Source organism: Mustela nigripes, chromosome 4 (assembly GCF_022355385.1).
Source record: "Mustela nigripes isolate SB6536 chromosome 4, MUSNIG.SB6536, whole genome shotgun sequence".
Lineage (NCBI taxonomy): Eukaryota > Metazoa > Chordata > Mammalia > Carnivora > Mustelidae > Mustela > Mustela nigripes.
In genome coordinates, this window is record NC_081560.1 from 17,229,921 (window position 1) to 17,371,180 (window position 141,260).

General features: G+C 39.7%; 2 protein-coding genes and 1 long non-coding RNA gene across 9 annotated transcripts in view; 1 reads left to right on the forward strand and 2 right to left on the reverse strand.

The window, feature by feature from the left end:
* The window catches only part of LOC132014916 (uncharacterized), a 16,593-nt gene extending 13,271 nt beyond the window's left edge, over positions 1–3,322 (reverse strand). Inside the window, exon 1 of the long non-coding RNA XR_009403486.1 lies at positions 3,213–3,322. This is a non-coding gene — a long non-coding RNA (uncharacterized LOC132014916). The remainder of the gene's footprint in view (positions 1–3,212) is intronic.
* A 6,618-nt stretch (positions 3,323–9,940) lies between these two features.
* Positions 9,941–92,375, reverse strand: NUP205 (nucleoporin 205). The gene is made up of 43 exons (XM_059396344.1): positions 92,316–92,375; positions 85,012–85,154; positions 82,857–83,028; positions 80,701–80,845; positions 80,164–80,323; positions 79,489–79,717; positions 76,439–76,603; positions 73,587–73,762; positions 68,756–68,872; positions 68,397–68,534; positions 66,105–66,255; positions 64,478–64,683; positions 62,272–62,454; positions 60,835–60,885; positions 60,028–60,237; positions 57,334–57,433; positions 56,768–56,905; positions 55,468–55,657; positions 54,219–54,339; positions 52,184–52,265; positions 51,759–51,923; positions 51,332–51,456; positions 47,585–47,699; positions 45,348–45,497; positions 44,699–44,770; positions 44,172–44,329; positions 43,339–43,419; positions 41,924–42,115; positions 41,114–41,381; positions 40,925–41,023; positions 32,983–33,131; positions 30,881–31,072; positions 29,871–29,992; positions 27,948–28,086; positions 25,131–25,257; positions 19,577–19,653; positions 18,047–18,175; positions 17,695–17,821; positions 14,669–14,835; positions 12,972–13,095; positions 12,385–12,513; positions 11,968–12,041; positions 9,941–10,429 (listed from the first exon to the last, which is right to left on the reverse strand). The coding sequence occupies exons 1-43, from the start codon at positions 92,341–92,343 to the stop codon at positions 10,277–10,279; spliced, it is 6,039 nt and encodes a 2,012-aa protein (XP_059252327.1). The 5' UTR covers positions 92,344–92,375; the 3' UTR covers positions 9,941–10,276.
* A 36,554-nt stretch (positions 92,376–128,929) lies between these two features.
* CNOT4 (CCR4-NOT transcription complex subunit 4) overlaps positions 128,930–141,260 on the forward strand; it is a 141,256-nt gene continuing 128,925 nt past the window's right edge. For all 7 annotated transcript variants that reach the window (XM_059396351.1, XM_059396345.1, XM_059396347.1 and 4 more), the window contains exon 1: positions 128,930–129,147. The gene's annotated coding sequence lies outside the window, so the exon portion shown is untranslated. The remainder of the gene's footprint in view (positions 129,148–141,260) is intronic.

Here is a 141,260-nt window from a genome sequence, read left to right on the forward strand (position 1 = left end):
CCCGCATCGGGTTCTCTGCTCAGCAGGGGGCCTGCTTCCTCCTCTCTCTCTGCCTACTTCTCTGCCTACTTGTGATTTCTGTCAAATAAATGAATGAAATCTTTAAAAAAAAAAAAAAAGAATACACAGGCAAATATATGTGCTAGGCATAGCAGCTAAATGATATGGAGAATGAAGGAGAGAAATAAATCAAGGATTATGTCAGTATTTCAAATTTGAGAAAGCCAGGATGGGAGAACAGAGAAATTAGGTGTGAGGCATGCATTGCAGGGTGGGGAACGAGGAGGTAATGGGTCCAGAGGTGCTGCATCTGAGATAGAGGGGATGACGAGAGATGTTCAGCAGACAGCTGATGACCGCCAACTGGAACTCAGAGAAATGGGATGGAAGGTAGTTTTGGAAGCAGCAAAGAGGAGAAGGTGGCAGCATGACAAGAAACACACTCCCTGAGGGTGGGTTTGAAGAAAAGAGTGAAGAGTGAAGGACTGAGTCCTGAGGAACACCTAGTAACCAAAAAAAGGGAAAAGCAGTCAGCACAAACAGGCGAGATTAGATAGGGCCCCTTCCCAGCTGCTGCACCAAGATACTGATCCTCTCAGCCCTTGGAGGGGCCAGCACCCGAGCCAGTCACCTTCACGGGTTCTTCTGTGAAGATAAATCCATATGTGTTGTAATGTTAAAGAATGTCAGAAAATATGGAGATGGAGGATCCAAAAGCCAAGGGAGGTCGTAATAAAGGGCACCAAGAGCTGCCACCTCAGAAAGTGACCAGCAACAGCCAATGCCAGTAACAGTCCGACAGACAGCGGACACTGAGCTCCCAGCGGCGCCTGTCCTGTCAGGCTGCCCTGAAAAGCTTCCCAAGTTTCCTTACAAAACCTGGAGTGAAACCTTAAAGAAGCCACTGTAGTAAAAGCGAAGGGCAGCAGGACCACAGAACAGGTTTCTGGGACAGGAACGATAGGCAAATATTTTAATCCACGGAGGAATGAACAATGAAGGAGAAGATAAGCAGCCCATTCGGCTGCGGTAGTTTGGAATAGAGTTCCAGGAAGTGACAAATATAGGAAGCAACCTGGACAGTTTCAAAACGCGGGATGACTGTGGCTTCAGTTGTAATAATTTCATCCCTTTCAAAACTTGTCCCGTCGCCATCGCCTACTTTCCTGAGGGCAAAGGAACCCCCAATTTGAGAAGAAACCGTATCAGCTGGTATCTTGTAAAAGAGAAACTGAATTTTACCTGAGTCCTTACTAAGTTCTCTAAAGCACCTTCATGTAGTAATTCATTTTTACTCCTCACAACAAAACCATGAGGTAGGTTCCCATTTTCATTTGTGGAAACTGAAGCAGAGTGAATTCAAGGGACCTCCCCGAGTTCCCACAGCTTGCCAATGATGGAGCTGGGCTTGGAACCCAGACATCTGACCTCTTAAGCTAGTGGACAAGACAGCTGGGCACAGGCTAAAAGCTCGAGGACAACTCAGGAATCACCTGCTTCAACTCGCTGTTTTATAAATCAAATGGCTTATAGCAAGAGAAAGACATGCCCAAGTTCACAGAATTAGTGAATCATTCCACAGAGGTGGAACCAAGGTGAGAAGTCATACTATCCTGCTTCTTCCAACAGATGCGATGAGGAGAGGGGGAACAAGAGGACACGAGAACATCCCTGTTCCAGCGACTTCTGAGCTAGGAATTTAATGCATGGCTGCAGCCTTTCGCCTTCAATGCTGAGGACTCTGAATTCTCAAATCAGGTACACGCATATTTACACACAGCAAAAGTTTATTCCAAAACCAAGTAAATTCACTCCGCAAAAGCACTTACAAAGTAATTATCAGGGGCGCCTGGGTGGCTCAGACGGCTGTGTCCGCCAACCGCTCAGGTCATGATCAGAGGGGGTCCTGGGAACCAGCCCCTCAAAGGGCTTCCTGCTCACGGAGGAGTCTGCTTCGCCCTCTCCCCCTGCTTATGCTCTGTCCCTCTGCCACTCTCTATCGAATAAATAAAATCTTAAAAAAAGACTTACAAAACAAATAATAATAATAATCAATGCCCTCCCAGTCTGTCAATGCGCTACAGCTATACTAGGCTCAACGCTATCATCTCACTCTCTGAGGCTGACACTGTCTTTAACCTGTCTCCTCCAACAAAAAGACAGGAATGATTCCTACTGACTCCTAAGCTAACACCTAGTTAGGACACTGGGAAAACTTCCCGAGGCAAAGGAACAGCCCCGTCTTACTTGGGCGATGTGAGCCAAGGATACCTCTTTCCCTCTGAGGATTTAAAAAAAAATCAATGACCACCTCAAAGAAGACGGGGGGGGGGGGGGCACTTTAGAAAAAATTCTCTTCGATAAAGAACGTTGACATTGGGGAAAGCGTCTCCTCCCCAGAGCACTCAGTGTGGAGGATAACCGGGAGGTAACCTGGCACGGTGGCGCGCCCCTCACCGAACCGGAGGGAGGACGCACCGAGTTGGGAAGCCTCGAAGGCTGGCGAGGCCGACTCTGGCCCGGCGACGCTCGGCCGGCCGCCGGAAACGCGCGGCGCCAGAAAGGCAGCTTTTACCCGCAATAAACAGCCGTGCGATCGAGCTTCTTTCCTCAAACTAACACTTTCCCCCCCAGAATGAGCCCCCTGCGGGACTTCCGCGCACACCAGGGTCTGACTCGCGCCGGCCGCCCGCCACCCTCAAAGTCTGGACGCTAGACAAGGCCCGGCGAGCGCTCCGCAAGCCCCAGCTCGGACCCCGTGCTTCCGCCTCGTGAGGTGGCTCGCTAACTCAGAGTCCGCGGCCGGCCCTCCCACGTTTCCAGAAAACCTTCCGGCGGGGCTCCGAGGCCGGGATGGGGTGTGCGGGCGGGAGGGCACGGGAGGGGCGCCTCCTAGTCTTCTGCGGCCCCCACAGCTTTAACTCGGGCGTCCCACAGTGCCCGCCGGGACGGCACCGCAGTGGCTGCGAAAATGCCCGCCGACACCTCCACGCCTGAGGGACTCGGACGACTCCACAAGGACGGGCAAAGGGGCTTGGGCCCCGCACACACAAAACCCCGCGCCCTCCCCACCCCGGACAGGCGACGAGCGGGCGCCGCGCGGACCCGGACGTACGCCCAGACCCCCCGAAACCCGGACCCAGGCCGGCCGGGCCCCGAACCAACCCCCACCACTCCCCGCGACCCCGCCACTCCAGGGCAACTGCACTGACCAGGAACTGCAGCATGGCGTCGGCGAGGAGAGGCGCGAAGGGCGGCTGCAGCTCGGTGGGCCGGTCCGAGCCTGCCTCTCCCCGAGCGAGGGGGCGGAACCCGCCGTGGGCTTCCGGGTCACGCCCGACCCCGCCCGCGCCTCCCGCCGCTCCTAGCCTCGCCTCGCCTACCCTCGCCCAAAGCCGCGCGCGGCGCCCTCGCGCCCCCTGGCGGAGAGCCCCGGAATTACCTCCTGGGCTGGCCGACTAGGAGAGAAGGCCCGCGGGGCTGGGAGAAACCTCAAGTCCCAGGCAGGCCTGGACGTACAGGTTTGATGGTTCGGATTCTAGGACGTGCCAGTTCCCAAGTCCCGCTACTGTAAACCTGGGTCGGGCCCGGGATCTAGATTACTCCCAGCACCCCAACGATTCTGATGCATAACCAGGCTTAGGACTCGGTCACCTAGAAGGACTGCAGAAGTAGTGGATCCCATGCCTATGTGCAAAGGGGAATCCTCCGTGGCGCTTTTGCAACATAATCTACCCAGACCCCACGCAGAATCTGTGGGCGGGGAGAGCTGTGGGTTTCCAAAGTGCCACGGGTGTGTCATGTAACCGCAGTGAGCACTTTCAGTAGAGGTTAGGGGCTTAAGTGGTTAAGCTAGACGGCTTTGGAAACTGGCACAGCCGTGTCCAATTCATTCCTGGCTGCTTAACCTCTCTCAGGCTCGCATTCCTTCTCTGCAAATGGGGCGAATTCCAGCTCCCCGATGACCTGCTGTGTGAATCAAATGAGACAACGTGAGGAATCAAAAAATGCTCGTCACATGTCTGGGGTGGACTGAGTTCTAGAAGACCTTTCCTCATCCTGTCTCCACACAGAGCTACCCTCTCATACTATGGGCCACCTCCCGCTCCTGGTCTTCAAATCATTCAACGACCTCCATTAACACACACACTTCCAAAGCAAGACCTTTTTCCTTCTTCTCAGCCTTCTGAGTTCACCCTTATCTGTTATATTAAGTGGAACTCTGGTCCCAAACTGTAACAACCAAATCATATAGGTGTAAACTATATGGGAGTATGTTATGGAGATACAGAGGACAATGATGGGGAATAGGAAAGGTATCCAGAACTAAGCAGCATTTTCTCTCCATCTCTGCTTTTCTCCATATATCTGCTTCCTTGTTCTCTCATTTTGCCTTTTGTTTTTTCTGCCTTCCAGAATATGACCATTGTCACTCACTAGAGTTTACTCATTAAATGATCTAATGATAGGAAAACTGGATCACTTTCCCTACCATGTTCAATACCTGGGAAAGGAATGCTGATTGAGCAAGTTAGTGCCAAGCGCTCTCTCATCAATTATAACCAGAGAAGAGAGCTCTCTTGGAACTAAAGTGACTGGCAAGGAGGAGATGCTGGTAGATGGCTGTAACACACTTCACTTTCTGACATTCCTAGATTAAAATGAGACTCAGTCAAATCTTGACCAGTGCTCCTCAAACTTTAATGTGCATTCAAATCACCTTGAAATCTTGAGTGGGGGCCTGACATCACGCATTGCTACCTAGCTCCCAAGTGATGCTACAACTGGTGGCCTCTGAAACATTTTGACTTGCAAGACACCATACTGTGAGCTACACGAAGATGAGAATTTCATTCCATTCATGACTCTATCCTCACTGCCAGCAAGTGCTTGGCGCAGCCTCCGAACACAGGATTTATTGAGGTTCCTTGCATAAAACCTTAGCCCCTTCTCACAGATGAATCCTGAAAGGGAAGACATTTCCTCTAAGGTCTTTTCAAAGGTTCTCTCTCTTATACCCCCAAATAACCACAAGGAGAGGGGAGAAAGGGAAGAATTCTTTTTGCTACTTTGAGATTATTAAATGTCCTCTGATGAGAACACTTCCAAGATAATGCCTTCCCTTTATCCCTTCACGATGCCTTCATCTACTGACTTCCCAGGTGGCCCCCTCATTCACCAAAGGCTTTGGCATCTAACAGCCTTCGTTTCAGGCTTCCAAGGCCACATACACTTGTATTTTCCAGAATTCTTACCTCCAGGGACCTTCAACCTCACACCACTTCAGCAATCCACCACCATGTTCTTAACCTGCACTTGGTCATCTACCCGACCTGCTCCACCTTTGAAGTATTATATCCTCAAATCTTATTTCCTATTTTATCAATTTTTTAAAAGATTTTATTTCTTTATTTGACAGAGATCACAAGTAGGCAGAGAGGCAAGGCAGAGAGAGAGTGGGGGAAGCAGGCTCCCTGCTGAGCAGAGCCCGATGCAGGGCTCCATCCCAGGAGCCTGAGATCATGACCTGAGCTGAAGGCAGAGACTTAACTCACTGAGCCACCCAGGCACCCCACCAATTTTTTGACCTTAGCCAAATCTCCAGTCTCTCAGCTGTTCCATATTCTTATAAGCTGTGAGCTCCCTTCTGGCTTCATTCCCTTCCTTACTGGTCTAAATCCCAAGAGATCTGAACTTCAATCAATGCAAACAACCAAGATGCCCTCTAATAGGTGAGCGGATTAAAAAACTGTGGTACAGGGGAGCCTAGGTGGCTCAGCTGGTTGGGCAACTGCCCTTGGCTGAGGTCAAGATTCCAGAGTCCTCGGTTGGAGTCCCACATCAGGGCCCCAGCTCTATGTGGAGTCTGCTTCTCCCTCTTACCTTCTCCCCTCATGCTCTCAGTGTCTCAAATAAATAAATAAAATCTTTAAAAAAACAAACTGTGGTACATCCAGACAACATTGCTTAATTAAAAAAAAGAAAGAAAGAAAATGCAGTCAAGCCATGAAAAGATTGGAGGAAGCTTAAATGCATATTACTGAATGAAAGATGTTTATCTGAAAAGCCCACGTACTGTACGATTCCAAGTCCATGAAATTCTGGAAAAGGCAAATCTATGGAGACAATAAAAAGATAATTGGTTATAAGGGTAGTGGGTGAGCAGGAATGGAGAAATGCACAGGCAGCGTGCAGAAGGTAAGATTTTTAGGCAGTGACAATACTCTGTATATTACAGTGATGGTTATATGTCATAGATTTGTCCAAACCCAAAGAATACACACCAAGAGTGAACCCCAGGGCTTCAGGCGATTATATGATATGTCAATGTAGGATCATCTATGGTAAAAACATACCATTCTGGTGAGTGGTACTGATAATGGGGGCGGGGGGCTATGGGTGTGTGGGAACAACAGGTATATGGGAAATCTCTGAACCTGCCTCTCAATTTTGTTGTAAACTTAAAACTGCTCTAAAAATATTAAGTCATTGGGGGAATTGACAGTTGGAACTGTTATTAATGATATGAACAAACAGGTGCTCTCACCCCACGGATAGGAGTAAGTTGGAGGAATCAATGAGAAAAATATTGCAATGCCTGGTGAAACTTAAAACTCTTAATCTCCATCTCAGGGTTTCCATTTATAGTTATTTAAGCCAGAAAGGCCTCCTTATAGGTCACATGTCTCAACCAACAAGACATGTGTGATAATCATTGCAGCACTGTTTGTAAAAGCAAAATACTGGAAATTTAAATATATGTCAGCCCACCAACAATAGAATGCATAAAATAGGGTATTTGTAAAATGCAGTAACTACCATTCAGTATTTATACTAAATAAGTATGCGGAATTGTTAAAAACACAATGTTAAATCAAAAAAAGCACACTGCATGTTGCTCCATAATATGACAACATACCTATAAAGATTAACAACCTGTAAAACAAGGGATAGGTGAAATGAATGATGGGGATTAAGGAGTGCACATGGGATGAGCGTCACGTGACGTATGGAAGGGCTCAATCACTATATTGTACTATATTGTACCCCTGAAACTAATATGCTTTGTCCACAGGAATTAAAAACTTAAAAAACAAAAAAAAACCTGTAAAACAACCCTTTTTAATGCCTATGAATACACACATATGTAGTGGAGGCATAAAACATGAACGGCAGATTCAACAATGAATTCTTGACAAAGGTTATCTTTGGGAGGGAAGTAGGGGGCATGGGATCAGGGAGTTCCCAGCAGCCCCAACTGTACCTACCAGGGCAGAGTTCCTTAAAAAAAAAAAATTCTGGAGCAAAGACGGTTAATTTAAAGATTTGATCAAATTAAGTATATGAGATAAGGCATCTGCATGTTTATTATATTGATTATATGTATGATTGAAGCCATACACAATTTTAAAAATTTGAATACATGACAAAAGCAATCGCTAAAAAGGTTTTGGAAACATAAATTCACATTCTTGAAGCATCAACCCGCAGATTATTCATTGCGATGTAGAGGTGTATCAAACACTACCTTAATTAAGTGAGCAAGCTTAAAATAATGGCACAAACTGATATACCTTCTGATAGGATATGCTGAAGGCACATCACCCATAGCATTGTAGTATTCTTGGGGCACCTGGGTGGCTCAGTGGGTTAGGCCTCTGCCTTCGGCTCTGCTCATGATCCCAGGATCCTAGGATCGAGCCCCACATCGGGCTGTCTGCTCGGCAGGGAGCCTGCTTCCCTTCTCCTCTCTCTCTGCCTACTTGTGATCTCTTTCTGTCAAATAAAGAAATAAAATCTTTTAAAAAATAAAAAAGAATTGTAGTATTCTTGCCAAAAATGTTTAACCTGAATTAAAAAAGAAAACAAAACTGTGGGGACCTTTTCCAAAATAGCTTAAGTGTCAGGTTAAACACCTTCTCCCCTGAAAAGGGAAGGGAACAACTTCTGAATCAAGGGAAAATGAGAGAACTAAATGTAATGTGTGATTCTTGATTTAATTCTGGGTTAAAAAAAAAAAATTTTCTAAAAGTACATTTTGGGGGGCAACTGAAATTTGAATACAAACTCAGTATTAGAAAAATTTTTATTGCATTTTATTAGCAAATGTCTTAAGTGTGATAATACTATTATGATCTGGAAGGATATACTTGCTGAAGTATTATGGATGAAGTGTCACAACGTCAATAACCTACTTTCAAACAGTTAAGGGAAAAAAACAGTATATATATATACACATATAAAAAGATAAAGCAAATGTGCAAATGTTAACAGTTGGCAAAGCTAGGTTAAAGCTGTATATAGGTTCACTGTACTTTTCTTTCAACATTTTCTCAAAATAACCTGGGAAAATAGACAAATATTTAGAAATGACTCAATTGTGTATCAACAGCTTTTATAGCTCAAATAAAGTATGGACATATATTTATGTAACACTATTTTATGAAAACTATAATAATAAAGGTACTCACCTCGGGAAGCCTGGGTGGCTCAGTTGGTTGAGCAGCTGCCTTCGGCTCAGGTCATGATCCCAGCCTCCTGGGATTGAGTACCACATGGGGCTCCTTGCTCGGCAGGGAGCCTGCTTCTCCCTCTGCCTCTGCCTGCCATTCTGTCTGCCTGTGCTGGCTCTCTCCCCCTCTCTCTCTCTGATAAATAAATAAAAATCTTTAAAAAAAAAAAAAAAAAAAAAAAGGTACTCACCTCTTTTGTCTAATCCCACCAAACAGATTAACTCAGTAAAAACAATGTTTTAAGACCTTCAATTTATTTAGTAGTTTTTAGGACTAACGAACCCTCCCTTTAAATGCTACACCTTTTTCAAATGCAAGTTCTGCAATGTTTTGATCCCCTTTGCTTTGCTGCAGAGCACCAGCCACACACCCAAAAGCCCCTCTCCACACCCCAGGTAACCATGCTGAGCCAGGCAGTGTGTCCTCTGAGGCCCCCTGTGGGAGCTTCTCCCTCCGGCTTTATTTTACAAAGCTGCGATCCTTCCCGCCCTCCCTCCGCACACATTCTTCCCCAGTGTCCAAATTCTGATCCAGTCTGCTGGAGGTTTTGGAAGAAATGATGGGAAAACAAGAAAACAAGGTTTAGTAAATCTAAAAATCATTTTCAATTCAGCTTCACACTCACAAGGTTTACAAAATGCTTTGATTCTGTGCCCCGGGCTCCCTTCTGATCCTTTCTGGGCTCCTGCCCGTGTTCAGATGGTACAGTCGCCAGAGGCCTGACCGGGGGCAGCTATAGTCGCTCCTCCATGGTGGACCCACTTACTCACACATTCACACTCCTCTAAGACTTCTATTTGTTAGCGGGATGCCTTCCAGCTAAACACTAATGTTTCTAAGTGGTGGGCAATAAATTAACTTCAAAATATAACAATGACAAGGCCCTTTTAAAAAGATGCTATGGAAATGTCAGAAAAAAAATTTTTTTAAAGAGCAACACTATAACTAAGTATAACTTTTCTGCTACTACATGAGCCCAGTCTCTCCCATATATTAGGCTGAAATAATTGGTGGCTGGAAAGGGAAAAATGGACTTTGAGATGATGCAGTTACTTAAACATAAGTACAACTGGGCAAGAAGTAGAATGTGATTGTATATGTTCTTTTGCTCTAATCGTAGCCATCATATTAATTACATGAGAAATATGGGCAGGTGATTAGTTTGTGAAATTTCTAATCATTTCTAAGGAAGAAATGCAAATCATTCCACTGTCATTTATATGCAGAAAAGAAAAAAAACAATTTTAGGAAGGAGAGGGCTTCATTTCTTGGGACTTTTCTGTAACACATTCACAACACTGAGCACACTCTTTTGTCAAAGAGCATAGCTACAGTTTCTTGTCCACTCTAGCTCACGGAGTAACCCTGAATATCACAAAGGTGTAATGTAGACAACAAAGGGATAAAACAGTAGAATTTTCAGACTATGCCTTTAATATAACATTCAGAACTATATCCCTAGAAGAAAACCACCACTTGTTGGAAATTTTACTTGTTGGATTCCTATGAATGTTGATCGTTTTCTAGGTAAAATTTCAAAAGACTAACCATACATTTGTTTTGTTTCCTTTTTTTAAAAAGTATTTATTTTTTTCACCGGTGCAATTGGAAACAGGCAAAGAAATGTACAGAAAAGATGTTCATATATAAAGAAAGAAATAGCAAAATATTTTTTGGTCATAATTTAGAAACAAGCTAATCTATAAGAAGGGGACAGTTTTCCCCAATTCCTCTCTTCCCTAGAAGAGTATAAGCACAGGTTCTCAGTTCCTGGATATCCTTAGCAGGCCTCGGATACGTCTGACAAGAGCTTGTATGAAACTATAGCGAGATCGAACTTTTGAGTATAATCCTTCAATGTCCAGAAGTTTCTTTTGTAGTGATTCTCCAAAAGCGTTGATAGCATCAGCCTGAAGCTAGAGGTAACACAGATGACATATCATTATTAAAATTACAGTCTCAAATGTTTCTTTAATTCTATATCTCTCAATTTATAGTATCTTTGAATTTTTGTAATGCGGTCCTTTCTCATGTAGCAAATTAACTAAATATTCACACTTCCATGCTAGAATTTACTGGTATAGAATTGTTTTTCCCTCTTTCTTATCTTGTAAAAATGTGTAAAATCTTAAATAGCAACAACTATGGATGCTGCTTTTGATATATGGGCATATACACTAAAACTTTTCCCCAAGGGCAATACAAGAAGCTGTTAGGAGTGGATGCCTTTGAGGAAAGAAACAAAGGATAAATTGGAAAGAAGCTTTTTACTTTTATTTGATTTTTCAATTAAGAAAAAAAATTTACATGTGTTTATTTTCAAAATATATAAATAGAGGAAAGGAACCTGGTATACACTTTAGAATTCATGTATTTTAGAATGCATATATAGTTTTGGATGGATTCTATTGGTATTATACTGAAACACTAAAATTAAGTGTAAAATTAGATGACTCTATCTGCCTTAGATTTGCAGTAAAATCAAACCACAGAGTGAGGTGCTCGCTTCGGCAGCACATATACAAAGCACAGAGTGAGAAGATCATTTATTAATCCTGCATTTCTTCTAACTATAACAGAGCAGTCTAATGAAACAAACAGTCATTAATTCAACACGTATTTCCCAAACATCTTCTGGAAGAACTATTCTTTGGCTAACTCCGCCCATGGCCTCACTGAACACTGGCTTCCCTCAACAAGCCAAGCAAAACATGAATTACTATTATGCAGTCACTCCAAGGGCAGATGCAGCCAGGACGAGGACGAGAGCATGCTACGTATGACATCTGGCTAAGTATGGTCGGAAGGATGCTCTTTCCTGGATAAAGCCCAGTCTTTGGCTTCAAGAAAGGCAGTGACCAAGAAGGATTACAGAAGACTAGAGGCTTTATCAGACCAGAGCTAGGGACACTCAGATGCCTAGCAGCAGATCTAGTTGTAATTCAGTTTATCTAATATCACATACCCTGCTAACTGTTTTGTTCCCAAGACTCTTATCACCATAATAATATAGACTCCTGCAAAGGAATTTTTAATAGCTGCTCATACTCTCTCTATTAAATTATTTCCTGAAAAATTAAGTGCTAAGTTAGCCTTTGTGCCTAAGAAGTCCACAAAGTCAATCTAAAGAAACTGGGAGTTTTCTGATCACGACACCTACTAATGACTGAATTCTCACTATGTTCCTTCCAGGCACTACTGCCCCAGGAGCCCCACATACGAAACCTCATTTTATCCTGACAAAACTCTCTGAGGCCGAACTATCATTCCCATTTCTTCGGTGAGGAAATGGAGGCGCAAAAGTTAAGTTGTTCGAAGTCCCATATTGTTAGGCAGCCAGGACGGAATTAAAATCAGGTCTTTGAACACAATCCTGAAAATCATTATCTTACCAACATACTAGGCTTTTCCTTTTTCCTTTCAAAACAGAAAGAGTATGTGGATAGAACCTCACCTGGTCTATGTCATGTTGGCTCACTCCAGTCAGCCCACTTCTAAAATCCAGGTTGGTTTCTGAAGTGAAGGAATCTGGCAATGAAAGACACAAACAAACCAGCTTTACAAGTATGTATCTACCATTTGGCAGAAGAACCTCAAGACCAGGGACTCTGGAGCTGGCCAGCTCTTCACTGCGAGAAGCTAAAGACTGGCGTCTAAGATGTTCTTATGCTCCACACTATCTCCCATGAGCAGAAGTAAGGTACAAGAAACAGCTAAGTCTAATAACGAAGTAGCTCGAAGTAGCTCTCGATGGCCCAATCCACTCTTAGAAACCCGGAAACATAAAAAATAAATAAAAATGTCACTAGTTTTTCAAAGCACGGAAATCTATAGGTATGTATGGTTCACTAATCTTCAGAATAAAGTTTACCTTGTAGTCTTCTGCTTTTAAATAAGGTTCTGGAGGCAAACAAGGAATCTTGAGAGTCCGTGGGCGTGCAGTGTAACAAGTAGTACTCCAGATGGCGCCAAAGAATAAATAGGCAGGTCTCTATGATGACTACAGAGTGCTCAGACTAAAGGAAGATAATCTCATCAAACCAGTTTCTGAGGAGGAAAACAAAGAGACCTCACTACTTCATGAGTGAAGACCCACTGCCTCGGTCTGAGAGAGAGGGGAAACGTTCCACTGAAGGTGTCCCCCCCAGAAAGCAGCAAGGTGTGTTGAGAGGAAGGAGGTGGGGACCAGGGGCTGCTGCACCAACAGAGTCCCCAGTGTCCCTGCCTTCAGTCCAGAATGACTGTATACATTATCAGGATTACTAGCTAACTCTAAAAGATAAGAAAAAAAATTTCAGTTTGGAAATAGGTCAGGCATTTACTGAGAAAAAAAATTATGTCCCTTCTCATACAGTTTTGATGCCCAAATAATTTGAGAATCAGCAAACAGTTCCTATATTGAAAGATTCTCTTAAAGGTCACCATTCAAATTCCCACTGTGATTTCCATTAAGGATACAAGAACAAAGGGAAAGCAGTTTGGCTCGATTGTTGATCAACTTCACCAAGCGCCGTCTTGCTAGAACATATTTCTGGGCAGTGGAGATCTTCTCAACACCAACAGGCATCACAGACTGACACAACTGAGGACCAGAAGCAAAAGCAGCATTAGCGAGAACATAAACTGTAACAAAAACTTCATCAAACTCTATAGATTGGGTCCCTATGACAGACAAGGCGACTAACATTCAAAGAAGTTTAAACATCCTTGCAGACAAGGGTTATTATCTAGTTAGGAAGCTGGTAACTTTAAAAAACTGAGAGCTAAAGTAGTGGAATTCACAAATGCAGATTCATCTGCTGCTTTCTGGAAAAGGTCTTATCTCTGAAACTGACATTTCCAATCTGCTGATGGGCCGACCCACCCTGAATTTCCTGTCAAACTAAAACAAAACACAACAGTAGGTTTTTCAAGCTGCAGGTCTAACAGTGCCATGGAGAATTTCTGTAACAGCTGTCATGTGTCTTCTGAAGAAAATGTAAAGCAGATTTCTACAGCATAAACTAAAATAGGCTCATCAACCCAGAACCGCCCTTCATCACACCTCTGCTCGGCATAAGCACCGTGGGCCGCCTCAAAATTCAGCTGTGGCTTTGACAGAAGGCACCCTGAAGTGCGGCTGGGGGAGCACCATGTCCTTGACGGGAAGGCTGCAGTCCCTCTGACAAGAACCGGCATCGCTCACAAGCTGCATGTGAGGGGGAAGGGCTGCCAGAGGTAAATCACCCGATTTCAGGGATTATCTGAACATCGTCACAGTTACTCCTGCCTCGGGACTCGCTAGCTGTGTGGCTCTGGATAAGTCATTCAACCCTCCAGGACCACCATTTCCTCATCCGAGAAAGCAGGTGTAGTGACAGTCCTCAGTCCTCAAGGACTGAGATAGAACTTGCAGCTGGGGCCCAGCACATCGTCACCACCCACCACAGGTGCCCTGTCATCCTGAGGAGTGGCAAGAGGAAGGAGCTCTGACTGCTCTGTAAAGTGACATGGAGTTTTCCAGGACAGTTGGTGCAAACGAGGAATGGCAACATGGTTCCACCTCCAGACCACCACAGGCCACCAGGAAGCTTCGGCACGTGCCAAGGGATACCTGGCGTGGTTCAGCTGTGCCAAACGGGAAAGACAGCAGCTGCTCAGGAAGCAGGCCTAGCAACTCAGCATCGTTAGCTACAGTAAATATCAGTGAGTGATTCTGGGTCACTGAGGGCAGGCAGTCAGGTCTGAGGTGCCATCCCATTTGTCTGAAAAATTCACCTGAAACCGAAGATGCTGAAGGCACAGAGACATACTTAAGGGATCACTTCTATTGAATAAGCCTTTGCGACAGAAACCCAAGTTTCTCAGCACAGATTTTAAAAGAGCATAAATTACCAAAGCTCTTCTTCACAAGCTAGCTGCCGTCCTACTGGAGGGCAGGTGGTGTTCCTGAACAGGTGTGACTTGCCTGTCTCCCATTCAAGTGTTCCCCTGCTTACCAGGCGTGGTACTCCTGTGAGGGACTCTTCTTCAGGCCACACAGAGCCATCATCTCAAACCCTTTCATCTCACTGCACACGTCATCTTTACGCACAAGTCAAACACCAGGACTGTGGCCCTATCAGGAAAAACAATGGCTTCTCAAAACTCTCCACAGCTCGTTATAAGATTCATACCTCTTTGATCTCATCTGGTGGAAGTTGCTCTACGTTCTGTAGTTTGTTGACACTCCGTCGATGACTGTCGTAATAACTGAAGAAATCATTAGCACTCTGTTTCAGCAGGTAGACAATAATACCCAAACCAGGCAGGCGCCAGTACGGAATCACTGGAGCTTGAGTATCTAACACAGTTGAAAAAAAAAACCACAATGTTCCACCTATAAGACCTGTTTTAAATGAGGGATGGCCGGTAATTGAAGGGCATTTAAGCTATTATTAAAACCAACCCAAGGGACGCCTGGGTGGCTCAGTGGGTTAAAACCAACCCAAGACTACTGGTGTGTACTTCTTACAGTTCAGAGGAACGGCGAGCTACCATGATCAGGAGCTTCTATGCACAAAGCTGGAGCCTAAAGAATATGGCAATCTGGCTGGTGGACTCTGACAGAACTCTCCCTTTATGGGGGGGGAGGGAGACCTCTTTGAGAAATCTGGCACACACCTTTGCATCCAGCTCCCCACCCACATCCCAAACACACACACATACACGCACACACGTGCAAGCCGTACATACGAGTTGGAGTTTCCAGAGCCCAGGGGAAGAAATCCTGCCTCACCTACAGCCCTAGTTATATCGATTCATTTCTGGTCTGCACCTCTCTGGTTGCTGAATTCCCAGCTCACAGTCATTCTCCAAGAGAAGGAGAACACTGAGATATTGAAAAAATACAATTAAATTTAAACTTCAACAACTCTCTTACCACCATAAGTCCATTTGGGTAGGAAAACAAAATGTGCTACCTTTTACTCAACTAGCTTCTGATGAAGGTGCAAAGGAACCATGAGAAGTTGGGAAAGTAGTTCATGAAGGGAAGAAATGGACGGATTGGTGCAAACACAGCAATTTCCTCTTACAACCGAGTGACCCCTTGGGAAATACCTTAGTAATTTCAAGTATAATTTGGAGATAATCTTTGTTTAATGGCTCTAACTGCCAAGAATACTGTAGGAGAGATGTGCATTTGCTTCCTTCCCCACTATCTCCCTTAACTTGGCTTCAAAGTCAGATTTCATAGGTCTTCATGAGGAGAGGAAGAGAGAGAACAGTTTCTTGTCAGTGGATGCTGCCACCAACCAGGACACCCTAGACTCATCTAAGTTGCCGGGTTTCCCTTTCCCATCTTCAGTGAAGATGTGACAGTCTCTACAATATAGGGCCTTCTTCCTAGGGATCCTGGTGCCCAGGCAACATTTAAATGATCCCTACTCTGGTAGGAAAACATCCAAAAAGAGAATAGTCTAATGCTGACAGGAGTACTTCAAAGCCTATCAGGAGTTCTCACATACTGACATGCTCATAGCCAGAAAATATTAAGGTGTGCAGAAGCCAGCAGACTTAAACAGCAGATGAGGACGGCTCCCGACAAAGCTGACTACAGAAACAGATTCTGCAGGAAAGAGCGTGAGGTCCAGGCAACAGAAGTGCTACAGGAGAGCACCCTCAACCACAAGTAATAGCACATATACTAAATAGTAATAGTGATGACCCGCAGGAATGAAAATAATTCTACGTCACACTTAGGCAGTGCTAAGGGTCAGACACTGCTCTAAAGCACTTCACATTTGAGTAACATGATAATCCTTCCAGTAATTCACTGGAGAAGAGCCTGCTGTTACTCCCATTTTACAGATGAGGAGGGTGAGGCACAAAGAGACTAAGTTGCTTTTCTAAAGTCCTATCAACAGTCTTTCACAGAACGGGGACTCGAATCTAGGCAGCTCGTCATGAGTCTATGTTCTTCTCCGCTAGGTTAGACCGCCCTCTACAACTGAATGTTCTTGAACCTACCAAACACCTATGCACTCCTGTGTCTACAACTGGCAAAGGTAAGTAGGCTTTTTAAATCTTTAAAAAGTCTGAGGAAAAATGAAGACCAATATGTAAGGCTTCATAAAGTTCATCAAGTATTAAAGATCTAAGAATGACTTCGTATGTGAAAGACTGGCTCAAAGTGGGAAGAAACCGAATGAACTGTTAATAATTACTACTGATACATTATTAGCATATAATTAATGTTTTTGAAGAATAGATAACAAAACTACAATTTCATTTGAAAATGTTAGAGGTTAAATTTGTTTTAAAATGTTGTAAGATTCAAGGGAGAAGAAAAGGGCCTCCTTCGACACTTTATAATGGGAGTCACACAAACAGTTTTTGGCACCATTTACACGAGACAGTGGTTATAAGCTGTTAAGCTAATATGTTTTTCATAACATCATTCTGTTAAATATTTTATGTGATTAAGTAATTTTCAGAGAAAATAAGATCTTAAAGAGGATGAAAATGTGACAAAATGATGTTCAGAAACCTCACACAAAAAGCTTCTGGAAATGAGTAGCAGTGCATTCCATTACCAAGAACCACTAAGATCCGAATGGGCTTTGTCTTCTGAGTCTCCCATGGGATAACAGCTTTCATCAGCCCATAGCCGTCACTTTCCAAATCTCGCCTATTATGTCCTTAGGAAGTCATAGACTGTGTCATCTACATTTACTTAGCATCTACTTAGCACCTACATTTTACTTTGCTGTGGTATAGAAATTTGGGGCTATACTACAGAACCCAATTTAGACACTGCATTCAGCTCAACATGATTTCACACATAAACCGTCTGTTACATTTGTACATTTCTCACCCAACTAGCTTACTCACCAATCTTAGAGCCTCTTTGGGGTCTCAAATACTATTCAAAACCATACTCTCCCCACAAAGCTTTTCTAAACTTATCCTCAGAAAATCTTGACTTTCTGTCCTCTCGGGCTCTCTAGCTTATGCATGGGACTGACAACACTACCGCCTTACTGAGCCTTCTTAAAGTCATTTACAAATTTTCCCACTAATTACATATAAAGAAAAAAACCTGTGTCTCACTGGAGCCAACTAGATTTTGTCTTAATTACAGAATACAGAAATACAGAAAAAATACAGAATACAGAAGAAAACTTAATCCTCAAATACATAAAGAAAGAAACAGGCCCACCTTGCCGGGGTCCATCTCTGTTAATGGTTTCTGACAGGCTGGGGGTGAAGAGACACACAGCATGTTGAAATGTGGGGGAGATCTGTAGCATGAGTGACTGGCAATATTCCATGACATTGGCACAGATCTACAAAGGAAGAATAACAGTAACAAAAATATTAGTTCTCCAAATGCCCAAATATCATCGAACTCCAGATTTGGAGGAGAACAAAGTTACTGATCATTTTGTAAAATTATAACAAAGTTCTAAATCAATTTGAAAAATTACTCCCATCTACCCATCTGTTATTTTGCTTCTGAAAACACACAAATGTTCAAGAACAGATACACGATGCCCACCCTACTTTCTTACCTGCTGCATGGCCAGTTCGAGCTCATCTTTCTTGCTCACTCGATCTCCTTCCACATTATCATCTTGAAATTTAAACTGACGCAGTCTGTCAGATCCCCCAAAGCGGCTTAGAAGTCCTAAACACTGGCGCTGAGAAAGAGAAAGAGATTTTATTCATATATAATGGGGTATGTCTAAAATTAGTGACCTCTCTTTGAGGGATATAAAAAAGAAAAACTCATCAGGGAGTAAAAATTGCTCTTTAAGGAGTCTGATTTCTTACTTCCAACTGAGGCAACTGAAGTTAGCCCTATTAAAATTAGCCTTTTTGCAGCCTGTATGTGTATCCTTGGACCCAGCGAGACCAGTTAGGTTTATCTAATCTATAGCTCAAAAATTTGTACACAAAAATGCTGACAGCAACTGTTTTCTTTTAGAAACCTGAAAAAAGTTCACGAGAAGAGAACTGGTCAAGAAAATTACTGTATCAAAAACAATGAAACATAAATTCTAATATATAAATACAATTATTCTGAAGCCAATCAAAAGTGAAGCTATTCAGATCAAAGCAGGCCAGGAGGCTCCCACAAAGACAATTTAGTTGACAATATGTTCAAATATATTAAAGGGAGATTATATAACTGGAAGACAGCCTGTGAATAAATTAGAATGAACTATATAAAAACCAAGCAAATAGGGTCGCTGAAGTGGCTCAGTCAGTTAAGTATCTGCCTTCAGCTCAGGTCATGATCCCAGGGTCCTTCCTGGGATGGAGCCCGAATCATCAGGCTCCCTGCTCGGTGGGGAGTCTGCTTCTGCTGCTCCCCCTGCTTGTGCATGCTTGCTCTCTCTTTCTCTGTCAAATAAGTAAATGAAATCTTAAAAAAAAAAAAAAAAAAAGCCAAGCAAACAAACAAACAAAAAAACCCAACTACTCACTCTAGGGAAAATATAATGTTGCACTTAAAAGTAAACATGGGTGATAACCCATTCTTTTTTTTTTTTTTAAAGATTTATTTATTTATTTATGTATTTGACAGAGATTGCAAGTAGGCAGAGAGGCAGGCAGAGAGAGCGGAGGAAGCAGGCTCCCTGCCGAGCAGAGAGCCTATGCGGGGCTCGATTCCAGGACCCTGGGATCATGACCCGAGCTAAAGGGAGAGGCTTTAACCCACTGAGCCACCCAGGCGCCACTTATCACCCATTCTTAATCATAAATGACAAGTGCTGATCTAATTAAAATTATGATATAATTATGTTGCGTTTCAGTGGGGGTGGGGGGACAGTGTTTTGAGAAACGTCCATATTATACAGTGGAAGAAAAGGACAAAAGGGATCTAAGGTCTCATCCTCCTCAATGGAAAATCAACAGATGATTCCTAAAATTGGAAAATAAACACATTATTTTGATACACCACAAAATCAATTAAAACTCATCAAGAGGGTTTGCCCAAATCCAGGAAGCAGAACAGGGAGGATGGATGAGAGGACTGCTGTATTTTACTGTAAGTCTTTTAGGAATTACTCTTTAAAGAAGTCAGAATCAGTTACCTGGAATCTTCCAATATGTCCCTGTAGCTCCATTAGAGATCCTTCATTTACATCAACATCAAGTTCATTTAATATACCTATAAAATTTGGAATGCTTTTAAATACAGTTTTATAATCAACAAAATAAAAACATTAAAAGACCGGGAAGAGTGGTTTTAGCATTTTATATTCCCTATGTATAAGAACAGACAGAGACTTGCCATGAAGGAGCTCTGGGAAATACAACTTCACAAAGACTGGAAGTTCACCACTTGTTCATTTACATGCAACTTAAATCTAGATTGAATTCATAATTTTAAAAGGTACTTTTTAAAGGTTTTGGCATAAATTTCACTTTTTATTTATAACCACAAAAGTTAAAATTTTCTAAACTCAGCAGTAAATTACTTTGTCATGAAATAGTTTAGGACATAAAACGCTGATAATGAAATACATTTCCTTTTTCATTTAACTCTCCTAGGTACTGTATTATTTAATTTTTTTCATTTCCCTTAAACAAAGTACAGTTTGCATATACATAAAAAAGTTCCCATTCAGCTTCTGTTTAGACTTACTACAAAATTCTTTTTTTTTTTTTTAAAGATTCTATTTATTTATTTGACAGGCAGAGATCACAAGCAGGCAGAGAGGCAGGCAGAGAGAGGAGGAAGCAGGCTCCCCACCAAGCAGAGAGCCCGATGTGGGGCTCGATCCCAGGACCCTGAGATCATGACCTGAGCTGAAGGCAGACGCTTAACCTACTGAGCCACCCAGGCGCCCCAGTTACTACAAAATTCTTAAATCAGAGTGATCAACCTCTCATAGGAAAAAAACTATGAGAAAAAAAAAAGCTATCAGGAAAAATCCCTTTATTTCTATCAAGGCCTCCGAGCAAAGCCACACTGGCTTCTTCTTTGTTGAGGATCTCTGCTTCTCTGCTGAGGATCACCTGCACCTGTCTCAGTCACCCTAACTTTCTGTTTGCACAATCTCTTTAACTCAGGCCTAACTTCCAAGCATCCACTCCAGAGTATATAACCCAGAACCTTATCCTTTGCTACTCACGATGATAAGACCTCCTCTTTCTAGATTTTTCAGCCCATGACCTCACCCAAACCTACAGAAAATACACATGCCGGCTCGCAATACCTCACCTGTGCCTCATTCTCTGTCCCTTCCTGCCTTTACCTCCTCCGCGAGTCTGCTCCCAGAATCCCCTTCTTTCCCAGCTTACCAAAATCTAGCCTGCCACAGAGGACTTTTCCTCACTATTTGAAAATATGTCCAGGTCTCCTTTGTACTCCAAAACAAAACAAAGACAAGCAAAAACCTCTTTAATATAAAATTCTTGAAATATTTTTGCCACATTTGCTGCTTACAACTCTAAGCCCTTCTCTTCCCGTCCTACCCCTTGAAAGCCGGATTGTGTATCTAACCCTGTCATGGAATGCAGGCTTTTTTCTCTTTGTCCTCAAACTTTCTGATCTCTGCAGCATGTGTTGCTATTCCCCAGTTCTTTTTTTCCACCTGCTGCCTCTGTTTAAAAAGACTACTTAGGGCGCCTGGCTGGCTCAGTCAGTGGAACACGCAACTCTTGATCTTGAGGTTGTGAGTTCAAGCCCCACACTGGGTATAGAGATTACTTAAAAGTCAAATCTTAGGGGCACCTGCCTGGGTGGCTCAGTGGGTTAAAGCCTCTGCCTTCGGCTCAGGCCATAATCTCAGGGTTCTGGGATCAAGCCCCGCATCAGGCTCTCTGCTCAGTGGGGAGCCTGCTTCCTCTCACTTTCTGCCTGCCTCTCTGCCTTACTTGTCATCTCGGCTGTCAAATGAATAAATAAACTCTTAAAAAAAAAAAAATCAAATCTTAGGGCACTTGGGTGGCTCAGTCAGTTAAATGTCTGCCTTCCATTCAGGTCATGACCCTGAGTCCCAGGATCAAGTCCCACATCATGCTCCCCACTTGGTGGGTAGCCTCCTTCTCCCTCTGACCCTCCCCGCTCTGGTGCTCTCTCTCTCAAATAAATAAAGTCTTTTAAAAAAATAAGTAAAAATGAAATAAAATAAAAATCTTAAAAAAAAAAAAAAAAGACTACCAATTCTCAGTTTCCGTAAGACCATTCTACTAAATATCAGTTGAGTCCTCTATGTACCGTTTATATCCGTCTCTACTCCAAAACACTTTTTAGAATATTTGTGGGTCATAGAAAAAAATTAACCTGCTGACAAGTATTTGAGGAGGTATGAAACACCCAGGATAAGGGGACACAGTTATAAATGGGCTTATAATTTAATGGGAGCATTTAAGATAAAAAATATATATAGCAAAATTATGGGAGAATACAAAATAATACATCAAGGGTTAAACTACAGTATAGGGTTGATAGGAGTTAAAATTGTTAGAAGTTTGTTGAAAAAAATTTGGGAGGGTATTTGGCATTATCTTCAAAAAAGTTTTAAGCATATATATTTTCAGACCAAACACTATCGAAATTTTTCAAGCCTACCACCTCAAATCTACAAAAACACATATGTGTACAAAGACACACACACAGTTATTAAATGCCACACTTCTGGAAATTAAAAAAAAGACTGGCAACAGTCAACATGTTACAGGGATATGCTTAAACAATAAAGATCTGATTAGCTCTCATAACTGGAGAATCATGCAGCCAATTTTTAAAAATGAGGTAGGAACTCTATGTGATGATGAGAAAAGATCTGGAAAAAAGTTACACAGCAGTGTGTATAGTATGATTTCATTTGTGTAGGGAGGTGACAGTTTTATATCATATGCATAGAAATGTCTAGAAAAATAAATTGATTACTGATTCCTTTTAGAGAACAGGAACTGCCAGTCATTGTATTTTCACTCTATTCTTTTATTTTGTTTGAATTTATCATCAGCATGTTAAAAAAAAAAACCTGTTTTTCCAAATACAATCTTAATACCCTAACAGGGTCAAATGATGCTAGTAAGCAAAATACAAAAATTTTAGGCATTTAAAAAAATTAATGACAGGAGAGTTCATGAATATAACGATCTTACCAGAGGATATGATAAATTCTCTCTATCCTATCTCAGCACTTTTGGTGCTGAATGAAGTTGCATCATAGAATGAAGCAGCATCACAGAATGTCCCTTCTGTTGGGGCACCTGGGTGGCTCAGTCAGTTAAGTGTCTGCCTTTGGCTCAGGTCATGATCCCAGGATCCTGGGATCAAGTCCCGCATGAGGCTGCCTGCTCAGCGAGGAATCTGCTTCTCCCTCTCTACCTCTCCCTCCTGCTCGCTCTCTCTCTCTCAAATAAATAAAATGTAAAAAAAAAAAAAAAAAAAGAATGTCTCCTCTGTCATCAACCTACAAAATGAATGCAATTCGCCAAAAAGGGGGTGGCGGTGGGGGGACTTAGGCCGTAAACACTAAAAAATGGTGATGGCAAAGGACAAAAATAAGAGAAAATTCTGGTGAAGTAAGTAGCATTATTCAGCTTCATGACCCTTATTCCACTCCTCAGATGCAGTGAAGGAAAGAAGATAAACCAAAAACTCTTGCAAATTCTTATGAAGACTCTTCAGTTTGCAGAGAAATCTTTTAGAGTAATTAGGCAAGGCCTAGAGAAATCAAGGGAAACCCGTTAGGAGGAGAACCATTACAAAGCACCGTGGGACCTCAGCAGAGGTAAGAAGGATGACCTGACTGGTTTCATCTGAAGACACTGGGATGATCTGGGGAAATGAGCCTAACAAGCACACAGGACTGAGATACACCACGACTGCGAGGAGTGGAAGCTGCACTCTCATCCGAATAAGCACCACGTCCCAGTGCTTCCCCAGGCACCGCACTCTGCCCTGCCAAACACTCTTTCTCTCCCAGTACAAAAGGGCCCAAGCACCGATACCCCATGGAGAGAAAAACATATTGGGGTTGTGGGGAGCAGAATCATGGGCTGGCCTCGGACTTGGCAGCAGGTTAAAAATGGAGGTAGTGTAGCCTACGAGTTCACTGCACGGGCTCAGAAGCCATACTGGCTGGGAAACCACAACACCAGTATTATCCATGTGACTTTGGACAAGGCAACCTCTCTGTGCCTCTCTGTGCCAGGCACCCCAAAATTAAATAGCTTTCTTAAACTGCACATAAGAGGTAATCTTGTTCTTGTTAGTTGTAAAATGTAGAAAATAAGGCACGTTCTCATAAGCTCTTGTTCTCTTAAGTTGTAAAACGTAGAAAATAATCTCGTCAGGCCGTTGTGAGGAATAAATAAATATACTAAATGTTTAAAATAAGTACTTGGCACATTATGCTTAGTAAATAAGAGCTACAAGTTCTGAGGTAAATAAAATCATAATCAGCCATGCCATCATTCATGAATAAAGGCAACTTTTAGACATTCATCAACATTAGAGTATTTAGGGAGCATAATATACTTTTCCTTGGGAAAAGGGACCTCAGTACAAATTAAAAATACCAAGAGATAGGGACGCCCGTGTAGCTCAGCCGGTTAAGCGTTCGACTCAGGGTCCTGAGATCTAGCCCAGGCATTGGGCTCCAGCACCAGCTCCGTGCTTAGTGCAGTCGCCTTGCCCCTCCCCCTGCTCACAAGCACTCCCTTCCTCTCCCTCGCTCTAATTCTTTCTCCAATAAATAAAATCTTTAACAAAAAACGAAACAAAACAAAAAAAGAGCTAATAGCTCTTAGGCTCTCAGAGTGAAGAAACACTTGTCTGGAATTCCGCAATGTTTTCAGAGTCTCTTCAATTAATTCTTTAATCAGTTAAGTTCATGTAAAAATAAATAGTTTCTTGTTTTTTAAAGATTTTATGTATTTATCTGACAGCAAGAGAGAGAGAGAGAGCCTGACCTGGGGCTCAATCCCAGGACCTCAGGACCACGTCCTAAGCTGAATGCAAATGCTTAACGACTGAGCCACCCAGGCACCCCAAAACTAAATAGCTTTCTTAAACTGCACATAAGAGGTAATCTTGTTCTCATAAGTCACCTCAGGATATCCCAGTCTCTCCTGTACGTGCATAATCAAAAAACAGTGTCTGAGAAGCCACTCACCAAATGTTAACATGTGGTGATTCTGTGCTTGCTTCAGCAGCACAAGGATTGAAAAAAAACACTTGCTAATTTCCAGGCAGTGAGGTTTTGAGTATTAATTATTTTCTTTAACTTTCTGAATTTTTTGGTATGATCATATATCATCTTATACATATAAACTTACTAATTAAAAAAGAAAAAGAGGCTGGGCGCCTGGGTGACTCAGTTGAGCAACTGCCTTTGGCTCAGGTCATGATCCCAGACTTCCAGGATCAAGTCCTGCATCGGGCTCCACGCTCCTTGGGGAGTCTGCTTCTCCCTCCGACCTTCTCTCTCATGCTCTCTCTCACTCATTCTTCCTCAAATAAATAAATAAAATCTTTAAAAAAAAAAAAAAAAAGGCAGTTAACTCCGTTAGTACCAATTTCAATAAGTCCTATGTACTGCAAAGCCATAAAAACCTCATTCTATGAAGTGTACATCAGTCTGTAGAGAATTATTCAAAGTCCGTTCAACATACTCAACTCACCAGGAAGGGCTGCTTTACTTATAATTCCTGTCAGCAGAGCCAGTTCCTGCAAGGAGCCGGCGCTCACGTCCTGACAGCGCAGGATCGCTTGGATGGTATCCGAATGGGAAATGAGAAACTGCAGCACCTGAGCCGGGCCAAGGGAGGAGAAACAGAAAAAAGGGAGGTCAAGACGAGCACATTTTTTCTACATCTGTAATTCATCTTTTTAATAAAGCCAAAGCACCAAATGTGATGTCATGAATCACAGTGAACGTAATTTAAGTGACTGTCTTCTGCATTTATTGTTTATTTCCTCAAGAAGCAAACATTTACCTAAAATGCAAAAGAAAACCAAAGATGATTTCAGCTTTTAGAAATTACTGTACTCAGAGGCTAGGGTAGAAAAGTATAATATAACTTACAACTACTACATGAAAACTATTACTTGACCCTTATTTTGTTTATTTTTATCTAAATGGAACTAGAATAGGAATTTAGAATGAGTGGGGATAAAAATCCCTGAATTTAAGTTGCTCTGTGAAAATCTGACTAGCCTGACATGAAAACAATCACATAAAAGCTTTTGTTAAATTCTCCTTTTGATATAATACAAATATGATAAAAATCCTGACCTCTAAACTCTGCCCTTCCACTGTGGCATTTTCAAGTGAACTTTCATGGAGGAATCCAATTATTTTTACATGTAATGTCTTCTCAACTAGATCATAAATGCCTCGAAGGCTGAACTATGTTAAAACAAGCCAAACATCTGAATCACTCAGGAACTGTGCCCCCTTTTATTTTTTATTCAGATTCCTGGCCTTAGCCTGTAACTATTGGATATAGAACTCTGCAATCTTATTATTATTATTTTTTTTAATGAGGGTTCCATGCTGGGTCCCAATGTGGGGCTTGAACTCACAACAGTGAGATCAAGACCAGAGCTGAGATCAAGAGTTGGATGCTTAGAGAAAGGGGAACCCTCCTACACTGTTGGTGGGAATGCAGGCTGGTGCAGCCACTCTGGAAAACAGTGTAGAGGTTCCTCAAAAAGTCGAAAATAGAGCTACCCTAGGACCCAGCAATCTCACTACTGGGTATTTACCCCAAAGATACAAATGTATTGATCCAAAGGGGCACGTGCACCGGAATGTTTATAGCAGCAGTGTCCACAATAGCCAAACTATGGAAGGAACCTAGATGTCCATCAACAGATGAATGGATAAAGATGTGGTGTATATATATAATGGCATACTATGCAGCCATCAAAAAACCGAAATCTTGCCATTTGCAACAACATGGATGGAACTAGAGGGTATTAATGCTAAGTGAAGTATGTCAATCAGAGAAAGACAATTATCATATGATCTCTCTGATAGGAGGAATTTGAGAGGCAGGGCAGGGGGTCATGTGGGGAAGGGAGGGAAAAAAATAAAACAAAATGAGATCGGGAGAAAGACAAACCATTAAGAGACTGTTAATCTCATGAAACCAACTGAAGGTTGCTAGGGGGTGGTGGGATAGGGATAGGGTGGCTGGGTTATGGACACTGGGGAGGATATATGCTACAGTTTAAGTGCTGTGAAGTGTGTAAGCCTGATGATTCACAGACCTGTACCCCTGAAGCAAATAATACATTATACGTTAATTAAAAAAAAAAAGTTGGACACTTAACTGACTGGGCCACCCAGACACTCCTCAGTAATTTCTATTTTTAAAACAAGCTCCTCAGGGGATTCTGCCACAGCCAGTACAAGAGTGCTATTAGAGAATCTTGTATCATCAGAATGTCCCACTTGTAATTAAAAAAAAAATCTTAATCTCAATAAAGGAGAAGACAAGGAAAGTCTTTTGAGTTTTAAAGAACTGACTCCAAGGCCACATACAGAAGTGGCAGGACGTACTAAAGCAGCATAAAACAAGGGGCCATGCTGGAAAGAGCAGCATTCTACCTCAGTGACATAAGCCTAAAGACTGATGGCAGGGAGGGGCACCTGGGTGGCTCAGTGGGTTAAAGCCTCTGCCTTCGGCTCAGGTCATGATCTCAGGGTCCTGGGATCGAGCCCTGCATCAGGCTCTCTGCTCAGCAGGGAGCCTGCTTCCTCCTCTCTCTCTCTGTCTACTTGAGATCTCTGCCTATCAAATAAATAAATAAAATCTTTAAAAAAAAAAAAAAAAAGACTGATGGCAGGGAGAACACCTAAAATTACCATAAAGTATGACACAGTTCCTGGGGGTGTCACAATAATAGAGCAGTATAATCAAAATCTGCTAGTCATAATGGTAAGTCTCATCAGTGAATGGCTAAACTATACACAGATTATTAGTTTAAAGAAACAAAGTGGGTTTTTTTTTGAAGGTTTCATTGAAAAGGGATGAAAATAAAACTGATTTCTGGTGCTCAATGAAAAAGATTTTTATTAGTTAGAAAATTCACTTATCTCAATTCGTTCTCTAAATATCACAACCCAATGGGCCATAATCATCTATCTTCCATATTTTCTGCAAGGCCTAAAATGGTGTACGGCCTCTCAATAAATCTCTGGTTAAATTACATTTTAGAAGCCAGTTTATTCCTATTACAATAACCACTTTCTTTTACAGAAGAACAAATTTAGAGATCTTGCTTTCCATCTCACTATTCTATTCTTCGCTGTGGGGTTTCATTCAAATAAGAGCGGGTCAATGAAGTTCACAGCAAAGTACTAGGGGCTGGCTTTCGACGCCTAGGGCTGTCACAGATAGTATGGTCAAATCACGGATGTGGTCTATGCCTCGGGTTTGTGCAGTGGTAAAATGAGGACCGACACCGTCTATACCAAGGGCTCTTCTCACCTGCCCCGCTGCCTGCAAGTGCTGGGCCGTGCTGGACGTGAGGATGACCTGGCACAAGCGGAGCGCCGGGAGCAGAATCTGCCGGTAGCGGTCCACCGGGGCGGGGATGAACACTGGCGGGTCTCTCATGCCGAACATGCTTCATTCATTTCCACCCAACAAGGAGAGAGCGACAGTCCAAGAGTTAAGGGATGCTAATAGTTCCTGCCCATCTCCATGGCAAGCAATCACAGGTGCCTGATTAAGGTGTGAGGCTACTAAGGAGAACTCGGCATCCCGTACCAACAGTAAAAACGGAGTTATTTCAATTCTGAAAAATCGTGGTAAAGAAAATCTGTATAATTTGAAGACAATGCTTAGAACTTCAATATATTTATTCTACTCTAAATGCTTCTGTGGGCCACAAAAACTACAAACAAGAAACAGATAAAAAACTTTATTTTCTCCACATTTCCTTCTCCTGTACGCAGAGCCACAAATGAGTCCACATTGTCCATTACACTAATAAATCAAGATTTGAAAAAGTTAAAATGAGGGGCACCTTGGTGGCTTAGTTGGTTAAGCAACTGCCTTCGGCTCAGGTCATGATCCTGGAGTCCCGGGATCGAGTCCCACATCGGGTTCCCAGCACCACGGGGAGTCTGCTTCTCCCTCTGACCTCCTCCCCTCTCATGCTCTCTGTCTCACTCTCTCTCTCGCTCAAATAAATAAATGAAATCTTTAAAAAAAAAACTTAAAAAAGTTAAAATGAGGCTGTAAAATTTCACTTTTAAAATAAAGTATTAATAAGCTATCATTTATTATAAATGTTTACATTTAAATTTTTAAACAAAAGAAAATGGTTGCCTGTTGAAGAGAAGGGAATGGAAGCAAAATACAGAAATAAGAAAAAGGCTTTGCACAGACAAGTGATTAGATGCCAATAGCTAAAGAATGTAATTAACTCAATCCTCTTTACATAAAGGGGAAAATAATAATTCTCATGTTTAAGATTTCAGAAAGCAATATAAAAAGAAAAAAAAACATTTCTTTGCTGGAGGTAAAATAGTTCTACAGTTAATCCTGAAATACTCAAATATTCAATTTGGCAATTGATCTTTTGACAAAAATTAGTAAAACTGACCTAAGTGTTATTTACTGCTAAGAGGGTATGCTAACAATATTGTAGCCAGGTAGACAAAAATGAGGGAAAAAAAAAACCCATATTCAAACTGAACTGAGATATCTGTTAAAAAGCTTGAAACCTAAAAATAGTTTGACTAAAAGATTTCAAATGTGCAAAGAGTTGGTAAAATGATACAAGAAAAATATAAAATACTATTCAAATCATCAGGAATAGGAAATCTACAACAAATTATAATTTCACTATAATACTTTAAAGAATCACACTACAACTAAAAATAAATGTGTTTTTTTGAAGACTTTATTTAGAGAAAGAGAGCAAGCACAAGTGGGAGGGGTAGACAGAGAGAGAAAATCTCAAGGAGGTATCGAACTGACCTCTGGGGCCAATGCAGGGCTTGATCTCAGGACCCTGAGATCATGACCCAAGCCAAAATCAAGAGTCAGATACTCAGTCACCTGGGCTACCCAGGCACCCCTAAAAATATATGTTCTATTGAACAGAACACTAAAGTTGGGAAGAAAAACATTTACTAATAAAATCCTCTATTTTCCTCTTAACATTACTGCTCTAAAATGGAAAGGATTAGGTCCCTCCTACTTTTATCCTCACTAGCAACTTCCATTTATTAGTAAATGGCAGGACAGAGGACCCAAAAAGCGTCATCAAGATGAAAGAATACTGCTCAAACAGAATGATAAACCAATGGCAAAATAATGTTTGGAATATTTTTTTTCCTCACTGATCCTTTACAGTGAAGAATTAGTAAGGAAACAGCACCAACGTGTAGGGACACTTACCTCTGTGGGTCCATCTCTGGGCGCATGTCATAGACCTGGCACTGTGCCAGTCTCACTATCACCCCAGACCTCAGCAGCTCTAAAGCACCCTGCTGTATCTTAGCCACTCTTGTAAGAAATGCCTAAGAAGTTACAAAGGGAAAAACATCAGTACAGAAATCATTTCCAAGGGCCTCAGATAAAAATAAGACTCTCTCCCAGCACATTTCTGATCTTCGATCACACTGAAGAGAAACTCTGAGCTAGCTATGCAGGGGCACATTAGACTACATTTCTCAGGATTCTGTGAGGACTGAATGGCACCACACATCTCAAGTGCTACCTCCAGTGCCTTGCATGAAAATAAGTACTCAACTCCACAGGAGTTTCTCTTACCATCATGTGGGCATAGGGAGGGCAGGGAAGACTGTTTTGCCCACAGCTCTATCTCTAGTACCTAGTGCCACACCTGACATGTAATGGGTATTTAATAAATACTTACTGAATAACCAAAGGAAGGGAAAGAACTTCATAAGGAATCTAAACTTCAGTGCTCCTATTATTATGACACGGTAGTGTTTTCAACCAGGAGGGAACAGAGAAAAAAAATTTGGAGGAAAGGAAATGATGGATTATAGGCTGTCCTGAAAATCCTGTGTTAAACTAGAACTAGCACATCGATACTAGAATGTTCACCAGGCAGCTAATGGTCTGAATTTTATTGTGAAGAGAAAATTTTGCTCATGGCTCTCCTCAGAGGACTGAGTGTCCAATCATTTGCCATCATCAGCAACCTGACTGAGTAGTGGTTCCATGACCCAACCAACACCCTCAGGATCACTTCAACTCAACTTCAGCAGCCTAGAAGACGCATTTCTAACACGGTTCCAAATTTCAAACTCCTTAAAATGATTACAGCTTACATGACAGAAATATTCGAAATGGTGGTCACATTAATGTTCTTTAATCTATTTACAGCTCTAAGAGGCAGTGAGCTGTTGACCTAACTTCAAATGAACATAAAGCCTTACCATTTTGGATTCGTAAGTATAAAGCGCTTTTAAAAGGGGAGGTTGTGGAGTTAGTAAGCTTTGCAAAGTATGGTCATCTTCTACCAAGCTGTCCACAAGCACCTTCAAATAGCCACTGTTAGAAAGATACAAAAGCCACTGCTGCTGCTTGTCTACGGAGACAATCCGATCAAGAAGAGCCAGCGCCAGCATCTGAGGGAAAAACAAATCACAGTCTGGCCACCAGAATCATCAACAGAAACTGCCTTCATGTGAAAATACTTAGCACTTTTCTTACAACGGGAATGGTAGCTAACAATAATATTTTCTTATTTTGTGGGTTTGTTTGTTTTTTTTTGAGAAACTGAAAGCTATGCATACAGAATCTCAGTTTATTAATAAAAGGAGGAAAGGGACTTTTTAAAATAGCTTTTTTTTTTCCTAACTGTGAAGTTTTAATTGCTCATTACAGGAAACCTAGAAAATATAGAAAAGAATATAGAAATACATGGTCTGTTAATCCATTTTTGGTCTCTCTCTCCTCCCAGTCTTTTTTCTTTTCTTTTCCTTGTTTTGTGTGTGTGTGTGTTTTTTTTTAAAGATTTTATTTATTTGAGATAGAGAGCGAGCGAGAAAGAGAACACGAGTAGGGACGGGGAGAGAGAGAAGCAGGCTCCCCGCTGAGCAAGTGTCCCAATGCAGGGCTCGATCCCAGGACCCTGGCATCATGACGCAAGTGGAAGGCAGACACCCACCTAACTGAGTCACCCAGGCACCCCAGTCTTTTTTCAATGCATAAGAACACTTACACTTTTTCAACATAATTGAGAACTTACTATATAGTTTATATCTTATCCTATTTCTTAAAATCTCATTTCCCACAGTCTTCAAACACAGTTGACCCTTGAACAACACAGGGGTTAGGAGCACAGTGGAAAATCCACGTATAACTTAAGAATCCCCACTGCCTTACTTACTAACAGTCTACTGTTGACCAGAAGCCTTGCTGGTAATATAAACAGTAGATTAAAACAAAAAACAAAAAACAAAAAAGAGTAGATTAACATATGTTTTCTATGTTCTATGTACCATATACTGTATTATTCCAATAAAGTAAAGCTAGACAAGAGAAAATGTTATTAAGGAAATCATATGAAGGGGGAGCCTGGGTGGCTCAGTCAGTTAAGCGTCTGCCTTCAGCTCAGATCATGACCCCAGGGTCCTGGGATCAAGCCCAGCATTAGGATCCCTGCTCAGCAGGGAGTCTGCATCTCCCTCTCTCTCTGCCTTTCCCTCCCTCTGCCTCCTTGTTCCTGCTCATGTGCTCTCTCTGTCTCTCACTCTCTCTGTTAAGATAAATAAATAAAATCTTTTTTTAAAAAATCTTAAAAAGAGAAAATACATTTACAGTGCTGTACTCTATTTGTCAAAACAAATCTGTGTGTAAGGATGGCCGGGTGGCTCAGGTGGTTAAGCGACTGCCTTCAGCTCAGGTCATGATCCTGGAGTCCAGGATTGAGTCCCCTATCGGGCTCCCTGCTCAGTGGAGAGTCTGCTTCGCCCTCTGACCTCCCCTCTCGCATGCTCTCTGTCTCTCTCAAATAAATGAAATCTTTAAAACAAACAAACAAATCTGTATATAAGTGGACCCATGCAGTTCAAATCCATTGTTGTTCAAGGATCACTTGTATATGATTCAGAGGCTATGAAATTCTCCACTAGCAGGAAGTCATTTTCTCACTGCATTATCACCAGTATGACACAATATTTTAAAAGAACTATAAATGTAAGAAAGACATATTCAGTATAAAAGCTGTGCCTCCAGCATTCTCTTAACCAAAATCTTCCTTAAGCAGCATTTCTAACAGTGTAGGGCCAATCTCACAATCAGCAAAAAGATTATTCTGAGGGAAAATTCTAAAAAAAAACTGAGATTCTGAACAGAATTAAAACATACGAATAAACAACAGAAATTCCAAATCATAGCAAGTAAGAAAATTCACTAAAATATATTATAGAAAACAATTCTCAATATGCAACACGCATTTGAAAAGTTGATTCAGTTTATACCTTAGTAAGTCAAAACACTTATTCACTCATTCTGCTAAATAGAGTTACTATACCCTTCCAATCTCATGACCATCACAGGCATCTCGACAGACCACTTCCATGAGCGCAGCACCGTAGCTCTCAATGATGGCTATGTTTTCTCGCTGTAATTTACTAAATACATCTTCAGGGGCTGTCAGCCTTTCCCACATGGTTTTCTTGGCTAATAGGGTTATAAAAGAAAACATCGAAAATACTCCAATAAAAAACAGTTTGGTAACTGAGTACACCTCATACAGACGAGAAAAAAATCCCTTCATTATCGCATGTACCCACAGGCCCACCAACCAAAGGGTCCACGCAGGCGAATGTCAAGGACCCAACGCACACATTCCATGTATGTACACTAAGATAACAACGGTATTAGGAGAAGGATAGACTAGTTATTCTTAAAGAAATCAAGATGAATTATAAGAGTACAAGAGAACCAATACCCTGTGTTTATTCTGCTAACCAACCTATTTTCATCCCTTATTGAGATCTATGAGAAATGTGGCTAAAAAAATCAGGTACAACGTAGACCAGTATCTGCTTCCCAAAAAATTAAGATAATTTTATTCTTTTATATTGTGTAATTGAAATACTTATTAAAAGAAAGAGTATACCCTGTATCTTAAAGATATGATCATACATCATATATCTTAAACATGAGATTCACGTAACCTTCCAGAAAAGTTTCAAAAGTATATTACATAAAGCCATGACCTGTATTTGAAACCAATCTTGTGATGTTTTTTCCACCTACTACACAGCAGCTGTTTTAAAATCAAAGAAAAGTTCTCGAGATTAACTGATCAGAATGGAGAGTAAAAATGAAGCAGGATTAATCATGAAAAATAAAAAAGTTAACCCACATTGGGCCTACATTCCATTATAAAGTTTGCAGCAGGCAAACTTTCAGTTTTAATATTTTTTCCCTAAAATATTTTTAGCACTACTATGAATTTTATTTGTTATAGTTATTTTTAATTTCAAATAGTGTCAAAGGAGGGTATGTTTTGACGTTTCTCAATGTCACTCCCTTCGGTCATATGGTCCCACCTACTTCTCAGCCTCACTTTCCACTCTTTGCCTCTCCCACTAGCTGCCACCACACGAGCCTTTATGTTTCTGAAATTTACCACTTTGGCCTCAGGATCTCGTGCACTTTGATTTCTCATGGTTTTCCTCAGGTCTCAGCATGGCTGCCTCCTCTTCATCATTCCAGCCTCTAATGTCACTTCTCAACTACCTCCAACACTCCCTCCACTACTACATACAGACACATCACAAACTGTCCCTTCTTCAAACATACCTTATAAATTACTGCCATACAAACTTTTCTAAATACCAACTTCGTATAACTTTTCTAAATAATTTAAAATGCCTGGGGCACCTGGGTGGCTCAGTCAGTTAAGCAGGTGCCTTTGGCTCAGGTCATGATTTCAGGGTCCCAGGATTGAGTCCCCATCAGGCTCCCTGCTCAGTGGGAACTCTGCTTCTCCCTCTGCCTCTGCCGCTGTTCATTGTCTCTCTCTCAAATAAATAAATAAAATCTTCTAAAAAACAAAAAACCACTGTATAGTTTTGGGGCACCTGGGTGGCTCAGCTGTTAAGTATCTACCTTCGGCTCAGTCATGATCCCAGGGATCAAGCCCCACATGGAAATCCCTGCTCAGCAGGGAGTCTGCTTCTCCCTCACTCACTCCCCCTGCTTGTGTTCCCTCTCTGGCCGTCTCTCTCTCTGTCAAATAAATAAATAAAATCTTATAAATAAATAAATAAATAACGAAATAGCTGTCAATGCTTAATCCAACCATCTCTAACACTGCAATTTCATTGTCAAGGTCATTAATAATACGGTCCTACCCTCTCTACTTGACTTTATTTGCCATCAACCTTCTCCCCTACTTATAGGCCACTCTCCTTAGTCTTTACTCCCTCCTAGTCTGGGCTTTGCCTGAAAAGCCCTCCGCCATTTATTCCTGTGTAAATACATCTTTACCTGCAAAGAACAGTGAAAGTCTTAATCTTTTCTTTTATCTCTTACCTCTTATAGATTCATACTTGGGGTTTGAAAACTAAGGACTGCGGGCAAAATCTGACCTGTTTTTAAAAAGCTTAATGAAAATGCAACAAACTCACGGTCCTTCATTTGCAGTCTCTCTGGCTGCTATCACACTATAATGGCAGGGTTGAGTAGCTGCAACACACAGCATATGGCTTGCAAGCCTAAAATACTTACTATCTGGCCCTTTACAGAAAAAGTTTGCTGGCATCTGGACCATATCATCCAATTTAACACTTCCTCTTTTATAAGTACATATATTGTCATTTCTACTAGAATATAATCCTTATGAAAACAAGAACCCAATTAGTATTTTCTGCTTCTTAGATTAAAAATAACCAACCCCACCAAACGATTACTGATTTTTATTTGTATTACGAAAAACTGGAAATGATCCTAATGTCCAAAAATGGGTAAGCTAAATAAATTACAGTATTTTCTAAGTGATAAAATGTACAGAGCTATTAAAAACATTACTTAAGAAAAAAGTTCATAAAATATTGAGTGGAGAGAAAAGGGAAATTATAAATAAGTACAAAATGATGGCTGACTCTAACCAAAATCTTGTGGTAGTTCTTAGCAGGGTAAAATGTGTGACCTCTTCTTCCTCTTATTTATTAGTATGTTCTAAACTTCCTACATTCAGTATGTATTTTGAAATAAAAACTAAAAGCTAAAAATGGTTTCTAAATGCCTGATTATTAACTTTTAGTCAGGTTCTCAGGTTTGATTTTTTTGGTTTTTTTTTTGAGAGACAGAGAGAGAATGCATGCCCATGTGTGTGAATTATGGGGGCAGAAGAAAAGGGAGAGAATCTTAAGAAGGCTCCATGCCCAGCTTAGAGCACAAAACAGGGCTCCATCTCACAACCCTGAGATCATGACCTGAGTCAAAATCAAGAGTCAGTCACTTAACAAACTGAGCCACCCAGGCAGCCCAGGTTCTAAACGAACAAATGAGAAATGGACATCTAAAATTCACATCAAGCAAAGAGCCTACACGTAACTACAATACATACACATATAGCTGCAGCTAGTGTTTTTAAGTCTCTTATTGGAATCAGACTCAAAAGAACAGAGTCAATAGCAGGTATGATTCTCTATGAAATCCTTTTAGTCCCACTATTTTATGAATTATACATGTATTTATACTATAATACCAGATCCCACTAATGCCTAGATCATAAAAACTGAGAATCTCACCAAAGGAGTCTAAAAAATTTAATAATGGCAATAGATTGTCTTTTCTAAACCCTTTTTTACAAAAGATGAATTGATATTATGGTTTCACAAAGAATAATATTCTTGCTCAAAAGTTACAAAAGCCCCCAAAGAATTATGAGCAGAACAGAAAATTCCTTATTCTTATGAAAATTTCTAATGATTACTTATAAATAAAGTATAAAACTGAGTATCATTAACTTGTCAAAATTAAGAGAAAAGAAAAGCCAATTTAAAACTATGAGAACATGGGGTGCCTGGGGGGCTCAGTCAGTTGAGTGTCCAATTCTTGATTTCGGCTCAGGTCATGATTTCATGGCTTATGAGATCAAGCCTTGTGTTGGGCTCTGCACTCAGTGGGGAGTCTGCTTGAAGATTCTCTCTCTCTGCCACCACCCCCCCACACATGAGCATGCACGCACGTGCTCTTTCTCAAATAAATAAATCTTTAAAAAATAAAGAACACATGAGAAAAGCTTATAATAAAGTGTTTAAGATTGTAACAATTTAAACACTTTCAAAATTAAGTAACTGAACCAACATCTTCCATATAGCTGTACCAATCAGCTTATCAAGTTGAATGATAAGCTCCTAGAAAATGAAAAGTTATTAACTTGTTTTAAAAGCAATATAATCCATTTTACTGAGATTACACTAGAACATTCAAACAGGGCTAATCTCATGGAGATAAAACTAAGGCAGATATACTACACTCTCTACTCTGAAGTGTTAGCATAATTTTATAAATAAACTTCTACTGAAAACATTAACCTGATAAAAAAAAAAGTGCTAAAAATGTGTTATCTTTGTAATTATCAATCTGTATTTAAATGGAAAGTATTTTTATAATACTAGAGTTTAGGAAACAAACCAAAAAAGAAATTAGGAATATAACAATGGTGCCTCCTATTAAACATTTAGGCTCTGGTCAAATTATCCATATTTTCTCCTAGTGGTCACTGGTAAAAAAAGAACATAAAAGGTGAAAAGAATACAAAGAGAGATAGTCACGATGTCAACTCTTGTCAACTAACCCCTAGGGATTACACATGCAAAAGCAATGTCATATTTTCACTACCATGTTCTTAACTGGAAAAACATCTAAGAATCTTCCGTATAAGAAGACATGTAAGAATTCACTCAGAGAACGTATGGTTTTGTTCCTCCCCAGATCTGCACTGACAGCTCGAGGTGATGAAATCTACCTGTAGGGATTTTCAGAAAGCTAACTATACACTTAAGAGCCATCTGAATTCCTTTTTCCCTAAACTATATGTTCCTATCCCTTGTCCATTTTTTCTACTGGGTTATTGATTTATAGGTGCTCTTTACACACTAGAAATTAGTCACTTAAAACATGAGCTACAGGGGCACCTGGGTGGCTCAGTGGGTTAAAGCCTCTGCCTTCAGCTCAGGTCATGAACCTAGGGTCCTGGGATGGAGTCCCACATCAGGCTCTCTGCTCAGCGGGGAGCCTGCTTCCTCCTCTGTCTCTGCCTGCCTGCCTTTCTGCCTACTTGTGATCTCTGTCAAATAAATAAAATCTTTAAAAAAAAAAAAAAAAGTGAGCTACAAATACATTGCTGGCAGATATTATCTATCAAATTAAAAGGAAAAAATTACAAATTGCAAAAAGACAACAACAACAAAAAAGATGAAGATGTGAGATGCTCTGGTCGGGAGAAGGAACATTCTATTACAGATTGAGAAAGCCGAATTCTAATCTCAGATCTATTACAGACAAACAAGTCATTTAGTCTATGTAAATAAGATTCCTTTTACACAAAACAGGGAAAATAACTGCCCAGTATCCTGTATATATAGCTATGTTAAAAATAAAGTAAGGGCACCTGAGTGCTCATTCAGTTAACTGTCCAACCCTCCGGTTTCAACTCAGGTCACGATTGCCATGCTGGGCTAGGTGCTCAGTGTAGAGTGTGCTAGAGATTCTCTCTCTCCCTCTCCCTGCACCCCTTCTTCTGCTTGCAGATGTGCTATCTCTCTCTAAAATAAATAAACTCTTTAAACAATCAATCAATAAATAAGTAAAGTGAAAATGGTATGGAAAAATAAGTATACAGATATTAAAACATCAGTTTCTGGAAGATGCCTGGGTGGCTCAGTTGGTTAAGCATCTGCCTTTGACTCAGGTCGTGATCCCAGGATCCTGGGATCGGGCCCCACACTGGGCCCCCTACTCAACAGGGAGCCTGCTTTTCCCTCTCCCTCTGCTGCTCCCCCTGCTTGTGTTCTCTCTCTCTCTCTCTCTCACAAATAAATAAAATCTTTTTTTTTAATCAGTTTTTGTTTTAAAACAAAAAAGAAAATAGATACAGTGTCAAAATATATGTATACACACATGTCCTCAATAAATATTTATTGAATTTAATTCTTCTTTTTCTTTTTTTAGTAGGCTCCATGCTCAGGATGGAGCCCAATGTGGGGCTTAAAATGAAGACCCTGAGATCAAGACCTCAGCTAAATCAAGAGTTGGATGCTCAACCGACTGAGCTAATCAGGCACCCCTGAATTTAATATACCTAATTTGAAACTTTAAAACTCTAGTATCTACGGAATAAAATATTCTGCTATTTAAAATAAGTCAAAATAGGGCTGCCTCAGTGGCTCAGTCATTAAGCATCTGCCTTCAGCTCATGATCCCAGGGTCATGATCCCAGGGTCCTAGGATAAAGCCCCACATTGGGCTCCCTGTTCACCGGCAAGCCTGCTTCTCCTCTCCCACTCGCTCTGCTTATATTCCCTCTCTCACTTTCTCTCTCTCTCTCTCTGACAAATAAATAAATAAAATATTAAAAAAAAGAAATAAAAATAAAAAATAAAAATAAAATAAGTCAAAATTAGCAGCAATTAAGTGGTTAAAAAAAAAAACTAAGGGATGAAATTAAAAACAGATCATTTGAAAATTAAAAACAAAGGAGAATTTTCTTTTGTGGCCACACTACTTTTAACATCTTGATAATCATGCCTTTTATAAAAAGCAAGTTGGCGTGCCACCTAGTGGTTATGTGGGGATTTCGCCATAGTTCTACTAAATAGAATATTAAAAAATTTTAGACAAGAGAAACATGGGGGTGACGTGCTGGGGGAGAGGAGTAGGGAGTGGAAGCTCCATCATTACTGTCTCTCTTTATAAAAGTTCCTATTTGCTTAAAAAACTTCTCTGAACTATTATTTAATGACTTTAAAAATATTTTTGTGCATTTTTTGAATAAGGCATTTCCATAAACACATCATTTGGTTATTATCTATCTTTCTAAGAAAGATATGTAAAAATATATAGCCAGTAAAGAGTAATATGAGATAATCTGGGTCTTACACACAAAGTGGCTTTTAAAAATCTGTGTACAAAATAGCAAATACTTATAACCGTTCTTAGCAGGGTACCAGGAGTCCATTATCAAAAGGTGCTTATGGCAAGTTCTTAAATAGCAGGATAACCCTGGTATAGAGTATTATATACTCATCTGCTGAATTGTTAAAAACATTTTTCATATTCGGAGATCGAAGAGTCCACGTTATTACTCTTAATTAAAAATGCTAATATTTTAGAAAGTGGAATTTATCAATATTTGAAACAGGCGTTACATTTGACCAAGAAATGCTACTTCTTGGTCACATTAGTACAAAGACACATGTGCACTCCGTGTGTCACATGGTCACATTAATACAAAGACACATGTGCACTACTGATGAGACTTCATATAGGAAAAGGCCATTTGGTAGAATCTACTAAAATAAATATGTGCACACTCTTTCACATGGAAATTTTACCATGAAGGATTCTTCGAGAAAAATACACAGGCATATAAAAGAATATCTGATGTAGCACTTTTGTGACAGTAAAAAATCAGAAACAACAGAAGTGCCATAATCCAAGTAGGGAAATAAATGTTTCCATATTACAGAACAACATAGTCATTTGAAAAGGCTTCAACTACAGGCACCTGGGTAGCTCAGTCAGTTAAGCAGCTGCCTTCAGCTCAGGTCATGATCCCGGGGTCCTGTCAGGCTCCCTGCTCAGCGGGGGGTCTGCTTCTCCCTCTGCCTGCCACTCCCCCTGCTTGTGCACTTGTGCGCTCTCTCTGTCAAATAAATAATCTTTAAAAAAAAAAAAGAAAAGATTCAACTAGATGTGCACTGTGATGTACTGCAAAAGGAAGAAAGACATGGATACACTAAGTATCACGTATTGTTCAGTGGGACCAGAGACAATAGAGGGAGTTAAAAATATATATAAGCTAAAGTGGTATCTGAGAGTTTGTTTGTTTTTTATAAAGATTTCTTTTTTAATTTATTTGACAGACAGAGATCACAAGGAGGCAGAGAGAGAGAGAGAGAGAAAGAGAGAGAGGAGGAAGCAGGCTCCCCGCTGAGCAGAGAGCACGATGCAGGGCTTGATCCCAGGACCCCGGGATCACGACCTGAGCCGAAAGCAGAGGCTTTAACCCACTGAGCCACCCAGGCTATTATGAGAAGATAGTACTCATGTACTATCTTCTTAATTTTAGAAAATTAAACATTCTTCCTTGACTTTAGCGCAGACCTTTAATGATTCCATAAAGACTCATTAAAGATTTGCTTCGCCAAGGGATGGAAAAGGGATTTTTTTTTTAATTTAAGGTAACCAATCACTAAAACAGAAAAGATGAGAAATCTATCCAGTTCTACCTGCTTCTAATGTGTCTGGTTCATCTGGTCTTTGGGCGATCTGCAAGTAATACAACAGAGAGCCATAGAGGTGTGTCCTCACTCGCTGGAATCCGCCACCTAAGGAGATATATAGTAAAAACCTTTCTTCAGATTAAAGTTAAAACAAACATAAAAATATAATTTATAAGAACTTTAGACGAAAAAAACCTGTCTTCAAAATGAAGTCCAAGAGCTTCTTCAATATGATGTGAAGCGAAGAATCTCCAATAGAAGCAAAACCCACCACTGGGTTCTCTGCTGGAGGAGGGGAGGCGAAAGAACTATCAAGCATAAAAGCACAATGAGTCTCTCCGGATCCCAAGACTAATGGTTGTTTCTGTTCCGTGCGAACGGCTTGGCTTAGGTGAGCAGTCAGGGTGAACACAGCACCTGCCACCACGGGCATTAACTCCTGGGCTGCTTCGTCATCCAGTATCTTAAAGCAGAAAGACAAATCAGAGTGAGGACTCTGCTTTTAGCTACAGTCATTAGCAGGCTTTACATGCATTTAGCTTTTCAACTACCATAAGAATGTAAGAATGGAATGGCACTGTTCAAAGAAAACAAAAACTAAAATATAGAAAGAAATTGAAACACGAAGCTGGTAAACACGTGTTCCTAACCAGAAGGGATTCCTATCAACATTCCTTAGGTTTTTTAATGTACATTCACGTAAATGGCCTCATAACCAGTGACCCATCCAGAATGTCCGGGGTGGGATCTATCCCTGTGTATCTTTAAAAAGCTCCCTAGATAATTCTGATACACACTTGGGTTGAGAGCCACGACTGTACAGAAGCCTTTTTCAAGGGAAGTCTTAGCAATGGCGGTGTGCAACTCTATTCATTCCTAATAGAAAAGGAGACAGAAAAGGATGGTGGCAAACTGTGTTCAGATGGTGTACGAATATTTGTTCAGCAATATAGGAAGTAATTATGAAGTAAGAAAGTTTAGGAAGCAATTTAGGAAGTATGTTACCTTGTCATGCACGTCTTGTAAAATATCACGAATAATCAGTTGTCGATCCTCTGCCTGAATGAGGTCCTGGGGACAAGCTGTCAGTATGATTTCTACCAGCTGCCTCCATGACTCTAACACATGCCGTTTTGCATGAAGACACTGGAGCAATTTGTTTCTTCCTACCACATACTGAAGTATAGTGCTGATTTCCTAAAGCCACAGAAATTGAATCACAAGGTTACTGCATGGGCAAATGATACTTTTACCAACCAGAGTCCTTTTTTCTTTTCTTTTCTTTTTTTTTTCTTATTGGGGCACCTGGGTGGCTCAGTTGGTTAAATGTCTAATTTCAGCTCAGGTCATGATCTTGGGGTCCTGGGATCAGGCCCCACATCAAAGTCCTCACGCGGAGGGGAGTCTGCTTCTCCTTCTTCCTCTCCCTCTGCCTCGCCCCCACTCATGCTTGAGGGTGTTTCTCAAATAAATAAAGTCTTTTAAAAAAATAAAATTTATTTATCTTTTTAAAATTATTTTATTTTAAATATTTTTGTAATTTAAATTCAATTAATTCACATACAGTGTATTACTGGTTTCATAGGTACAGGTCTGTGATTCATCAGCCTTATGTGATACCCAGGGCTCATTACAACCCATATCCTCCTTAATGTCCATCACGCAGTTACCCCATCCTTCCTCCCCTCTACCCTCCAGCAACCCTCAGTTCATTTATCTTTTTTAGTAATCTCTATACCCAACGTGGGGCCCAAACTTCATGACCCTGAGACCAAGTTGCACACTCCTCCAGCTGAGCTAGGCTGAGTCTCAGTGGAGTCCTATTTTTAACTCTGTCTGTTCCTCTGAATACACTTACAGTATATTTGGGAAACCTTCCACGTACACGTCAAAAAGCTGAGGCAGTATGGGTAGAAATGAGCTTTTTAACTCCATCTTCTCTTTGTATTATCTACTTACACTTACTGTGGAGCACCAGAGTTGCCTATAACTCAAGGTCAAGGGCATGTTTCCCTGACACGTATTTTATTTCTTTGCCTCTTGCTTTGGCCTAACCAGCAGTGTGTCCATATACATGATTCTTCCCACCTGACCTCTTACCCATTCCTCCCCACCTGTGATGACAAATGACTTTCTCTTCCCTAAATGACAGAGAGCAAGGGAAGTCTAATACGCAATATGGACAGGCTGCAAATCCTTAACTAGTATAGCAGAAAAAGATGTTATTCCCTCTGGCATCCAGATGTTAACTTCAGTTTAGAGTATCAAAGTTTTAAAATCAAAATGAAAGATTCCATGAATGTTTAATTTTAAATAGTTTACTTATTAATCAACTACAAGTCAATTTACTGTTTTGTTTTCAAACTGGCAATTAAGTCATTAAAAAAGGTTAAAACTAACAAATACTCAACAAGGCTTACCTCCATTAGCAGAGGTCGCTGGCCTATGGCTGCCATACCCTGAAGGGCATTTACTTCTGCTACCAGAACCCTATGGAGAAGCTATAGAATTGAGAAAAGAGAAAAATCAGACCACTGCAGACACTGACAGAACAATACCTTTAGCAATTACTATAAACAGCCCTAGAGGGAAAAGTTTTGGATACCATCTTCAAGTGGCACTGTCTAGTTTCTAGTTACAAACTTTAGATATCCCTTACATTACTAAGTGCTACCAAAGAGCCTCTGTAGCAGATCAGTTCATGCAAATGCCCTTGGATATCTTCTTCCTACTAGTGAGGCCATTAACATTCACCTGGTAGAGAATTAAATAGCTAAAACCATTTCACAGCTGGGCAGCATGACTGCTCTCAGGAAGGTGATGGGAAACCTTTTGAAGAGGTCAAGTTAGGGGGCGCCTGGGTGGCTCAGTGGGTTAAGCCTCTGCCCTCAGCTCAGATCGTGATCTCAGGGTCCTGGGATCAAGCCCCGCATTGGACTCTCTGTTCAGCGGGGAGCCTGCTTCTCCCCTCCCTCTCCCTCTGCCTGCATCTCTGCCTGCATCTCTGCCTGCATCTCTGCCTACTTGTGATCTCTCTCTGTCAAATAAATAAATAAAATCTTAAAAAAAAAAAAAAAAAAGAGGTAAAGTTAGTGTGGCTTATTCAGTTTCATTTCTCAGCTATTTGAAAAATGAAAACCGCAGCCCAATGAACCAAAATCCTTATCAGAAAACAACTGTATAGCTCTATTTTTCTCCGATGACTCAAAGTCAGAAGCACTTGATACTGCACACACTTCAGACTAATCCTCACCTTGACATTGCAGACTGTCTGTCCCCGTAAATTCTTGTGTTCACAGTTAGCAATAACTTGTTCGATCTGGGCCCGATCAAAGAAATCTAACTGCAAAGGTTCAGGGATCTCCTGACTGAAGTCAATCGAGTCAAGAATACTTAAAATTTTTCGACGTACTAGAAAAAAAATAAAAGTAGTTCAGTTTTACTTGGGACCATCAGGAGAAGAACAAACCATTGTACTCAGCTCACGCACAAAGGCTGTGCTATGTTCAACAAGTCCAGCAACAGAAGACAGGGTTGAAATCTAAATTTGACTTTATTTCTAATATACCCATTTATAAGAACATTTTTTCCATTCATTCATCCTAGTTTTAAAAAAAATATTTCTGAATGGCAAATAATCCTTTCCACTTTTCTGTGGCAAATAATCCACTCTTCTATACCAGTTCAGAATTTGCAGATACAGGAGTAATAATTACCTTCTAAATTTTTAAGCAATTTAATATATACCTATAAAGTCGTTACAGATTCAAAGGGCTTTACCTTTTGTAGCAGTGTCAAAGTGAAGGAACCCAGAGACAGACCTATTTTCATCTTCTATTCCTCCTTCACCATCTGTTAGAGCATCAATAATAGCAGATTAGGAAAAGAACAACACACTTGTAACATTTATTTGGAAATAACAAACAAAGTATTTCTTTTCTAGGTCACTGCTGCTAGGTCAAAGAGTCCTCTGCAAAAGGATAATTGAAATGCAGAGATAATGAGAACTTACCAACAACATTCATCTAATTCTTTCCGTTCCTAGGAGATCCACTTCACAATTGTAAAGAGGATAATCAGAACTCCCAAAGAGGCAGGACCCAATCATGCCAGTGAGATGATTAGAAAAGCTTATGCTTAATTTGCATGCATAAGACACATTAAAATATCATGGGTCATGCTGGCTCAGTGTGACACACTCCACTGAATATTTGTGGATATGAATATAGCAGAAAATAGATGCTTCAAACAATAATAAAATGACAATTATGGGATGACTTAAAAATTCTGTGTTTTAAGGAAGAAAATTCTAAAGACAGAAGAACTTATTTGGTCTACAATTACATGCTAAGCACAAGACCGTTGTGCTCACATTCACACAGACCAGTCAGCAGCACAATAAAACAAATGCCAACGCATACACACTGACCTGAGTACGGTTTCACGGGCATGTCATCCAGTAAGAGGTGCAGGAGCCTCTGGGTATGTGACCGTTGACGATTCAGAGAAGTTACCCTTAGTTCTATGGAGGCAGTTTTCATTAGCCATGACATCTGGTTCAGCATAGACATTTCATACTCTGCAAGTTACATAGAGATTTGGTTTCAGAGTAGTAACACAGGATCGTAACAGACCTAAATTCTGTAACTCATCAGGTATGTTTCGACGTAACACAGTCAGTAACTTCTGAAACCTGCCATCATAATAATTTATCACTCTAAGGAAATTAAAAAAGCAAAAACAGATGGCTAAGAGAGAAAAAATAAACAAGTATATGTCTATAAAAGATAAGCCAAAGCAAATGAAGAATACAAGATAATCAAGCTTCCATTACCAGAACTTTACAGAGATCTACAGAATTATAAGTCCGTCCTATTTGGACATTAATATGGAACTTCATACTTGAAAAAAATTAATTCTCAAATATATAACTTATAAAAAAAAAGCCCTAACATACAGTTTGACTTTTATTTTCTAAAACAAATATATAACTCATAATTTTATATCTCTTGATATAATCAAGGCCACCTGATTTAACACAGAATTAGCATTCATCTTTACACCATAGCAGTGACTCAAGAGCTACAGCCATGGCCCTGAGCCATCCTATGGCTGTGGGCCTCAATAGGGGCCACAGGGTGACCAAGAACATGAGAAAGCTGAGGCCCAGCCATGACAGGCACCTCATCAAGAACACCAAGTTCATGTAGACACTATCCAAGATATGCTGTGGAGCCACTCAAGGTCTCCAAGAGCAAGGGGCTCTCAAGTTCATCAAGAAAAGGGGGGGGGCCTTTTTCTTGACACCAAGAAGATGAGACAAATTTCGCAATGTCCTGCCAGCCACAAGGAAAGCTGCTATCAAGAAGGACTGAGCCCCTCCCTACTCTGGGCATACTAAAACCTTTCCAGAAACAAGAACAAAAATGAAACTATATAATTAGGATTGGGAATCACTTAAAGCTTTTGAATCCAATATTCTTAATATGCCTGATCTAAAGTCTTAATTTCTAAAAGTATAAATATAAAATACACCAGGGGCACCTGGGTGACTCAGTGGGTTAAGCCTCTGCCTTCAGCTCAGGTCATGATCTAAGGTCCTGGGATCGAACCTCGCATTGGGCTCTCTGCTCGGCAGGGAGCCTGCTTCCCCCTCTCTCTGCCTGCCTCTCTGCCCACTTGTGATCTCTCTCTCTCTCCCTCAAATAAATAAATAAAATCTTTAAAATACACCAAATACTACTACTGCCACCAGCTCTACTGCCAACAGGCAAAACTAGATTCACTTTTAAAAAGACAGATACAGTAATAGATAAGACATTAATTTTCTTCCTAATTAGATAGAAAAGAAGGCTTCTTAAAAAGCTTGTTATATAAACAAAATCTTAGGACTAAAAATAAGACATGCTTAATAGGAAAATGAAGTGAAAAATATTTTGCTATTAGGTAATTCCCCAGGGCCTCTCAAACCATCACTCTAAAAAGTAGATTAGTAGCTGATAATTCCTAGTAATAAGAATTTATTATGCAATCTGTGAGCTTGTATTTCCCAAAACATAAAGATGATGCTAAATAATCTTAAAAAAAACTCCACAGACTACACTATCTAGATATAATATGAATTAAGAAAATTGTTACAAAATGATCAAAAAGAAAATTATATAAAGTAGAATCCTATAAAACACAGGTAGCGTGGGATTGTGTTGGCCCCATCAATAAACTCCCCTATGGTTTTCCACCATACTGAGTTTTCCATTTCTCATGTCAAGACCTGAATTGGTTTCAATATATACACAAGAAACAAAAGTAAAACAATATATTGTAATTAAACACCTTCACTCAGAAAAATCTGAATTTCCAGAATCATCTTATATAAGTACTTTCTTATCTCTTCAACAAAAAAAATTTTTATTTGGTAGAACAAGGATAAACTCTATCCCTGGCAAGCTATTTTTAAATAATTTTATGCCAGCAGCTAGAACATGAGGCTTCTCGAGAACAATTACAGAAGCAATCCAAAGTAACAAAGAAGCAAAGTAACAAAATGAAAGCAGAATTCCACAAATACTGTAACAGCTACCCCCACCACCAACACTGTACAAACAAAACCAGGCAACAAGGGCTTGACAAATTAGATATTAATGGTATGGGAAAATAATGTCCTACCTTTGTTAGAGAAAGGTAAATGTTGCAACTGAGAAAATAAAAAGTCCTGGCTGGTTCTCAAGTACCTCATGGTGGGACCGGAAGTGTCCGAGCAGGCGCACAACTGATAGATCACCTGAAGGGTTAGAGATGCGCAAAGCCCCAGGTCATTTTCTGTGTGTTCAATATTTTAAGGTAAAAGGTGAACCAGAAACTAACACCCATCGGTAACTCAAGCAAAATAGATAAATACACATAAAACACATGCTCAGGTACAAGCAGTTGTAGGGAAGCCGACGCAAGACAACATACTGGAATATAACTGAGAGTGCTGATGACATCACTACAGAGCTAATCTTGGAGTCAGCCTAAGTGTTTGTTAATACACACCGTTAAGTTTAGTATTTTAGTTATTATTTTTAAAAGATTTTTATTTTTTTATTTGAAAGAGAGAGAGAGATCACAAGTAGGCAGAGCAGCAGGCAGAGAGAGAAAGGGAAGCAGGCTCCTCGCCGAACAGAGGGCCCGATGTGGGGCTCGATCCCAGGACCCCGAGACCACGACCTTAGCCAAAGGCAGAGGCTTAAACCACTGAGCCACCCAGGCACCCCTTCAATTATTATTAATAGCAAAATACTCGAAGTAACTTCTAAAAAACTGTACTTAATTTATCTGACTCTCAGGAAGATAAAAAATTTACCAGAATTGAAGCAATTTAAAAAAAAATAGAAAGAAGATGCAGATTAAATAACACCTTGCACAGTCTCAGCTGAGGCCGAAGAAGGCAATGCTCTGTCCTGATTTCAGCTTTAATGTTGTAACAGCTGTCCTTTCTATATATTGTATGTGATCTGTTTTTCCTATTTTGTGCCTGTTTTTCATATTTTGTGATTTCGCTATTTAAAATAGCCCCCAAGCATAGGGCTGAAGTAAGTGTTCCTAAGTACAAGAAGGCTAGGACGTGCCTTACAGAGAAAATACAGGTGTTAGGTAAGCTTCATTCAGGCATGAGCTGTAGTGCTACTCGCCTTGAGTTCAATGCTAACGAATCAATGATATGTATTAAGTAAAGTGTCTTTTAACAGAAACACATATCTAACCAGGTTATTGAATTATTGGTTGCCGGGATCCAAGGCTTACAGGCTTAACACTAAGTTTTCCCTAGGAGCAATGACTCAATATTCACCAATTCGGTGTTCATTGTGAATTTATAAAACCAGTAATGACAATCAACTATAAATCCATGTCTGTCCTTATATTCTTAAGAAAAATACAGAAGAGGGGGCACCTAGGTGGCTCAGTGGGTTAAGCCTCTGCCTTCGGCTCAGGTCATGATCTCAGGGTCCTGGGATCGAGCCTCACATCGGGCTCTCTGCTCAGCAGGGAGCCTGCTTCCTCCTCTCTCTCTGCCTGCCTCTCTGCCTACTTGTGATCTCTGTCTGTCAAATAAATAAATAAAATCTTTTAAAAAAATGAATAAATAAAAAATTTTAGAAGTAAATAAATAAATAAAAAGAAAAATACAGAAGAACAGGGACACCTGCATGGCTCAGTCAAGCATCTACCTTCGGTTCAGGTCCTGATCCCAGGGTCCTGAAATCGAGCCCACACTGGGCTCCCTGGTCAGCAGGAAGCCTGCTTCTTCCTCTCCCACTCCCCCTGCTTGTGTTCCCTCTCTCTGTCAAATACATAAATAAAATCTTTAAAAAAAAAATCTTAAAAAAAAAAAGAGAGAAATACAAAAAGTTCTGAAGGTGCCGGCTAGAGCAAAGAACCCGGCAACAGTCTACAGGTAATTTACACTGCAGCAGTGCAGCAAGCTGTCAGCAGAAAGAACTACACAAACCATGTCTACACAAGGAAAAAAACTAAAAATAACACAAGGTAAAACTTGAATTGTGCGGTTGCAGATGTACACTGGTCTTCCAGATAGCTGTGATGTTATTTTTGGTACTCTATAAACAAATAAGCATTTGAGAAGCTAATACTGAACTTCTCCAAACAAAACAAAATCAGTTATCCATATTATGTGGCCACTTGAGAAGATGATCTCAGGGTTCTGGGATTGAGACCCTGCATCAGGCTCTCTGCTCAGCAGGGAAGATACAAGATCTTCTCTACTGAGAAGATACAAGAACAGATGCTCAAAGATGTGGGAGAGGTCACACTGTCGGAGGAAGGACACAGCAAGTGAGTTCCCGAAACACTACAAGCCATTCTACAAGCGTGTGCCCAATAACCTCCCCAGTTCCCAGGACAAGGCAGGAAAAATCTCCATCCTCAGAGGGAGCACAAAGGAACAGGCTCAGTCTCAACTTCTTCATCCAGAAGGCCTTGAACTGCTAGATGACGAAGATATCAGGAAGGTCCAAACTCTTCCCTTTGCTACAAGGGAAGCAGGATAAAGTATAAACCTATGGGGGAAGGAAGCATCTTCCATTAAAAATGGAGCAGTGCTCCTTGGTTCAGTGCAGATTCTGACTCAGCAGTCTGGAGCGGGACCCGAGCTTCGGCACTAACAAGCTCCTGAGCGGGGCCGGCTGATGAGGCTGGACCCCAGTTTGAGTAGTGAAGTCACAGAGCAGCTGTAAGAAGCTGGCAGACCGCTGGGATAGACACGTTTTCGTTGGTCAGGACGGTGGATACAAACCAGAGCATCTGGGTGAACCAGGGCCCGCACTCTGATGTGGTGAAAATCAGCGGAGCTGAGTAGCAGCGCTTCTGCTTTCCGGTCTGTCAGACTTTCCCCCACTGCCCTCTCCCCACCTCTGTCTTAAATCTGGCTCTGTTCACTTACTTCACCTGCCTAACTCCTCTAGCCTCCTTTAACCTTTAGCCTAACTCCTTTAGATCGAGCCTATCAACTACTTCTACATAAATATGTCGAATTCTAGAGCACTGCTAAAATGCACATCAAGTTCGTTCCCCCATTTTGATTCTGAGGGAGACCAAGCTTACAGGTCTTCCTCACAGGACTCACAGTGAAGGACTATTTGGATAGCTAGAGGACAGAAGAAAATTGTAAAGAACTACAAAAAGAAAAAAGGGAGCATAATGAAGAAAAATCTCCAGGTCACTAGAAGCCAACAATGCCTTTCTTACTCTGAAAACGTGAATCAAGGGTGCTACTGAAATTAAGAAACGAGTCACACCTTAAAGAGCCTAGTTTTTCAAACACAAAATGAGTAAGATGAGAAATAATCGTAAGTGAACAAAGGCAAAACAGAAGCTCTCAGGACAGTTTCAACTTGGCACTAATGTGACTTTCCACCACCTTACGTTTGGCTCCAGTGCTGGGGTCACGCGGTTCTTAAACAGCGCTTTCACCCACAGTCCTACATTCTCAGCTAAGTCCCACAATAGCCCACCGCACACACAGACACACACAGACAAGTTCCGCGCCACGCCCAAGCTGACGTAGCTCGTTAAGGGACAGAGATGAGAATCAGAGGTCTTCTGACCCAAATCCACTACTGTCTTCACCAAAAAGAAACAATTTGAAACAGCACCACTGGATACTTTCTACACTACCGGGTCAAAATCCATCTCAAAAATCTAATTTCCCTCATTTCTCAAGGGAGCAACATGTAAGATCTATACATCTATAGGTTCTTGGGGTTTGTGCTCCACGGATTTTATCTATAAATGAAAGACAAGCCAAACTCACAACTCAAGTCTTACTGTTGTTATACTTCCAGATCTGTGATATATTCAAGCATTTCTTAAATCTCTCCTACTAATTGCTATTAAATACAGCCTTCTGTATACCTGGTAACACAGTTCAGCGAGTTGAGGAGATTCTCTCACTGCTACTGGGCCTGTTCTCCCTTCAGTTCCCTTCTCCAAGATGTTTAAAATGGCGTGAAGGCACGTCCGAGGGCAACCCAACACTCCTACGAGAAACCAAGAAGAAACTCAGCTTTTCAAATTTTTGCATTAAAAGCCTAAAAATCCTTTTATAAATATTAAACTTCACAAATATATGCTCCACTGTAAACACACTTTCAAATAATGCCGTAGAAAATTAAATTCTCCAAGGCTTAATTTGTTGACTTAGATCTAATTTCTAAAGACTTATCTACCATCTGACCTCTCACTGCCAGTGAATTATCCCATGAGCCCAGAATTCAACGAATGACCACTTAGCTACATAAAGATGAACAGAAATCAATGTCTACGTGTCCTCTGGCTATACCTGGATCTTGCAGGTTTGTAGTACTGACAGGTTTCTTCAGTTCAAAGCCCAGAAGGTAGAGAGCAAGGTTGGGGGGGTTACGTTCCAGAGAGGTGATGAGAAGATTCAAGATGTGGATTCTTGTTTCATGACGGATTCCAGCTAATTTCTTTTCAAGTTCTGATCCTTAATGTGGAAATTCATGACACAAAGTTACAAAACAATAAAAAGGTCAAGATAAGTTTAAATATATAAAGCTTGTATTCCAAACCTCCATGTTCTCTTTAAGTTCACTTCATCTGCCATTAGAATGCAGATTTGTTTAAAGCCTTACATGTTTGTGCTAGCAAATTCTCAAACTTCTCTTTTATCACCAACAGACAGTTAACAGTTTTCTTTATATTATTTATACAGAGTGAAAAAACAATACATGTTAGAAGACATACCCTCTTCTAGACGTACAAATTCTTCTGTGTCTTCACTATCCAAACACTCCACAAATCCAGCCATCAGCTTCTGACTTACACCCTGGGATCATATAAAGATTTTTTAAAAGACAAGTTATAAACTTCTTAAATATCAGTGAAACTATGATACATTTCTTTATAGACACTTGTTTATAAAGAAAAAAGGCAAATCTCTAAGTATTTAGGTTTCAATTTCACTTTTAATAGGAAATGCAATTCCTTAAATTGCCATAAGTTAGCTCTCTATAGAAACAAAGAAACAAATATTTTTTATTGGTTTCAAAACTCGCTTCCCTAATTTCCTTTCCCAAAATATCAAACCAGTTTTAAAAAATAACATTAAATTGCCATCTGATGACCTCCTCATTGTATACCCAAGACTATGAGATCTTAACTAAAATACAAAATAAAATTCTCACCTTCTCTCTTTAGAATTTGTTTCTGGGCTGGGCTGAGAGATTAGACATTCATTACCCAGTCTCCTCGAGGACTCGAGCAGGATATTAAAATTGGTAATAATAATTCATACTCAAATGTATATGAATGAGCTAAGAACCCTCACTTTCCACATCTCCTCTCATATAGTTTTTGTCGGGTTTGTTACAATTGATTAATGGAACTTTAGTTCAGTATGTGGGTTATACACTGATTATTAGCCCAACAAAGGAGGATTCTGACAACAATACAATCCTCCCTATCATGTAGTTTTCAAGAACCTTATCCAAAAGCTAGATCAGACAGTGGTTCTCAACCTGGGTGGCACTGCCACTCCAGATGGCACTTCGAAATATATGGGGGCATTCTGAGTTGTCACAACTAGAGATTATTACTGACAGACAGTGGCAGGGGACCAGGGATGCTAAGAGTCTTGCAGTATGAGGAAGAGTGATACAAAATGAATATCTGTCCCACCCAAAAGGCCCGAGGAGTCTCAGTTTTGTTTTTTAACAATTTTATTTATTTGAGAGAAAAAGAGAGAGTGAATGAGCAGCGGAGGGGCAGAGGGAGAAGGAGAAAGAGAATCTCCCCACTGAGCACAGAGTCTGACATGGGGCTTGATCTCAGGACTGTGAAATCATGACCTGAGCCAAAACGAACACTCAGACACCCAACCAACTGAGCCACTCTGTCACCCCAAGAGTTCCTCTTTTAAAACACTGTACAGGGCGCCTGGGTGGCTCAGTGGGTTAAGCCTCTGCCTTTGGCTCAGGTCATGATCTCAGGGTCCTGGGATCAAGTCAAGCATCGGGCTCTCCATTTGGCGGGGAGCCTGCTTCCTCCTCTCTCTCTCTGCTGCCTCTCTGCCTACTTGTGATCTCGTTCTGTCAAATAAATAAATAAAATCTTTAAAAAAAAAAAAACTGTACATAACAAAATTCAGCTACCAAGGAGTACACAACAAAATTCAACTAGCTAAAGTAGTGCTTTCTAATGTGAAGATACAAGGGGACAAATGCTTATAAAGAGGGGAAAAAAGCAGCAAATTCCCCAAAGGTAGCTATTCAGCATAGAAACGAGTTATCCAGGACAGAAAGAGATTATAAATCAGTTTAACAGAATAGCATCTGAAAACTGTCTAAAGTGCAGTATCAGATGAAGTGACACAAATGGAAGTTACCAGAAAACCACAACAGTAGACAACTCAATAGTGAGACACATTCACAACTGCACAAGCTCAGACTAGAGTCAGAGTGACCGACAGAGTGAAACAAAGGATGCAAACACAAGCAGAAGCTACACTAGAAACCTTATCCCCTTAATGTACTCAAAGGAGCAAGAGTCTCACTCCGCCTGCCAGGCACACACCACAGCATCTGCAGCATCACTGTGGATGGTACACTCTTCAAACACAAATCACAGCCCAGGACACGGATAGGTTTTCACCATCATATACACATACACTTACTCTCAAAGAATTTTTTCATAAACACGAGTAAGAGTCCTCCACAGACACTGTGACTTCCATATGCACTCAGAATGTACCAAAAGAAGTAACAACAACAAAAGCAGTTACCTGGTCATGTGTGAAATCTCCAACCAATTTTATCTGAATATTGGAGTTGCAAGAGATACAGCAGAGGATCTTGGCACTTTCAAAAGCCAATTCCGGATTAGTATTGCCATGATACAGGTATCTTTAAAGCAAAAAAACATTTGAGGAACAATGTGACGAAACTTTTGGCTTTTCACACCTCTCAACAAGGATCATGTAGAACCGGGGCATAGAGCACTCCTGGGTAAATGAGATAAAGGTTTCCGTTCTAACTAGATGCAGTCTGTTGTGGGTTGAATAGCATTCCTCCAAAATTCAATCACGATATCCAAACCCACAGTGACCTTATTTGGAAACAGGGTCTTTGCAGACATAGTCAATCAAGTTAAGGTGAAGTCATTACAGACTACATGCAGCCCTAGTCCAATGATGGCTTATTAAAATTAGGGGGGGGGATTCAAAACAGACACACACACAGGGAGAACACCATGTGAAGCTGAAGACAGCAATCAGGGTGATGCCTCTCTACAAGTCACAGAACAACACTGCCAAGAAAACCACTGGAAGCTAGGATGTATACGTGAGAAGTTTTCTTCCTAGCTCCTAACCGCCAAACTTCCAACTTCCCTAAAGGAAAAAAACTATATATTTATAGTGATATATAGTATATATAATATAATATGTAATATTATATTGTTTCCTGGAGTTGAGCATCTCTCGTGGTTTGCCTCTCTCTTCATTTTCATCTTGTTTTATTTTTCCTTCCCTTCCCCTACACTTATCTGTTTTGTTTCAGCCCTTCTACTGTTCAGCTATTATGGACAATGCAATTATAAAGATTGGGGTTCATGTGCCCCTTCGAGTCATTGTATTTGTATCCTTTGAATAAATACCTACTAGTTCAATTGCTGGGTCATAGGGTAGCTCTATTTTTTAACTTTTTGAGGAAGCTCCATACTGTTTCCCAGAGTGGCTGCATCAGTTTGTATTCCCACCAACAGTGTGAGAGGGTTCCCCTCAAGGAGACAAACAATATTAAGATAATGTCATTTTATACTCAGAAATGTTTAGGATGTGGAACCCATTAGAAAGAAAAAAAGAAACCATAAAGGTCAGAGTAATTAAAATAAGAAGGACTAAAGAAAGCAAGAACAAAATGAGCCCCCCACCCACCAAGTAATGAATGAAGGAGCTTACCAGATTTGGAAATCAAAGATAGAATGCCCACGTGATTTATTTCATCATTTTTCTACCTACAATTGTAACTTACCTGGCAATATTCACCACATTATCGGCCTTCTTAGTTCTGGGATTGATTCCCTGTAACAGTTGTTCTAAAGGAGAGACGATTAGAGCCAGCTGACTCTCTCTTAGAAGATCCATAAAGAGATTTTCCTTTTGCAGAGTCAGATTGAGAAGTGCAAGGCAATGCTGTACTGCCTTCTCCAAGTGTTTCTTCCCTACAAAAAAACACAAACTCAAGTTAGAAAGTTCTACATGAACCTTAGAAATGCACAGTTCTTAGGAAAACAAGCTAAGGGACAAGTTCTGGACTTAAAAAGCCCTCAAATGTTCACTTGCAGCAGCAACTTCATACAACTACTCACCCATGCCAATTCACGGTAATTACCGTTAACTTAAGAATCCCCGTATGCAGTGGCTTCTCAGTCACTTTCCCTTAGTTCTTCCTTAACTATTTGGAGAAATGGTTCCGAGACTGGGGGGTGATTTAGGCCCAATGGGACACGTAGCAAGACCTAGAGATACTTTTCGTTGTCACAACTGGGAAAGTTCTACAGGCATCTAGTGGTTAGAGGCCTACAGTGCACAGGACAATCCCCACAACAAAGAATTTCATGGCCCAAGATGTCAATGGCACCAAGACTGAGAAACTGATTCGAGTAATACATACTCACTGCAGAAAATGTGTAAATGTGTAAATAAACATAATTTGAACAGGATCATCTGCAATCCCACCATTCAAATTTAAAATACATGGACTCTGGAGCCAAACTGCCTAGGTTCAAATCAGAGCCACAACTTACTGTGGAAAGATACGAAACCACTTTGTTGCATCAATTTCCTTATTTGCAAACCAGAAATAACAGTATCTAGTAAGAGGGCTTTTGTACAGATTAAATGTGTTAAATGTGCTTTTAAAAGCACCAAATGAATATTAAGCACTCAATAAATCATGATAATTAGCAGCAGTAATGATTTTGAATAAAACTTACTGAACACTATGAACCACCAATTAAGTACCTTTACAAAAACTATATGGACAAGAAAACAAAAAGTACATTAGATTTATATTTAGGCATGTTACAGATATTAAAGTGAAAGAAACATGATTATAACTACTGATTTAAAAAACCATGCAATGAGACACAGTGATAGTGTACTGTACTTTCACTTTTAATATGCTTTCATTGCATGACTCACTGGAAACACCTATGAATAATCTCACAGTGAAAAAGAACTTCAGAAATCATCTCTTTCAAACCCTCTGCTTACAAAAAAATAAAAATATGAGAACTGTTTTCATGACATTAAGACATTCAGGCACATACCAGGGAAAGGGGCATAGGTATCCAGCTGCTTAACACCTTCTTCCAGTAAACTAAGAGCAAGCTCCAACATTGGTGACTCATTCAGAAGATGATACATGAGACTAAATCCTGGTGGCTTGTAGGCTATGATTTCTTCTCCTAAATAGAACACAACACAATCCAAAAGACGAACAGTTAGTATTTTTGTCAGACCCTTGGTTTATATGAAATGTATGAAACTTGTAAATTAAATGGCATCTAAACGGGCAAGGTTCAATATAGAGACAAGGACACAAACTATATACAGCTATAATTTCCAAAAGGGCTGTTTTGCTCAGAGCAGTTAGTTACCTATAACATGTTAACTATCCAAGAATCTGTAAGGCAGTGTTATCTTTCATTCAGCAAAATTTTACTTTATTTTCTCTTGCTCAGAACAATGAAAATAACTAAAGTAATGTAACAAAAAAGATTACATTCTAACCTAATTCACAAACTTAGAAATAATTTGTATCTTATAATTTATAAATTACAAATAGCTTTACAAATAGCTGACAGCTTATTGGAAAGTGACAGAATTAAATTACCTTGTAATTCCACAAACTGGTCTACAAAATCTTCCAGTTGAGGCTCATAATCTCTGAGCAATTTATAAAACACCTCCAAAACAACCTCAGCAACTTCCCACTACAGAAAGAAATAAACGTGACAGTAACAATAAAACAGTCCAAGGTGATAGCCTTGCTAGGCTTTCCATTCCTCCCACTTTTCTCCAGAACATGAAGAAGCCCCTTCTCTGACGTGTCAAATACTTCCTATTTTCTCTAAAAATCCCAGCTGTAAAGGTTCTGAGACATCATCTAATCACCCTTATTTCACAGAGGAAACAAATGAAGCTCAAAGCATGAGTAACTTCCCCAAAACCATAAAACTTGGTAGCAAAGGTATTGGAAATACAAGGCCTGGACTTCTATTCCCAGACCAGTATTCTACCTTACGGCCCTAGCCAAAAAAGTGAAGAGGACTCAGTCACTGCTGGGCTTGCCCCCTAATGGCCCCATTAACACCTTTCTGTTAAAAAATGTTTTTTAAAGCCGTGTAACAAGTAAAAATATATATGCCAAAGGAAAAATATACACAACAGTATAGACAGTAAAATTAAAACTTTATTTTAAAAAATCCATCATATAGAATTTATGAAGGCGGAGTTTGCTAAATATAGATAGGGTGTTTTTTTTAATCATCATTTTAAAACCATTTCCACTGCATATAATTTTATCAAGACGGAGTTTGGGAATTGGGACTATACAGTGATTTTTTAAAAATTATTATTTTAAAATTGTCCACTTAGCTATATTTTCCAAAAATTTCAAGATCATTTATTTAAATAAAAAAGGCTTATCACCACATAAGAATGGATTTTAGGATTGAGAAATACACAAACACTGTCTCTAATAATCTATGCTATTTAGATTGAGATCTAAAGCTGTTTTTGTGAGAAGCTAGTGTTCTAAAATAAAAGAAGTTCAACCTGAAGACTTTCAAATCAAAAAATTCACGAAGTTGAGGAACAAAAGTCTGAGGGTTAGTATGCTGGGCCGGAAACACAATCAATGGTAGCTTGGGAAAAGTGTAGGACTGGAAATGTCCATACGTGTGAATGAAAAACAGTAACCTGGAAAGAACGTGGCTGCCTGAAGCTCTAAACACTTAGGGTCATAATGACCTTTTTAAGAAAAGGCAAATAAGCTACCTAAGCCAAGTGCAAAAATGTATCAGAACATCTTGTCGAAGAGACAGCCATTCTTAGCATCCATTATTTGGTTGCTGAGATAATTTGAGGACTTAAATGTAAACCCCTCTCAGTGTTTATTTTTACTATGTGAGAAGGAAAAATTATAAAGCAACTGACAAAAAAATGAATTTCCGGTACTTGAAACTAAATACTAGAAACAAACTGTCCAGTGAAAGGGGAATGAATACATGAATCATGCTAAAAACAAGTAAGGCTCGTGCAGTCATTAGACTATTTTCAAAGAATCTTTGACGGCATGAAGAAGTGCTCATGATACCGTATTTAGTGGCCAAAAAGAGATGCAAACTAAACTAATTATTTCAATTAAAATATATATGTATAGGAAAAAGTTATCTTCCTTTGGCAACAGGATTACGGACAATATTACTTCTTATATTGTTCTCTATTTTCCTAACTGTCCCAAATCAGCATAAAAATTTTATAATCCTCATACAATAACAAATAAACCCAACAGGTTAAAAAACAAGAAAATTATACAAATAAAGCAGAAATGTCCCTACAAGATATATTCAAGTGTATTCTGTGAGGTGATAAACAGTATTTATAGACTAAGTGAATTACATCAGAACCTGGAAGGGTCTCTTATATAGCTTAGAGGTTATAAGCTTGAATCTGGAATCACAGTCCTAGGTTCAAATCCTGATCCTGGACCTTAGGCAAGTTCCTTAACCTTGCTAAGCCTCCATCTGTAAAATGGGAATGTTAATAGTACCTGCCTCAGGGTAATATTAGAATTACATATATACGTTCAGTTCTGAGTGTGTTGCAACCAGAGCAAATATGTATGTTAACGTCAATGCTCCCTGAGCCTCCATCACAAACATACCTGACAAACCATAATACGCCTTCCCACTAAGCCAAGACTTCACAACCCAAAAGCACTACTAAATCTATAGAAATTGGTGTGCAAGTTAGGGTTAATTTATTTTAACCCTAAAAGGGACAAATGTGTTTCCAACGGACAATGGTATGACATTTTTGGTTCAATTTTGGCCCAAATTTGTTCAGTGAAGGATCTGAATGACTACGAATTCATATCAACTAAACTACTGATCACTAAAAAGTCAGTGCTTTGGTTTTAATGCCCAGATTTGTTGTTGGGTTTGTTTTTTTTTTTAATTTATTTGAGAGAGAGACAGAGAGAGAGCATGAGCGAGGAGAAGGTCAGAGGGAGAAGCAGACTCCCCATGGAGCTGGGAGCCCGATGTGGGACTCGATCCCGAGACTCCGGGATCAGGACCTGAGCCGAAAGCAGTCATCCAACCAACTGAGCCACCCAGGCGTCCCTTGGGGGATTTTTTTAAATGCATATAAACTAATCAGATCATGGACGACACAGTATTAAAGACTATGAATTTTACTGAGTGCCAAAAGCTAATATGAATCTATAGCACCTTATACCTTTCATAAAAGAAAAAGCAGCAATAAATGAGTAAGGACAAAAAACATTTTCTCTGAACATTACCTTTTCAGCAGCTCTCCGGTAAGCTCTTGTACGGAATCGGAGAAACACAGAATCTCTAAGAAACTGCAAATAAGGGTCAAAGCCAGGGGGCCGCAGGCCAGCACCCAAATTAGAAGGAAATGAGCTCTCCACCAGGGTACTAATAAGCTGGCAAAAAGCCCGAGTCAATGGGTATTCTTCACACCGGGATTCTATTTCATTTAGTTCAACCTACCAAAGAAAAATAAAGACATTTAGTAATATAAAACAATTAGCTATAAAGTATAAAACATTTGCAGATATTGACTCATTAATATTGAGCTTATCATCATCACAGCAAAAGAAACCTAACGCATATCACCATTTTTCACTTAGAGGAAAAGACACAAAGTAGTATATAAATCTAGATCAATCAGATGGAAGAATTTTAAATTCCCACATACTGTTCCCAACTGCGAATTAAAAATAGAAATCTTACATGTTTCCTTATGAAAAAGAGAGGGCGAGTGTAGACAGAGAGAAGACAAAAAACTAAAACAAGTAAATTCTCATTTCAGGTTGACTCAAGTAACCTAATTAAATTGAATTTAAAGCAAACTTTCAGCTTGGATGGCTGCCATGTAACATCCTTTCCCAACTCTGAAATCTGAAGTATTTTGGTTCCTCTCACGAAAAATTTCATCTCCATTTCAACATGGACCGGACATTTCAAATGAAATATATTAAGTTTGAAAATTATAGGAACCTAACAGGGTAGGAACAATTTTGTTAATTTTCATCATGTGACTGTATGAATAGAGAACATTTAAACAAAAAGGAAAACTTTACCTCAATACCAATAGCTTGCCTCTGGCTTGGAACCCTCACGGTCTGCAGAATCTTAAAATATTAAGAAATAGATGTTAGGAACACTCCCCCCCACTCCTCAATGAAAAATAATGGCTCTGCAATATAATAGTCCTATTCCTCCCACACCACATGCGTATATCTTATGCTGATCAGAAAGCACAATTGAAAAGTTTCTGATGGCACTTTCATTAGCAATCATGTGGGATTCAGGTAAAACCTCTGATTATCTGGGCTTCAGAAAACTGGTAGTTTCTAAGAGCACACAAGAAGTATGACAGAAAATTTCCTCTGAGATATTCTAGGAATCATCTTAAGAGGATTTATGGGACGAAATCTCACCAATGCTCAAGACCAGCCCTACAATTAGAACCAGAAAACTAATAATTAAATTTGTTAAGAACAGGTTTGAAAAGGTTTCTTGTGTGGGCAAAAGTTCTGAGTTAAGACGTTCTGACCTGACCTTGCTAGGGACATAAGCAATAAATGGTATAATTAATTTCACTTAATTTTATGTTACTTACCTCTCTTACAAGCTGAAAATATACTATCAGGTAGGATCCTTTAAAAACAAGTCTTGCTCTAAGGGTATCTAAAATGTCTAAACCTAATCATATTTCATTTTCGGTATAAAGCAGCACTAAGCACTTCGAACACTAAGTATGATATATTCACAAATGAAAAAAACTGAAGTATTAATACTAAATCCAAAGTGATTCAGCCTCTCAGCACACACCAGCTCCCTTCATTTTGCTCTTATAAAGTAGCATTACATCTTCAGGACACACGTTAGAAAATAACTAGAATATTTTACTCCTTCAAAATAGTGTTAGAATCACAGACACCTATATGCTTTATTGTTTTTTAGACAAACACATATTCCACCTAACTATTTTCACAGAGGTATTTCTGTAAAGCACATCCTTACTCTCCTTTTTAATCTTAATGTGTGTGTGTGTGTATATAGAATAACTATACCTTCACAAAACAATTCCAATAGGCCTTATATCTAAAGAAATAAGTGTTAACAGAGATACTTCGTTCTTCTGGTATGGGATAGGAGGCCAGGGAAGGAAGCAACAGAAAAGAAAAACAGGTATTCCCCACATTTAATGAGTACAAATAATATCTGAAGGCTTTTATCAGCCTGGTCTTAAAGACAGAGTTGAGGAATTCTGTCCATTTATTAATATCTCACAGACACTGAAAAACAAAGTCTTAGGAGAAGAACCCATCTCCAGTAACCTACTGAAGCTGTCAGCTGATCTAAGAGAAAAACCTAAGCCTGTTAATTTCTGATGCTATGCTCGGTACTCAAACCATAACTAACTGGGAAGCTGCAAATTGGATGCCCCTGCTTCTACCATATTATCGAGCCTCACTTTCCAAACTATTACATCAGAGAGCTGATAATACTACCTGAGTGTATTCCAACGACTGCCAGAGGGAAGCAGCAATTTCAGGGGATTTTCCAAAAGCTGCAAGGGTCTTCAGCAGCTCTGCTTTGAGAACGGGGGGAATACTGCATTGCAGGAGTCCCAGAATCACCACAACCGGGGTCCACTGAGGATGTTCACAGAGTGCCAGACGAGCATTTTCACTCTGGGGATCAAACACAAAAGATGAGAGAGACTTTCCCATCTTCAAAACCTAAGAAAAATGACCAGGAATCATCTAAATTGCTAGCACTTATACTGAGTATTCAAGGGCTTAATACATATTAAAACAAAGATAAGCCTATGGCTGATGTTTGAGGGATCAAATCAGATTACAGCTCAGTCAGTGTAAAGAAGGGAGGAGAAACAGCATTTTAGAATTACTTTCAGAGCTCTAAGTTTGGAAAATAATCCATATGAGGGTCACATAAATCTTACCTAAGCATTTTCGATCTTAAATAAATGTAGACTGTTTTTTACTATAATATATGAATGAATACCTTTTAGTTTTTTGAGAAAAAAAAAAATGAAGATATATATGGTAAAATATACCACTTTCCTTTTTCAGTAGACTCTACACACAGCATAGAGCCCAATGCAGGGCCTGAACTCACAACCCTGAGATAAAAGTTGGATGCTTAGCTGACTAAGCCACCCAGGCACGCCAATACCATTCCATTTTAATTCAACAAGTAATAACTACTAACTTTATGGGGGTTTTTTGTTTTGTTTTGCTTAATATTTTATTTATTTGACAGAGAGAGAGAGGGAACGTGCACAAGTAGAGGGAGCAGCAAAGGGAGAAACAGGGTCACTGCTGACCAGGAACCCCTATATGGGGCTCAATCCCAAGACCACGGGATCATGACCTGTGCAGAAGGCAGATGTTTAACCGACTGAGTCACCTAAGCACCCCCTAATTTTATGTTTTAATGTTTAATAACAAGCATTACTAGAAAAGCCAGAAAGTTAGAAGTCACTATTCCTGTCCTCAAGACAGAATGTCTCACTAAGCAATTTTGTTGTAGGAAATAACAGAACAAGTAGAAGAGGTTTCTGAGTAGAAAGATTATGTAATGAAGCTTGTGTTTTCTTTTTTTTTTCTTTTTAAAGATTTTATTTATTTACTTGAGAGAGAGACAGTGAGAGAGACCATGAACGAGGAGAAGGTCAGAGAGAGAAGCAGACTCCCTGTGGAGCTGGGAGCCCAATGCGGTCCTCGATCCCGGGACTCCAGGATCATGACCTGAGCCGAAGGCAGTCATCCAACCAACTGAGCCACCCAGGTGTCCCTTTCTTTTTTTTTTTTTAAAGATTTTATTTATTTATTTGACACACAGAGATCACAAGTAGGCAGAGAGGCAGACAGAGAGAGAGGGGGAAGCAGGCTCCCTGCTGAGCAGAGAGCCTGATGCGGGGCTCGATCCCAGGACTGAGATCATGACCTGAGCTGAAGGCACAGGCTTAACCCACTGAGCCACCCAGGCGCCCCTGAAGCTTGTGATTCTTATAAAGACTAATTTGATAGTGGTGGGTAAGATGGTTTGGTGTAAGGAGAGACTAAAAGAGGATTCAGTAAATAACTTCTCTTAGGTTTTTTTCTTTCTTTCTTAGTAAAAAATATTTCTTTTTAGCTAAAAATACTCTTGGGGTTCCTGGATGTCTCAGTCGGTTAAGAATCCAACTCTTGATCTCAGAGTCAAGAGACTGAGCCCCACTTTGGGCTCTGCACTTGGCATGGAGCCTGCTTGAGTCTCTCCCTTTGTCCCTCTCACGTCCCCTGCACATGCTCTATAATAAAAAAATAAATTTAAAAATAAATTTTAAAAATAACAAATAAAAAAATATATTCTTTATGTATACATAACACCAACACACACACATCCAAACCTATGCTAGGAACTTTCTAAAAGGATGTGCATCTACAACTGATTCTTATTTGCCCTTCTATTTTCTTCTAGGCATATGCTATTACTTTCCCACTAGCTGACAGCAATAAGCTGGGCTACCATTACTACACCCTCTGAAGGTAAAGAAACAGAGCTTAAAAACAGAATTCCATATATGCAGAATTCTATATGTGCAAAACTCATCACTCATAAACTTCAAGCATTTTGTGAAAATTTGCAAGTTCCTTAAAATGCCCCGTGCATTAAAATACACCCTCACATGCTGTGGATAATAATTACCCAAGTAATGATGGTGGAGGTGAGCTGTAAAAAAGCAATCAATCCATCCTGCTCCTTCTGGGTGATGCCGCGTGAAGGGAGGTGACGGTACTGGACACTATCTGCACTTGGAAGATCCTTCCGGAGGTGCTCATGGTAAAGCATTAAGGAGTGAAAGAAATGTTCCCAGGAAACAGGACTGCCACCTGTTCCCTGAATATTTTCAACTGTAAAGAAAGACAGCACAGAATTTCGTTTCAAAAATGTCTAAGCATCTGCTTGGAAATGGAGGGAGAAAATAAATTTAAAGCAATAAACTTTGTCTTTGTCCTAGTTAAGTAGAGTGTGTTGTCTTGTCCAGATTAAGTAGTGTGTTGAAAAAGGGTTAGAATTCCTCTATAAACTAAAACTCTGGATTAATTTTTCCTCGGCTAAGAATGGGTGGTGCCCATCTAAGCGCAAAGGTAAATTACTTTTGATTTCAGTTATCTACTTTATATCCATAAGAGTTCTCTGTGTTGTGCTATAATTAGGTAAGGCTACTATATACTCCGTTATATACTAACCACTGGGCAAGGCAAGCAGGCCTTGACAGAGTAGGCAGAAAAATGGCCTTGGAGCTGGGCAGATCTCAGTTCCAATCCTGCTCCTCCTCGTGACCTTGGATAAGTTACTTTTCTAAACCTCAGTTTCCTCCCATGTAAAAATGAAAGTAATAATATCTACCTAACTAAACAGGTGCTTAATAACTATTTCTTTCTCTTCTCTTTTGCAGTGTTGCAATGTAACCAGACTCAAGTCTGAAAATTAAATGCGGAAATTGGGAGGATTGACAGAGAAACTGTAAGTACAGAAATTTAGAAAACAAGTACTTACAAACATGAATTGAGAAAATCAAACTCATGTGGCAAGGGAATATATTTTGAGTACCAGATGTGTTCTTGAAAGTTTTTATGTATCAATTCTGATTTCTTAAACCGAATTTTATTGTATATATATATATATATATATATATATATTTTTTTTTTTTTTTTTTTTTTTTTAAAGATTTTATTTATTGGGGCACCTGGGTGTCTCAGTGGGTTAAAGCCTTGCCTTCGGTTTGGGTCATGATCCCAGGGTCCTGGGATCGAGCCGTACATGGGGCTCTCTGCTCAGTAGGGAGTCTGCTTCCCCCTCTCTCTCTGCCTACCTCTCTGCCTACTTGTGGTTTCTGTCACATAAATAAATAAAATCTTTGAAAGAAAAAAAGATTTTATTTATTTATGACAGAAAGAGATAGCAAGAGAGGAAACACAAGCATGGGGGAGCTGGAAAGGGAGAAGCAGGCTCCCTGCTGAGTGGGGAGCCCAATATGGGATTTGATCCCTGGATGCTGGGATCATGACACAAGCTGAGGGCAGCCACCTAACGACTGAGCCACCCAGGGGCCCCTGAATTCTATTTTATAAAGCAAATAGTAGAGCTGCCCAATCTGTGAGACCATCACTAATGCATGAAGCTACCAACGCACTTCTTTCCCATTATTATAAAAATAATTTATACACTTGGTAGAACCAAGAATATAATCAATATTCTTTAATAGGCAGGGGGATAATGAACTCAAGAATGTCACAACAAACTTAGACAATATCCAGATTTTTCTCACCATGACTACTACCATTGACTTTAAGCAGGCTGAAACAGTAGTGGGCACACTGGGGCCCATTGGCCAATCCCTGGAGCATTTTCAAATAAGGAATGTAAATCGTTGGAGGCAATAGGTCACCCATTTGCCTAACAAACTTTGACAACACAACCTGAAATAGGGAAAAATCAATAGTTTACATAAAGCTTATCTTAATTTTAAGGTAGCATGGACTAGCTAATAAAGACTACATATGAACTAAAACTAAGTGCTCTGATTTAATAATCTGGTATTCTACTTATGAAACATTATTTTTCAAGATCATTAGCAATTTAATGCAATTATAGAATACTTTTGTGAACATGAAGTACAATGTTTTTAAATCATCTCAGTGTCACAGAATATAAGACTACTTACACTTTTCTCTTTTTTTTTTTTAAATCAACATATAATGTATTATTTGTCCCAGGGGTACAGGTCTGTGATGCATCAGTCTTATACAATTCACAACACTCACTAGCACCTACCCTCCCCAATGTCCATCACCCAGACACGCCATTCATCCCAGCCCCTGCCCCTCCAGCAACCCTGTGTTTGTTTCCTGAGGTTACAAGTCTCTTATGGTTTGCCCCCCTCTCTGGTTTCGTCTTGTTTCATTGTTCCCTCCCTTCCCCTATGATCTTGTCTTGTTTCTCAAATTCCTCCTATCAGTGAGAATGCGGTAATTGTCTTTCTGATAGACTTTTTCACTTAGCCTAATACCCTTTAGTTCCATCCACATTGTTGCAAATGGCAAGATTTGTTTTTCTGATGGCTGCATAATATTCCATTGTGTGTGTATATATACCACATCTGCTTTATACATTCATCTGCTGATGGACATTTAGGTTCTTTCCATAGTTTGGTTACTGTGGACAAGACTACTTACATGTTAAACAGTAAAGCAATGGAAGAAACTGACTCCTCTAAAATTAACCAGCAAAGTCAGATATACTTGGAAACCAAGGTTCCTGAAACCCAGTCAAATTTAGTATGAAGACCTAGGAACCTGAAAGAATTTTGGATGCTAACCTAAACATACTGTTTTGTGTTCAGCCAATGCCACATTCTTACATTCCTGTTCTGTAAATCTACCTCTTAGTTTTTTCTTTTATCTTGCTTACTCCTTAAATCTAATAACAAACAAAAATACTATTCAGACATTGAGGCTCATTGGCTGGAATTCAGAACTGAAAATGTTACAGATCTCTGGAAATCACTGTAAAATCTATTAGGTATAAGTCATTTTCTAATTAGTTAGAAAAATACCCTTATTTTTACGAGATACTATTTACCCAGGAAAATGGGAAATGCCATGTTGTCTGTAAGTTTAATGTACTCCAGCAAAATCAAAGTAGTAAAAATAGCGGTAGTAGATGAAGCAAACAGGGCAAATGTTAATAGCTATTAAAATGCTGGGTGTTCATTATAATTATTCTCTCTTCCATATGTTTGAAATATTTCATAATATATTTTTTTAATCTTCAAAAAACTTTAATAAGCCCTTCTCAAAAACATTTTTATAAATGGGGAGAAAAACAATAAATGTAAGAAATGCAGTAAAAAGAAAAGGTACCTGATCCCAGACTCTAGCATAACTGAAAATTATTCAACATGAAAGCTTCTAGAAGAGCAAATCCCATATTTGCTACTGCCTATCATACTTAACATAGAATAGAAAATGGGTTTTTTCCATATCATCTATTGATATGGATGGATCAATATGATATTGATCATAGGCATTTTGTCATCAATTCTAACTTCTAAGCCTTTCCTTCTATTACGTATACCTCTCCTATCTTACCTAACTTGTTAATAATGGTGTATTGAGGGCACCCGGCTGGCTCAGTCTGTGGAGCATGAGACTCTTGATCTCAGGGTTGTCAGTTCGAGCCCCACACTGAGTGTAGAGTTTACTTAAAAATAAAATCTTAAAAAATAAAAATAAAAAAAGGAATGATGTATACTGGTTATTGTCATGCCTGCTGAGGAAAGACTAATATTAATACCAAGATTACCAAATAAGTGACACATAGAAAGACTATAGACACCTGTCTACAACTGGACACATACCTAGTATGTTACAAAAGGCTAACTACATAAATGATCAGAACTTAGAGTTTCAAATTTCCTTAAGAAAACAGTGTACATTTTTAAGTTACACAAGTGGTCACTTGTGTTAATGGCAATAACATCAGGAAATAACACTTGTTCATGGTTCAACACTCCCAATTATCATACCAAGGCAGAAAAGCAAGAAAACTAAGAGCTCACCTGGCGTTGAGGGGGTCGCTGATGAGCTACACCAAGGTAAGAACCCATGATCGTGGAAGTCTGAAGAGGCTCTGAGGGACACCAATATTCGAGAGCAAGCTCCAAATTAAAAGCGTTCTTTTTATATAGCTCACCGATCTGCAAAATGTAAGTAAAACTGAGTGAAAATGCCTTTAATTCAACAATTACTTTTAAGTAAAAATTTACATTTTTATGGAATTCACTTGTATATTTAAGACATTAAAACCAAAACTTTTACTTTTTGTATATTTAAGACATTAAAACTGAAACTTTCCACAATTACGGAGTAAGTAATGGAAGGAGGGAGAGATGACCGTTCATCCAGAGTAATGGCTTACCAAGAGCATTAAGTGTTCCAGATCTCTTCTAAGTGAAATGGGAGGTTCATTACCCATCTGCATACTCATATGAATTATTCGAGCATCTTCATCTGCCCGATTCCTCAACTGTTTCACCTATTAAATACATTACAGACAGCTTCATATGGAAATTTAGTATATAGGTCAATAATACTGAAATCCAGCAACTAAGAGTGGTTACGTAATAGAAAAACTGTTTAAACATCTACTCCACTTTAATGACATGAAGAAATATACCAGGAATTGTATGATACCACTATCCATAATTTATAAGATCTTAAAACGTCAAAGCATTTTCCATTACAGAGAGGTCGAGTTTTAAAACTATAGTGTTGCTTGAAAGGAACATTACTGACATTTTGGGCAAGACATTTCCTCCCTGCTTTGGATCATCCTGAATACTGCAGGACAGTTTAGCATCTCTGGACTACCTACTAGCTACCAATAACCCCACCAAAGATATTATAACAAAGAAAAGTGGTGCCACTAATTTCCCAAACATTTTCTGGTGGACATTACTGCACTGGCTAAGAACCATTACCCTGTAACATTTGTGTGAACTAAATGTCAACTGATATAAGAAAATACTCCCTTTTATTTATTTATTTTTTAAGATTTTATTTATTTATTTGAGAGAGAGACAGTGAGAGAGAGCAAGAGAGGGGAGAAGGTCAGAGGGAGAAGCAGACTCCCCATGGAGCTGGGAGCCGGATACAGGACTAGATCCCTGGACTCCGGGATCATGACCTGAGCGGAAGGCAGTTGCTTAATCAACTGAGCCACCAAGGTGCCCAATACTCCCTTTTAAAAACAAAACAAAAAGAGCTAGACAAACCCACAATTAAAGATTTTAATACTCCTCTCTCAAAACTTAATAGAACAAGTATACAAAATCTATAAGGACATGGAAGACTTAACACTATCAACCAAATTTACCTACTGGCATTTACAGAATACTCCACAGAACAGCAGCAGAATATAGATTCCTTTCATGTGTGCACAGAACCTTTCCAAGATATGTCATATTCTAAATCATAAAACAAACCTCAACCAATTTAAAATAAACTGAAATCCTATAAAGTATGTTCTCTGACCATAACAAAAATAAACTAGAAATCAGTTATACTGAGATACCTGGAAAACCCCAAATATTTAGAAATTAAACAATACTTCTAAATAACCCACTGATCAGAGAAGTCTCAAGGAAAATTACAAAACATTAAATTGAACGAAAAAGAAAACACAACGTATCAAAATCTATGTGACACAGCTAAAGCAATAAAGATAAGTGTGTAACATTAAATATTTGCATTTGAAAAAAAGTTTCAAATCAATAATCTAAGCTTCTACCTTAATAAACTGAAATGAGAAATGCAAATGAAGCCCAAAGCAAAAGAAAGAAAATAATGTAGTGCAAGAATCAGTAACAGTGAAACAAAGTATAAGAAAATCAATGAGGCCAAAATCTAGTTGTTTAGAAAGTTCAATAAAATTGATAAACTTCTAGCCAGGTTAATTAAGAAACAAAAAGAGAAGATGCAAAAAAATAAAGAGAGAGAGAGAGAAAGAGCAAGAAGATGCAAATTCCAAAATTAAGAATGAAAAAGGAAACATCATTACAGATCCTACATGCACAAACAATATAAAAAAGGAATATTAGCAATAACTTTATGTTAATCAATCTGAATAAAAAGGACAAATACACTGACACACACAAACCAAAGCTCATTCAAGAAGAGACAGATCACCTAAATAAATAAAATTTAAAAAATAAAAATAAATATTGCTTAAAATCTTATAATTTTAAAATTAAAATATAAATACTAAACATTTAATTTTAATTTTATTAAATTTTTATTAGGTTTATAAATAAATCTATATCTTATATATTTATATTATATTAGGTATATTATATATTTATAATGTTTTTATTATATTTTTATATTTTATACATTCATTATATAATCAATATATAGTATATATTTTATATAATTAACATATAACACATTATATAATTAAGAAAATTAAATTTTATTAAATTTAATTAAAAATTTAATTTTAAAACTATATATATTGGGGCGCCTGGGTGGCTCAGTGGGTTAAAGCCTCTGCCTTCGGCTTGGGTCATGATCCCGGGGTACTGGGATCGAGACCCACATCGGGCTCTCTGCTCAGCAGGAAGTCTGCTTCCTCCTCTCTCTGCCTGCCTGCCTCTCTGCCTGGTTGGACGACTGCCTTCGGCTCAGGTCATGATCCCTGAGTCCCGGGATTGAGTCCCACATGAGGCTCCCAGCTCCATGGGGAGTCTGCTTCGCTCTCTGACCTTCTCCTCGCTCATGCTCTCTCTCACTGTCTCTCTCTCAAGTAAATAAATAAATAAATCTTTTTTTAAAAACAATTTTAATATATATTAAAAATGAAAAATTATAAATTTTTTAAAAAATAAAAATATTGGGGGGATGCCTGGGTGGCTCAGTTGGTTAAGCGGCTGCCTTCGACTTGGGTCATGATCCCAGCGTCCTGGGATCAAGTCCTGCGTCGGGCCCCTTGCTCAGCAGGAAGCCTGCTTCTGCCTCTGCCTGCCACTCTGTCTGCCTGTGCTCACTCTCTCTGACAAAAGAAAAAAAAATGTTTAAAAAAAATAAATAAATAAAATAAAAATAAAAATATTGGGGTGCCTGGGTGGCTCTCTCTGCTTCAGCAGAGAGCCTGCTTCCCCCACTCTCTCTCTCTCTGCCTGCTTCTCTGCCTACTTGTGATCTCTGTCTGTCAAATAAATAAAATCTTAAAAATAAAAATATTTAAAGTATTTAAAAATAAATAAATAAAATAAATTTTAAAAAAAGAGACAGATAACCTAAATGCTCCTATATCTATCAAAGAAATTCCAGTATCCCCAATTGTGTGAATTCACTCTTTACACGATTCAAGCCATTTATGATCATCTTTCCATAATCAAAGTCCCATCTGGACAACTGATTAGGAAACACTTAAGTCTTAACCTTTCTACAGCCTCGTTTCTGCAAATGTAAAATGAAAGGATTAACACACTTCTACCTATTCCAAAATTCTGTGATGTTACTCTACCAAGTCCTTCTAGGTTACCAAGGGTTCAAGTTATCTGTTAAAGTATTCCTCGACTATTCTAATCCAGAGAGAACTATTCTTAGCCTATATAAATCCATAAGTTTACTGTCTATACTTCTCATTTACTTACTGTTACTACCTAATCTCCCCAACTAGATTATAAATTCTTTTTTTTTTAAAGATTTTATTTATTTATTTGACAGAGATCACAAGTAGGCAGAGAGAGAGAGAGAGAGAAGCAGGCTCCCTGCTGAGCAGAGAGCCCAATGTGGGGCTCAATGCCAGGACCCTGAGATCACAACCTGGGCCAAAGGCAGAGGCTTTAAACCCACTGAGCCACCCAGGTGCCCCTAGATTATAAATTCTTTACTGGTAAAAAATGAGTCTCCTATTTGTCTTCTTCACAACTCCTAGTATAGTACCTGGCACATGGGAGAAACTCAACAAACATTTAATTTATTAAAAAATATATAAGGGGCGCCTGGGTGGCTCAGTGGGTTAAGCCACTGCCTTCGGCTCAGGTCATGATCTCAGGATCCTGGGATCAAGTCCCGCATCGGGCTCTCTGCTTAGCGGGGAGCCTGCTTCCTCCTCTCTCTCTCTCTCTCTCTCTCTCTCTCTCTGCCTGCCTCTCTGCCTACTTGTGATCTCTGTCTGTCAAATAAAATAAATAAAATCTTTAAAATAAATAAATAAATAAATGAAAATAAAAAATAAATAAGCACTTCACACCTTGATTGTTTGTTGCCACTTGAGGTAATCTTTCCATTTACCTTATGTGCTTCAGGGGAGAGGGTATGAGAGCTTAACTGTACAACAGCATTATTATAAGCATAGATTCTTTAGGGGGGCGTTTTAAAAATATACATACGTAAAAAGTGAGTTCATAGGGATTTTCTCCCTCATTTATTTTCTGACCCAATTTTCATGGCTTCCTTGGCACAAAGCTGCACAAAAAGTATATATTCTGAAGAAACTGTCTGAAATGGCTCTAAGAATTCTTTTTCGATCAAAGTTACAGCTCAAACTCTTAATTCGAAAGTAGTCTTTTCCTGGGGCACCTGGATGGCTCAGTGGGTTAAAGCCTCTGCCTTCGGCTCAGGTCATGATCCCAGGGTCCTGGGATCGAGCCCCACATTGGGCTCTCTGCTCCGCGGAGAGCCTGCTTCCTCCTCTCTCTCTCTTCGCCTGCCTCTCTGCCTACTTGTGATCTGTCTGTCAAATAAATAAATTTAAAAATCTTTAAAAAAAAAAAAAGAAAAGAAAGTAGTCTTTTCCTTTGTTTCTTAAATCCATTACATTACCTGTAGCCAATGCAGAAGTCCACTTATACACTGTAATTAAGAGTCTATACAATTATCTATAAAACTGAGATTTTCCACTATGCCTCTTCCAAATCATGTATAATATATAAGACAATCTGAGCATTGATTTTGGGATATCACGGCATTAATAATTCTCTACCCACAGAAATTTAACTATTACTCTCTCCTTATAAGCTATTCTCAGTATCAAATATTTTGTTCTTTTAGCTTAGTCTCAATTAACAGGTCTTACTTCATTTTCATGAATAACTAATTCAAAAGCTGTAACAAAATTATTGTCAAATCATAGTCTACAATAAAAAATTTTATTAGTTTCCAAAACAAAGTTAATTTATCAGTTTTATTATTTCATAAAATTTTTCTACTACTTTTTACTTATCTTACATTATTAAACCTACCTTCATTGGCATAAGTGCAAGGAAATCTGTGATGAGATTATGGATTCTACGGATATAAAATTCCTCCTGATAGAAGTTTTCTGATACCACTACCGATTCAGTGAGGAATAAGAAAACATTGTCAGCAATTGCGAGCTCTGCCATTGCTTCATCTGCTTCTGTGAATTCAGCCAGGGCTGGAAATACATTAGGAAAACAGCATGGAGGAAAAGTTATTAAACTAAATTATACTATCTCAGAATACTCTGTTGATGTTTCAAAACTCAGGTATCTTCTCAACCTTCAAGCATGTGCTATGCATAAAATAAGACTGTATTATTGTAACTGCCTCAAAAATTCAAAAGAGCTACTGAAAAAGTACATTAGAAAACCACATGCTCAGGGCACCTGGGTGGCTCAGTCAGTTAAGCATCTGCCTTCAGCTCAGGTCACAATCCCAAGGTCCTGGTAGCAAGTCCCAAAACAGGCTCTCTGCTCAGCAGGAAGTCTGCTTCTCCTTCTCCCTCTGTTCCCCACCACCCTCCACATCTTGTGTACATGCACATTCTCTCTCTGTTTCAAATAAATAAGATCTTTAAAAAAAAAAAAAAGTGCTCTTCACAGCAACATCATGAGCAATAAAAAATTACTTCAGAGATATATTATGTAACACTGATATACTCAAAACATGAACATATGAAAATGATGCTAAGGCTTTAATCTCAGAGAGATGAACTAGAGCACTCAGAAAAAGTCATCACAGCTCATAAGTGAGACCAAGACCTGAACACAACTACATTAAGTAACTCATCTAATTTGATAACAAAGTAATAAAAATTGAAAAGCTAAACCTTAACCTAAAGACAAACTGGTCTACTTGTAACTGCTTTTAGCTTTTAGTTTAAAAAAATTCAAACAGGTATATGAATATAGACCAATATAATGAACCACCACAAACCCCATTAGCTAACTTCGACGTTACGCATTTATGATCATAAGTAATGTAGACCTCCACGCGTACCCAAAGGAGATTTAAGCAAATGCCAGATAATTTAACACTTCATTTGTAAGTACTTCAGTATACAACTCAAAAGAATACTTTAAAAACAAAAGAAAAATTGGGTGCCTGGGTGGCTCAGTGGGGTAATCATCTGCCTTCAGCTCAGGTCATGATCCCAGGGTCCTGGGATCGAGCACCGCATCAGGGTCCCTGCTCAGCAGGAAGCCTGCTTCTCCCTTTCCCTCTGCCACTTCCCCTGTTTGTGCTCTCTCTAATAAATAAATAAAATCTTTAAAAAAAGAAAAAGAAAAAGAAACCATTACATACCAATAACATTATACCTTAATACCATTAAATCTTAAAAAAACAATTTCTCAGTATCAAATACCCACAACAGGAATCAAATTTACAACTATCCCATAAATGTTATAAAAGATTTCAGTTTGGTTTTTTGCTTTTTGCCTTTTTGAGCAATTTGCTTAAATCAGGATTCAAATAAGATCTACAGATTATGTTTGAGTGATAAACCTCTAGACTCCTCCTTTATCTTTGTGACACTGCCCTTTATCCACTATAGACACTGGACTTTTATGCTATAGTTTCCACAGTGTGGTTTGATACCCATCCCAGTGGCATAGTTAACATACTCCTCTGTCTGGTTACACTAAAAAATTGGTAGTCTGATTTAAAGACTTGATCTGACTTACATTCAATTTTGTTGGTAAAAGTATGTCACAGGTGCTACTGTGTCCTTCCATCAAGAAATACATTGTTGCTTGCTTCTTTTAAAACATAAAACTGCTAGTTACTTTGAGGTAATCTGGCTTTGGAAAAGAATTACTATGTAGTTCTTTCTACTTGAGCATCATTAAGACCAAATACAGAGTGTGCTACTCAAAGTACACTTTCATTGCCTTGAAAAGGGTCAGGAAAAGATACAAGCCAAGAGTTTCAACCAGAGGAAAACAGATGCGTTTTTATGTTTTATTTTGCATTTTGAAATAAAGGCTGCTCATCTATGGATACCATACCTACCCCTTGAGAATGAAATAGTTTAATTCTTTATGACTAATACTTATTATTAAAATTACTAATTAAATACTAGTAACAATGACTCATTACAAACCTTCACTTGAACTCAGAAATACTGGAATTGAAATCACATGATGATCAATTCTATTTCAATCTAGATCAATTCTATCTAATGTCTATTACTTGAAGACTATTTAAATAAAGCAGCATTAATATATTAATATAAATTAAGTGTTAATGCCTAAAATGTTTTTTGAAATGTCGAAGTTTAATAAAGTTTCAAACACTATAAATTAGTGAACGTTTGCTAAATTCTTCAGAAGTCTATGAAGACAGTAGTAACTAATTCTTCAAAATTCCTATTTTATTAAAATTTGTCTGGGGGTGCCTGGGTGGCTGTGGGGTAAGCATCTGCCTTCCGCTCATGCCCAGGATCATGGGATAGACCCCTCACCAGTCCTGCTCCTTGTTCAGCAGAGAGCCTGCTTCTCCCTCTCCCCCTCCCCTTGCTTGTGTTCCCTCTTTCTCTTTCTGTGTCAAATAAACAAATAAATAAAATCTTCAAAATTATTTTTTCAAGATACCACTATTTCAAACTTTACACTCAAGGAAAAAAAAGAAGCCAAAAGAATCACTGGCTCTAAGGGAAATATTTCATAAAAGTTCTTCCGGGAAACAGGGAAAAACTGTGCATTTCACCACATTCCAAAGCTTCATTTAACACAACTCTAGATACCGTCCTGTGCTCATGCTTATATATATCAAAGATAATACCTCTTTCAAAATACCATTAACGTTGATACGTTCTTTCTCGTAACTAAATTACCCACAGTCAATTTACCTGTCACATCAGGTAGCTGAGATATTCCTCTCAATGCCAGTGCCCAGGCAAGTCTAACAGTGGCTTGCAGCCCAGGCAGTTTCCAAAGCTGTGAGTCCTGAAGGCGGGAGTGAATTGTTGCGATGTACTGTCTTTCTGTCAGCAAAGGAAGCTGATGAATCATATCTGAAAACACAAAAATCGAACACTATACTGAAAAGTGGAGAAATTCTCACTTTTTTTTTTTAAAGATTTTATTTATTTATTTATTTGACAGAGAGAGATCACAAGTAGACAGAGAGGTAGGCAGAGAGAGAGAGAGGGAAGCAGGCTCCCTGCTGAGCAAAGAGCCCAATGCGGGACTCGATCCCAGGACCCTGAGATCATGACCTGAGCCGAAGGCAGTGGCTTAACCCACTGAGCCACCCAGGCGCCAGAGAAATTCTCACTTTTGATAGACAAGAATAATGTCTAAAAATCAGAAAATCAGAGTACTCTTATCAAATAACTGTGACTAATTAACATTAATGTTTGACAAACCAAAAAAAAAAAATTCCACCGCAAAAATCATATGCAAACTCAAAGTGGCAATTGACAATATTTCTAAATCTTAGTTCTATTTTTTTCCATTTTTTTAATAAGTATACTACAAAACTTTTAAAGAACAGTTAAAAAGCCACTCATTTCTTCTGTATTTAAATTCTAAAACATATCGGGGCAACTGGCTGGCTCAGTCTTTTGATCTTGGGCTTCTAAGTTCGAGCTCTATATTTGGTGTAGAGATTACTTAAATATAAAGACTTTAGGGATGCCTGGGTGGCTATGATGGTTAAGCCTCTGCCTTCAGTTCAGGTCATGATCTCAGGGTCCGGGGATCAAGCCCTGCATTGGGCTCTCTGCTCAGCAGGGAGCCTGCTTTCCCAGCTCTCTCTGCCTGCCTCTCTGCCTACTTGTGATCTCTCTTTCTGTCAAATAAATAAAATATTTTTTAAAATAAATAAATACAGACTTTAGCTTGCTCTCTCTCTCTCTCTCTCTGCCATGTGAGGATACAGCGTGGCCATCTGCAAGCCAGGAAGACAGCCTTCATCAGGACCTGACCATCCATGTTGGCATCTTGATCTTTGACTCTCCAGTCTCCAGAACCACCTGGGTGGCTTAGTGTGTTAAGCAACCGGCTCTTCATTTTGGCTCAGGTCACAATCTCAGAGTCATGAGATCAAGCCACTCTGTGCTGAGCATGGAGCCTGCTTAAGAGTCCCTTCTCTTGGGGCACCTGGGTGGCTCAGTTGTTAAGGGTCTGCCTTCAGCTCAGGTCATGATCCCAGGGTCCTGGGATCAAACCCCACATCGGGCTCCCTGCTTAGTGGAAGCCTGCTTCTTCCTCTCCCATCCCCGACCCCCTGCTTGTGTTTCCTCTCTCGCTGTGTCTCTCTCTGTCAAATAAATAAAGAAAATCTTAAAAAAAAAAAAAAGAGTCCCTTCTTTTCCTCTCCCTCTGTCCCCACCACGGCTTATGCATTCTTTCTAAAAAAATAAAACATAAAATCTTTAAATCAATAAATAATAAAATACAAATCAATGTCATTTAAAGATTAAGAAAGATATAATTTGGGGCACCTGGCTGGCTCAGTTGGAGTATATGACTCTTGATCTCAGGGTTGTGAGCCTGAGCCCCATGTTGGGTACAGGGGTTACTTAAAAATAAAATTAAAAAAAATATATATTTTTTTTTACTAGATAAATAAATGCCTCAATTTAAAATATCAAGCAAAAACTGGCCAAAACAAAGATCCAAATTGCAAACAAGTATCTATTCTGATTATAACAAATAAAAATGCTAAATAATAATAATTTTCAATTTACAGTTCAATTATATTAGGGTACTTCAAACAAGCACAGGATTCTGAAAAAATACTAGAATGGGAAACACCACTAACACCTAAGAATTCATTTATTTTACTTCATTATTTTCTTGTATTTCCTTCTGATGTCAGTGGTTCCCAACCTTTAACCAAGAACATACTCATTATTTAATTTCCTATATTTTAAATCTTCATCTACAACTATACATGTACTAATAATTCACTTCTCCCATTTATTAATCAAACATATACACAAAAAAACAGCAAGAAATTACAATTAAAATGAGATAATATTAGCATTCTAAATTGATTAAAATTGCAACCTAATACAAAACCTTCCATTTTAGCCTAGGAGACCTTCTAGGCATTTCATTTTGCTTTTGAAAGTCCCACTTACCAGCTTCCATTAACACAGTCTACCCCTACTTAATTCTGTGCTTCATTTCATTCAAGACAGGATATCTGACAAATGCAATAACTGGCAGCATTCCTAGATGAGCAAAGGTACCACTAGTCTGTGACAGGCAAAGCATTGTGTGACAGTGTGACTGGAGGAAAGGGGTACTTATGTTTTCCATAAGCCTTTCCCAATGCCTAAGGATGGTCACCAAATATGAGTGGAAAATGTCTATTCTCCTTATATACCTACTGAGAGAACATGCTGATGATACAATCAAAAGTGGACAGGGGATAACTGTTCAAATAAGTACGAGTATCTGTGATGTTAAAAGGCAATAATCTTCCAATAATCTTGGAGAATCATTTTTAATATCCTCATTTCTAAGCAGTAACTATAATGTCACCAAGTGACAATATAAATTAAAGAGGATATATTACTAAAAATAATTATCCTCCGTTAGAATGTTTTCATGAAAGATTTGAAATGTGAATAATATAGAAAGGAAGAGGCAATTAATTAGGAATGCAGAACTCATGACATATATTACCTAACTTTTACCACTCCCCTATTCCAAAACTGAAAGAACAATAGAGATATCTAACAGGGTGCATATTTATAAAATGTGATCTTATATCTAAATATTCAAATACCGATGAATTACACACAAAGGAATACAGGAATAAAATACATAATTTTTTATTTTAGTAGTTAAAATAGCTAAAATAATGCCCTACTTAAACGTTACCTCCACAATTTAATCTGATTTTTTAAAAAAACAAAGACAATAGTAGTACAGAATTCAATACCGTCTCGTTCCTCTGTGCTTTGTTCTATAAAACTGATATCAAAGCAGTACAGAAGCGCCATAAGAAGAGCCAGATTCACTGCATCCAACGAGCCATTAGCCTCAACTGTCACTTTTTCCAAATGTCCAATAAGAAGTAGAGTGTCATCTTTGCCTAAAGGTGACTGACAAGCCCAGGCAAAAAGGCTTTCTGCCAGAGACTGCCTGCATTCCTTGATGAGATCAGAAACCTAGAGATAAAAATGTATGATTATCAGTATACATAAATCACAGTGAAGCCTGGTCTTATTTCAAAAAGTAAACTACCAAAAAAAAGTAAACTACCTTTTACAAAGCTAACTAACTAACTAAATCCATCTGAATCCACAAGTAACTCTAAAATCTCACGTCTAGAATTCTAAACAAACCCTATTATCAATTCCTTATTTTATATTCCAACCTTCTTTATGCAATGACCAGTTCCTTCAAGAGTTCATTCCAGAAAGAGCAACAATAGCACATAAGAGACTAGAAAGAAGTGGAAACAGTTGTAAGTCAATTTTGGATACAGATACCCACACATTTCAATGGGCATTAGCAATTTTCCTATGCCTGTGTTAGAATGTTCTAAATGCTATGACATTTCTGCCTGAGATCTGACACAGATGACCACGAACTGATGATATTGAACCCTTGCCTCTTTTCGGTGTTTTTCACTGCCCAAACCTCTCTCTCGCTGTAGTTTCTCAAACTCATTGTTCACATCAATCTGTGACACCAGAGTAAGGACTTTGTAAGTCAATCCTTGCTCCATCAGCTCCTCTGTGAAGCGTGTTGTCATGGAAACCAGCTCTGGACTGTAATGAAAAGAAATCAATGGAGAAAGTTACAAGGAATAGTCACGTCTATGCTTCATCACACAGATAAACAGCCGTTGTTCTTGACAATAATGTTTCATTACTGGAAAAGAAACAGAATGAATTATAACTCCGCTCTTTCCATCCTTGCTATATAATTAGGTGTCAATAAACTTCTAACCATAAATTATTTTTTATTTGTAAACAAAATAAAGCAGCTCTAATCTGTCAATCTTTATGGAATACTCAGTTATATTACTGATTTTATTTAAATTATACACACTAAAAGGAGAAATTTTTGTTATTTCTAATAATTAAAATAATAATCTGTCAAGTAATTTCCAAAAAAGCTCTGAAATCCTAAGAAGCGAACAGACCTGAGTTCGAGGGTCCATGTTTTGCCTCGTCTAGACTGTACCAAGGCTTTCAGGGAGTTTGCGATGCACCGTTTTCCATCCCAGTATAAAAGAACAGCTACTAATCCTCTGGTGAGACCAGGAAAATGTGGCTGTTGGTGCTCTCCTAGAAAAGGGAGTTGAGAAATAATTTGGTAAGTATGTGTTTAGGAGGAGACAAAAATTACCATACCAATGTTCAGTTCAGAGAAATCACAGAATTTCAGGGTTCTAGAGGACAGTAGGACTCCTCTACTTCAAACACTGTTTTCCTCCTCCCACATCTTCAAGAAGCCATCCAATCTGTGCTGGAACACCAGCACTGACACGGAACTCACTGTTTCCCAAACTCTCAGTTTCACCTTCATCTATGATTTCCACATGCTGGTCTCACTTGGTCCACTGAATCTAATGATATTTAATGCCCATTTCCCCTCTTTCACACGAGATCTTTCAAATGTTTGGAAGGTTTTTCCCCTGAGTTTTCTCTGAAAAGTAAATAATCTATTCCTACGTTTCTAGTTCACTCACCCTTTTAACTGTTCGCCTTTGAATAAGTTCCACTTTTGTCTTTTTTAGTTTCGGTTTCATTTCCTGGGCCTGGTTGTCTTCTCCCCAAAACCCAATCACTCCACTTTCTCCTGTCCCCAAATTCATCTCATGGCTCACACCTCTGTACAGGCCATTTTGTGCCTGGATGCCTTTCGTCCTCCTGAGCACATACATATTCCATGTGATATGTGTCTAGTCAGATTTCAACATCTAGTTCAGTCCTCATGAACTTTGTGAAGACTTCTCTGTACATCCTGAGGTCAATTTAATCCCTCTGCCTCTGGACAGTATGCCTCTGGATACTAAATCTTGCATAAACTGGCATCAAGGCACTTTAGTGTCTAATTACTCGTCTCCATGTTTTTCTCAGTTACTAGACTATGAGCTCCTTTACACTAGTTGAAGTTCCATTTGTGTTTCTATCTCTGGAGTCTTAATGCAGTACCAAGCCCATGATAAACATAAAATAAATGTTTGTTAATGAAAGTTCTGAGTTAAACTCAAAACTGAAGCCTATCCAGTTAACATTTCTATAATAGAGCGGTAAATTACCTTCCTTCTTCTCAATAACATACTTCTTTTAATGCAGCCTTAGGTCAAAAAGGATTTTGGAAGTCACGTGATAACTTTAAACATATGAGACTTTCTTGGGGCACCTGTGTGGCTCAGTCGGTTAAGTGCCCAACTCAGGTTTCAGCTCAGGTCATGATCTCATGGGTTGTGCGACTGAGCCTCTTGTGGGGCTCCATGCTCAGTGCAGAATCTGCTTGAGATTCTCTCCCTCTGCCCCTCCCCCCACTGACATGCACACACACTCCCTCTTTACATGTAACTACTCTGCTTAAAGTCCCTGTCAGATAAAAAAATAAAATCTTAAAAAAAAAAAAAAAAAAAAAAGACTGAATATAATCAGATTCCTGCTCTCTTCCTTAACTTCCTTCGCTCTCCCCTGTCTTTATGAGGCTCCTTCATCTTTTTACCCACGGTCTCTTTATTCTTTAGTGTGCCTTTGGTGTGACCTCAAGCACCTGCTGTTTGCTCTGCCTGGGTCACCTTCCCCAACAACTCTGGTACCTTGTCATCATTCAGGTCTCAGGTTAAGTGTCCCAGAGAAGACTTCTCTAAGTATCCTATTTAGAGATGCCCCCCCAGAAGCTCCCATATCTCTATATCACCACCTTTTTAAATTTTCTTCCTAGCGCACAGTATTACTAAAATTATCTTATTTCTAACCTATTCATTATCTGAATCACCTTCTCAAAAAGAACTCCAAAAAAGCAGTGAACTTACTTTCTTACTCATTACAGGACAAAAATTCTTTGTGCCATAAAATTTGTGAGATGCAGTCAACAATACTTTGCTAATAAATTACCATGGAAAAGCCTATTTTAAAACAGTTAAATTACCTTTAACAATTCCAATCATTAAAGCCCTCCCATTAGTCAAAGATAAACAGGAGACATTTTGAATATGGTTTTTCAACTAAACTACTTTGGAATCTAAATGATACAACACTTGAAACCCTGAGTGGATGATTTTATAATTTTGTACTACCTTACGACAGATTCAGTTAAATGTCAACCTACCGGCAAGGAGAAGCTCAACAGCTGCCAATTCTCCAATATCAAAAAGGTCACTAAGGATAAAGGCCTCTTTAATGAGCTGTTCAGGAAGAAGTCGGGTTCCCTGTTGACCCTGGATGGCGACTCCCTCTGTACTGGCCTTCTGAACCTTTTCGTGCTGTTGGACATTTTTTGGCTACAATGGTAAAAATAAATAAAATCATGGAATGAAAATCGTATACTGGAGACAAGGTCTTAAATTATTACCTAAAGAAGGTAATTCGTGACAGGTAACATGATGGAAGAAGTACTGCTTATCAGACAATCTACCATTAGACCTTTAAGACGTGACACTTCCTATTACCTTCAACACTTATGCTGTTACTATCTTCTTAAAAACTGCTTCTGCTAAACTCTGAAATACAAAATTTTGAGAAAGCAAACCAAATAATACACTATTTTTCAAATTTGTAAAGAACATTTCTGATTATGTATTTCATAAATAAAAACAATATGGTCTTCAAGTGAGAAATAACAAATAGATACATGAATTGTTGAATCAATTAGGAAGGCTAAGGATAGTTTATTAATATATTACATAAAATGTAATCTTAGTCCCAAAGGTCTTACTAGGTTCAAATAATTAACAAATGACATATGGTATAGAATTACTTGATGGATCATAAAATTTTAGAAATGTACATCTTATAAAAGGCCATATCAGTCATTTAATCCAACTCCTCTACTAACAGATGGAAAAGCGGGCACCTGGGTGATGCAGTCGGTTAAGCGTCCAACTCCTTAGTTTTGGCTCAGGCTGCAATCTCAGGATCATGAGATCAAGCCCTATACTGTGCTCCAGCCTCCGTGTACCCTCAGTGCGGAGTCTACCTCAGATTCTCTCTCCCCTCCTTCTGCCCCTCCTGCTCATGCTCACTCGCGCGCGTTCTCGCTCTCTCTCTCTCTCTCTCCTTAAAAAATGAAATAAATCTTTGAAAGAAAAAAAAAAAAAACAGATGGAAAAGCTGATGCCAAGATAAGTCAGGTGACATCTGGTATCTGGTGCACATACAGCTCTAGTAGTAGAGCCAAGACTAGAACTCAGCTCACATGGACCCCGGCTAGAGCTCCTTCTACTAAAGACATCAAGAAAGGGGGGAAAAAAAAAGCTAAAAAGCAAAAGGCCATTTCTGGTAAGACAAACAGTTCTTAGATTGTCTTGTTAGTCTATAAAAGAAAATTATCAAACAGTAAGAAAAAGAATTTCCAAATATAAATTCCCTCCACTGAAGTACTCCATTCCTGGTTGAAAAGGATTTCAAGGGATGCCTGGGTGGCTCAGTTGGTTGGGCGACTGCCTTTGGCTCAGGTCATGATTCCGGAGTCCTGGGATCAAGTCCCGCATCGGGCTCCCAGCTCCATGGGGAGTCTGCTTCTCCCTCTGACCTTCTCCTCACTCATGCTCTCTCTCTCACAAATAAATAAATAAAATCTTTAAAAAAAAAAAAAGAAAAAGGGACGCCTGGGTGGCTCAGTTGGTTGGACGACTGCTTTCGGCTCAGGTCATGATCCTGGAGTCCCGGGATCGAGTCCCACATCAGGCTCTCAGCTCCATGGGGAGTCTGCTTCACTCTCTGACCTTCTCCTCACTCATGCTCTCTCTCACTGTCTCTCTCTCAAATAAATAAATAAATAAATCTTTAAAAAAAAGAAAAAAAAGAAAAAAGAAAAAAAGAAAAGAAAAGGATTTCAAGATGCAGTGATTAATGACACGCGAGAATTAATTAGTTCCCCTAATACAACTTACATAACATTATGAAGAGTTAAAATGTTGAAAGTGTACCTGGAAACAAACAAAATAATCAATCTTACTGAGCTTAGGTATATTAACTATAGGTCAGAAATTCCAAGGAGGCTCATATTTCTGGAATATACTAAACCTTCTAAATTGCATTCAAATATTGCTAAGCTATCTCCCCGCTAGAGATAAGTACAGTATAACATCTGTGGAGAACAAAAAGAAGAGAACAGCTGCTTCTAGGAAAAATTACATTCATAGAGAAAACTTGAGCCAAGGACTATACAAGTTATGTATTTCATTCACATGCATTAAGAATTTACTTCCTTGTCACATTTTTAAAAAAAGCATATCCAAGAAGTAAAAAAGAAAATTTCCTACTGGGTTTCTGAACAGTGAGATGAAGTCAGGTTTGTGTTTCTTCAAAATCATGTCAAGAAGGTGGACGGCTTCAGGTTGTCTTCTCCAAAGAGCATTTCCCACTGTTTGCCAAATGTCTTTGTAAGGACCCCAGAGACTGGCAGCTTCAGGAAAAAATAAATGAAACAAGCATCAAATAAAACATACATGTGGAAAATAGCAAAGTTACTGTCCATACATTTCAATTTGGTCACCATACCTACTTTAAAATATAGAGTTATACATACAAATCAAACATGAATATAAAAGCATACATATCAGCCTTCTCAAGCGACAATAAAAACATCATTCTACTTAACTTAATATAACATAAAGTAAATCCTGACTTTAAACTGGAGTATCTGCTATGGTTTTGCCACTTTATCAGCTGTGTGACAGGGAGCAAGGAAACAATCTCTTTGAACTTCAGTTTCTGTACATAAATAATACAGCTATTACCTACATCATAGGGTTGAACAGATTAAATGATATAAACTAGATGAAACACACAACACAGTGCCTGGCATACTGTAGGCACTCAATAAATACAGTGTTTTCTAGCCTCCCTATCATCCAAATAAAAGCAGGAGTAGAGGCAAAAAAGATTAGATTTTGTAAAACTCAGCAGCTGAAAAAAAGCACTTTATTTTGGTAGGAATACTAGCTATTAAAAATCAACATAGAGGGGCACTTGGGCGGCTCAGTGGGGTAAAGCCTCTGCCTTCAGCTCAGGTCATGATCCCAGGGTCCTGGGATCGAGCCCCCATCGGGCTCTCTGCTTAGCAGGGAGCCTGCTTCTTCCTCTCTCTCTGCCTGCCTCTCTGCCTCCTTGTGATTTCTGTCAAATAAATAAACAAAATTTAAAAAAAAATCAACATAGAAATATGAAACACTTCTATAAATTTATATAAAAAGGATCACATTTTTATTTGTAAAGATAATAATAGGAAGCAATACTGAGCTTCTGCTAGGTGCTACCGAGCATGGTTCTAAGTTTGTCACACATATTATTTTATTTCAGAACACTGTGAGGACAGCACTACGTTTTCCTCCACTTTATAGATACAGAAATTGAGGCAGAGAGGTCAAGAAACTCACCCAAGGCCACACTGGATAGGTGGGTCATGAACCCAGGCAGTTTATCATCAAAACGTGCCTTAACTGCTGAATTATACTGTCTCTATACATAACACTTGGAAAATGAAAAGATTTGGGATAATACAGGTATTTCTGAAACATCCAGTAAGCGAAGAAATTAAAATCACAACATCTAGACATACCTAGGTGAATTCAACTAAACTCAGCCAAATTCACTTATCTAAGCCCTTAAATAATAAAATATTACAGAGAAAAAGAGAAACAATTTGATCTTTAAAAACTCACAATTAAGTTTTACAGACAAAGCATACTTAAGTGAAAAATATCAATAACAATACAAAAAGTGAATATGGTTGTTGCCACAAAAGATCAAAAGATCAAAATGATGGTCAAAAGTTTTTAAGGGATGGCTACACTTGTGCAGCCATTTGGGGAAAATCTGGGTGACAAAGAGTAGCCAAGGGAAAGTAGGAGCTAAGGCTCAAAGACAGATGTGAAAGTGTAAAAGAGAATTCACAGAGCCATAGTGACATTACAGACTGGTGACTTTCAAACTATTTCCACTATAACCCATGGTAAGAAATATTCTATATCTCAATCCAGTACACACTTATAGGCAAAACGAAAAATTGTACATAAAATACTAATATTCACTCACTGTATCAGTGCATTCCAAATTTTTTATCCTGTTCACTATTTTATTCACTATATAAAATCACTATATTTGGGGTGCCTGGGTGGCTCAGTGGGTTAAAGCCTCTGCCTTCAGCTCAGGTCATGATCCTGGGGTCCTGGGATGGAGACCCACGTCAGGCTCTCTGCTTGGCAGGGAGCCTGCTTCCCTTCCTCTCTCTCTACTTGCCTCTCTGCCTACTTGTGATCTCTGTCAAATAAATAAATTTTTTAAAAAATCTAAAATCACTATATTTATTTTAGACCCACTATTTGAATAACACTCCCTGAAGACCCAAGTTTCTGTTTGCAAACAATCAAATATGGTACCTATATGTGTTTATAAAGACTCTGAAAGGGAAACTAGTCAAAACCAATCAGTCACTCCAAAAACGTGGAACTTATCTATAGCCTAAACTATTAAGGGTCGTCTGTAAACATGCTTAACTGCTGTCTGAGAAAAACACAAATCCAAATAAACCTACCAGGGCAGGTAGGGCAGACTCTGCTGAGCACAGAGTCTACTTGAGATTCTCTCTCTCCCTCTCCCTGGCCCTCCCCCCAACTGCCCCCACCTCACGTGCACACACACTCTCTCTCTCAAAAAAAAAAAAGAAAGAAAGAAAGAGAAAAGAAAAGAATAAATTAAAAAACCGACCAGGGCAGTAAGATGGCATAATAATGTAACCTAATTAAATATGTTAAATGTTCATTGTCCTATGAACAGTGTTATCAGAAAAAGGCAATGCGTTGGGGAAAATTTTTTTTCAGGGGGAATGTGCTGGGAGAGGACAGACTAGTCAAACCAGATCATTCATTCACTCAACAAGTATTTACTGGGGGCTTTCCATGTGCCAGGGACTATCAACCAAGCAAGACAAACAGGATCCCAGTCCTCATGGAACTTTGAGATTGACACAGAGAAAGACGTTAAACATAGAATTCAGAAAACAATTACCAGTATAATAAAAGATGATGAAGTACAGAGTGCTAGGAGAATGTTTAAAAGGGAGAACCTAGCCAAACCTAATCTGAAGATCAGGGCAGGAAGCCATAGGTCATTGGTTCGGGGACCTGGGGGATGAGAATCAGCAGGTCCAGACTTCATATCAACAGCAATCTACTCCCTGCTTTGCTTCCATTTTTGCCAATCTTCTGATTAAAAAAATATACCTTGTCATATAAATTTCTAGAGTAAAAAATGTGCTAACGAACCAACAAGAGTACCAGTGCAGATACACTTCCCATTAAAGATCAATAAATTGAAATACTACTTTACATATCTGTCTTTTCTGAATCTTATTAAAGAAAATCAATTGCTAGGATCCAGCACTCTGGATACACTAAGAGTTCAGGCCTAACAAAATGAGAACCTAACCCCTGGATCCTACTGACAGCCAGTGACGTACTAACTAGTTGGATGGTAACCAATTAACTTCCCTAGAGGTCATTTTCTTGGCCCTCTCTAATGGCAAAAATAGAGCAGGTTTGAGTCCAAGAGGCAATTTTTCCTATTAGTAAATAGGAAAGTTCCAAGCAGTAGATGAAAAAATGAAATGGGTACTATAGGGCAATGGTGTGGTTTCTGGACTAAATAGAATCACAGAAGTGTCAGGAACCAAGGATGACTGGTAAGTAAGCTGCTAATAAGGTGACAGAACCTAAAGTAGGATGAGGGCAATAAAAGCACAAGAAAAGGCCTGTTAGTAGAAAAGAGCCAGAACTAGCAACTGATTGGCACAGGGTACAAAACAAAGTATCAAGGAGAGTCTGGATGGCTTAGCTCGTAAAGCATGTGACTCCTGATCTCAGGGTTGTCAGTTCGAGCCAGATACTGGGTGTAGAGATTATTTAAAAATAAAATCTTAAAAAAGAAAGAAAGAAAGAAAGAAAGGCATCAAAAACAACTTCTAGGGGCGCCTGGGTGGCTCAGTGGGTTAAAGCCTCTGCCTTCGGCTCGGGTCATGATCCCAGGGTCCTGGGATCGAGCCCCACATCAGGCTGTCTGCTCTGCAGGGAGCCTGCTTCCTCTTCTCTCTCTCTCTGCCTGCCTCTCTGCCTACTTGTGATCTCTGTCTGTCAAATAAATAAATAAAATCTTTAAAAAAAAAAAACAACTTCTAGGCAAATTTGAAACTTGTCTTATCTCAGGTATTTAAAAATTCTGAGCTGATAAAAGTAAATTCTCTTTTTTAACAGTAACAATATATTGAGACACCTGGGTGGCTCGGTTGGTTATTCATTTGTCTGACTCTTGATTTCAGCTCAGGTCATGATCTCAGAGTGGAGGGACTGAGCCCAGAGTGGAGAGACTGACCCCAGAGTGCAGCTCCGCACTCACCAGGGAGTCTGCTTGGGACTGCCTTTCTCCTTCTCTCTCTGCCCCTTCCCACCCACCTCCCTCCAACCAGGGCACACACAGGGCACACAGGCGCACGCTCTCTCTCTCTCTCTCTAATAAAATTAAATAAATATTTAAAAATAAATAAAGAAATCATTAAAATAATAAAGTAACAATATACAACAGAACCTCTGAAGAACCAATAAATTTCTTTGTATTAAACATACTTAGCATTATAAGCTGAGTTACAGAGAAAAATTCTAACCTCCCCCCTTTTATGAAACCAAGAGGCATCCAGTAACTGGTCAAAAACTACCAAAAACCCCATGCATCCTGGCATCCTTAGTCTATCATTAACATCAACACATCACAGAAGGTAATTGCAACAGAGAGTTTTCATTGGCTTGTCTTTGGCTGGCTAATTTTCATAAACACCTTTCTGTGATTACAAATGTAAAGATGCTATAAATTCTTCCAAATTACTAAATATGTATTGATGTATTTTTAACATAAGTGATTAGTTCATTTGAGAAATAAATCTTTAATGTTTAGGAATACCTCCAACAAATCACATTCATTCACTCATTTACCGTATACTAGTTACTGGTAAGCTGTAATCATACAGCCAGACGTGAGGGTAATATCTAGTTTGACAAGTGCTATGAAGAAGAGATACTCAGGGCAAGAGATTACAGAATCAGGGAATATGATCAACTCAAGGAGGTCAGAAAAGGGAAGGATTCCTTGAGGAAGTGCTCATTAGTTGAAATCTGAAGGATCAAGAATAGAGTTAAATGAAGGGAGGAAGAAAGAACATACATCTAGGAAGAGAGGACAGCATGTGGGTTCCCAAAGTAAGAGGGAAGAACACTGCCCATTTCTCTCTTTCCTCAGGCAACGAACATTCTTTGTTTCTATGAGTTTGACTACTTTAGGTATCAAAATAAGTGGAATGGGGCGCCTGGATGGCTCAGTGGGTTAAGGCTCTGCCTTCAGCTCAGGACATGATCTCAGAGTCCTGGGTTGGAGCCCCACATCGACTCTCTGCTCAGCAGGGAGCCTGCTTCCCCCTCTCTCTCTGCCTATTTGTGATCTCTCTCTGTGTGTCAAATAAATAAATAAAATATTTTTAAAAAAATTTTTTTAAGTGAGTGGAATCATTCAGTATTTATCTTTTTGTGACTGGCTTACTTCACTTAACACAATGTCCTCAAGATTTATCTAAGTTGTAGTATATGACAGGATTTCCCTTTTAAGGCCAAATAATATCCCACTGTATGTATATACTACATTTTGCTTAGCCACTCATCCATCCTTGCACATTCAGGCTGCTACCCTAGGATGTTTAACTAAATACAAATATATTCTCCTGACTCAGATGCAAAAAATGTTTCCTTTCTGTGTTATCAATTAAACACTCCTGGCACAAGGCCTTATTATACAATGTATACTCCTTGCAGTTGTTGGTAACTCGCTTTTCTCTGTCCTTTGGTGATTTATGTTTAATGATAGTACCTTGGAATGTGCACTAAAGAACAGTATATAGTGACACATATAAGATCGAAGTCTTGTTTTTAAGATTACATCTGGGGGGGGCACCTGGGTGGCTCAGTGGGTTAAAGCCTCTGCTTTCGGCTCAGGTCATGATCCCAGAGTCCTGGGATCGAGCCCCACATCAGGCTCTCTGCTCAGTGGGGAGCCTGCTTCCTCCTCTCTCTCTCTGCCTGCCTCTCAGCCTACTTGTGATCTCTGTCTGTCAAATAAATAAATAAAATCTTTAAAAAAAAAAAAAAAAAAGATTACATCTGGGTATGAGAAAGGACAGAAATATTTAGAACCTAACTTCATGACCAGCATTCATATATATGAAAACTCGATGTAATAAAATGCACTTAAGTAGTTTAAGCACCTAAGACTGGTTTACAGTCATTAGGTGTATAACCCTGGGGATGTTACTTAACTACCTTAAGCTTTTACTTCCCCATCTGTAGACTGGGGTACTTAAACAACAGCTACTCCATCGGTGTACAAAGGGGATTAAATGAGATGATGCAAACAGGACACTTAGTCCAATGCCTGGGACATAGCAGATGCTCAATAACATAATCCTTCATTGTCATAAAATAATTTATTACAGTGTTTCTGAAATGGCTTGATTTGCAAAATTCAGATTTAGACAACTTTACAAGAATATCGGTCCTGTGCAAAGTAGAACCAGCACTTTCACCCCTCCAGAAAAAGATCACATGGGGTGGGGGGGGTATGGGTTGGAGCGCCCCTTAAATATTACTCTTGAGTGAGATTCTCTACCAGCATTTACCACTCAGACATGCTCTTATAATTGAATCTAAGAAGCTAACTGCACCTCATTCTGAGCAGGAAATTATCCGTTTTCAAGACCATTCTACCTTGTGCAAGACTTTTGGCATCCTTGCCCCGCCCATTAGGCTCCAGGAATTGTGACAATCAAAATGCACCTACTCTTTCAAAAGCTTCTGGGAACGGTACTGCCCAAAGATGAGCATCAGCAAAAGAGAACCCACCCCAAATCCTCCAGTGTCCTTCTACTACCTTCTTGGTTCTACCTTGCTACCTCTCCATAGGCAAAGAGGGACGCGCCACAAAGGCAGAGGTCAGACTCCTCTGCTAAGGCAGTGGCACCCCCTCCCCAGCCACCTTCCAGGTTGCAGGCTTCATAATCAAAGACCCTCGCTTCCTACAAGACCGCCCAACATCCATTCATAAGGGGCTGCGCTGGCTACTCTGATGTGGGAGCTTTCGGCCCGCGCTCGTGGCTAAAAATCGTCTCGGGTCCTCTGGCCTCACTGCCAGAGACTTGTCTATCTTGGCGAAATCCGAGCCAAAGACACACAATGGGGTGGGGAGTTGAAGGGACCAAGCTCAGCCCCGGGCTGCAAGAGACTGCACGCGGGGTTCCAGGGGACCAAGCCTCGGTGCCTGCACACTAAACCCCCACTCGAGGGCTGGAGCCGCAGCGCGGACGCGCGCCATTCAAACTGGGGAGGGGTGGGACTCTAGGCCCAGAGCTAGGGAAAAGCAAGCACAATACTCAAGTGAAGGCCTGATTGCGAGGAACCTCAGAGTCCGGGTCTTTCCCTAAAGAACCAACCGTCGCCCTGCCCGACTGATTCCTTTCTGCCCCCGACGCCCTTACCCGAATTTACCGCCAACAGCGTCGCCATCTTGGAGGCGCACTAACGGAGCCCTCCGGCCGCACGAAAGCCCCAGAAAAGGGCGAGGCTGCCCGAAATCACGCCTGAACAGGAAGGTATCACCCTGTCTCGGAATGGCAGTCTCGACGGACTCGAGCGGACAACAACTTGGAAATCTGCTGTAGGTCGCAGACGTAAATTTTGGCCGCGATCTTTTTATTCAAATTAGGCGAGGGCAACCAGCTCGGAAATACGAGGTCCTCGATATGACGTTGGTCGTGCGGTGCACACTGGGCCTTGTAGTTTCTTTTTAATGATGCTTGAAGTTTAAGTGTAACAATAAGAAAACGAGACTAACTCTTGAAATTAAGACTATTGATTATGATATTTTAAAAGCCGTAATTCTAGGTCATTATCTCCATGTCAAATCAAAACTTCCTTGCGTTTCTTTCTTTGAGGAGTGGAGTGTAAGGTGTATAAATCTCAAAAACCATTTATTTATCAGTTATAAACTAAGTTTTTGTTACATTCCAATATACCAAGTGTATTGTGTCAACATAGTTGCATAGACTGAAACAAATCACAGTGAAACAAATCATAACTTTTTATTGTGACATTTTCAAACGTATGCAAAAGTAAAATAATGAATGCTCAGCTTCAATCACATGGCCTCCACCCCTAACAGGGGACATTATTTTGAAGAAATTTCCAGACATATCCTCTCATAAATACCAAATATTTTTCCTACCTAAACACCCCAAAGAGCTGGATTTTTTTTTTTTTTTTTTTTAAGATTTTTCATTTATTAGGCTCCTGGTTGGCTCAGAGGGTTGAGCCTCTGGCTTTGGCTCAGGTCATGATCTCAGAGTCCTGGAATCAAGCCCCGCATGGGGCTGTCTGCTCCGCAGGGAGCCTGCTTCCCCCTCTCTCTCTGCTTCCCTCTCTGCCTACTTGTGATCTCTGTCCTAAATAAATAAAACCTTTTAAAAAAAGATTTTTCATTGAAAGAGAGAGAGAAAGCAGGAGCAGGGGAGAGGAGCAGAGGGAGAAAGGGAAGCAGACTCTGGCTGAGCAGCGAACTGACGTGGGACTTGATTCCAAGACCTGGAGATCATGAGCAGAGCTAAAGGCTCATGCTGAACTGATTGAGCCACCTAGGGCCCCCAGATAGCTGGGCCTTTTCTTTTAGTTACTAAATTTTAGTTTACTAATTTTCAAACTAAAATATAAAGATTACCATTTACTATCTATGCCAGACTTTGATTACAAATCTGACATTATTGAACAATGTAATAATTATTATGTTATCTCATTTAATCCCCAAAACAACTCTATTAGCAAAATGATGTTAATTATAATTATTTATCTCAGAAACGTTACCTGTGCCTTACAATCTCAATTTATCAATTCCAACATTCCACTGAGGCTGGGAGGAGATAAGAGTTTATATTTCTACTTCATTGTTGGAAATCAGAATTAAATAATTTAGACACAATCAGAGCAGGCATGTTCATTCTTTTGAACAAATAGTATTGAGTGACACAATGTACATTCAGTGGAACACAAAAGTCACTGGCGATTTTTTTTTTGAAAGTCATTGCTATACAGACACAAATGCCAGACTACCATGAAAGTGGTTTTAAGGAGTGAAGGGGAAGAGAAAATGAAAAGGCAAAATGATATTTCCTGAAGTTTAGCATGAAAGGGAGAAAAATATTCAGCAGAAACTTGGCAGAGGGGGCATTTAAAGATTTTCTTTCTGAGAACAATTCTTACAAGCCCTCCTTCCCTCCACCCCCGCAGGCCCACACACTTCCCTTTCAACAGATCACTTTGCTTTCTGTGAAGGACCACTTCAACTTCCTGCCACTCCCCCTTACCCACCATCACATTTACAAGGATTCTTTCACAGGTTCCTCAATCCATAGCAATTGAGATATTGCCATCATAACTCCCCTAAAACTTTCAGTATGGTCACTAATGACAAATGGTCAACCCCATTGGCACTTTTCTGAATTTCTTTTTTTTTTTAATTTTTATTTATTTGACAGAGATAGTAAGAAGAGCAACAGAAGCAGGGGGAGTGGGAGAGGGAGAAGGAAGCTTCCTGCTGAGCAGGGAGCATGATGCAGGGCTCGATTCCAGGACCCCAGGATCATGACCTGAACCGAAGGCAGATGCTTAATGATGCACCCCACTTTTCTGAATTTCTTAGAAATTATTTCCCCCTTGGCATGTGACACACCATCCCTGTTAGTTTTCTAGTTCTGAAGTTTCCTGTATGGACTTCTCTTCCTCCTCTTGCCCATTAAATGTAGGTCTTTCCTTTGGGTGTCTATTTCCTCATTCTACATGCTTTCTCTAGGAAATCTTACTGCTTCGTACTACCCCCCTGTTTGCTGATGAATTCTGTGTTTAAACTCTAGTCTAGGGGCGCCTGGGTGGCTCAGTGGGTTAAGCCGCTGCCTTCAGCTCAGGTCATGATCTCAGGGTCCTGGGATCGAGTCCCGCATCGGGTTCCTGCTCAGCCGGGAACCTGCTTCCCTCTCTCTCTGCCTGCCTTTCCGTCTACTTGTGATTTCTCTCTGTCAAATAAATAAATAAAATCTTCTAATAAATAAATAAATAAATAAATAAATAAATCTCTAGTCTAGTCTTCCTCCTGCGCTTCAGGTTTGCATATCCACATATCTATTGATTGTCACACATTGTCATCTCAGAATCACTTAACCAATTAAATCCAAACTTAAATTAGCATTTTCCTCCTAAAATTCTGTGACCTGTATCCACTCAGTTGCCAAAGTCAGAAATCTGGGATTTCTGCTTCCTTCAATGGCCAAATCTTACTCATTCTATCTCATAGATGTTTCTGGAACCCTTTTTCTTTGTTCTGTGCCCTATGCCCTTGTTTTCTTCAGGTCAAACTTCTTTTAACTTGTATTTTGCAATAACCTCTCACAGGTTTTCCTGATTTCCATTTTATCCTCCTCTCACTGACTCCAAAGTGATTTTTTTTTCTTTTTTCTTTTTTTTTAAGATTTATTTATTTGAGAGAGAGCAAAAGAGCACGGGTGTTGGGGGAGAAGCAGAGGGAGAGACTCTCAAGCAGACTCCCCATGCAGGGTCCCATCCCATGAAATCAGGAACAGAGCCAAAATCACAAAAGTAGGAGGCTTACCAGACTGAGTCACCTAGGCACTCCCTTACCCCCACCAAAGTGATTTTTAAATACACAAATCAGATCCTATACTTGCCCTGATCAAAATTCATCAATGAACTATTACCCAAAATAATATCTGAAAACTTCTTAGCAAGGAAATCATGCCACTTCCTGATCTGGTTCAGCCTTCTCACCCTCACTCTTCTCAAGTTCTCTTTTTGGTGATCCTTCTCAACTAGTCTCTATTCCCCAACTACAACTTGCTTTCTTGTACCGTGTATGAATGAATGTCTTTGTACCTGTTGTTCTATACGCCTGGAATGTCCTTCCATCCCTTCTCTATCCTGTTGACCCCCCACTAAATTCACCACCCAAATATAACCCATCTTCCAAGTCTGCTGCCTCCCTGATGATTACTCCAACTTGGGAGACAAATTCAAGGGTTACTTTCCCCACATCCCTATTGTACTATTAGCCACTCCGTTACGTCCCTATGTGCTATGATGACTATCTCTCCATCGAAACTGTTAGCTTCCTGTGGTAGACTGTTATTCAAAGGCCCCCAAAGAATCACACACCCCTGAATTCTAGTGTGTCATCATCTGCCACGCTGAATCTGGGCGGGCCTTATGACTTGCTTGGCCCAAAAAAATGCAGTGTAAATGACGATGGGCAAATTCCAAGGACTGAAGAGACATTGCTGCTGCCACTTTTCCTCTTTTGGTGCCCTGAACATCACATGAGGACATCTGAGCTTGCCTCCTTGAAGATGAAGCACCATGCGGAGAGAAGCCTAGCCAGCCTCTAGCTGTTCCTACTCTCCTCGATGAGATGTCAGATATGAACAAGGCCATCTTGGATCCTCCAGTCCTCGCTGAGCCACGGGTTGATGGCAGTGGGGTATGCGAGCCCAGCCCAGATTCCAAAATTGTGATCAAGTGAACAGCTATTGTTTTAAGCTACAGTTTTGTGGTCTGTTATGTTCAATAAACAACTGCTTTGGGGCACCGGGGTGGCTCAGTCGGTTAAGCGTCTGACTCTTCTTGATTGAGGCTCAGGTCATGATCTCAAGGTTGTGAGATCAAAACCCGTGTTGGGCTCCACACTGGGCATGGAGCCCATTTCCTGTTCCTGCCACATCCCTGGCTTGCAGGTACAATTCAGAAAAAAACATTTGCAGAGTTTGGTGCTTGATACCTGAAAGAAAGAGAGATGGAACATGTCATTATGGCTGACAGTTCAGACCCAGAGCCCAGCTTCCTGGGCTCAAATTCTTTTAACTATGAAACATTCCTTGGCCAATCAATTTCCACATCTCTAAATAGGGATGATAATATTAGTACCCTCATGGAAGAATTTTTAAGAAGCTTTTGTAAAGTGTTTAGAATGTGCCATATGAGTGTTCGTTAAATAAAAATCAATTATTTCTAAGGCAAAATAAGTGTCAAGTGGAAGAGTAGTAAATTACTTAAAACCAAAAGTGCACTGCAGGGGCACCTGGCTGGCTTGGTTGGGAGAACATGCAACTCTTGATCTCGGGGTTGTGAGTTTGACCCCTATGTTGGGTGTAGAGATTACTTAAAAAAATAAAATCTTTTAAAAAAAAAAGTGTACTGCAGGGGCACCTGGATGGCTCAGTTGCTTAAGCATCTGCCTTCAGCTCAGGTCATGATCCCCAGGTCCTGGGACTGAGCCGTATTTCAGGCTCCCTGCCCAGCAGCGAGTCTGCTCCTCCCTCTCCACCTGCCCCTCCCAAGTCTCTCAAATAAATAAATAAATAAAATCTTTTTTAAAAAAGTGTACTGCAGGGGCGCCTGGGTGGCTCAGTGGGTTAAGCCTCTGCCTTCGGCTCAGGTCATGATCTCAGGGTCCTGGGATCGAGTCCCGCATCGGGCTCTCTGCTCGGCAGGGAGCCTGTTTCCTCCTCTCTCTCTGCCTGCCTCTCTGCTTACTTGTGATCTCTCTCTGTCAAATAAATAAATAAAATCTTTTTAAAAAAAAAAAAAAAAGTGTACTGCAAATGTGGAAGCATGCAACAATTAAACAATGTGTGGTTTCTCTGGGATTGGGATAGGGTTCTGCCCCAATCAAACCAATTCATTATTTGAAATTTCCCTCTCTGCCCCTATTAGGTGAGTTTTAAATGTATACACAAAGTGCTTTGAGATCTTAAAATAATGGCAGTCATTTCTTATTTGGAGTTTAGGAAATGAAAATTAGGTAAAGGTACACAATGGAGGTAGCACTTGGATGGTCAGATGGTGGGATTTTACAGGGTCTTAAAAGTGGATGGGAACAGGAAATGGGAGAACAGACCAGTGAAAAAGAAGTGATGAAAAGTCCAAGGTTTAGTATTTATAGAGCTGCAGCACCTTCTCTGGACAAGGCTTAGAAATTCAGGTAAGGGCACCTGGGTGGCTCAGTAGGTTGAGTGTCTGCCTTTGGCTTGGGTCAGAATTCCAGGGTCCTGGGATTGAGCCCCACATTGGGCTCCCTGCTCAGTGGGGAGTCTGCTTCTCCCCCTACCTCTGCCTGCCATTCCCCCTGCTTGTGCTCTCTCTCTTTCTGTCAAATAAATAAGTAAAATCTTAAAAAAGAAAAGAAAAGAAAGAGAAGGGAAGGAAATGAAATGAAAAGAAAGGAAAGGAAGAGAGAGAGAGAGAAAGAAAGAAAGAAAGAAAGAAAGAAAGAAAGAAATTAAGAAATGAAATTCAGGTGTGGTGTTTCCTGTTCTATGATTTTCCCTATCCCACCCAGTGGAGGACCGCAGACATGACAGATTCGTCGCTACCTGTATGTGTTGACTCCAGCTAGTGGCCAGTTAAGTTTGTAGTTGCAGAACCACTGGCCTTGGATTACAAGTGGTCTCTGGTGGAACAGGAAACTAATTGGCCCTAGATTTTTCCCTAGAGATCTACAACCACAGTGTATCGAGTGGGTTCTGTAGAACTGCTTCCCCTTCACAGGCTGCCTCATCCCAATAGCCTCTTACCTGGTCTTCCTGCTTCTGGTCTCTTCTTTCCAACTCCCACTCCACCCCATAACCAGAGGGATCACTTTGTCCTCTCCACAACACCCTTCACACTCTTGTCACGGGCCTGAGGCGAAATGCATTTCTTAGAGTGGCCTACAAGGCTGTTCAGGAGCTGGCTCCTCTAGGCCTCTTCAGTTTAATCTCACATCTGCTCACTTGGGCTTCCACGACTACTGCAGGTACTAAGACACACATTCTCAAGACCCTTCGTCGGTGCAGGCCCTTTCTTCACAGAATATTCCCTCCAGCTACTGGACCACATCTTCCTTCCCCCCAATCTTTGCTGGCACTCTCTTCTTTAGCCCCTTCATCTGGTTGGTTCTCTCAGGAAGTCACCTTTTCCCCACAGCACCCTTACCTGAGGCTAGATTAAATACCCTCCTGCAGGAGCACTTACCCTCTGTCGGTTAAGCTGACGCACATGACTTCTGCTCAAGTCGTGATCTTGGGGTCCTGGGATCAAGACCAGCAGCAGGGATTCGGCTTGTCTCTCTCTCCCTCCCTCTCCCTCCGCCCCTCCCCCTACTTGTATGCACTCACTCTCTCTCTTTCTGTCTACCCCTCCGCTAAAAGTTTCACACAGAGGAGTAGCGGTATCAATAGGTACACAATAAATGTTTGCTGAATGACTTTTAAGGGTGAATGAAGAAGGGTCATGCCACTGTCTTCTACTCACTGCCAGGCTGTATTGTGGACTCCTTGAAGATGGATTCATAAACCACCACCTCTCTCACAACCCCCTGAATACTCCTGGATAAGAAAGCCAGGACCATCTTTCTCGGATGTCTGGACTACCAGCAAGGACCTGAGGGGATGGGGTACTCCACATTTCTTGTGAAGAACACCAGGGCTCCAGCTAAGAAACTAATTAGCTCCAGCTAATCCCCTTGAGAGGTTTGTATACCGGTATGTGTGGGAAGTTGGTCATGACAAAAGGTGCCTGACACAGAACAGGAAAACGAAGAGTAGTGGATAAACACTGAAGTTTTGTTTTTTGTCTGTCTGTTTGTTTTGTTTTTGTTTTTGTTTTTAACCTGATCGGGAGTCTGGGTTGGACTCTGAGAATTTGTAGGGCACAAGTGTGTGAAGGATAGTGGGGAGTTACTGAGGAAAGCAGAATTCAGTCTGAGACTAATGACAGAACACAGCATTTATCCCATCAAAAGAACGCTCCAAGAGAAACTGTACACGGAACAAGAAACTATTAATTGAAATAAATTACTGCACTGTTCAAGACATGATGTAAACTCAGAAACAAAGGATAATAGGAAACATTCCCTAGTGCAGACAAATGCAAACTAGATAAATGAGAGAAAAGAGACTTGAAGAAAAATTCCAGATGAACATGAAGCTGTCATGTGGGGTCATTTGGGGTCATTGCTCTGCTTGCATTTGGCTTAGGGACTTTCTTCCCACTTCCAGGAACCCTTGAGATGCATGAAGAGACTGACACACTATGTAAGTACAGTGTGTTGGCGGAGTAGAGGAGAGACTTTTTTAAGACAGCTTGCCTGGAATCTGGATTTCAGCTCTGCCTGTGACTTCCTGTAGGAGAGTGACCAAGTTATTCAACCCCTTCAGTCTGAGATTCCTCATCTAATAAAATAGAAATACTTTCCTTAGAATGCTGTGAAGAGGGGCACCTGGGTGGCTCAGTCGCTGGGCGTCTGCCTTCGGCTCAGGTCCTGGTCCCAGGGTCCTGGGATCGAGCCCCACATCAGGCTCCCTGCTTGGTGGAGAACCTACTCCTTCTCCTTCTGCCTCTGCCTGCCGCTCTGACTGCTTGTGTTCTCTCTTGCTCTGTCAAATAAATAAATAAAATCTTTAAAAATAAAAAAAAAAGAAAGCTGTGAAGATTCAGTGAAATAACGTGGATATTTAACATAAAACACTTAAAAGACATTCTGCTGGAATAAGGACAATCAGACTACAGAGTAATGAGGGTAAGGTATGGGGATTAAAGAAAAGAGAAAGGAACCATGGAATAAGAGTGTCTGATAAAGATGTATAAATCTCGTACTAATAATAGTTAAGCATCAATGAATTCTATTAATGAGGCTCCCACAGTAGTATTCACTCAGCCATGTTACACAACTCTATACCTATTAAATTGCACATTTAATAAGCACATAAGTAGTAATAAGCTAAACGCTTTCAAAATTAGATAGAAAATTGATGTGGCTGCAGGAAATCAGAGTTGAATTTACTGTAATTCTAAGATTTCAATCCCCAGCCACAAGTGTGGCAACGGCAAAGCAAAGTAATCATTTTTTTAAAGGTAATTTATGAAAAAAAATGTTACTGTCCAGCACTGAAATATTTTTGCATCTTGGTTTCTCTAAAGTTACATCTTTATAGTACCTAGAACGAGGCTGGGTACTCATTTTTTTTTTATTTAAATTTTTTTTTAAATAAAAATTTGTTTGCTAGAGAGAAAGAGAGCACACAAACAGGGGGAGCAGCAGGCAGAGGGAGAAGCAGGCTCCCAAGGAGCCTGATGCAGGACTTGATCCCAGGACCCCAGAATCACAACCGGAGCCAAAGACAGACACCTAACCGACTGAGCCACCCAGGCGTCCCTCATTATTTTTTATTGTGATAAAATATACATAACTTAAAATTAACCCTTTTAAGTAGACAGTTCTATATCATTAAGTACCTAGAACCATATGTAATACCCCATGGCAGGTGATCAACAAATATTTGTTTAATGACTCATTGTATAGGAGAAAAAAGTCAGCATACAAGGCAGAGTTAGACTGAGAGAGAATATCGAGAAGTAGCTAGGAAAAAAAAATCACAAACAATATAAAAAGTATTTCAAATTGAATAAAAATTTTGTCTCTTGGTAAAGCAAAGCTAATTAAACATATGGGGAAGGAGAAAACAATAAACAAGTGGAAATCAATCAAATAGAAAAAGAAAGAGAAAGCCAATGAAATCAACCATTTGTACTTTGGAGAAAAAAATAAAACTGATAAATCTTTAACTTGGTTGATCAAGAAAAAAGGGAGAAAAACACAAATCAAACACAGTATCAAGAAGGAGGAAGTGTCACTTCAGATGACACATGCGTTTAAAAGATAGCAATGTCGGGGTGCCTGGGTGGCTCAGTCGGTTAAACATTCAATTCTTGATTTTGTTTAGGTTATGATCTCAGGGTTCTGAGACCAAGCCCCAGGTTGGACTCTGCGCTGGGCATGGAGCCTGTTTAAGATTCTCTCTTTCCATATGGTTTCACTTGTGGAGCATAAGGAATAACACAGAGGACACTGGGAGTTGGAGAGGAGAAGTGAATTGGGAGAAATCAGAGGAGGAGACGAACCATGAGAGACTGTGGACTCTGAGAAACAAACTGAGGGCTCTGGAAGGGAGAGCGGTGGGGGGTTGGGTGAACCTGATGGTGGGTATTGAGGAGGGCCCCGTATTGCATGGAGCACTGGGTGTGGTGCATAAATAGTGAAACTTGGAACACTGAAAAAATAAAATAAAATAAAATTACAAAAAAAAAAAAGATTCTCTCCCACTCCCTCTGTCCCTTCCCCTTTACTTGTGCGCTCGTGCATATACTCACACACTCTGAAAAAATAAATTGATTATATAAATTTTAAAAACAAAAGATAGTGACAGTGAGGAAATGCTATGAATTACTTCATGCCAGTACATCTGACAGCATAAATGAAATAGTCAGTTTTCCCTAACAGACAAATTTCCAAAATAGAAAACCCACGTAGCTTTATATCTGTTAATGAAATCGAGCTTGTAATAATGAGCCAAATCTTTGGATAAGCTAGCCTGGGTGCACTCTCCACAGGACACTGACAGTCACAAATCTAAGTCTTTTGCTCTTCTTTTCCCAAGAAGACAGATCACTCTGTTTCTGTTAACACATTTTTGCTTTGTTTTATTATTCATTTGTTTCCCCCAGAATTAATTCAAGCAGCAACCTCTTGATGAGATTGGGACAGACTCTTGTCTCTGGATTAGACTCGGTCTTCCAATTTCTAGAACACATTTGTTCTCTGTGTCTTAGGATTTCCTGTGGTCTTAATGTTTGTTTTCCCTCAAATTCATGTATTTAAGTCCTAATTCCCAATGTGATGTATTAGGAGGTGAACAGAATTAATAGCCTTATAAAAGAGGCTCCAGAGAGCTAGCTCACCCTTTCCGGGAGATGAGGATGCAATGAAAAATGTGCAACTTGGAAGAGGACCCTCACCTGACCATGCTGGATGCTGACCTTGAACTTCGAGCCTCCAGAACTGAGAAATTTTGGCCGTTTGTGCATCACTCAATCTATTGTGTATTTCACTGGAACAACCTGAACGGACTGAGACTGGATTTCTTGCAAATGACCATTCCATGCAATCACTATTTTAGTTTTATAATCATGATTAATTTTGCTCTCAGATTAATTATTTGGCAAATTAACTGTTTAATGAAACTCGTTAAGGAGTAAGGGAGAAGAGACCAACTTCCTTTCCAGCTAACTTTCAGCAACTTCCTGAACCATCTGGTTCAAAGGACAGCTGAATGAATGAATTGTGAATTTGCAAGGAAAACTTTTTTTTATAAGCTGTTTTCACATTAAATCTCTGTTACATTGCTCAAGAGTTCAAATAAGCTCCAAAGAAAGTCTGATACCAGTGACAACCCACATAAGACAGACTCATCCACTAGACTGAGTCCCCAAAAGAATGAAATAGTAAAACATCCTGACATGCACATTTCTTTCACTTATGAAGTTCTATTTAGCATTGCAAATGCACACAGAATCCAAAATGTCCAGTGCGAACTAAATAGATTTTTGATCAAATATTAAAAAACAATTGCCAGAGACTTCACCCTCTGAGAACGCTAATTTAGGGAGACAAACTGCTTTAGGAAGATCAGTGTCTTTGAATATATTTGACTATCAAGGCATGACATCTTCCTATATAAAATATTACTTTCACATTGCTCCAACGAAATCCAGTCAATACTTTACTTATTGGGTTCGATGAATCCTCAATGATAGAGACACCCGGGAGTGCCAACACCACAAGCTCACCTGTTAAACTTGTTCTTGAACCTTTCTAAGCCACTTTACAGAACAGTTGTACTTGGGAAATCCCAGCAGAGCCTGAGGTCAAAGAATGCAACACAAGAACTGGCCAAAGCCAAGTCTTCAACACTGTATCTGTCATCTTCCAAGCAAACTGGAGAATGCTGGGGCGTGGCTTCAGGCCACAGGTTCTTCAATGGCACCTGGCTCCCCTGCCATCATTCGGGGAAAAGCTAGCTCGGGAGGGCTCTCTCTATAGCAAGACTTGGCGGTGGAGAACACCCTATAGGTGTCTTTGTCCTACATGCTCCAGGATGAGTTCCTGCATTGGACCAAACACAATTCAAAGTGATCTTGGATGCCATGGAGAGGTTCTAGAATGCTGTGGCTCACCGGGCACAGGGAGCGCTCTGGGAGAACACGCAGCCTCGCAGCTGGGCAGCTTTGTGCCGGGGACGTTGACCTTACAGCAGCCATGTCCTGTCCCAAAAGTAGCCTGGTTGGTCCGAGGTACCAGTTGCTGAGGTACAAGCATGGGTGGCCAGGCCCACTCCTTTCCACTGAAGCTGTACCTTCCTGGAACCTGCAGGAGATTCCAATCCCTCAATGCCCTTTCCTCCAGCTTGACTCAGAAGGGTAAAGAGAAGACAAGGTTAAGAATGGAGGCATTTCACCCAGATACTGCTCATTACCCAGGACCTGGACAGAGACCTGGAAATCGACTTTGAGCTGACAAGGGGGCTGAGATAGAGGACAACAGGGAATGGAGCCTTGGGAGATGATGGCCTAAGGCTGTGAAACATGAAAGCCAGGTTGATGTGGAGGGCAGCCTACAGGTTCACCCTGAGTCTAGGGGTACTACTGTTAAGGCACCATCCCAACCTAGATGATCACAGTGTGATGCTAGCTAGCATTAAGATGAACCGACTCGGGACGCCTGGGTGGCTCAGTGGGTTAAAGCCTCTGTCTTCGGCTCAGGTCATGATCCCAGTGTCCTTGGAATAGAGCCCCACATGGGGCCTGCTGATCCGCAGGGAGCCTGCCTCCCACGATCTCTCTCTCTGCCTCTCTGCCTGCTTGTGATCTCTGTCAAATAAATAAATAAAATCTTTAAAAAAAAAAAAAAAAAGATGAACCAACTCAGGAGCTCCTGGGTGACTCAGTTGGTTAAGCATCCGCTTTCAGCTCAGGTCATGATCTCAGGTTCCTGGGACTGTGCCCCAAGTGGGTTCCCTGCTCCGTGAGGAGCCTGTCTCTCCCTCTCCCTCTGTCCTTCCCCACACTTGTGTTTTCTCTATCTCTGTAATAAATAAATAAGATCTTAAAAAAATAAAAAGAGTGATTTTGAACTTGCAACTTGTGACCCATTAGTAGATCCTAAATTAAATGTATTGGGCCTACACCTCAACTTTTTTAATTTAAAAAAATATATATAACAGAATATATCAGGGTCTTACAAGTAAAAAGGGTCTGTTCTGATTTGTAAAAATTTTGTTTCAGCTTATTTTGCATAGTGTAAACTAGGTCTTCAGGCAAAATGTATTTCCAACTAGAGGTCATGTAAACAAAGTTCATTACCAGTGGCTCTGATTCCGCTTGCTCTGATTCCTTGCAATCTTATCAAACAATCTACTGATTTGAATTTAGTTCCTCACATAAAGGAGATGGCATTAATCAATGATTATAAGTATTCAGGTTTTTGATAGTTTTATTTCTCACCGTGGATTAATAAATTAACATTTTACTATTATCAATCTCTTATGAATTCTTTTTTTTTTAAGTTTTATTTATTTATTTATTAGAGACGGAGGGGTTGCATATAAGCCGGGGAGGGGCAGAGGGAGAGAATCTCAAGCTGACTCCAGACCAAGCGCAGAGCCCACCATGGGGCTTGATCTCACAACCCTGAGATCATGACCTGAGCTGAAACCAAGACTCAGATGCTGACTGAGCCACCCAGGCACCCCTTTATGAATTATTTTTAAGCATCAGTCAATTCCCTACTGCCCACATTCTAATGGGTAATTAACAAAACATATTTCCAAGCCAGCCAGTCTGAAGACTGAGTATCAGAACAGGATTGTTTCAAAACAATGACATCTTTACTGACCTTTTCCTTACTGTATTCATCTGCCTCCCAGCTACCCTCCATGCAGCAGCTGAGGTGGTCTTTTTATAGCATAAATGGTCTTGGCACTCCCCTGCCTAAAACCTTTAACATTAAGTGCGTCACTGTATTAAGTTGAACCAAGTGAAATTACTGGTCAAAATGAAAATCAATGATTTGGGGTGCCTGGGTGGCTCAGTGGGTTGAAGCCTCTGCTTTCGGTTTGGGTCATGATCCCAGGGTCCTGGGATCGAGCCCCACATCGGGCTCTCTGCTCAGGGAGGAGCCTGCTTCCTCCTCTCTCTCTGTCTGCCTCTCTGCCTATTTGTGATCTCTGTCTGTCAAATAAATAAATAAATCTTAAAAAAAAAAAAAGAAAATCAATGATTTTACATTGATCAACCTAATACTTAAAACAGGAGCTCCTTGTGTATAAGGATGTGTATGAACGGGACCTAATCTCTTCCCTCTTTTACCCATGTTACCTTCATCATGCAATGGCTTCCATTTTTTTTTTTAAATGGCAATCCATAATAAAAAATACAAGAAATATATTATAGGGGAGGCTGGATGGTTCAGCCGGTTAAGCATCCAACTCTCTTTTTTTATTTTTTTAAAGATTTATTTATTTATTTATTTATTTATTTATTTATTTATTAGTGAGAGAGAGCATGAGTGAGGAGAAGGTCAGAGAGAGAAGCAGACTCCCGGTGGAGCTGGGAGCCCGATGTGGGACTCGATCCCGGGACTCCAGGATCATGATCTGAGCCAAAGGCAGTCATCCAACCAACTGAGTCACCCAGGCATCCCAAGCATCCAACTCTTGATTTCAGCTCAGGTCTTGATCTCAGGATCATGAGTTCAAGCCCCATGTTGAGCTCCACATTGGGTGTGGTATCCACTCAAAAAAAAAAAAAAAACATTTTACACTGTGATCCAGAGTCTACATATACACAAGCAAACATAACATGCTTCAGATCTTGACTGATGTATAACTTCCTAAGAGAAGTTTTCTTCAACCAACCTGTGTGGATGGGTCCCATCTCAACCTTGATTCTCTACCATTGCATCCCATTCATTTTTTAATGGTGTGAAGCATAATCTGAAGTTCTACATTTATTTATTTATTTATTTATTTATTTATTTGAAAGAGAAAAGCAGTCCCCTGATATCCAGGAACTGACCTGATGTTATCACTTAGGACTTGGTGTTGCTATGAGCAGCAGGCCGGGCCCTCGCAGCCAGGTCTTGATATATTCCCAGTGAGCATAAACAATAGCACAATAACATACAACATCAACATGAGACAAGGGCACTTTGTGACTGTGATGAATCAAGATCAAAACCAAACCACTCATGGGGCGCCTGGGTGGCTCAGTGGGTTAAAGCCTCTGCCTTTGGCTCGGGCCATAATCCCAGGGTCCTGGGATCGAGCCCTGCATCGGGTTCTCTGCTCAACGGGGAGCCTGCTTCCTCCTCTCTCTGTCTGCCTCTCTGCCTACTTGTGATCTCTGTCAAATAAATAAATAAAATCTTAAAAAAAAAAAAAAACCAAACCACTCATAATCATATCTGAACAGAGAAAATATTAACAGTCTCCAAGGTACAAAATACCAAATATTTTCCCTTCAGCTAATATAGTGACTCCTACTTCTTTCCTAATTACAGTTGTAGCCTCCCTATAAATAAGATATACTTATATGCCAGTCATAGAATCACCTCTACTTCCTGTAAGCACCAATACAGACTAAAGCTCTGTTTCCCGAGACCTTTCCCAAAATTACCTAACCTAACCCCAAGTCCTCTAATACCCTCTTACTGAAATGCCCCATGGCTCTCCATGGTGTTCTCCTGCACAGCAATGAATTAATAAATCCAAATTGTTCAGCCTCCAGTGTGGTTCTCGATATACTCTTCACCAGTATATCCCCTGAGACTTGCACAGTGGCCGCCACTTGAGAAGTGCTTAATATCTTGGATAAATAAATAGATGAATGAGAATAAGAATAATTAATTACTAGATAAACCATAAGAGTCTCTTAATCTCAGGAAACAAACTGAGGTTTGCTGGAGGGGAGGGGGCAGAGAGATGGGGTGGCTGGGTTATGGATATTGGAGAGGGTATGTGCTAAGGTGAGTGCTATGGTGAGTGCTGTGAATTGTGTAAGACTGATGATTCACAGACCTGTACCCTGAAGAAAATAATACATATGTTAATTAAAGAAAAGAATAATTAATTACTTAATTTCTACCTTCCTGCACAGAGGTATAGGACTTGTCTGGGTGCCTGGCCAATCTTTGTAGAAGATGGTGTTCTGCCTCTCTGTGCGGCTTCAGAGTCAATAGCTGTTTTTAACACCCTCCTTCGATATTCAGTGATCTCTTCTAGGACCATCTCTCCTGCTAGTTAGCCAAGGTCCCAATTCTTTTGAACATGCTCATACCTGATTCTTCTATGAGTTTGGTTTATAGCACTTAAATATTTTCTAGATTACAACTGGCAAAGGTGAACTCTGATCCCTGGATCCTCTGAGATGCTCTTTCCAAGCAAGAATTTCTTAGAAAAACTTCTGACTCTGTCACTCACCCCATCTAACCATGTGTAATATTTCATCCGTATGCTGAGGTTCACTGAGGTTCCATAATTTTCAATGATCTTTTTCTTTTCTTTTTTTTTTTTTTTTTTAAGATTTATTTATTTATTTGATAGAGAGAGATCACAAGCAGGCAGGCAGAGAGAGAAGGAAGCAGGCTCCTGACTGAGCAGAGAGCCCGATGCAGGGCTTAATCCTAGGACCCTGGGGATCATGACCAGAACAGAAAGCAGAGGCTTAAACCACTGAGCTACCCCAGTGCCCCCTGATCTAGTTTTCAACACATCTGGCCACTCTCATGGCCCATTCCTGTTGCCCAATAAATCTGCAAACATCTGCCCCAAAACTTGGGCTACTTACCTCAATTCCAGATCAATCTAGGAGCCCACCTAAGGGCTTAAATTGCAAGAGGGGTAGGTTTGTAGGTATGGGAAAGAAACTAAACTTCCTTTCTTCTTTTTTCTCCTCTATATCCTGAAAAATCCTTGATCTACCCATTCAACAAAAGGAGTGGAGGTAAGAGGAGTTTTTCTTCCTGTCCCTTCTCTGTATTTTTAGGGTCCTTTAGATCCATCTGTATCACATGGAGAGTCACGGAGCATTACGTGTTGATTTCCCTGTTACTCCTACAGACCTCTTTTTAAAAAATTATTTGTTTTTCATGGTGGGTTCTCCATAAATGTTTGTGGGATTGAATTTACCTGAATGGAATGTAACACAATCGAAGCTCTTCAGGGCTCAGAACATATTTCACACACACAGATCAAGTGATTAATTCAAAAAGAGTTTCAAGGGGGTTAAAAATAGAAAGCTGGATCTAGGCAGTTTTGTTCAGAGACTGTTGGAGGGGGTAAAACAGCTCTGGCTGCAGGCTAGGGTCTTTGTTATGAGAAAAATGCAAATGCGAAGAATTGCAAAACCCCGCTAGGGAAATGTCTGGGTATTTTTGAACCTTTGGCAAAGATGAATTTCTGTCTGGAGTACACATCCTTCCGGTCCCTCATCTCTCTAATCTTAGTCATGGCTTAACCCAGGAGCACATAATAAATCATCACGATTTACAGAAATCTTTTTCTAAGCCCTGTTTGTCTTGAAATTATGACCTAGCAGTTTCTTCCCCCACCAATAATTCTGAAATTGACATGGTATATCAATAGGTAAGCAGCGCGTCTTGGCTTTGCTACCGCAGTTTTGCTTTAAAATATTGCCTCTCACTATTAGACTTGAGTCATTTTGGTTCATATTCACGGAGGTCCTCTAAAAAATAGTTTGTCCGTGTGAGAAAACTATTATATAACATTATTTTAAAGGCATAATCCTTTGTTTAATTTTATTTTTAAAATAGGATAGAGAGACTATTTGGATTCTTAAAGAAATTTTTTGGAACCATTTCCCGAACTTCACTAGCAATAAAAAAAAGTAAGTAAAAATTCGATACCATTTAAAAAGAAAATCTTCCTAATAATATATGTTTTAAAATAGTAATAGTTGGGTTGGAGAGTCAGGTACATTCTGTGGCAGAAATGTAAAGTCTTTAAAACAATTTTACTTTATCTATTGAGAGTATTTAAAAAATTCATGCGGGGTTGCCTGGGTGGCCCTGTCGGTTAAGCATCTATCTGCCTTCAGCTCAGGTCATGATCCTAGGATCCGGGATCGAGCCCCGCAACAATATATATTTCTTATATTTTTATATATATTTTATATATTAAATATGCATTTGTATATTTAAATATGTTTATATATTTAAATATATTTATATACATATTTTATGTTTTATATATTTAAATATATATTTTATGTTTTGTATTTTATATATTTTTACATATAAATATATTTTATTATAGTATATAATATATTATATGAAAATATATTTTAATATATAAATAATATATTTTTGTATATCTTAAATCTATATTAGTATCTATGTGTCCAAATTAAATTTGTCCAAATGAATTTGTCCAAATAAAATTTATCCAAATAAAATTAAATCAAGGTGTTGGCTCTAGGATTGTGGCAAATCTCAGTTTTTATTCTTTGCACCATTCTGTCTTTTCTAAATGCTCTTTTATGAGCATGGGTTATTGTTCTCATCAGAAAAAGATCATTGAGGGGCGCCTGGGTGGCTCAGTGGGTTAAGCCGCTGCCTTTGGCTCAGGGTCCCTGGCTCAGTGGGGAGCCTGTTTCTCCCTCTCCCCACTGCCTGCTCTCTCTCTTTCCCTATTTCTCTCTCTCAAATAAGTAAATAAATAATCTTAAAAAAAAAAAACCAACAAACTAGATCAGATATTATAAAAAGCAAATGCATGTGCTGCATTTCTAATTTTTTTTTTTTACCACTTTATTGAAGTATGACTCACATGCAAAAAGCTGTACATGTTTAGTGTATACGACTCGATGAGGTTGGGGATAGGTATGTATCTGTGAAACCATCAAGGCCATAAATATATTCATCTCCTCCCAAAGTTTCCTCCTTCCTCCATTATCATTATTATATTGTTACTTGTGTGTTAAGAACACTTAAGAACTACCCTCTTAGCAAATTGTTAGCTAGAGGCACTATACTGTAGAGCAGATCTTCAGAACTTATTTATCTTGCATAATTAAAACTTTGTACACCTCAACCCTTCAGCAACCACTTCTACTCTCTGCTTCTATGAGTTTGACTGTTTGACATTTCACATATGAGATTAACCGCGTGTCTAACTGCACGGACCTTTGCAGGTTATGAAGTCTTCCTTCCTTCATACATTATCTCATGTGTCTTTATACCACCTAGGTAAATGAGGAATTATTATTCTCTAATTTTATCAGATGAGAAAACTGAAGCTCAGACAAGTTAAGTTACTTGCCCAAGAGCATCCAGAGAGTGACACAGCTCGGCATGAAACTCAAGTCTTCTGACTACCAGTTCAGTGCTCTTTCCAGAAGAGGAATGCCCAAATTATATTATAAGGCATGCTGCTATTATCTGTACATGCAATGGTTTCAGATTCTAGAGTTTTAAGTAAAGTCTACATCCAATGTGGGGTCTCATGACCCCAAGGTCAAGAGTCACATGTTCTACTGACCGAGTCAGCCAAGCACCTCTCCAGCTTAAATGTCCCTTTTCATCCTGTACTCAAAGCCAGACCTAAAAGGAGAGGAAGCACGGAGGACGCTTTTAGTTATACAATTGATTTAGGCAAAAGACGCAGGTAAAACATAATGCTCTAAAATCTTTGCATGTCTCATAAAAAGGGAGGTAAAACTAAAGAAAAGAGCTAGACAAGATGAACTATAAGAGTATCATATTATTATCCTATTTTCATGATGTGATAATTATTAAGTAATAATACCTAACATTCAAGTACTATTTATTATTAATACACTTAAAAAAAAAAGATTTTATGTATTTATTTGACAGAGATCACAAGTAGGCGGGGGCAGGGGGAGAAGCAGGCTCCCTGATGAGCAGAGAGCCCGATGCGGGGCCCTATCCTAGGACCCTGAGATCATGACCTGAGCCGAAGGCAGAGGCTTTAACCCACCTATTAATACACTTCTATAAGCACTTAGAGTGCTTACCATATTTTAGGTACTGTTGAAGTATTTTAAATAAAACTCATTTAATCCTGCCTCTAAGAGGCAGGTACAATTGTGATTTCCATTTTATAGGTGAGAAATCCGAGGTACAGAGAGGTTAAGTAAGTTGTTCAAAGTCACACAAGCAGGAAGTGCTGGAACCATGATACAAAGCCAGAGAGCTGGACTTCCCAGAGCCACTTAACCCCTATATTGTACTGCCTCTTCCAGCCGGACTTTGCTTTGACCTAAGCTAGAGATGTAAAGTGTAACACTTTATACATTCCTTGTCCAAACACTCCTCACATTTTCTCTAATCACGTTATTTAGTTGTTTTTCTCCATAGCCTCAAAGGTATGGGGGCAGAGGCTGTGACTCCCTCATTTACCACTGTAAATGGACCTGGACCATAGTAGTTGCTCAATGCAGACTTGTTCAAATAATTATTAATCTCACAAGATCTTCTATAATGTTGACCTTGTGCCAGGTACTGTGCAAAGAGCCGATATTTAAAAGTCCTAGGAGGTATGCATGATTTTACACATAAGGAGACTGAGACACAGAGAAGTTGAGTAATTTGAACAAGGTCACATTAGCAATAAGTAACAAAGTCAAGATTATAACTGAGGCTGTCTGACTTTGGAGCCCATATTCTTTAATGTATGAATGAATGCATGAACTATCTGAATGTACTATGGAATCTGGGATTGCTGTTCCTTAGACTTTTGGGGTCAAGTAGTTTTCCTAGTGTTTTTTTTTTTAATTTTTTATAAACATATATTTTTATCCCCAGGGGTACAGGTCTGTGAATCGCCAGGTTTACACACTTCACAGCACTCACCAAAGCACATAACCTCCCCAATGTCCATAACCCCACCCCGCTTCTCCCAACCCCACTCCCCCCAGCAACCCTCAATTTGTTTTGTGAGATTAAGAGTCACTTATGGTTTGTCTCCCGCCCAATCCCATCTTGTTTCATTGATTCTTTTCCTAGTGGTTTCTTCATGGCTTTCTCTTTTTTTTTTTTTTTTTTTTTTTCTTTTCTTCATGGCTTTCTTTATGGCTTGGATTTGTTACTTTTCATTGGCCTTTGCATTACAATTGCAACACGGGTGTGTGAAGTACCAGATACTTCTGTCTCAGATGCTTTGCTTTTTATTTAGTCTCTACAAATGTCTCAAGGTGGAAATAGCTGTCTAAATCTTTGGGAAAGATGGGGCGCCTGGGTGGCTCAGTTGGTTAAGCAGCTGCCTTCGACTCAGGTCATGATCCCAGCGTCCTGGGATCGAGTCCCGCATCGGGCTCCTTGCTCCGCGGGGAACCTGCTTCTCCCTCTGACTCTGCCTTCCACTCTGCCTGTGCTCACTCTCGCTCGTTCTCTCTCTGACAAATAAATCAAATAAATAAATAAGTCTTTGGAAAAGAATTAGAGAACTGAATTCTCACAGCATTGCAAGATGTCAGTAGATGCCATGTGGGGGGAAAAAGGTTAAAAGATTTATTTTATTTCCAATCATGCAGCATTATTTTGCTGATCTCTTCAGATTCCAAGCAAATTGTGAAAACGATTGAAATACAATTAAACATATGTATTTAAATATTTATTTTTAATTTTTTTTAAAAAAGATTTTATTTATTCATTTGAGAGAGAGACAGTGAGAGAGAACATGAGCGAGGAGAAGGTCAGAGGGAGAAGCAGACTCCCCATGGAGCTGGGAACCCGATGTGGGACTCGATCCCGGGACTCCCGGATCATGACCTGAGCCGAAGGCAGTCGTCCAACCAACTGAGCCACCCAGGCGCCCCTATGTATTTAAATATTTAAATGGAAACTTCTACTATGACATTATTATAGCTTATTATATACTTGGTTTGTTCTATAAAAGCTTATGCCATGAAAATAGGATCCTCATTTTTTTTTAAAGATTTATTTAGTTACTTATTTATTTGACAGACAGAGAACACAAGTAGGCAGAGAGACAGGCAGAGAGAGGGGGGAAAGAGGCTCCCCACTGAACAGAGAGCCTGATGAGGGGCTTGATTCAGATCATGGATCATGACCTGAGTCAAAGGCAGAGATTTAACCCACTGAGCCACCCAAGTGCCCCAGGATCCTAATTTTTTAAATACTGTTTGCTGCCTATTGGAATACCAGGAGAAAAAATATAATGCACAGTTGAGAAGCAAATGTGCCTAAACATATAAGGATTTTTTGTTTTACTCTTACGTCTCTTTATTGGTATTTCAAGGACTTGGAATGAGAAAAATCACCCAGAAATGTACCCTGAACAATGGAACGAGAATTAATCATGATCAATCAAGTGTATATTTTCTCCCACTTTATTCTCATCAGGGTATGAGACATACAGGCCACTTGAATGTGTGCCACTGGGCCTCATGGGCCTGCTGGTGCTCCATAAATACTTGTTGAAGAGAGTAACAGAGAAGGGAAGATGCAGTTCCAATATCCATCCCCTCTGTTCTAGAATGGCTCTTCAAAAATGCAGATCAGCCTCCTCCAAAGAAATAAAGTGAAACCAAAAATCCCGTTTTCCCAAAGTTTTTGTGGCAATCAAACCCAGAGGAGAAATCAGAAAATATTTAAACCACAAACCAAAAGTCTTTAAATGGAGTAGTTTTTCAAAGTCTTCCAGATGAATTATAAATTATTATAGTCTTTGTCTCTGTGTCTGGATTTTCTCCCAGTAGAAGGAATTTATTTTATTTTGGTACCACATTGAGTGTACTGTGCAAAGAATCTCTCCCTCTCATCTTACCTCCTGAGCCAACATATTCCTTCTCCAGAGGGAATCACTATTACTAGTTTCTTGTATATCCACCTGGAGATATTCTTTGCATACATATTTTTTTTCACAAATGATAACATACCATACATAAACTTCTGTTCCTTGCTTTTTTTTTTTTATACCAGGACATGATGGGCAGGGCTCCATACAATTATATATACAGATCTGAATCATTCATTTATGTGACTCTGTAGACTTCCAATATTAATATGTCATAATACCTTTAGCCTGTCCATTACCTTTGGACAGTTAGAACTTATAATTTGCTGTTACAAACAATACTGAAAAGAATACACTTAAACATATAGACCACAGGTGTTTCTTTTTATAGGGAATATAACATTAGGTAAACACTGAAAACGAAGGTTCTTTTTTTTTTTTTTTTGAAATAAAGCTGCTCTTTTTTTTTTTTTTTTTTTTAAAGATCTTATTTATTTGAGAGAGACAGAGACAGCATAAGCAGGGGTAGTGAGAGAGGGAGAAGCACACTTCCCGCCGAGCAGGGAACGTTGTGCGGGTCTCGATCCCAGAACCCTGAGATCATGATCTGAGCTGAAGGGAAATGCTTAACTGACTGAGCCACCCAGGTGCCCCAAGAAGATTCTTTGAAACCTTTTTTAGAGTAGTTATTTCCAAAGTTTTTTAAAAAGGGAAAAAATAAATTTCTAGTAGTTGAGGAGAATAATGAACTATAACAGAAATTAGAGGTTTGTAACATGCAAAGGAAAACTGGATTTTTTGGAATGAGTTACTCTATCAGTAGAATGGTTTGCAAATTAAGTGTTTAGATAGCAGAACAGGATGGTTGAAAAGAGATAACCTGAGCTCCAAGTGCACAGATTTTTCCAGTGTACAATGGCCTTAAAGCTGGAAAAAGTACAGAATACAGGACTACAAATTTGAAATGATGAAGGCTACGGGAAGGGTCTTAGTCATGAAGAGAGCAGAATAAATAGGTTCAAATAAGGTTGCAGAGAGATGGGGCAAAGTGAGAGGTGGGAACGAGGGCAAGGGAGCCACATGGAACTAAAAACAGTTACCGAATTAAAAAGAAATGATATCTGAAGGATGGCTATACAATGATGGGCTCAAACAGGGTCAGCACGAAACCCATGGAAGCCTCTTGCCAAATATGATTTTACATCTTGACCTATGACCAGTCCTTCTTGTCCCACTTGGGGGAGCATCAGCCAGGGGAAGCTGAGGGCAACCAATGAATAATACACCATCGGTTTTGCCTGAGTTTCTGGACTGCTAAAGCTCAGGCATGTGACCTAGGCCCTGTAAGGAGATGCTCTTTCTGGGACTCAATGAATGATGCAAGGAGGAGGAATTAGTCAGATTCTACCTGCGGCAGTACGCAACAGATGCAACAGTACCATTGGAGCCATGCAGAACAATGGTGATGATATGATGCCTGCCATGTTTGTCCTTTTTTTTTTTTTTTAAAGATTTTACTTATTTATTTGACAGACAGAGATCACAAGTAGACAGAGAGGCAGGCAGAGAGAGAGGGAAGCAGGCTCCCCGCTGAGCAGAGAGCCCGATGAGGGGCTCGATCCCGGGACCCTGGGATCATGACCTGGGCCGAAGGCAGAGGCTTTAACCCACTAAGCCACCCAGGTGCCCCCATGTTTGTCCTTTTAACCAGACTGCTCCAGCTGCCTGCCCCCTGGTTCCTGTGTGTTTTCTAAGCCTGGTTTTCCATTTCCCAGCCAGTTCTGAGTCATCCAATATCCTTCTAATAAATTTATTTCCTACTTATGTTAGCCAGGGTCCAGGGGTGTTCTTGGCACTCAGGAACCCTATACAGTGAAAATGACAAAAACAACCTGAGCTGGAGCCAGTCTCTCACAGAAACAAGAACAGGGCAGAGAGCCCCGGAACCAGGGTGTCCTACATGGGATAACCTCTAACACTGAACTACAGCCTTGGTCTCTTCCTGTAAGCTCAGAAAAGACAAAAGCAAAGCAAAGGTACTTAGGGTTACACGGATCTCCTGGGGATTCTCTCTCTCTCTCTTCCATCCCTTCTGATGAAGTTATCTGGGCTGTAGGAGGATAAATGTCTGAACACCCTTCTCTCAGAGAAGGGGAGCAGGAGATGGGAAGGGTAGAGACTCAAGAGGAAGCTTATGGAACTGTTCAGGTCAGTTGCAGATTCCAAACTCAGTTGTTCAAAGGGAGAGCTTGGTGGCAGGTGGCAAGGAGTCTGTAACTTGGAAATAGTAAGACATCACGAGCAGGCTAAATGAATCTCCGTGCTCCCAGTGCAGAATGACTTGGGCCTTGGCACATCTCTCCATTAGTGGTTTGCTTTGCTCATAGCCACATCCTCATGGATGCCTGATACATGGCAGATCCTCAATAAGAATTTCTTTAGGGAATAAAAGAATTGTTAAAGCTCAGACATCTACCAATAGTTGGCATATCAGGGCACCCCATGTTGGTAGGATAGAATGACACGGGGGTTTCAGAACGGACCAGCCTCTGAAGTCCAAATGCCTTTTTTTTTTTTTTTTTTTTTTAAATCAAGTAGGCTCTATGCCCAGCGAGGTGCCCAGTGAGGGACCTGAGCTGAGATAAAGAGTTAGACACTTAACCAACTGAGCCACCCATGTGCCCAGAAGTCCAAATTCTGAATCATTGGGCTATCTGGTCTACTTCTGAGACACCACCCCCGTCCCCCCGTGGCAGTAAGAGCTGAGGATTTGGCTTCCTGCCAAACCACGTGCATGTGCCCATCACGCTGCTGGTGCTTGCCAAGCTGTCATTTGCTCTTGTTTCCACCTCCTTCCCCAATAAAGATCACTGTGGCAGGGTTGCTGGATTTGCCAAAGCTCCTCTGAATTCTGGGCGAGTGTGCTTTGGATATTCCACTTTATGAATGAGTAGTAAACATGATGCTTGTATACCAATGTCACACAGAGATTTTAGGGAAATTGCTCTTTTATATTTGACTCATAGCTCACATTTCCTCTTCTTCCCAGCACACACACCTGCACTTGGGTTCCCACATTACTCAGATATGAGTTTATAGAGAGGGCCGAACTGGGACACAGATCTGAGTAACAAACATGACTGACTCAGTAATATCCTCTGGCCCTCCAATGTCAAAGGTTTTGTTACAACCTTATATGCCAGGTTCTTCCCCAAAGACTCATTTCTCAGGAAATTTCTTAAAATCTTCTACAGATAGACTTCTGGTGGCCGTCCCTGTCTCCCAGAGGTGTGAGACTTCCGTGAATCCCAGAGGCAGACACAAATGGGAGTCTCTCTAGGATACTCCTTGGATGAAGTCAACAGTTTCAAGCAGATAAAAGAAATTTCCTTTAACTTCCATGCAATAAAATCAACAAGATGGAAAAAATCAATTAAAATTTCCATTTTATATGAAAATATGTAAAAAGCAAAAAGGTAGTAATAGAAGCAGATCAGTGGCGGCATGAGGTTGAGGGTAGGGAGAGAGAATTGACTGCAAACAGGCACAAAGAAATTTATTAGGGTGAGGGCAGTTTTTTATCTTGATTGTGGTGGGGGTTATGTGATTGTGTAATTGTACTAGGGTTTTTTTTTTTAAGATTTTATTTATTTATTTGAGAGAGAGAGATAAACAGTGAGAGAGAGAAAGAGAGAGCAAGAAGAGTGGCTAGATGGAGAAGCAGGCTCCCCATTAAACAGGGAGCCCGATGTAGCGTTGGACGCCAGGATCACAGGATGAAGACCCAAGCTGAAGGCAGACGCTTAGCCAACAGAGCCACCTAGGTGCCCCAATATTTTTTGTTTGTTTGTTTTTTAAGTTTACTTATTTTATAGAGAGAATGAGAGAATGTGCATGCAAAATGGGGGAGAAGAGGGAAAGAGAGAATCTTAAGCCTGACGCAGGGCTCAATCTCATGATCCTGAGTTCATGACCTGAGCCAAAATCAAGAGTTGGACACTTAACTTACTGAGCCACCCAGGGGCCCCTCTGTTGTACTAGTTTGCAATCCTTCAGAAGCCGACTCGGGTGAAAGTAGTTACATGGGAGATTCAAAGAAGTAATAGGATGTGAGGGAGCATGGGTAGTGAGACCCATAGGTAGAAGAGAGGAAAAAGGGCTCTTTAATGATCAGCTCATTGTGGTGAGCACCTGGGTTTCAATCCTGCATTATCTTTTTTTTTTTTTTAAGATTTTATTTATTTATTTGACAGAGAGATCACAAGTAGGCAGAGAAGCAGACATACAGAGAGGAGTAAAGCAGGCTCCCTGCTGAGCAGAGAGCCAGATGCGGGGCTTGATCCCAGGACCCTGGGATCATGACCTGAGCAGAAGGCAGAGGCTTTAACCCACTGAACCACCCAGGAGCCCCTCAATCCTGCATTATCTTGTCCTGAAATGTATTCCATAATTTCTTATTGTTTCTTAGACATTTTAATTAATTAATTAGTTAATTAATTAATTTGTAATTCAAGTAGTCTCCACCCCCAACCTGAGACTCGAACTCACAACTCAAGAGTCACATGCTCCACCAACCAGGCCAGCTAGGTGCCCCTCTTCGACATTTTATTTTAAACACTATTTATAAGAATATTTTAAAAGTTACGATAATGTAGGGTTTCTCCAGAGAACTTTTGTTTCCTTCTACCAAGAACTTGATGGGACTAGCAGCCAAGGGAAGGATCAAGTGACCTCCATGACCTGCCGGAGAGTATCTGCCCTTACCTTCTGAAGTGTGGCATTCCAGGTTCCCAGTCAAGTGCAGAAGGTTAAATTCTAACCCCTATTCCTTTAGCTCCAGGTTCCAGAAGCCGCCCCACTTTTCAGCCGTTCCCCTTAAGTAAACTAATGGCCCTAGGGTAAAAGCAATATTCCTTCAGCATATTTAACAAGAAGGGGATCTTTATCTTTGGCACCCAAAATACTTACCTTTGACCATTGACCAAGGGCAGGCTTGTCTCTTAAATTCTTTTTCGGGGCACCTGGGTGGCTCAGTGGGTTAAAGCCTCTGCCTTCAGCTCAGGTCATGATCCCAGGGTCCTGGGATCATGCCCCACATTGGATTCTCTGCCCAGCAGGGAGCCTGCTTCCTTTCATCTCTCTTTGCCTGCCTCTCGGCCTACTTGTGATCTTTGTCAAATACATAAAATCTTTAAAAAAATAAATTAAATTATTTTTCTTTTGCATAAGCAAAGGCCCCTTGGACAGAAATGGTCTCAACTCAAAGGAGTTTAAGCTCCAACTCCTTCCCAGGTCAAAGCCCACTATATTATCAGGACTTCAGTGCTTTTTAGTAAACACTCTGGCATTTATCCAAATTCTTTTTTTTTTTTTTTAAAGATTTTATTTATTTACTTGACAGACAGAGACCACAAGTAAGCAGAGAGGCAGGCAGAGAGAGAGAGAGCAAGAGAGAGAAGCAGGCTCCCTGCTGAGCAGAGAGCCCGATGTGGGGCTCGATCCCAGGACCCCGGGATCATGACCTGAGCCGAAAGCAGAGGCTTTAACCCACTAAGCCACCCAGGCACCCTCTTTTTTTTTTTTTTTTTTTTTAAGATTTTTATTTAGGGATGCTTGGGTGGCTCTGTTGGTTAAACATCTGCCTTCCACTCAGGTCATGATCCTGGAGTCCAGGGATCAAAGCCAGCATCAGGCTCCTTGATCAACAGGGAGCCTGCTTCTCTCTCTCTGCCTGTCACTCCTGTTTTCTCTCTCTCTGACAAATAAATAAAAAAAAATCTTTAAAATAAAATGAAGATTTTTATTTATTTATTTGAGAGAGAGAAATTGTGAGAGAGAGCACGAGATCAGTGTGGGACTTGTTCATGACATGATATCCCCAGGGATCATGACCTGAGCTGAAGGCAGATGCTTAGCCAAGTGAGCCCTGTCGTTTGGCACCCAGGTGCCCCTATCAAGATTCTTTTTCATGGTCTTTAGTGAGAGGAAAAAAATAATTTCTATTAAAGAGCCCCCAAGAACCAGAAAGTAGAGCGTAGAGTGAAGAGAGAGAATTCTAGATGGTCCCTCTTTCAGTATCACAGTAAATTGGAGGATGGTTCAGCAAGTATTCACTCCACTCAACCTCCATGAGAGGAATCTACCTCCTGGTTCTTTTGATTGGAACTTGGTCATGTGATTTGCTTTGACTACTGACATGTTGACCAAGTTGTAAAAGGAGGTCCTTTCCATGTGCTTGTGTATTTGGGCCGGCCCCCCGGCATCTCTGCAGTATCCTAAGAAGAACTTTGCTCAGGAAGCTGCTACCCTTCTGCCTGGGCCCCAGAATGAACACGAATGAAAGCAATCCTGAGCTGAACCCGCGGAGGAGACAACCCCAGCTGGATCTGCAGCTTGAAGCAGAGCCACTCTGATAAGCCCAGTTTAGATACGCTGAACTTCAGGCTGACCTGCAGCTGCCTGAGAGAAAACAAATGATAATTCTTTTAAGACACTGCATTTCTGGGGTCATTTGTTACACAGCATTTTTGTGGCAATAGCTGGTCATGCAAGTTGACTAGCAAGAAGCTGGCTCCCCAGATCGGCATTATCACAACACATAAAAGGGCCATTATCAGAACCTGAGCTCCAGAAGCTTTTCTTTGCTGACAGTCATTTCCCAACCAAGAGGTTCTTGTTATACATAATTGCCTAGATGTCTCCTGATCCCATTCTCTGTATATACTTACCACATCACAGGCGTGTGGTCCTGGGGCCACCCTTTCCCCCCTCCTTCTTTTGTAAGGGTATACCAGTCTATGCCAGGCTTAAATTCAGCATATGTCTATGTCGGATAATGAGGAATGATGCTTTGTTGCATCTCTAGTGTGTTCTCCCCACCCAATTTATTTTGCATGTACACTATCCAACACTACGTGGTATGTGTGCAAGGAAAGGCTGGTCAGAATCATCTTTCATGCTATTATGGAAAGCCAGAAATCCCACGGGGTTAAAAAACCCATTCCCCAAACTTAACAAATTTTACTATTTTTTGTCATGTGCATTTTTAAATTGTTTCTGATTGTAATTGCTGATATGTATATAACTGCTATTGATTTTTGTAGGGTGATGATGAAACCAACAACCTTGCTGAAATCTCTTTGGTTTTCATTGTTTCTTCATATATTCTCTGGAATTTCTCCATTGACAATCATACTATCTATATATAATGAGAGTTTTTTTCTTTCTTCCTAGTTGTTGTTCTTGTTTCCTTTTTATATCTTTTTACATCGGCTACACCCTCCATTACTATGGTAATAGTGAATGTTCTTGTCATGTTTTAAAGAAAATGCTTTTGAAATTCCCCCATTAAGTGTAATTTTTGCTCTAGGTTTCTAGTGGATTAAGGAAGTTCCCTTTTATTCCTAGTTTGCAAAAATGTAAATTTTAATCATTGAGCATTGACTTTTACTGAAAGCTTTTTCTGCATCTATTAGAATGATCATATGTACTTTCTATTTTAATCCATGGATTTGGTAAATTATACTGTATTTATCTCCATAAGTTTAAAAGTTGAATAAGGAAAGTTGAATAAGAGAGATATTATCTATATCTTGAATGAATGCAAAATATTCATGTCTACAAAATATTAGTGTCTTTTAGGACGGGAAACCTGACTACTAATTCAATTCTTTGATAAGTATGTCCTTGAATAATATAATTGCTTTCATTGTGAAACATATCACACAAAGAAGTACAAAATGTATTTGCATCTCTTAAAAATAATACTTAAATGAACACCAGTGTGCCTACAGGATCCATCAAGAAACACACCACCCCAAGTTCTCTGCATAACCTTCCCAGATCATGGTCTTTTTGTCCCCATAGAGATAACTGAGTGATGAATTTTGTGTAAAACGTTTCCTTGTTTTTCTTTGTAATTTTAACTCTATGTATCACTGGGCAATATTATTTAGTTCTGCCTATTTTTGAACTCTGTATAAAATGTATCACATTGTTAACCGTTACATGTATTCCTCTGTGACTTTCTTCCTTTGCCCTATATTTTCTTTTGAAAATCATTCTTTGAGGGGCACCTGGCTGGCTCAGTCAGGAAAGTATGTGACTGTTAATCTCAGGGTTATGAGTTCAAGCCCCACAGTAGGCATGGAGCCCATTTAAAAAGAAAATCAGGGGTGCCTAATGGTTCAGTTGTTTGGGCATCTGCCTTCCACTCAGGGCAGATCCCAGGGTCCTGGGATAGAGCCCTGAGTCAGACTCTCTGCTCAGCGGGGAGCCTGCTTCCCTCCTCCACATCTTTCTCTGCCTTCCTCTCTTCCTACTTGTGATCTCTGTCCAATAAATTAATAAAATATTTAAGAAAAAAAGAGAGAATATCATTCTCTGAAATTGAAATTGAAGTGTGTAGCTATAGTTCTTTTTTTTCCTTTTTCTTTTCTTTTCCTTTTTTTTTTTCTGTATAGATTTACACCATATTAAACTACTCTTATGCATTCCACTTTGATTGACATTTGGGTTGTTTCTAGGGCTTTTGCTACTGAAACTAATGTTGCCTTTGAGTCTCCTGGCATACAGGTGTCAGATTTATACACACTCATTTGTACATATACCGCTCCTGCCCAGGAGTGGAACTGTTTGGTTGTAGGGTAATATATCAATGAGCCATTTGTATTTCCTCTTAAATGAATGATTAAAAAAAAAAATTAAGCCAGCAAACTATAGCCTGTGGGCCAGCTACCTATTTTGGTAAATAAAATTTCATTGGAACCAGGGTTAGGGTTAGGGGGAAAGAAGTGAGGCAGCGTTTTCTAAATTTAGGGTTGGATCTTCTACTTTTGATTTTAACATTTTGCTTGTTGTGGAGTTTTTTGCATTAATTTTGATTTTTAAAAATGTTATCTCAAAATATTATTTACCTTGGTTCCTACATGTTTTGGTGCTTGCTTGAATGTTGTGCCCAGGTTGAAGACTTCCCTCGCCTGACCCTAGCCCCAGCCCTGCCCTAGTCTAAGTCATTTATCATCTCCAGGCTGTACATCTGTATTAACATCCTAACTGGTCTCTCCACTTACACATTTGTGACTTATCTTTGATGCATTCTCTACAGGGTAGCCACTCTAATATTTGAAAAGATAAATTGATTTACATTACTCCTCTGCTCCAAACTGTTCAAATGTCTCTTATTCTACTTAGAATGGAGTCCAAATTCCATGTAGAACCCCAGATAATCTGGATTTTTGCTTTCTTCCCTAACCTCATCTTCTACCACTCTGTCTCTGAAATGCCGTAGCCTCGCAGGCTAACTTTCCATTTCTGGACATGCTAACTCATTCCTGCCTCCTGGCCTGGCACAGGCCATTTTTTAAATGGGTGATCCTTTCTAAACCTTTTAATTTTAGATTAAGTTCTCTCTTTAGAGAGGCTTTCCAATCTAAAGTAAATCTCCTCCTGATAGTTCCATTACTCTGTTCTTTGTCTTTCCTAATACTTTGCCAACACAGAAGTAGAGGTTTTTTTTTTTTTTGCTATTAACTTCATTTATTGTTTTCTGTCTTCCCTTTTTAAGCCCAACATCTTTGAGGTGTTTAGTGCTTTCCTCCCTACCAACACTCAATATTTAGCACTCCACTATTCACTAAATAATTAAAATGAAGGAGGAAAGATAAAACTCAGAGTAAATGGGTTTTTGGAAAAAAAGGCCCCCCAAACAAAGTGGTATTGATATCCATTAATATTAAAGCAACCTGGCCATGACAAGGGTCATAAAACTGATCATTTCCTTTAGCCCAGTAGGTTTACATTTGAGACTATACCCCAAGAGTAACTTGGAAATTTTATTTATTTAAAATATCCATATATTAATAATTTATGAAGGTTGACAAAATTGGAAACAGCCCATAGTGCTGGTTGCCCATTAACCCTTCCCTGTTTGCATTCTCTTCAGCCTAGATAAGCCCATCTATCCACGGCTGCTGTGGTAAAACCCAAGTACATAACCTCTGTTAGAGAAAAATCACTAAGTTGAACAAAATACAATTGCCATCATTTTCAAGTTCTCTAATTTCAAACATGCAATCCTTACTTCCTGCAATCCTGTAGTTCCTCCAATTAAGTTGTTTTCATTCTCTCCAGATGCTGTTTGGATATTCACCGTTCTTATCAAAGGAGTCACCATCTGCAAGGCCATTTAGGTCAGAAAATCCAAGAGCCATTTATAAGCACACTTCCCTTACCCAGTTCATCACCAAGGCCAAAGATATCTCCCCTCCTCCAAACATGCATTTATTTATTTATGCAAGAGAGAGAGAGAGAGGAAGAGAGAGAGAGCGCAAGCTCACGCACACGTGCGCACAAGCGGGGGGGGGGGGGGTCAGCTGAGTGAGAGCACAGAGCCCAGTGGGCTCAATCACACAATCCCAAGATCAGACCTGAGCTGAAACCAAGAGTCGAACTGCACTGCCCAAATACCCACAAAGGAGGTCTTGCTAACTTCATTGTCACCCCAACCAGAACCACCACTTTGATAATGAAAATGTTCTTTAAATTACTTGCTCTATTTTCATTCCTGCTTTTCTCCTATCCATTCTCCACATAGTGGAGTGTTCTTCTATTTTTAAAAAAAATGCTTAAAAATAATTCATATATATGTGTGTGTGTGTGTGTGTGTGTGTAACAATCAAGGAATATAGCAATTTATAAAGAAAACGTTGTATTCTACCCCCACCTCTTTCCAGTTGCAATTCCTCAAGGTAAACAACCACACAGCAAATATTTGATGTGTACATATCTTCCCATTCTTTTTCTGTGCTGGATGAAAATGTATTCACATATTTTTGGATACTTTTTTATTTCTAAAAAATGAATTACATTATATAACATTATATATATACATTATATAAATTGTAATTTACTTATTTTTTTAAAGATTTATTTTAGAGAGAGAGAGCCAGAGTACATGCATGCACACGAGTAGTGGTGGGGGAGGGGGATAAAGGGAAAGGGAAAGAGAGAACCTAGGCAGTCTCCAGGCCCGCCCAGAGCCCTGAACACAGGGCTCTGATTCCATGACCCTGAGATCATGACCTGAGCTGAGATCGAGTTGGAGGCTTAAGTGATTGAGCCACCCAGGTGTCCCAGCTTACTCATTCTTTTTTTTTTTTTAATTAATATATTTATTTTCAGCATAACAGTATTCATTACAGCTTACTCATTCTTTACCAAACAATATATCATGGACATTCTTTCAGGCCAATATAGAGTTCTTTCCTTTTCTCTTTTTTATTTTATTTTTTGAAAGATTTTATTTATTTATTTGAAGAGAAGGAAAGTGAGAGACAGAGCATGAGTGGATGGGGAAGGGCAGAGGGAGAGGGAGAAGCAGGCTCCCCACTGAGCAAGGAGCCCGATGTGGGGCTCCATCCCAGGACCCTGGGATCATCACCCAAGATAAAGGCAGACACTCAACTGACTGAGCCACTCAGGCACCCTGAAAGTCAGGTAATAGAATTTAATGTAAATTAACTTTTAAAATGGTATGAGAATCTAAGTGAAATGATATGCATGTATACATACATATATATGAAAACTTGGTAATACAAAGCAGTAAAAGGAGCACGGGCATTAGAGGGTACTAAATAGTTAGTGACCTAGGAAATGGCATTCCTTCGCTGTTAGGTCTCCAGGAGTGAACGACCCTCAGCAGGTGTGGTATTGCCCCCTAGTGTTGGATACTCTAGCAGGTATTATTGGCCTTTAGAGAGCAGAGCCTGGGAACAGAGACTCTAGCAAAACGTTCCTCAATGAAAAATTATTTTGTGTCCCTCATGACTTTGAAAGGCCCCAGTGTAGATGAAAAACCTGTGTATAACTATCTGTACCTAAAATCTGACCTATTTTTACATATGAACACAGAACTGTTTTTTATTTTTACATAATTCTAAAAGTGAACATTTTAGAAATTTATCTACAGTGGACACTGAGGATTAGTGTTGTCCACCAGAGGTGGTTGAAACACCATACCTGTGTCGACTGTAGCTTTCACATTCATAGGGATTTTACACATAAGGGTAGCCACTTGATTTATGACTTATGTTTTCTAGAATGGTTATGCCTGAGCATTTATAATGGAACAGAAATCACTGCGTTATAAATTACTTTCTTTGTACTTTTTATTTTTATATTTGATTTAAACCAAAACCATGCATATATGCAGGTTATATTATCTATGAATTTCATTTTAGGCTAATAAACGAGACATTATGAAAGTATTTGTCATTTAAAAAAGGTGTGTTGGGTTAAAACAAGGTTGTGAAACATCGGATTAAATAGATGAGGACTAAGATCCCTTTTAGTTTTTAATGCAATGGGTTCTCATCTTTAATAATGGAAAGGATTCCTTTTATTTTGTTCTTTTCATTACTTCGCTTATGTCTCACTATAAAACTAGTAATATAAAAAATAAACACACACTTAAGAAAGGTCTCCTACACTGAATGCTTTTATTTATTTATTTTTTAAAGCTTTTATTTATCAGAGAGGGGGTGAGCGGGTGCGCATGCACGCGCGCGTGTGTACACACACACACACACACACACACACACAAGCAGGGGGAGTGGTAGGCAGAGGGAGAAGCAGGCTCCCCGCAGATCAAGAAGCCCAATGTGGGACTTGATCCCAGGACCCTGTGATCATGACCTGAGTCGGAAGTCAGATATTTTTTTTTTTTTAAGATTTTATTTATTTTTTTGACAGAAAGAAAGAGTGAGAGAGGGAATACAAGCAGGGGGTGTGGGAGAGGGAGAAGCAGGATTCCGCACAGCAGAGAGACCAATGTGGTTCTGGATCCCAGGACTCTGGGATCATGACCTGAGCCAAAGGCAGACGCTTAAAGACTGAGCCACCCAGGCGCCCCTGGAAGTCAGATACTTAACCAACTGAGTCATCCAGGCGTCCCTACACTGAATGCCTTTAGAGGGTTACATAAAGGTGAGTCCAAATGATTTCTCAGGTTTCCCTGCTAGATAATAATTTCGTGATTCTAAAATTTCAAATTTATAGCTGTGAGTTTATCCTACGTTTTAAATTTTCACCAAGCAAGTGTTGCCTCTAGGCTTGATAGTGATGAAACTGAAACATAAAGAACCAATGTATTAAAAACAAAAACAAACAAGCAAAAGAAACAAAGGCTTCTCACTATGAGATTAGGCTCGCAGATTTTAAAACTGCAACCTCTCCTCTTATTCCCATTCTCTGTTTTAGATTTTCATCTGTTATGATATACTACGCATTTTAATCATATATTTTAAACACTGATTGCCTCCTATCCCTTTTCCTTCACCCTAAGACAGGTAGAATAGGTACAGGCATTCTTAGAATACAAACAGGGAATTTTGTGTTTTACTCACCACCCTCTTCCCGTGTATAGAACACGACAGGCACACAGGAGGAGCTCAGTGAATATTTACCGTATGAATGGGTGCAGAATACACGCAATAATCAAAACTGAGTGCTTCGAGCGCCTCTTTCACCAGAGTTCTAGGAGACAAGCGGGAGTCACCAGGAACTTGATTTTTTGTGATTGAGGATGCCTCGGCTCTCGTACAGATTGCGAATACCTTCTTACCTTCTTTAGGATGTGCTGATGTGTGGTGGTTTGTGAACTGCATGCGCAGAGCTGTACAGGTACAACACCGAACTAATCTGCGGCGAAGTCCACGTAATCTCAAATTTGTACCGTCAGAAACCAGTTTTTCTAAGTGCACGGGTCTTTCGTTCTTTTGTGCATCTGTACAGGATAATGCGGGATACTTCTTCACTGGAGATTCACGATGAGGAGGGGCTCCAGGGTGGTGGCTCCGAAATGTGCAATCACGAGAAAGGACTTAGGGCTCACTTGTCCCAGACGCCAATTCAGAATCAAATTCTCACCCTAGATCAAATCCCGCGCTCCTCCTACCGGCAACCTGCCTCTACCCCGCCCCTTTTGCTACCTATGGTGGGCGGAGCACAGAGGAGCCATTCCCAGCTCCCCCCAAATTGGTTAAGCTCGCCCGAGTTCTGGGAACCCATTCCCGAGCAAACACCGAGGACACGGAGCAGCCAACGGAGACCGCCGACGAAATGACAGCGGAGCTTCACACGCGGCCACAGAACGAAGCAAAACACGAAGAAAGGCAGTAATCTAGCTGCCACGTGAGGCGGGCGACCCGGTCCGCCCTCCGAGCAAGAACTTCAACTCCCGGCTTGCAGCTGGGCGGTTATCCTCCGCGGACTATAACTCCCAGGGTGCTGCGGGAGCGACCGCCCGCCTCTCCTCCCGCCCCTCCCCCGCCCCTCCCAGCCGGATCGGCGTGCGCCTGCGCACCGGAGGCCGGAGGAGTCTTACCCTAATGTAAGATGGTGGCCCGTCTGGCTGTGGAACCCACCGAAAGCTGAGAGTCTGTCTCTCAGCCGTAAAGGTCGGACTCGCTGAAGCAATCAGGCCCGGTTCTGAAGAGTTTTTTCCCCGACACTCGTTCAGTGGTCTCTTGTGAGGACGCGGCAGCGCGTGGAGTCGGCTAAGGGAAAAGCGAGGCAAGGCAGGCGGGTGAGTCTATGCGGGGCTGGGCTTAGGGGAAACCCGGGGCTGACCGGCTACGAGAGAGCGGAGGCTTCGCTGGGACTGTGCAGGCCGCACCCCCCTTTCTCCCCACCCCCCGCCTCATCTTCACCCTCCTCCTTCTTGGTCTTCCTCCTCCTCCTCCTCTTCCTCCCTCTCCCCTCTACGCCACAGCAGTTACCACCAGGAAAAGGGAGCGGGGCAGAAGGCGGCGCGGCGGCGAGCACCGACTCCTTCGAAAATTTCCTCAATTGGGGAGCCGAAGCGGATTCTCGTCTCCAGCTCTCTCCCCTGCGATTCTGTAGGGGCAGAAATCTTGGGTCTCAGTACTCCCTTGTTTTCCCAGCCCTCTCTCCCCTCCCTGACGTCCTTGTCCCAGCAGCCCCCGTCTCCCAGGACCAAAGCCATCACTTCCACTCTGACCCGAGTTGCTGCTGCTCATCAGTCCCACTCCTCATTGCCCACTCGTCCTGCTGTTTGTGTTTTGCTCCACTGCTACCACTCCGGAGTTAGCCTTTGCCCCCCTCTTGCGCTTGCAATCAGCCCCTACTCTATCTGCCACACGAGCGCTTCCGATTTGCAGCCGTTCCTTTAACCACATCTGTCATTTGAAAGCTGCCCCTCAAGTACCTAGATCATGCTGCTGCTCGTTCTTACCCACCTGTTTCACAGCTTTCTTGGGAATATTCCGTTCATTCCCTCTTTTCCATACAGATTCTTTCAACATACACTTCCAGAGGGGGAAAAAAAAAAAAAAGGGATGCCCCGTGGTGGCCCCTGAAAAGTCAAGTTGGGAAGTGAATTGAGTGAGGTAGGATACTGTTAAACGTCATGAGTGAAGATCATTTATTCGGGCTACTCGGGAGAGGAGCGTTTTCTTTTGGCTTTCAGTTGATCTATTTGTGGATTATTCGCTGTGTTGGGACGTGGGTTTTTCTGTGTGTGTGTGTGTGTGTGTGTGTGTGTATGTGTGTGTATGTGTTTTCCTTCCCTTCTATTTTTGACCCGCTTCTCCCTGCTACTAAGCATTCCACTGAATTACCTTTCCCCGGGACACTTAATGTGAACTCTGATTATACCAACAAATATTATCCTTGGCATTTCAAAATAAGATAAATCTGGCATACAACCAAATTAATCTGTGAACTCCACAAGAAAATAAAGAGATTTTGATTATCTGCTGCTTATATGTGGGTTTCAGATCTTTTCCGTATTGAAAATTGATGATTGAGGGTTGGCTTAATTGATGAAATAATTTATGGTTTGGATGGAAATTTCCTTTCCAGCCAATATCAGACTTAGTATTTTTGGATTTGGGAAGTTCTCTTTTAACATTTCTAGAATGGTAGGTATCTGAATAAATTGTTTTTCTCGAAAACTCATTAGGTATGTATGCAAAAGAAAAATTGAATTTTTCTCCCCCAAAAATAAATCCCCATTTTTTTTTTCCACAGAAAAGAAGGGGGCTGGGAAAAGAAATGACAAAGCTGTGCTCTTATATGCAATTGTTGGCACTTACTGTTATTATTATCTACATTAAAAAGCAGAAAACTAGGAGCAAGGGGTGGCTGATGATGTCCATTTTTTGATGAAAGCAAAATTGAAATGCCCTGACCAATGGTATAATGAGCCTGTAATCACACCACTGTGAAATAAAGAATTATCAGAAAAGCAAACAGGATTATGTAGATCAGATATATAAATTTCAGCATTTTAAGTTTAAACATAAATAAGACACTGTTATATGTAAAAATGTTAAAAGTCACAGTAGCAATCTCATGCATCAGTATAATTCTTATTTGCAAAAGTAAAACCTCAAAATACAAATACATACAGTTACCCTTTTAATCACTTTTGCACATTGCTGTATTGAGATTTTTATAAATTTTACTTATAATACCTGAGGAATCCTCATTTGACATTCTGTTTGATTGTGATAAATGGTCTGCTTTATCAAATGTAAACCAAGGTTAGAAAAGCTGTTTATAAAACTTCCTTCTTCTTTTAGCTACTTACACCCCAATTTGGGGAAACTAAATAAATCCCTACTCAGAATTATAAGCAATTTATATAGTAAGCCTTGCCCTGTGTTATAACTTGAGGTTTTTCTTTAAAAAATTACTTTATATTTAGTTTATTAGTAGGAACGTGTTTAAAACAATTGATCTTCAACTCTAAGTAACAGTATATATCATTTTCTTTTTTCATCACTATTGGAGGAGCTTTCCACTTAGTACCTGTAAATAGTATCAACACACAGGTTTAAGAAATCCTTGGCGGTCATACTTGGCTGATTTGTAAGCAGTGTGTTCTAGGAGAGGACTGTTTGTCTGGCAGAGGAGTGTAAATGATTTTAATACATCTTTTGTTTTGTAAAGATACTTTAGCTAGCTAAATATATTCTCAAGTGATTTTTCTTCACACCATACTTTCCTCCTGCAGTCATCAGATTCTTAGTTTCTGCACTTGGAAGTCAAAATGAATTCATTTGGGATCTTTAGTACATTTGAAAGAGGTATTTAAAATTTTTTGACGTTTTGATAGGAAATCGAAAGCTGTAATTTCAGAATATTTTTGTATGGTTTAAGTTTTTAGATGTAGCTTCAGGAACATTGCAACTTTGTACTTCTGTGGATTTTGTTTCTTTTTTTTTGATAGTTTGGAATACTTTGTCAGGTTCAGTAGTTGAATTCTTTAGATGAATACGTGAATTCTATTGCAAGGTTTTTGAACATGAATTACTTTAACTTATTATATAAAATTGGTTTCCGTAAAATTACATAGGCAATTCTTTAATTTTATTAGGATGAGACAATTATAATCAAATGACAGAATGCAGGAAAAGATAAATTTTGTATTGTCATCTTTACTAGCAGTAACTTTCAACTCATTGCTTTGTAAAGGAGAGTGTTGCTTAAGGATTAACTTCTTTCATTAGGGGAATTTTATTTTAAAAATGATTTTAAGTGGCTTAAGAGAATGAAGAAAACATTTTCTCAATGTAAGCAGTATGATTTTAGTAGGCTTCCCTTTCCTACCCTACGCCTGGTTTTAAGGTGAAACTATGCTCTTCATTTTGTTGTGTGTGTGCACGTGTGTCTTGTACTTGCAAATAATACTCAGTTGAATCTATTTCAACTCATGTTATTATTTTTATAGACCATTCAAGTGAAATAGAAAGTTTTAATTTTTGAAAACTTCAGCCCCTAATGAAAATTTAGCTTTCTGACATTAAGTGTAATACTGTCTTGACTTTTTGTGAAGGAAGATACAGTTAGCCCATTTGGTTCCAAAGAAAAACAGTAGGGAAATAGGTTATAGAGATTTTTCATGTTCTAGAAATAGTATAACTAGAATGTACCACATAATTTTCTCAAAGGATTTCTTAATCTAAGTAGAACTTGTAAATGGTTTTTATCCCACTGGAATAGCATGTATTGGATAAAACTTAATACATTCTGAGATTTAAAGAATTTTATGTACTTCAGAGATACTAGGAAAAATCTGCAAATGCCCATCCTTATATATAAATGTGTCAATATGTCAGTATCCCTGGTATTCTAAAGATTATAAATATTTTTTTTCTTGGAAGTTGAGATTAGACAAATTATAAAGATGGCATAATTTACTTAATCATGTAGTGCTGCAAGGAAAGAAGATAAGTGGGACTTTTTAATCACATATTTAGTGGTTTTCTGAAAGAACTTCTTTCCAAATTGCTTTTAATCTTGTTATTATGTGGTCTTTATTAGAAAAGAGTGTGTGGTAAATGTTAACTTTTTTAAGCATAGTAATATAATTCAGTGGATTTTGTCACATTTCTTTTTCATGGTATTATTTTTTTACTTTTTAGTCAGAAATTAGTTTATGGAAGAGAAAATTTCAACACAATTTTGGCCTTTGGATTAGCGTTTTAGCAGGTTTTTCTTTTCTCCCATGAGAAGGGAGAACTTAGATGCTGCCAAAAAAATAATAATTACTTTAACTTGCTAGAAAAAGTTAATTTTCAAGATAGTATAAGTACAGGGGAGTTTGAGGATGAGTTTTTCTCCTAAGAACTGTATTTGTGAGGAAGGTTTCATTCTTACTAAACTCTGTTTATACAAGTGTTGTCCTGTTTTAAACTTTTAATTGCATTGGGTGATGAGATGATATATTGCTATGAAGATAAACCTTGCTATTTGTATATGTGTCTGTGAGATACCATTTCAGAAACAAATAGTTTTCTTGGTTATGGCAGCTAATTACTTCTTGAGTGTTTAGAGACAGTGTAGGGCGGGAAAACCAAAGTAATCATATTTTTTTATTCCTAAAACCAGTCTGGGAAAACAGTAAGTCAAGGCAAAATGAGCATTGTAATTAGAATAAAATGCCAACATTTAAAGGTAGCTGGTGTTGCATTTCTGCTTTTGGAAGAAGTTAATGAATGATGTTGTAGGGAAAATACTGATTGAAATTTGAAAAGTAGCTATAGACTGAAATATCAGGCGTGGAGCATTCCTTAGCAGCAACAAAAAGATACATTGTCATTAAGCCAAATATCTGAAATTTCTTAAGCATGTTTTTCAGTCTTTGGAATAAAGAGGAAGTGCTAATTTTTCTGATTATTTAAGAACCTACTAATTCATTCCATGTTGGGCAGTAGGTATCTTCAGATTGTAAATTTCCTGAAATAATACTGGCTGATTTGTGTTATTGAACATTGTAGCAACTTTTTCCCCCTACCTTTTGTATGCTTATGATTTTTTCTTGATGTTTTTTTCTGAGGTTTGGATGGACCTTTTTATGAATGTTGTAACAGAATGAAAATTTGAAATATAAACAGTATCACTTTTGGTAGTAAGATTAATTATTCTTTTGATGGAGACTCCCATTTTGATAATATTATTTTCCTTAAACTAATTTTATTAATTCTTAGAATTAGGATGCTGCAAGATCCCTGTTCAATTAGGTATTTTTAGAAAAAAACATTTTTTTAAATGGTTTTATTTATTTTTTTGACAGACACAGTGAGAGAGGGAACACAAGCAGGGGGACCGGGAGAGGGAGAACAGGCTTCCCACAGAACAGGGAACCTGATGTGGGGTTGGATCCCAGGACCCTGGGATCATGACCTGAGCCGAAGGCAGACACTTAACGACTGAGCCACCCAGGCCAGTTAGATCTTTCCAGAAATTTTTTTCTTAGTTTGAATTGGGACTTAGGTATTTGTTGAGTAAAGAAAATGTTATAATGTATCTTGGTTTTGTCATTTAAAATGAAGTAAAGACATTATTGGTACTTTTAAAATAATAAGCATATTGTGAAAAATTTTAAATAAGTATAAAGGTAGACATCAAGTTCTTTGTAGTTGTCACTTGGCTTCAAAGATTATCACCTCATAACCAGTCTGATTTCACTTACACCCCTACTTACTTTACCTCTTATTCTTCTGCTTTTTGACCTAGATTATTTTGAAGCAAATCCTAGTCATCCCATTATTGCATTTGTATTGGAACTCTTTTGATATAATAAAATAAAATATCATGGTATTTTATCAAGAATATTTAATCTGCTTATCAAATAGTGTTTGAGTACTTATAGATCCACTTTCTGTGCTATGACCCAGGCTTTTAAGAGTTTATTAAAGGTTCATAATAATTTGTTAAATGTTCATAATAATTTAACTAGCACTATCCAAAGTGGTATCCAAATAACATGCGGTATACATAGTCTGGGTCCAGTATGTCAGTGTAGGGATATCTTCAGACCGAAGTTCTAGGAGTGAGGCTTCTTAAAGAAGGTGGGACTTGAATAAAAAATACATACCATCTGCATAGGGAGAGCTTTTCCAGAAGGAGAACGTTCCATACATGAGCAAACACTGGCTGTGACCAGCATGATGTGAGAGGGAAGTAAGTAGTCTGACCTCAGTGGAACGTGGAATGAAGTCTTAATTTTTGGGAATGGTGTCAGATAAGTTAGTATACTAGGATGGAGCTGGGTTATGAAAGGTAGATTCAGTGGCAGGTTGAATTTGATCAGTGAAACTCTAAGGAACGATTAGAGTTGGTCAGGAGGCAGGAGATAACATATTAAAGGTGTTTTTGTTTTTTTTTTTTTTAAAGAAAAATTGCTTTTCAGTAAGGTGCATCATATTTTGGGGTTGACAGTTAAGTTGAATTTGAAAATTTGATGACTAGGCCACTGAAGTAAGGAGCCATAGAGAGAAGTTGGTGATGAAGTTCTAGAGGATTCTAGATTGATTTCTGCTAATTGATTTCATCTTCTCTTCGGTCTTTATATTTAGAAATAACACCAAGGTTTCAGAGAATCGAAAACTGAAGAAATGTGGTTAATTTATCTTTGATAGTAAACGTCAATTTATTATCCAGGCCTAGCTTTTGGAAGGGAAGTGATGCATGATACTCGATATATAACAACCTTACAAAACTCCTGTAGAAAAAAGCTATCAGTGTTTTAAAATAATTTTAGATATTCTTTCACTGGGGAATGAGAGTTTGGAAAATAAAAGACAGTCTTAATTACATGACTGTAGTGGGGCGCCTGGGTCGCTTGGTGGTTAAGCATCCAATCTTAGCTCAGGTCATGATCTCAGGGTCCTGGGATTGAGCCCCGTGTTGGGCTCCAGACTCAGTGCAGAGTCTGCTTGAGATTCTTTCCTCACTCTGCACCCTCAACCTGTGCTTGAGGGTGCTCTGTCTCTCAAAAAAAGAAAGAAAGAAAAAAAAAATCATATGATAGTAAGAGATGGAACATATCTCACTTGTAACAGAGAAATTTATGCCTCATCCGCTTCTTAAATGTGAATGAGTTCAGAAGGAGTATTAGGAAACTTATCTGAACAGCTTATAACCAGTATATATTATTAAATATCTGTAAAGTTTAATAATGACCTGATGAGAGCTGAAGAAATGGCAGAAAATTCTGATGAAGTAGGGCACTAACTATTGTCAGTTCTAGGCTCCCTTAAGGATGGTTAAGTTTAGGTCAGCAGGCTAGAGAAGAATGTTGGGACAGTATTAAATGGAAACGTGTTCCTTGATTTAATTTGTTATACTCTGCTTTGCAAAGGTATTAATAAAAATAGATCTGGTTAAACAGCCATATTCTTATTTGGAATTTTTCTTGAGTTATGAGAACCTGGAAGTTCTTTTTCTTGTTTTGTTGACTCTTCATTAGACCAGCTTTCTAAATCTGTTCTGTATTGCCATGTTCTGTTCTGTGTTGCCATTTATTCTCTTACTGCTTCCTTCAATATCACATGTAGTCCTTCTCGACAGTATATACGATTGTGGATCTTTTTTTTTTTTTTTTTTTTTTTTAAAATTTTTTTTTTTTTTTTTACAGGGGGGGAGAGTGATCACAAGTAGGCGGAGAGTCAGGCAGAGAGAGAGAGAGAGAAGCAGGCTCCCGCTGAGCAAAGAGCCCGATGCGGGGCTCGATCCCAGGACCCTGAGATCATGACCCGAGCCGAAGGCAGCGGCTTAATCCACTGAGCCACCCAGGCGCCCCACGATTGTGGATCTTAAGGATTCTCACAGAGTCTGAAAACACCTCAAGCTGAGGGTGCTTGCAACAACTTCAAAATTAAATTTATCTTTATTCACCAATCTTTTTTGGTCCTGTTATTCTAAAAGGTATAACCTACCATAATGCCATGGACCCTTTAAGTACTTAGGAAATATTGATAAGGGTACAGATGATGATGCAACATAGTACATTATTGGGACATGTATGTTTTTCTCTAACATTCCCTCCATCCTATGATCTCCTTACTCCTGGTAGCATGTCAGAGCTATTTTTGACATTTTTTACTTCTTTATTTAACCGGTCTGTTGTGCTTTCTAATATGGTCAATAGAATGGAAAGCTTTTCCTTTCTTGGGAGTTTAACAGGGGCTTTAATATGTTAATTTTGGATTTAAGATTGAGTTGACATCCCTTCATGCAGGACAATCTTGAGAATTGTATATCTTAATTGCCACCAGTGTATGTGGGAGGAAAGTAAGTATCAAGTACACAGTATGGGAGAACCTTCGTATTTGAGAATATCTTCAGTGGTAACTGCCAATCCATTCTTTTCCCAAGAAATTTTAATTTAGTCCCTTGGAGTGTGGAGCCGTTTATAAAGTTCACAGTGGGTGGTAGGGTGGAGAAAATGGTTCCCTACTCCAAAAAATCTCTCTCAATTTTAATAACCTAAATCTGAAATTATTAATAGTTTGCTTTTTTTCATTCATGCAGTTCTTGGGAAAAAGCTGACTTTGTGTGAGTGGCTTTGGGGTTGCGGTGGGTGGCCAGCAGGATAGGTGTGTTGTAAACTCAGGAAAGGGGAGGGGAGGCAGAAAATAAAGTGAGAAGACTTCAGATTCTAGCAATGGCGACTCTGCATTTTTGACTGAAGCATTGTTCAGCTCCTTTGCTGTCTTTGGTTACATACCTCAGGTTTTTTGTTTTTGTTTTTTTGTTTTAAGGTTTATTTACTTTAGAGAATTAGAATGAGTATGGTGGTAAGGGGCAAAGGGAGAGAGAGAATCCCAAGAAGGCTCCAAGGCCAGCACAGAGCCTGACATGGGGCTTAAAAAAACATTGTGACCTTGAGATTATGACTTGAGCTGAAACCAAGAGTTGGGACACTTAACTGACTGTGCCCCTAAGGTGCTTCAGCATCTTTTTTTCTAAGTTAGCTGTTAGTACGAATTGGGGAGGCTACAGACTGTAGCCTTTTCCATATCAAACTAGTGTCTTTGGGACGCCTGGGTGGCTCAGTTGGTTGAGCGGCTGCCTTCGGCTCAGGTCATGATCCCAGCGTCCTGGGATCGAGTCCCACATCGGGCTCCTTGCTTGGCGGGGAGCCTGCTTCTCCCTCTGCCTCTGCCTGCCACTCTGTCTGCCTGTGCTTGCTCTCGCTTCTCTCTCTATGACAAATAAATAAATAAAATCTTTAAAAAAAAAAAAAAAAAACAAACAAACTAGTGTCTTTGTCCAGCTTTGTGCATTTTACCCTCTACAGCTCAAAACGTGACAAATTGTGTCTTTTCTCTGCTAGAAGGAAAGGGGAAACAGGAAAGAGAAGAATAACATTGGTATGATACTCCTCATCTGCTTTTATGTTAGTGGTGTACTAAGATTGTTTTGTGGAAAATCCTCTGCCTTTTATTTTTAATTTTATGTATTCAGTTATAAAATAGCTTCATGAATTTGCCAAATGAGTCCTTAGGAACCTTTAAAAAGGTCCATACCATGGAGTTAATGTAGATTGAAGAACATCTATGTAAGTTGATGCTTGGTGGTACTTTTTTGAGATTTCTTACTTCTACTAAAATCTTTCCTGTCATACTGGACACATCCTAGATTTGAATTTTTCTTCCAAAAAGTAAAGCTAGGAATCTCTTTTTAAGGTAGCTACCTTCCCTGCTTTGTATTCAAATCTGTTTTGATCCTGATGAAAGCAAGTATGACAGTAAAATACTTTGAATAAAGCTATGCTAACAAAAGAACATTTGTTAGACATGTGTCACCGTATATTCTTTTGTCATGCCTAGCTAATATTTTTTGCAGCTTTGGTGAACTCTGAATAATACAGGATGTGTTTGTGTTTACAGATTGTGTTTTTTTATTTTATATACAACTAAATTCACAATTTTTTAAAAACTTAGCATGATATTAAAGGGTATAATTTTTTCCGTTGGAACAAAGGACTAACTTAAATGATTTTTCTTTTTTTTTTTTTTTTTTTTAAAGATTTTTATTTATTTATTTGACAGAGAGAGGTCACAAGTAGGCAGAGAGGCAGGCAGAGAGAGAGGAGGAAGCAGGCTCCCTGCTGAGCAGAGAGCCTGATGTGGGACTCGATCCCAGGACCCTGAGATCATGACCTGAGCCGAAGGCAGCGGCTTAACCCACTGAGCCACCCAGGCGCCCTTAAATGATTTTTCATAGTTGAACATAGTTTTTAATAGCTTCTCGTTTTCTGTGTAAGCCCTTCGAATTCTCCCCTATTTTTATTTATTGTTTATAATTGGGAGTATGCAGTGGAGGATGGAGCCAGACTGCCTCAATGTAAATCTTGGTTCTACCATTTATTACTTGTCAGACCTAAGGCAAGTTACTTTACCCTATGTGGCCCTCAACTTCCTCATTTGTAGCATCGAGATGTGAGGATTATCTGTGGAGTAAATGAGTTAATATAGGTAAAGTGCTTGGAATAGTATTTGGCACGTAGTAAACCCTGTATATAAGTGTTTGCTATTATTACACATCATTATACATTTGAAAAAATCAGAAAACATTCATTTTTGAAAACTTAATTTTTTAATTCAATACAGTTTTTAATGTTTAGTTACTAGACATATGTTTTCAGTAATTATTTGACAAGCTGGAAACACAAGTAATGTGTTTGAAGGAATAGTCGAAAGACTGGCTTGTCTGGAGTTCTTTTGAATCAGAGGGTATTAGAAAATGAAATTGGATAGGTATGATAGAAAATGACTATGGAGTGTTTTGAACTGAGACAGAGAAATTTAGATGTGGTTGTTAAGTGGGCAATCATTGCAATCATGGTAAGGTTTTTTTTTTTTTTTTAAGTTGGGAGAGTGATGTGTTTAAAATAGTATTTAGGGGAAGGTGGTTTTGAGTGTTCTTGGTAGCATAGAATTATTTGATTTTATGTGGACAGAGGGTTTTTAATTTTTTTTGGTCTGTTTTGTTCAGGGATCTACCTTAAATGGCTTAGACAGTGCCTCATAGATAGTAAGAGCTCAATAAATACTTACCTGATGAATTAATCTTAAGGGAGACTGTGAGTTAACAGAGAGAGAAACAGAGAGGACTCAAACTTTTGGAAACTCTGCCGTTAAGAAGTCTAAGTGAAAAAAGTGTTATTAAAGGAATAATTGGAGAGGTGGAAAGAAGATGGAAGAAAGAAAATGGAAAAGTTTAAGTTTAAGCCTAAGTTTAAGTTTCAGAAAACAGAGATTTTTCAGTAGAGAGAAGTCACAAAGATGAGGAATAGGAAAATCCAATATAATATCACTTCTATTTTAAGAGGAAAAGAAAGTGACGTAGTCTGATTGGACATTCAAGGCATTGAGAATAGTGAAAGCCCTTTGGCTTGTGGTGTGATGATCAAGAGCCATCTTAAAGCAATTTTACTTGCATGGGAATGTAAATCAGTTTGGGGGGAAGCTTGAGGAAGGTTTATGTGCAGAGTCTAGGTAAAAACCATTCAGTTGAGAAAAGAACTGTAAAAATGGCAGGAAGACAAATTATAATAGCAGCTTTCGTAGTTCTTGAATGTGTACTATGAGGGATTCTATATATTAAGAGAAAGCTTGGGGCAGTTTGTGCTGAATGTTCTTGTTTCGTAATAGAGAAGACTTACTCCACACCCTGCTTCAGGACTCTGCCACTTCCTAACTCTCTAACTCTCCCTTGTCACATGGAGGCCATGATAGCATGTATTTCATAGATCTGTGATAAGGATTAAGTTATTGACTCTTTTTAAAACACTTAGAACAATGCTTGGTATCTGGTAAATGTTTGATAAATGTTAGCTGTTATCATCATCCACTGTTGAGGTAGAGAGTAGGATTGGAGGTTCGCATTGAAAAAGAAAAAAAGAAATTAAGGAAAATATTGCGAAGTAATGTCAAGAACTAAATGGAAAGGCCTTAGAACCTTTGCTCTGGCTATTCTCGCTGCCTGAAGAACACTTTTCCAAATATCCACATAGCTTCCTCAACTCCTTCAGACCTTTGCTCAAATGATCTCCTTTTCAATAAGGCCTACCCTATTTCTTTTTTTTTTTTTCTAAAGATTTTATTTATTTAATTGACAGAGAGATCACAAGTAGGCAGAGAGGCAGGCAGAGAGAGAGAGAGAGGAGGAAGCAGGCTCCTTGCCAAGTAGAGAGCCCGATGCGGGGCTCGATCCCAGGACCCTGGGATCATGACCTGAGCTGAAGACAGAGGCTTAACCCACTGAGCCACCCAGGCACCCCAGGCCTACCCTATTTCTTTACAGTTAGAACCCAGGCCCCTCTCCCTTAATATTTGCATTTTTTTTAAAGATTTTATTTATTTATTTGACAGACAGAGA

Coding starts and splice junctions, on each gene's coding strand:
- NUP205 (XM_059396344.1), bottom strand. CDS start 92,343: ATGGCGACGCTGTTGGCGGTAAATTCGG. Junction 60,886..62,271: donor AGTCGTTGGAATACACTCAG/GTAGTATTATCA, acceptor TAATATTTTAAG/ATTCTGCAGACCGTGAGGGT. Junction 29,993..30,880: donor ATACTTACGAATCCAAAATG/GTAAGGCTTTAT, acceptor GTAACTTCTTAG/GCATTTCTTACAAGAGTGGC.